The sequence below is a fragment of the Lepidochelys olivacea genome (assembly GCF_965140295.1).
Source record: "Lepidochelys olivacea isolate rLepOli2 genome assembly, chromosome: 24".
NCBI classification, from domain to species: Eukaryota; Metazoa; Chordata; order Testudines; family Cheloniidae; genus Lepidochelys; species Lepidochelys olivacea.
The window spans coordinates 18,569,238-18,706,308 of record NC_140434.1 but is presented as its reverse complement, the minus strand read 5'-3'; the positions used below and the strand labels follow the sequence as shown (position 1 = coordinate 18,706,308).

At 65.9% G+C, this 137,071-nt stretch overlaps 4 protein-coding genes and 1 long non-coding RNA gene across 11 annotated transcripts in view; 1 reads left to right on the top strand and 4 right to left on the bottom strand.

Annotated features, from left to right (window-relative positions):
* ATP1A3 (ATPase Na+/K+ transporting subunit alpha 3) overlaps positions 1-20,572 on the bottom strand; it is a 22,443-nt gene extending 1,871 nt beyond the window's left edge. Inside the window, exons 1-21 of one of the 2 annotated variants that reach the window (XM_084613880.1) lie at positions 20,425-20,572; positions 16,172-16,297; positions 15,612-15,671; positions 14,688-14,891; positions 14,120-14,233; positions 13,688-13,822; positions 13,113-13,230; positions 12,237-12,505; positions 11,603-11,801; positions 11,140-11,249; positions 10,731-10,865; positions 9,476-9,668; positions 8,278-8,453; positions 7,913-8,049; positions 7,389-7,539; positions 6,651-6,819; positions 6,405-6,559; positions 3,757-3,880; positions 2,919-3,064; positions 1,484-1,614; positions 19-120 (exon numbers count right to left, since the gene is read on the bottom strand). In XM_084613880.1, the coding sequence (XP_084470006.1) occupies positions 19-120; positions 1,484-1,614; positions 2,919-3,064; positions 3,757-3,880; positions 6,405-6,559; positions 6,651-6,819; positions 7,389-7,539; positions 7,913-8,049; positions 8,278-8,453; positions 9,476-9,668; positions 10,731-10,865; positions 11,140-11,249; positions 11,603-11,801; positions 12,237-12,505; positions 13,113-13,230; positions 13,688-13,822; positions 14,120-14,233; positions 14,688-14,891; positions 15,612-15,671; positions 16,172-16,297; positions 20,425-20,430 (2,960 nt within the window). In that variant the 5' untranslated portion in view covers positions 20,431-20,572. The remainder of the gene's footprint in view (positions 1-18; positions 121-1,483; positions 1,615-2,918; positions 3,065-3,756; positions 3,881-6,404; positions 6,560-6,650; positions 6,820-7,388; positions 7,540-7,912; positions 8,050-8,277; positions 8,454-9,475; positions 9,669-10,730; positions 10,866-11,139; positions 11,250-11,602; positions 11,802-12,236; positions 12,506-13,112; positions 13,231-13,687; positions 13,823-14,119; positions 14,234-14,687; positions 14,892-15,611; positions 15,672-16,171; positions 16,298-20,424) is intronic. The other variant, XM_084613881.1, reaches the window with a different exon arrangement.
* Positions 20,573-36,476: 15,904 nt separating this feature from the next.
* On the bottom strand, positions 36,477-63,958 carry GRIK5 (glutamate ionotropic receptor kainate type subunit 5). Of its 6 annotated transcripts, none has more exons than XM_084613297.1 (20): positions 63,491-63,958; positions 57,167-57,297; positions 55,543-55,707; positions 52,722-52,819; positions 52,397-52,562; positions 51,657-51,835; positions 51,238-51,291; positions 50,209-50,370; positions 49,564-49,716; positions 49,345-49,449; positions 48,404-48,529; positions 47,966-48,172; positions 47,343-47,456; positions 47,077-47,186; positions 46,494-46,667; positions 46,064-46,229; positions 45,311-45,485; positions 38,024-38,152; positions 37,792-37,913; positions 36,477-37,551 (listed from the first exon to the last, which is right to left on the bottom strand). In XM_084613297.1, exons 2-20 carry the CDS (start codon positions 57,249-57,251, stop codon positions 37,198-37,200), a joined length of 2,844 nt encoding a protein of 947 aa, XP_084469423.1. In that variant the 5' UTR covers positions 57,252-57,297; positions 63,491-63,958; the 3' UTR covers positions 36,477-37,197. The 6 variants fall into 6 exon arrangements, with proteins under 6 accessions (XP_084469423.1, XP_084469421.1, XP_084469424.1 ...); XM_084613295.1 differs by having other exon boundaries at positions 45,311-45,536; positions 63,491-63,957; XM_084613298.1 differs by having other exon boundaries at positions 45,311-45,536; positions 47,966-48,049; positions 63,491-63,957.
* A 12,048-nt stretch (positions 63,959-76,006) lies between these two features.
* ZNF574 (zinc finger protein 574) lies at positions 76,007-81,151 on the bottom strand (the record flags this gene model as incomplete). Its single annotated transcript, XM_084614017.1, has 2 exons — positions 80,940-81,151; positions 76,007-78,507 (listed from the first exon to the last, which is right to left on the bottom strand). Exon 2 carries the CDS (start codon positions 78,488-78,490, stop codon positions 76,007-76,009), a length of 2,484 nt encoding a protein of 827 aa, XP_084470143.1. The 5' UTR covers positions 78,491-78,507; positions 80,940-81,151.
* Positions 81,152-91,805: 10,654 nt separating this feature from the next.
* On the bottom strand, positions 91,806-122,477 carry POU2F2 (POU class 2 homeobox 2; the record flags this gene model as incomplete). Its single annotated transcript, XM_084613678.1, has 15 exons — positions 91,806-92,989; positions 94,642-94,715; positions 94,994-95,165; positions 96,635-96,713; positions 99,650-99,826; positions 113,660-113,808; positions 114,133-114,274; positions 114,431-114,592; positions 114,986-115,077; positions 115,299-115,404; positions 118,949-119,062; positions 119,793-119,849; positions 120,069-120,103; positions 120,369-120,434; positions 122,450-122,477. The coding sequence occupies 15 exons, from the start codon at positions 122,475-122,477 to the stop codon at positions 92,646-92,648; spliced, it is 1,797 nt and encodes a 598-aa protein (XP_084469804.1). The 3' UTR covers positions 91,806-92,645.
* LOC311512466 lies at positions 95,400-99,862 on the top strand. Its single transcript, XR_014709466.1, has 3 exons — positions 95,400-95,496; positions 96,087-96,534; positions 99,747-99,862. It is a non-coding gene; the product is annotated as an uncharacterized lncRNA (long non-coding RNA).
* Positions 122,478-137,071: the final 14,594 nt, after the last annotated feature.

The window sequence follows — 137,071 nt, the reverse complement described above, 5'->3', positions numbered from 1 at the left end:
CCTCCACCCCGCGCTCACTTCAGGGGGTACATCCGCAGCGCCACGTCCATGCCGGGGCAGTAGGACAGGAAGGCGGCCAGCGCGGTCTCCTCAAAGAGCCCGAAAATAAGGATCTTGTTCCTGAGAGAGAGACAATGAAACAGCGCCTGGGATGCCCCTCACTCCCGACCCGCAGCCCCCCCGCCAGCTCTGCCGGTGCCCCTCACTCCCGACCCGCAGCCCCCCCGCCAGCTCTGCCGGTGCCCCTCACTCCCGACCCGCAGCCCCCCCCGCCAGCTCTGCCGGTGCCCCTCACTCCCGACCCGCAGCCCCCCCGCCAGCTCTGCCGGTGCCCCTCACTCCCGACCCGCAGCCCCCCCGCCAGCTCTGCCGGTGCCCCTCACTCCCGACCCGCAGCCCCCCCGCCAGCTCTGCCGGTGCCCCTCACTCCCGACCCGCAGCCCCCCCGCCAGCTCTGCCGGTGCCCCTCACTCCCGACCCGCAGCCGCCCCGCCAGCTCTGCCGGTGCCCCTCACTCCCGACCCGCAGCCGCCCCGCCAGCTCTGCCGGTGCCCCTCACTCCCGACCCGCAGCCGCCCCGCCAGCTCTGCCGGTGCCCCTCACTCCCGACCCGCAGCCCCCCCGCCAGCTCTGCCGGTGCCCCTCACTCCCGACCCGCAGCCCCCCCGCCAGCTCTGCCGGTGCCCCTCACTCCCGACCCGCAGCCCCCCCGCCAGCTCTGCCGGTGCCCCTCACTCCCGACCCGCAGCCCCCCCCGCCAGCTCTGCCGGTGCCCCTCACTCCCGACCCGCAGCCCCCCCGCCAGCTCTGCCGGTGCCCCTCACTCCCGACCCGCAGCCCCCCCGCCAGCTCTGCCGGTGCCCCTCACTCCCGACCCGCAGCCGCCCCGCCAGCTCTGCCGGTGCCCCTCACTCCCGACCCGCAGCCCCCCCGCCAGCTCTGCCGGTGCCCCTCACTCCCGACCCGCAGCCCCCCCGGCAGCTCTGCCGGTGCCCCTCACTCCCGACCCGCAGCCGCCCCGGCAGCTCTGCCGGTGCCCCTCACTCCCGACCCGCAGCCCCCCCGCCAGCTCTGCCGGTGCCCCTCACTCCCGACCCGCAGCCCCCCCCGCCAGCTCTGCCGGTGCCCCTCACTCCCGACCCGCAGCCCCCCCGCCAGCTCTGCCGGTGCCCCTCACTCCCGACCCGCAGCCCCCCCCGCCAGCTCTGCCGGTGCCCCTCACTCCCGACCCGCAGCCCCCCCGCCAGCTCTGCCGGTGCCCCTCACTCCCGACCCGCAGCCGCCCCGGCAGCTCTGCCGGTGCCCCTCACTCCCGACCCGCAGCCCCCCCGCCAGCTCTGCCGGTGCCCCTCACTCCCGACCCGCAGCCCCCCCGCCAGCTCTGCCGGTGCCCCTCACTCCCGACCCGCAGCCCCCCCGCCAGCTCTGCCGGTGCCCCTCACTCCCGACCCGCAGCCCCCTGCTGGCCCAGCCCCCATCTCACTTCATGCCCTGCTGGAACACTGAGTTTCTCCTGGTTTTGCAGATGATCAGATCGGCCCATTGCACCACCACGATGCTGACGAAGAAGGACGTGTGGCAGGTGAACTCCACCACCTTGCGCTGCTCGTACGTCTAAGAGGGGGAGGAGGGGGAGAGTGTCAGCATCAGCCCCCCCCCAAAACTGCCCCCAGCCAAGGCTGCATCCAGCCATTTCAGTCAGGGGCCGCGTCCTCAGAGCTGTGTGTCCCTGACGCCCTCGGCCGGGGGCTGGGGGTGTGACGCACGAGTGCACACGACCAGCCCTGGCAGGGGCAGAGGACAGCCGGACACTCGCACAGGTTGGACAATCTGGGTGAAGCAGGGTGGGGGCTGGGACAGAGGACACGGCTTGTTCCTGCTGCTGGACGTGGATGGATGGGCCCGGACAGGCCCTGGCTCCCCCCACAGCTTCCCCCCAACGTGGCCCCCTGCCAGAGCCAGGACCATGGCCGGCCCTCGGGCCAGGAGGAGAAATGGGTTCCAGCTCTGTGGGATCAGCAGGATCCTAAAATCCCTGCGGGGCAGTTAACGGGGGAGTCAGGCACCCTGGGGGAGGGGCACGAACTGGTGTGAACTGGTGGAAAAGGCCAGGCCAGGCAGGGAGACCAGGATGCAGTGACCCCCGAAGAGGGGAGACGGAGAGCCAGCATGGGGCTGGGCCAAGGGGGCCGGGGGGACCTGCCCAGGGCCCCGGGTGGCAGCGGGGGCCCCGTGGAAGCCAGGCCAGCAGAGAATCTGTTCCTGACCCAGGTGACGCTTGGCTCCATGTCTGAGCCAGACGAAGTGAGAAAAGAGGGGCCAGGGCACCAAGCGCCCGCCGCCCACCCCCACCTGCCCCCAGGGCAACGGGAACGTCTGGGAGAAAGGGCTCTGAGCCGGGGGTCCTGGCTGGGCCGGGAATAGCTGTGACCTGCCTGCCACACCGGGCGCGGTGAGAGAAACGGCTTGGTTCAAATCTGGCCTGAGAACGTTCAGGATTTAGACCTCTGACGGCTCCCGCAGAGCCAGCTGGCCTTCGCACATTTGTCCCCAGGGCCGGGGAACGTGCTCAGGTTACGGGGCTGGTGCGCGGCCGAAGGGGCGAACGAATGACTGAGCTTGCCCTGCTCTGGAGCCAGTCCCGAGCCGAGCGAGGCGGGACATTTTGGGGGTGCAAGGCCGGGGCTGGGGGGATTTGCTGGGGTCTCCCTGGGTTCCGCTCGTGCGAGGCTGCGTGTAACCTGGTTGGTGCCTTCGCGTGCTGGTGGCTGTGAGCGCGAAGCCAGAGGCTGAGAGGGACCCTGAGCCGGAGGGTAAAAGGGGACAGTGTCCCACAGTCCCAGGGGTCTGTCCCAGCCCCTCCTGGGGAGCTCCAAGGGGGGGTGACCCCGGAGCCCCCCGCCCCACCCCGCACTCACCCACTGCTGCCCGTAGCTGTCCTCCAGGTCGTTCACGGTGCGGTCATCCCAGTTGAGCCGGATCCCGACCAGCCCCGAGGGCAGGAACCCGTTCTCGGCCAGGATCACAAAGTAGGCGAAAAACCCGCCCAAGGCCTGGATCATCCCTGGGGGGCAGAGCGGGGGGTTACTGGGGAGAGCAGGGGGGCAGGGAGGGTGAGCCGGGGGCGGGGAGCTGGTAGAGGGCAGAAGGGATGGGGTGGGGGGGGAGGGCAGCAGAAGGGGAGGTAGGAACATGCCCCCCAAACCCCACCCAGGCCTTTCACCTAGAGTGACCCTCTGTCCCCAACTCACCCACCCGGCCCAGGCTCAGCCTCCCTCACTGATCTGCCCCCAGGCCGCGCCCCTCACCGATCCACCCGTAGGCCCCCCCCACCGATCTGCCCTCCCCTCACCGATCTGCCCATAGCCCCCCCAGCGATCTGCCCCCCCACCGATCTGCCCATAGCCCCCCCACCGATCTGCACGTAGGCCCCCCCACCGATCTGCCCCCCCCACCGATCTGCCCATAGCCCCCCCCACTGATCTGCCCCCCCACCGATCTGCACGTAGGCCCCCCCTCACCGATCTGCCCATAGCCCCCCCACCGATCTGCCCATAGCCCCCCCCACCGATCTGCGCATAGGCCCCCCCTCACTGATCTGCCCCCCCCACCGATCTGCCCCCCCCGATCTGCACGTAGGCCCCCCCACACCAATCTGCCCCCCCAACGATCTGCGCATAGGCCCCCCCTCACTGATCTGCCCCCCCTCACCAATCTGCCTGTAGGCCCCCCCTCACCGATCTGCCCCCCCCTCACCGATCTGCCCGTAGGCCATGCTAATCAGCCTCTCGTTCACCAGCTTGTCCGTCCGGGGGTTTCGAGGCTGGCGTTTCATGATGTCGCTCTCGGCGGCTTCGTAGGCCAGGGAAATGGCGGGGACCTGGGGAGAGGGGGTGGGGGGGTTACAGGCTGGGCCTGCCCAGGGCAGAGCGGGTGGGGGCCGAGCGGCGAAGGGGGCAACACGTGGAGGTGAGTCCACCCCCTCGAATGACACCCGAGTGTGCGGCAAGGCTGGGCCTGCCGGGGGGCTCACCATGTCCGTGCCCAGGTCGATGCAGAGGATGGTGATGGTGCCAAGGGGCAGCGGGATGTTAGGGGGCGGGGGGGTTACAGGCTGGGCCTGCCGGGGGGCTCCCCATGTCCGTGCCCAGGTCGATGCAGAGGATGGTGATGGTGTCGAGGGGCAGCGGGATGTTAGGGGGCGGGGGGGTTACAGGCTGGGCCTGCCGGGGGGCTCCCCATGTCCGTGCCCAGGTCGATGCAGAGGATGGTGATGGTGCCGAGGGGCAGCGGGATGTTAGGGGGTGGGGGGGTTACAGGCTGGGCCTGCCGGGGGGCTCACCATGTCCGTGCCCAGGTCGATGCAGAGGATGGTGATGGTGTCGAGGGGCAGCGGGATGTTAGGGGGCGGGGGGGTTACAGGCTGGGCCTGCCGGGGGGCTCCCCATGTCCGTGCCCAGGTCGATGCAGAGGATGGTGATGGTGCCGAGGGGCAGCGGGATGTTAGGGGGTGGGGGGGTTACAGGCTGGGCCTGCCAGGGGGCTCCCCATGTCCGTGCCCAGGTCGATGCAGAGGATGGTGATGGTGTCGAGGGGCAGTGGGATGTTAGGGGGCGGGGGGGTTACAGGCTGGTGCCTGGCGGGGGGCTCCCCATGTCCGTGCCCAGGTCGATGCAGAGGATGGTGATGGTGCCGAGGGGCAGCGGGATGTTAGGGGGCGGGGGGGTTACAGGCTGGGCCTGCCGGGGGGCTCCCCATGTCCGTGCCCAGGTCGATGCAGAGGATGGTGATGGTGCCGAGGGGCAGCGGGATGTTAGGGGGCGGGGGGGTTACAGGCTGGGCCTGCCGGGGGGCTCACCATGTCCGTGCCCAGGTCGATGCAGAGGATGGTGATGGTGTCGAGGGGCAGCGGGATGTTAGGGGGCGGGGGGGTTACAGGCTGGGCCTGCCGGGGGGCTCACCATGTCCGTGCCCAGGTCGATGCAGAGGATGGTGATGGTGTCGAGGGGCAGCGGGATGTTAGGGGGCGGGGGGGTTACAGGCTGGGCCTGCCGGGGGGCTCACCATGTCCGTGCCCAGGTCGATGCAGAGGATGGTGATGGTGCCGAGGGGCAGCGGGATGTTAGGGGGCGGGGGGGTTACAGGCTGGGCCTGCCGGGGGGCTCCCCATGTCCGTGCCCAGGTCGATGCAGAGGATGGTGATGGTGTCGAGGGGCAGCGGGATGTTAGGGGGCGGGGGGGTTACAGGCTGGGCCTGCCGGGGGGCTCCCCATGTCCGTGCCCAGGTCGATGCAGAGGATGGTGATGGTGCCGAGGGGCAGCGGGATGTTAGGGGGCGGGGGGGTTACAGGCTGGGCCTGCCGGGGGGCTCCCCATGTCCGTGCCCAGGTCGATGCAGAGGATGGTGATGGTGCCGAGGGGCAGCGGGATGTTAGGGGGCGGGGGGGTTACAGGCTGGGCCTGCCGGGGGGCTCCCCATGTCCGTGCCCAGGTCGATGCAGAGGATGGTGATGGTGCCGAGGGGCAGCGGGATGTTAGGGGGCGGGGGGGTTACAGGCTGGGCCTGCCGGGGGGCTCACCATGTCCGTGCCCAGGTCGATGCAGAGGATGGTGATGGTGTCGAGGGGCAGCGGGATGTTAGGGGGCGGGGGGGTTACAGGCTGGGCCTGCCGGGGGGCTCCCCATGTCCGTGCCCAGGTCAATGCAGAGGATGGTGATGGTGCTGAGGGGCAGCGGGATGTTAGGGGGTGGGGGGGTTACAGGCTGGGCCTGCCGGGGGGCTCCCCATGTCCGTGCCCAGGTCGATGCAGAGGATGGTGATGGTGCTGAGGGGCAGCGGGATGTTAGGGGGCGGGGGGTTACAGGCTGGGCCTGCCGGGGGGCTCCCCATGTCCGTGCCCAGGTCGATGCAGAGGATGGTGATGGTGCCGAGGGGCAGCGGGATGTTAGGGGGCGGGGGGGTTACAGGCTGGGCCTGCCGGGGGGCTCACCATGTCCGTGCCCAGGTCGATGCAGAGGATGGTGATGGTGCCGAGGGGCAGCGGGATGTTAGGGGGCGGGGGGGTTACAGGCTGGGCCTGCCGGGGGGCTCACCATGTCCGTGCCCAGGTCGATGCAGAGGATGGTGATGGTGCCGAGGGGCAGCGGGATGTTAGGGGGCGGGGGGGTTACAGGCTGGGCCTGCCGGGGGGCTCACCATGTCCGTGCCCAGGTCGATGCAGAGGATGGTGATGGTGCCGAGGGGCAGCGGGATGTTAGGGGGCGGGGGGGTTACAGGCTGGTGCCTGGCGGGGGGCTCACCATGTCCGTGCCCAGGTCGATGCAGAGGATGGTGATGGTGCCGAGGGGCAGCGGGATGTTAGGGGGCGGGGGGGTTACAGGCTGGTGCCTGGCGGGGGGCTCACCATGTCCGTGCCCAGGTCGATGCAGAGGATGGTGATGGTGCCGAGGGGCAGCGGGATGTTGGCCATGATGAAGAGCAGGAAGGGGGTGATCTCGGGGATGTTGCTGGTCAGCGTGTAGGCGATGGATTTCTTCAGGTTGTCGAAGATCAGCCGCCCTGCAGGGAAGGTTCGGATGTGAGGGAGGGAATGAGGGGGGCCAGCACCCGACACCCCTACTCTCTCCCCCCACCCCCAGTCCCCCCTCACCCTCCTCCACGCCGGTGACGATGGAGGCGAAGTTGTCGTCCAGCAGGATCATGTCGGCCGCCTGCTTGGAGACGTCGGAGCCGGCGATGCCCATGGCCACCCCGATGTCGGCCTTCTTCAGTGCCGGGGAGTCGTTCACACCGTCGCCTGTCACGGCCACGATGGCACCCTGCGGGGGGCACACATGGGTCAGGGCCGGGGCCGGGGGGGGAGAGTCACGGGGGGGGAGTCACAGGGGCGTGGGAGAGTCACAGGGTGCAGGGGGGCAGGGGAGAGTCAAGGGGGGGGAGTCGCGGGGGCGTGGGAGACTCATGGGGTGCAGGGGGGCGGGGGAGAGTCAATGGGGAGTCATGGGGGGCATGGGAGAGTTATGGGGTGCAGGGGGGCAGGGGAGAGTCAAGGGGGGAGTCACAGGGTGCAGGGGGGGCAGGGGAGAGTCAAGGGGGGGGAGTCAAGGGGGCGTGGGAGACTCACGGGGTGCAGGGGGGCAGGGGAGAGTCAAGGGGGGAGTCACGGGGGCGGGGGAGAGTCACGGGGGGAGTCACAGGGTGCAGGGGGGCAGGGGAGAGTCAAGGGGGGGAGTCGCGGGGGCGTGGGAGACTCACGGGGTGCAGGGGGGCGGGGGAGAGTCAATGGGGAGTCATGGGGGGCGTGGGAGAGTTATGGGGTGCAGGGGGGCAGGGGAGAGTCAAGGGGGGAGTCATGGGGGCGTGGGAGAGTCACGGGGGGGACTCGGACCTGTCTCTGGCAGCCCTCCACGATGATGAGTTTCTGCTGGGGCGAGGTGCGGGCGAAGACGATCTCCGTGTGGTTCTGCAGGATCTCGTCGATCTGCTCCGTGCTCATGTCCTTCAGGTCCGTGCCGTGGATCACGCAGGCCTTGGCGTCCCTGGGCGGGAGGTGGGCAGGGTCAGCGCCTTCCCCCAGGCTGGCACCACCGGTGGCCCTCTCTGCAGATGCCCAAAGACCCTTGTGCCCCCTCATCGGGGGGGTTCTCCCCACCTCCCCTGCCCCCCAGCCCCCTGTGACGAACTGGGAAATGTTTGTAATATTTTTATGAGTCCTGTGCACGCCTCAGTTTCCCCTAGAGGGCGCATGGCCGCTTGGTGGGGGAAGGGATTCAGTCCACTGAGCCTGAGGGAAGAGGGGGACCCCTGGGGGTCTGGGACATCAAAGGGGTCCTCCAAGGGGTAGCTCCAGAGAAAGTTCAGGGCCTGTGGGCTCCGTGACACCCCCTCCCCTGGGGCCCCTGCCCCCCATACCTGGGGTTGACCTGGCTGACGGGGATGTTGAGGCGGGCGGCGATGTCTTCCACGGTCTCGTTGCCCTCGGAAATGATGCCCACGCCCTTGGCGATGGCCTTGGCGGTGATGGGGTGGTCGCCGGTCACCATGATAACCTGGGGGGCGATGGGGGGGTTATTACACCCCAGCGTGGGGGGTGAGAGGAGCCCACCCCAGAGGTGGCTGCGTCTCAGTGCCGGGCGAGGGGTCACAGAATCAGAGATTAGGGCTGGAGGAGACCTCAGCAGGGTCTAGTCCGACCCCAAACCGCCCCAGCCGGGGCTTTGTCAAGCCGGGCCCCTGTCTAACCAGCCCCCAAGGGGCCCAGGTCCTGCGGGGTTCACCTTGATGCCAGCGCTGCGGCACTTGCCCACGGCGTCGGGCACGGCGGCCCGGGGCGGGTCGATCATGGACATGAGCCCCACGAAGCAGAGGTTCTCGGTGGCGAAGTTCACGTCGTCGCAGTCGAAGGCGAAGCCCTTGGGGTACTGCTCCTCCGGCATGTAGAAGTGACAGAACCCTGGGGGGGCTGGGGGGGTCAGAGCCACCGGGCCCAGCCAGAGTCCCCAGCCTCCTGGCCCTAGCCCAGCTCCCAGCCCTGCCAGCACCCCTCCTCCCAGCCCCGACCACCTGTGTCCACCCCTTCCCCTATTCCCCAGCATCTCAGTGCACCCATTGCCCAACCCCTCCCCAGCCCCCCAATCTCCCGGACGCCCCCCGAGCACCTGCTGGCCCAGCCCCGGACGCCCCCCGAGCACCCGCTGGCCCAGCCCCGGACACCCCCCGAGCACCCGCTGGCCCAGCCCCTGACGCCCACAGAGCACCCACTGGCCCAGCCCTGATGCCCACCAAGCACCCGCTGGGCCAGCCCCAGACACCCCCCGAGCACCCGCTGGCCCAGCCCCTGACGCCCACCAAGCACCAGCTGGGCCAGCCCCAGACACCCCCCGAGCACCCGCTGGGCCAGCCCCTGACGCCCACCAAGCACCAGCTGGGCCAGCCCCAGACACCCCCTGAGCACCCGCTGGGCCAGCCCCGGACACCCCCCGAGCACCCGCTGGGCCAGCCCCGGACACCCACCGAGCACCCGCTCGCCCAGCCCCTGACGCCCCCCGAGCACCCGCTGGCCCAGCCCCAGACACCCCCCGAGCACCCGCTGGCCCAGCCCCGGACGCCCCCCGAGCACCCGCTCGCCCAGCCCCTGACGCCCCCCGAGCACCCGCTGGCCCAGCCCCGGACGCCCCCCGAGCACCCGCTGGCCCAGCCCCGGACGCCCCCCGAGCACCCGCTCGCCCAGCCCCAGACACCCCCCGAGCACCCGCTCGCCCAGCCCCTGACGCCCCCCGAGCACCCGCTGGCCCAGCCCCGGACACCCCCCGAGCACCCGCTGGCCCAGCCCCGGACGCCCCCCGAGCACCCGCTGGCCCAGCCCCGGACGCCCCCCGAGCACCCGCTGGCCCAGCCCCTGACGCCCCCCGAGCACTCGCTGGCCCAGCCCCGGACACCCACCGAGCACCCGCTCGCCCAGCCCCGGACACCCACCGAGCACCCGCTCGCCCAGGCCGCCCAGCTCCAGGTAGGCGTTCTGAAAAGCCTCCTTCAGCTCCTCGTCCAGCGGCTGCTCCTTGCCCTGCAGCAGGATGGTGGAGCAACGATCCAGGATCCGCTCCGGCGCCCCCTTCATCACCAGCAGGTAACGGTTGTCATTGGGGTCCTCGGTCTCGTGGATGGACAGCTGGGGGGCGAGGGGGATCAGGGATGGGGCTGCAGACCCCCCCAGCCACCTGCCAGCCCCCCATATTCCCCCATGTCTCCCCAGCAGGGAGCACTAACCTGCCCACCAATATCTGCCCCCCATCCCCCTCTGATGAAAGTGGAACTTTCTGTCATATTTTTGAGTCCTGGGCGTGCCTCGGTTTCCCCTGCATGGCACAGGGCTGCCCAGCGGGGGAGAGGGGTTCCGTCCGCTCTCAGGGCAGACTCACAGACATAGGGGTCGGGGGGCTGCCCTGGATTCCCTGAGCCCGGCCTGAGAGGGGACCGCGGAGCTCAGTGGGGGAAGGGACTCAGTCCACAGGGGGTCGGGGCAGCTTGGCCGGGCTCTGCAGTGACCTGAGCTCAGGGCCCCCAGGCCACGGCCAGGGACCGACGGCCCGAGTCTGCCGACGCTGCCCAGTGTCCCCGTCAGTCCCTGCCGCGGGCACGACACCCCCAGAGCCCGTCTCCGCCGGCGCTGGGCAGAGCTCCCGGGCTGAGGCAGGAGGGCTGGAGCTCCGTCTCAGAGGCGGGGGTCGCAGGGGGCCAAGCCCAAGAGAAGGGGGGATCCCTGGGGGTCCAGCCCGTGGCAGGGCTGCCCCAAGGGGCTGTTCCCAAGCTGGGGGTGTAGCACAGGGCCTGTGGCGCCATGACGCTCCCTGGGGCCCCACCCACCTGCCCCCCACGCCTGGGGCTGAGCTGACTGATGGGGCCCAGACTCCCAGGTAGGGGGCGGGGGGGTGAGCCTGGGGATCGTTCCAGGCCGGTGCCCACGGGGAATCCGAGCTAATCTGATCAGCTGCCAGCGCTGGAGACAGGATTAGCCTGACAGGCTGGGAACTGCAGCCCCCCCCGGCCCCACACACACAGCCCCACAGGGAGCTGCTGGAGCTCAGGAGGAATAGGGGGTCCCAGATCATTGCGAGTTGGGGTCTGCACCCGGGACTCGGTGGTGGCGTTGAAGGGGATCTCGGATGGCTGGGGGGGCTACAGCGGGTTTGGGGGCTGGGTGGATTTGGGGGGGCTGAGGGGCCCCCAGTACCTGGTACTTGTTGGTGGAGTTGAAGGGGATCTCGGCCACCTTCTTGTTTCTCTCCCGCATCAGCTTGACGGAGCCGGACGAGAGCTCGATGCATTTCAGCAGCGCCGACTCCGAAGCGTCACCAGCCACGTCCCGCTGCGGGCGGGGGGGTTAGTAATGGGGCACCCTGAACCCCCACCCCACAGCCCCAGCTCTGCCCCTGGGTAGCACCGGCCACGTCCCAGTGCAGGGGGGGCTAGACATGAACCCCTCCTGTGCCCCCACCCACCCCCGCCATTTCTGCCCTCACCCCACTGTGGGCCACAATGGGGAACCTCCCAGCTCCGTAGCCCGCCCTCCTGTGCTGCCCCCCTGTGCCCTCCCCCATACCTGGTCCCCTGTCTGCCCCCGTGTGGGGGTCGTCGCTCACCTTGAGGATGGGCACGTTGTCCTGCCCCCCCTTGAAGACGGCGCGGTTGCAGAGTCCAGCGACATGGGACAGGGCCAGCCAGGTGGCCGAGCTCTTGTCGAAGGCCGTTCCTGGGGGGGTACAGGGGGGCATTAGGAGCACCCAGTGGGGCAGCTGGGGCACCCCCAGGACTCCCCACAGGGATTGGGGCACCCCAATGTGTGCAACTCCCCCATCCTGGCTGCACCGTGACTTAACCCCCCTGGAGCCCCCAACGCCTCCCCACGCAGCCCCCCATCTCTTCCCTCTCATGAACCGCCCCCAGCCCCATTCAGAGACCTCCCCCCAGCGTCCCTCTGCCCTAGAGATCCCCAGCACCACCCTGCTCAGCCCCCACCCCCAGGAGACCCCGTCCTCACCCGGGCCTGCTCTCAGCCCGTCCCCGCCCTGCTCTGCCCCCCCTCCCCCGCCCGGCGCCCCTCACCCGACTGGTCCTCGGTGGTGTCGGCCTCGTGGATCTGGTTGTCGAACCACATGTGGGCGACCGTCATGCGGTTCTGGGTCAGGGTCCCCGTCTTGTCGGAGCAGATCGTGGAAGTGGAGCCCAGCGTCTCCACCGCCTCCAGGTTCTTCACCAGGCAGTTCTTCCGCGCCATGCGCTTGGCCGTCAGCGTCAGACAGACCTGGGGGGGGGTCAGCGAGGCCACGGGGACCCCCACCCGGGCCCTCCCCGCTGGACCCACCCCTCAGCACAGCGGTACGCCCAGCCAGAGACCACAGACCCCCCAGCCAGAGACCACAGACCCCCCCATCCAGAGACCACAGAGCCCCCCATCCAGAGACCACAGACCCCCCCCAGCCCAGAGACCACAGAGCCCCCATCCAGAGACCACAGACCCCCCCATCCAGAGACCACAGAGCCCCCATCCAGAGACCACAGACCCCCCCATCCAGAGACTCCCCCAGGGCCCAAACGCAGCCTGAGAGCCGACCTCCCAACCGCCGGCCCGGGGACCCCTGCCCCACAACCGGAGAAATGCCTCGCCCGCCCGCCCACCCGGGGGAGCCTGGGGGTCGGCCCCGGGGCTGCTGCGAAGCCGCGGGCCTGGCGGACGTACCGTGACGGTGGCCAGCAGCCCCTCGGGCACGTTGGCCACGATGATGCCAATGAGGAAGATGACGGCCTCCAGCCAGGAGTAGCCCAGGATGAGCGAGAGCACGAAGAAGGAGACGCCCAGGAAGACGGCCACGCCGGTGATCAGCTGGATGAAATGCTCGATCTCCACAGCGATGGGCGTCTTGCCGACCTCCAGGCCCGAGGCCAGCGTGGCGATTCGGCCCATCACCGTCCGGTCGCCCGTGGCGATGACCACCCCGCGCGCCGTGCCTGGGGGGGCCAGGGGTCAGACAGCGCCCCTCACTCCCGACCCGCAGCCCCTGCTACCCCGGCCCTGGGCTCCTGCCCCCCAGCTCTGCCGGTGCCCCTCACTCCCGACCCGCAGCCCCTGCTACCCCGGCCCTGGGCTCCTGCCCCCCAGCTCTGCCGGTGCCCCTCACTCCCGACCCGCAGCCCCTGCTACCCTGGCCCTGGGCTCCTGCCCCCCAGCTCTGCCGGCGCCCCTCACTCCCGACCCGCAGCCCCTGCTACCCCGGCCCTGGGTTCCTGCCCCCCCCAGTTCTGCCGGCACCCCTCACTCCCGACCCGCAGCCCCTGCTACCCCGGCCCTGGGCTCCTGCCCCCCCCAGTTCTGCCGGTGCCCCTCACTCCCGACCCGCAGCCCCTGCTACCCCAGCCCTGGGTTCCCCCCCAGATCTGCCGGCTCCCCTCACTCCCGACCTGCAGCCCCTGCTACCCCGGCCCTGGGCTCCCCCCCAGCTCTGCTGGTGCCCCTCACTCCCGACCCGCAGCCCCTGCTACCCCGGCCCTGGGCTCCTGCCCCCCAGCTCTGCCGGCGCCCCTCACTCCCGACCCGCAGCCCCCACACAGGGCTCACCCTCGACGCAGTTGGTGGAGAAGAAGGTGATGTTGCGGGTCTCCAGTGGGTTGTCGTGGGTGCAGTCGGGGGAGCGGGTCTGTGGCTCCGATTCGCCGGTCAGGGAGGAATTATCCACCTGGGGGGCGGGAGGGGCAGACCCAGGGTCAGGGCTGGGTACGGCCCATTGGCTGCACCCCCCCACCCCACCGTGGAGATGGGACCCCAGGGCAGGGCGGGGGGATCTGGAGCAGGGAAACCCTGAGCAGGAGCTCGGGGGGGGGGGCTCTGGGCTGGAAGCCCTGGAGGCGGGGCTGGGGGGGTTGGGTTGGGGCTGGGGCGGCATTTGGAGATGGGGAGCTGGAGCACTGGCGGTTTTGTGAGTTAGGGGAGGAATGGGGCTTGGGGGAGGGGGGTTAGGGCAGGACACAGGGAGCAGAGCACTGGGGGGGCCGGAGTGGGGGATGGTGAGCAGAGCACGGGGGTCAGAGGGGAGGATGGGGGCCGGAGCGCAAGATAGGGGTTGGAGCGGGGGGTGGAGGTCCGAGCACTGGGGGGGCTGGGGCGGGGGATGGGGGCCAGAGCGGGGGTCTCACCTTGCAGCCGTGGGCCGAGATGATGCGCAGGTCGGCGGGGACGCGGTCGCCCCCCTTCACCTCCACCAGGTCCCCCACGACCACCTCCTCCGCATTCAGCTGCATCTTCTCCCCCTCCCGGATCACCAGGGCTTGCTGGGGGGGGGAGCAGGGGGTTATGGGGAGATCTGGGTCCCAACCCCAAACCACCGTGTCCCCAGGCCCCCAGCCCTGCTGCCCCCCAACCACGGAGTCCCCTGACCCCCAAACCCCGCTGCCCCCAGCCACGCTCCCCCAGACCCCCACCGCCACCAACGAATGCAGCCCTATAGGGGAGGGGCAGTTTGTGTCGGGCCTACAGTCGCCAGGCCAGTGGGGGCTGGGGTAGAGAAAAGGGCATCTACGGCTGGTCCCCGGTGAGCCCCCCCCATCCCTGCCCCCCACCTCCCTCACCTGGGGGACCATGTTCTTGAAGGACTCCATGATCTTGGAGCTTTTGGCCTCTTGGTAGTAGGAGAAGCAGCCGGTGATGATCACGACAGCAGCCAGCACGATGCCCAGGTACAGCTGGGGGGGAGTCAGTATCCGTGGGGGGGGTCAGCCTCCACCTTTCCAGCCCCTCCCTGCCTGTCTCCCCCTCCCCTGATCATGCCCCCCAGCCTCCCACATGCCCCTGCTTCATTCACCTCCCCCTCTTGGCCCCGACCCCCCCACAGTCACAGCCCCAGCTGGGTCCCTCCATCCCGCCCCACCTGTCCAACCCCGCCCCCCATTGGGCCCCCCCAGCCTTGTCCCCAGCCAGCCTGCCCCCCGTCCTGTGCCCCTGCCCCCCCGTGCGCTCAGCCCCCCCCGTGCACTCAGACCCTCCCCCCAGCGCTCAGACCACCCCCGTGCACTCAGCCCCCCCGTGCACTCAGACCCCCCCCGTGCGCTCAGCCCCCCCGTGCACTCAGACCCCCCCCCAGCGCTCAGACCCCCCCCGTGCACTCAGCCCCCCCGTGCACTCAGCCCCCCCGCTCACGTTGTCGTTGGCTGGGTCGTCCTCGGTACCGGCCTGGATGCCGTAGGCCAGGAAGCAGAGAATGGCCCCGATCCACAGCAGGATGGAGAAGCCCCCGAAGAGCTGCCGGCAGAACTTGACCCACTCGGGGGTGGTGGGGGGGGGCGTCAGGGCATTGGGCCCGTCCCGCACCAGGATCTCCTGCGCTTTGCTGTGGGTCAAACCCTGGGGGGCAGGGGGAGATTAGACCCCCGGAGAGACCCCCCACCACACCGGCCCAGCTCCCCCTGCCTGGGTCCCACCTACCCCTTCAGCCCCCCACCACCCAGCCCCCCACATCCCTCCACCCCTCGCCCCTCTGTCTCCACCCCACATCCCTCCACACCCCTCCCTCCACCCCGTGCACCACCCTGCACCCCACCACCCAGCCCCCCACATCCCTCCACCCCACATCCCTTCATACCCCTCCCTCCACCCCCTGAACCCCCCGCACCCCACCACTCATCCCCCCACGTCCCTCCACCCCCCGCACCCTCCCGCACCCCACCACCCATCCCCCCACATCCCTCCCTCCCCCTGCACTCCTCCCTCCCCCACATCACGCCCTCCCTCACCACCCGCACCCCACCACCCATCCCCCAGTCCTCCTCACCCTCCAACCATCCCCCCACATCCTTCCACCCCCTGCACCCCACACTCACCCCCCACCCCCGTCGCCCTCCACCCCCTCTTCATCCTCCCTCCCTCCCCCACACCCCACCCTCGCTCTGGTGCCCTCAGGCTCACAGGGCCCCTGCCCTGCCCCAAGGGGTTACGGGAGTGAGGGGTGGGGGACATGTGGGGCAAGGGGCATATGGGGATGTTGAGGGACTGCCCGGTGCTGGGAGGTTCACAGGGGGCCGGGGGTAATGGGGGGTTTATCGGGGGGGGGGCGGGGACTCCCACCTGCACACAGTCTGTGTTGTATTTTCTGCAAACCTCCTCGATGGACATTTTGTGCTCAGTCTGCGAAATAGGAAGGAGAAAAAGCATAAGAAATGCCCCCCCCAGCCCGCCCCCCCGCACTTCCCACAGCCCCCTCCCCGCCACAGCCAGCGCTCCCACAGCTCCCCACAGCCCCCTCCCCACCGCAGCCAGCGCCCCCCTGCTCCCCACAGCCCCCTTCCCCCCAGCCAGCGCCCCCCCACTTCCCACAGCCCCCTCCCCGCCACAGCCAGCGCCCCCCTGCTCCCCACAGCCCCCCTCCCCACCGCAGCCAGCCCCCCCGCACTTCCCACAGCCCCCCTCCCCGCCACAGCCAGCGCCCCCACAGCTCCCCACAGCCCCCTCCCCGCTGCAGCCAGCGCCCCCCTGCTCCCCACAGCCCCCTTCCCCCCAGCCAGCGCCCCCCCACTTCCCACAGCCCCCTTGCCCCCAGCCAGCGCCCTCCTGCTCCCCACAGCCCCCCTCCCCGCCAGCGCCCCCTGCTGGGAGCTGCCGGGGGGACCCGGGAGCCCCCCGCTCACCATGGCCACTTCCTTCTTGAGGTCGTCCAGGTCTCTGGCCTTGGCATCTTTGCTCCCCTTCTTGGGCGAATCCTTCTCGCTCTTGTCCTGCGTGGTGGCCACGCGGTAGCTGTCTGAGCGGCCATACTGGGGGGGGCGGGGGGGTCAGCCGGGACCGGGGACCCCCCCATGTGTGTGTAGGGCATGCGCTCAGCCAGCGCCGTCCCGGTGCCCCCCCCCCCCCAGGGCTCCCCGTCCCCCCTCGACTTTGCCTGCCCCACATCAGCGCCCCCAGGGCTCCCCATCCCCTGTTGGTGCCGCCTGCCCAAATCACCCCCTCAGCGCCCCCATTTCCCCCAACACCTTCCACCCACACCCCAAAAATGGTCTCATCCGGAGAAACCCCTTCCCCCGACACCGGGCATCCTCTCCCCTCCCCCACCTGCTCCCCCGCTCCGCTGCTGCCCCCCCCCGGGATTTCAGACCATCTGCTCCCAGCAACTAATCCGCCCATGTGTTCCGGGGGGGCTCGGGGGGGCTCGGGGGGGCGGGTAGCGCCGCCCACCAGACCCTGATGTGCCCCCGTGGGCGTGAGATGTGCCGTGACGGGGAGGGGGAGTAGCGGGGGGCTGTGCAGCGTCCCAGACTGATTCAGCCCCCCCGCCAGCCCGCCTGCCCCCGGGGGGGTCGCTGGTGGAGTAGCCCCGTGAACAGCTGCCACTCCCCTGGGGTGCTGCGTGGGGGGAGGGGGAGGGTGCAAAACAGGCCCCCAACATGGCCCGTCGCAACCAGCAGAGGGCAGCGGTGGGCACTGAACTCACACACACACTCAGAGCGTGTCTCTCTCTCACACACACACACACAGAGCGTGTCTCTCTCACACACACTCAGAGCGTGTCTCTCACACACACACACAGAGCGTCACACACACACTCAGAGCGTGTCTCTCTCACACACACACTCACACACACACTCAGAGCATCACACACACAGAGCGTGTCTCTCACACACACACTCAGAGCGTCACACACACACACAGAGCGTGTCTCTCTCACACACACTCAGAGCGTGTCTCTCTCACACACACTCAGAGCATCACACACACAGAGAGCGTGTCTCTCTCACACACACTCAGAGCGTGTCTCTCTCACACACACTCAGAGCGTCACACACACACACAGAGCGTGTCTCTCTCACACACACACTCAGAGCGTCTCTCACACACACACACAGAGCGTCACACACACACACTCAGAGCGTGTCTCTCTCACACACACACACACACTCAGAGCGTCACACACACAGAGCGTGTCTCTCTCACACACACACTCAGAGCGTCACACACACACAGAGCGTCACACACACAGAGCGTGTCTCTCACACACACACTCAGAGTGTCTCACACACACACACTCAGAGTGTCACACACACAGAGCATCACACACACACTGTGATGAAGCGGGCATTTTCTGTACGATTTGCAGGGGCCCATGTGTGCCTCAGTTTCCCCCGGCACTTTGTGTTGCTGCCCAGTGGGGGGCTCCTGAGGTGCGGGTGGGGCCCAGCTGGGCTGCAGGGAACCCGGGACTGGTTGAGGCCCAGGCCGATGGAAGCTGGGAACCCAGCACCCCCAGCCCCGAGACACAGGGCTGAGGGGCAGGCAGGGGACCCCGAGGGGGCGCCGGGAAGGGGCCAGATGCTCTGAGCCCAGGACGGACCCACCCCAGCCTGGCTGGGGGGTTGCTCTGCCCTGGCCCCATGAGCTGCTTTGACCTTCATCTCTGCGCGCTGAGCTGGGGCGGCCAAGTGACCAGTAAACCCCGCTCGGCCGTGACTCTGCCCGGCGTCCCTGCCAGCCCTGGCCGCGGGGCCTCAGTCCCTGCAGGGGCACCAGGGTGAAGCGGGGGCCTCCGTCTTGGAGGCGGAAGGCCATGGGGCCCACCCCGAGGGAAGCGGGGGGCCCCGGGGGCCCGGCACGTTGTAGGGGTCCCCCTGGAGCTGGGGCGTAGCACAGGGCTGGTGGCTCGGTGACCCACACACACGCTCGGGGCGCTGGGGGGCTGGGGGGGATGTGGCTGGGGGGGCAGGCGGAGGACTAAGTGGGGGGTGGCTTCTGCTCTTAGGGAATGTGCTGGGGAGGCGAACGTGCTGGGGGGCAGTTTCCTGGGGGCGGGCTGCTTGAGGGGTCCGTGGGGGGGGGCTGGTCACTCGCCTCAGCCCTCCCAGCCCTGAGCTTCCTGAGGCCCCCCCTGCCGCGCTGCGGCGGGGGGGGGTGACGCTGGCTCTGAGCCAACACTGCAGCAGCAAAACTCTGGGCAATGCAGAGCGGGGGGGGGCACAGGGACCCCCCCAGCCCCCAGCCGGGAACCAGCCCCCCAGCCCAGAGCTGAGCCCCCAGCTGCAACCAGCCCCCCCCGTGTCCTTCCTCCCCCGCCCCTGTTCTGGCACCAGGAGGGGGGTCAGGGTGACCGATCTCCCAGCTGGGAGCAGCGATGGGGGGGCAAGGCCCAGCCACCCCCCGACTTCAGTTTCAAGGGGTTCATGAGGGAGAGAAAGGAAAGGGCAAGAAACTCCCCCTCCGGGCCAAAGCGCCCCCCAAGCGCCCCGGGCCTGAGCGCCCCTCTCTGGGCCCTTTGATTTACGGACGGGGGGTCTCATGAAATCCCCCCCCCTTTTAAAAAAAAGTCTCTGGAACATGCAGCCTGGGGCCCTGGCCTCGACCCCGCCCCCAAGGCGGGGGGGCGGGGGGGCGGCGCTCGCGGGGGGGCGATGCGGGAGGACCTGGGAAGAATCAACCCCACCAGTGACTCAGACACGCCCCGAGACCGGGGGGGGGGGGCGTCCACGTTTCAACTGGGGGGAGGCGGCGCCGTGGGGGGGGAGCAGCCCCCCCTCTCCCCGCCTCCCCCAGCTCCCCTCCCCCCCGCCCCAGCTCCCCCCTCCTCTCCCCTTCGGGCGCTCGCCAAGGTTACAGCTCCGGCATCTGCGCCGTCGCTTTGATGCGCCCCCCCCGCCCCCCCTTCCGGACAGCAGGCGGATTAAGCCGAGAGCCCAGAGCCATCTGCTCCCCCCGCCTGCTCCTCCCCTCCCCCACCAGCCCCCTCCCCGCTGCGCCCCCATCTCAGCTCTCGTTCCCAGCTTCCCCCACAGAGCCCCCGCTTTGGGTCCCCCCGATTCTCCAGCGGCGCCCTCCCGGGCTCCCCCCCCCAGGCTTGGGATTAATTGGGGGATTGATTAAAGGATTAATGAGCGGGATTCAAGAGTGCATGGCTGCCCCCCGAGAGCCCCCCCATCTGTCCAGGTTTGTCGCCAAGGATGGGGGGGTCAGGCGCTCTGACACCCCCCGCGGGGTCTCCCCAGGCTGCGCTGTTGGGGGGGGATGACAAGGAGCTGTCCCCCCCCGTCTCTGTCCCCTCCATTTTCTCCTTCTCTTTCCCTCCATTTCCCTCCGCTCCCGCCCCCCCCGCGCTGTTCCCCCCCTCACACCCCGAGGTCCTGGCTTTGGGGGGTGCCCATTCCCTGCCCATCCCCCCGGCCCAGACAGCCCCCGACATTTCCCATCATCAGCCCACCCCGCAGTAACCCTGCCCCAGGGCCCCCAGGGCCCCCCAAATCTGCCCCCGACCCCCCCACATGTCCCGGAGCCAAAGATCAGAGACAAGGCTAGAAATTCGGGGGGGGGCGGAGGGGGGCTGGCAGAGGAGACGGGAAGGTTATTGCGTGGGGAGGGGCCCACGGGGGTAGGACCCCCCCCCGCACACTCACAGGCCCCCGGGCACACGCACCCTGCGCAGATCCGGACACACCCCAGGGACGTACGCAGCTCACACACGTACCCTCCCAGACACCCGGTCGCACACCCAGCCACACTCATTGCGCACACGCGCCGATGCAGGGCTGCACGCCCAAACACCCCCATTGCACACTCCCTGAGCCAGTCATTCGCACACTTGCAGACACACTCAGGGATTGCCGCTTGCACTCACACGTGCAGGACTGGCCCCATTGCACACTCACACCGAGCAAGCCATTTGCACACGCACACGCATGCAGGGAGAACCCCTGGCACACACGCAGGCAGGACTGGCCCTGTTGCACACTCACACATTTGCACAGTCATAGACACACACGGGGATAAGCCCCTTGCACATTTACACACTTGTAGACATACATAAGGATAAGCCCCACTCGCGCTCACACGCATGACTGACCCCGTTGCACACGCACGGATTTACACACTCGCAGACACACGCGCCCGCCCCCGCGGTGCCTACCCCCATGCCGGCGGTTGGGGGGTCTCAGCCCGGCCGATCGGGGCGCTCCGTGGACGGACAGACGGACACAGGGCGCGGGACGGACGCGCTCGGCTGCCAGGCTCGCCGGACTGAGCCGAGCCCCGCGAGCTGCCGGGGCTGCTGTCTGGGCCGGGGCTGCTGCGGCAGCCAATCAGCGGCCCCCCCGCTCCCCCCCCGCCGGACCGACAGACAGGCCCCGCCCCCTTTACTGCGGATTCACCTTCTCAAAGGTGGGGGGGCGACCACGGAGCTGGGGATGGAGAGTTCCCCCCCGCAGAGCGCCCCAACCCCATAGCCCCCCAAAACAACCCTAGCCCCACAGCCCCGACCCCAGGGATCACCCCAACCCCATAGCCCCCCAAAACAACCCTAGCCCCACAGCCCCGACCCCAGGGATCACCCCAACCCCATAGCCCCCCAAAACAACCCTAGCCCCACAGCCCCGACCCCAGGGATCACCCCAACCCCATAGCCCCCCAAAAACAGCCCTAGCCCCACAGCCCCGACCCCACGGATCACCCCAACTCCATAGCCCCCCAAAAACAGCCCTAGCCCCACAGCCTCGATCCCACGGTCACCCCAGCCCCATAGCCCCCCAAAACAGCCCTAACCTCACAGCCCCGACCCCACAGATCACCCCAACCCTCAACCTATAGCCCCCAAAAGAGCCCTTGCCCCCACACACACCCAAGAACCCCCAAACTCCCAACCCCATAGCGAAAATCCCTCAACCTAGAGCTTCACCAAACACTGCAGCCCCCCAACCCACAGCCCCCCACAGAGCATCTCCAAGTAGCTCCACAGACCCCCCCAAAAACTCTCAGGGCTCCCAAGACCAAGGCCTCCAAATTTCCCCCGGAATGACCCCCTGCGAACCCCAGAATCCCTCCCCCCTCCCAGATCCCGGCTCGGGGGAGTCTGCAGTGAGGGGGGGCCCAATCTCGGTGAAGGGAGGTGACCCCCACACACGTTCCCTCCCCCACCACCGTCAGTTCAAGATAAAACTGGGTGAGGCGCGGGGGGCTCCAAGAAGGGGGCACACACACCCCGACACACACACACCCCGACACACACATGCCCGACACACACCCCGACACACACACACCCCGACACACACATGCCCGACACACACACCCCGACACACACCCCGACACACACCCAGACACACACACACCCCGACACACACATGCCCGACACACACACACCCCGACACACACACCCCGACACACATGCCCGACACACACACCCCGACACACACCCCGACACACACACCCTGACTCCCCCCCAAAGTTCGTCCCCCCAAACACACAAACACAACCCCTCCATACATCCCATTTCACACACATGCAAACCCTCATTCAGCCCAGCACACGGCTCCTCACACACACCCAACCCCAGGTACACGCAGCCTGAAAACTCCTGACACACTCCCATCCACATACAGACCAGCCCGCCACACACATACACACCCATGCAAACACACACACCACACCAACACTCCCCAAGATGTGCGCGCACACACACACAGAGTGAGACACACACAACCCTCCCTCCAACACCGGCACAACCCCCTACGCTCCCTGTATTTCACACCGCCCCACACATTTCAGTAGGGGGACGGGGCACAGAGGGGTGGGGGGAGATGAGAGGCTGAGCGCCTGGGGAGGACTGAGCAGTGGTGACGCCCGGGATGGGAGGATAAGAACCAACGGGAATCACGGACAGAGCAGACATGGGCGGCCGTCGGTAGGGACCAGAGTGAACACCCTTAGTTGGGGTAAAGGGCGGTGGGAAGCGTCTGTAATAATTATCAGGGCTTCTTCATCTCCGCTGCTGCCATCTCCCGCCGAGGGGGGATATATCCCGGGGATGGCGCCAGCCCCCCCCCCCGCCCCCAGCGCCGCACCAGAGACAGTGGGGGGAGGGGGATTCCCGGTCCGTGTCACGCTCCCCGCTGCAGCATCCCTCGTCCGCATCTCCATGGCAACGGCGCAGCCGGGCAACGGCGAGGTGGCCACCCAGTGTTGCCATGGCAACGGAGGAAGGGTTACCACGGTAGCAAGGGTGACCGCATTGATGGGGGAGGGACCAGGGAGCTCCCCCCCGGCTCCCCCCCACACGCCCCTCTGAGTCCCTGTGCCCAGTCGAGTGGGGTCGGGGTCCCCACAGGATGGGGGGCGCAGGGAGGAGTTATCAGCAGCAGCTGTCCACACCCCCCCCCGGCCCCGATCCCTTGACGGGAAACCTGCACCACAGCCCGGTCTCCCCGGCCCCACAACCGGCCTGGTCCCAGGCCTGGCACCCTCCCCCGTCCCCCCCAGCTCCGCCGGTGCCCCTCACTCCCGACCCGCAGCCCCCTGCCAGCCCAGCCCTGTCCCCCCCAGCTCTGCCGGTGCCCCTCACTCCCGACCCGCAGCCCCCTGCCAGCCCAGCCCTGGGCTCCCCCCTCCCCCCCAGCTCTGCCGGTGCCCCTCACTCCCGACCCGCAGCCCCCTGCCAGCCCAGCCCTGTCCCCCCCAGCTCTGCCGGTGCCCCTCACTCCCGACCCGCAGCCCCCTGCCAGCCCAGCCCTGGGCTCCCCCCTCCCCCCCAGCTCTGCCGGTGCCCCTCACTCCCGACCCGCAGCCCCCTGCCAGCCCAGCCCTGTCCCCCCCAGCTCTGCCGGTGCCCCTCACTCCCGACCCGCAGCCTTTTGCAGTTTAACTGTGTCCATTTCACACCTCGCATCTTCCGCATGTCTGTCTGTCTGTCTGTCTGTCTGGGCCTGGCCCGTGGTGCTGAAGGGACAGCTCCTCCCGGGACAGGACAGGGAAAGCCACGGCCCCTCTCCCCTGACCCCCAAACCCTCCGAGCATTTCCCGACCCCTCCCCACCTTCCCCGCCGGGCGGCCCACGGCCCCCATGCCCTGCGCTGCCCTTGGTCTCTCCGCTGGGCACCTGTGAGCGGGGGGGTCGGGGGGTCTCTGCCCCGTCGGGAGCTGGCCAGGCCCCCTGCCCCATTCCCTGGGGCTGCTGTGGGGTGGGGGTGGGGGGTCTGTCTGGAAGCCACGGTCTTTGGGACACATTTAACCCTTCACGGCTTGAGGTGGGGGAGACACAGGGGCCTGGGTGCCCCGGTGATTTAACCTCTTGTGGGGAGAGCCCCTGGCACCAGCCCCCTCCCCCCCCCCGGCCTGGCTGCTCCCTCCTCGCTGCAGCCACAGCTAAATGCGCCATCAGGATCTCGCCCCCCCGGCAGAGATGGCATGAAGCAGTTCCCACCCCCCAAGGGGACAGCCTCCCATAGCCCCTCCAGCCCCCCTCCCCCCACGGGGCCAGCCCCCCAAGCCCCTTAGGGGCCAGCCCCTCCACCACGCCCAGGTCCCCAACAAGTCAGCCCCCCAAACACATGAAGACTCCTCCTGCTCCCAGGAAAACCTCAGCCCCATGCAGGAGGCTCCCTGCCATCCCCTTCAGTGCCCCCCATCCCCTTCACCGCCCCCCGAGCCTCACCATCTGAGGAGGGGACCCCACACTTCTGCCCCTCCCCCAAGAGGGGCCCTAGGGTGTGGGGACTCCACCCGGAAGCCCCATGGATGAGTTGAGTTTGCCAGGTCTCAGACCAGGGCCCAGCCAGGCTGCCTCCCCCGCCCTCCCCACCCAGGGAGGCTGAGAGCTGAATGACTCCAGGGGAGTGGCACCCCTGAGGGGAGGGGGCTGCCAGCTGTGGGGGGAGGGGTCCATGGGGCCAGAGGAGGCACATTGGGGATGACAGAGGGGGTGGGAGATGGAATGGGGGAGGCTTCTCGAAGGGAGGAGGGGCTGTGGGAGGGTGTGACGCAGCAGGGAGGGGGGCAGACTGACCTGGGGATGTCTGCATTGGGGTGGGGAGACTTTCCTTGAGGGACGATACCTGAGCCTGTAACCGGAGCCCAGGAGGGGGTTGGGGCCAGGTGACACCTTTGCCCGGGACACTGGACAAAGGCTGAAGGAGGAACTGGGGGAGGCGGTGTGAGACGGCAGGGGGTGGGGGGGTTGAGTTTGGAGCTGGCTGGGGAAACGGAGGGATCCCCAGGGCTGGGGTCTAAGCTCCCTGCCCCCCAGTAGGACTTCACTGAGGGGTCCTGGTTGTACCCACAAGCTCTGTTTGGGACTGTTCCTGTTGTCCAATAAACCTTCTGTTTTACTGGCTGCGGAGAGTCCTGCTGAATCCCAGGAACTGGGGGGCAGGGCCCGGACTCCCCCACACTCCGTGACAACTGGTGGGAGCGGTGGGATGTACTGCACCCCGTGAACGGCGCTTCCTGCAGTAAGTGAGTGGGGAGCAGTAACACGAAGGGGGATTGACGGGGACCAGGCCTGCTGAAGGCTCAGAGAGGAGCAGTTTCTGGGGGCCGTTAACCCCTGGGAGTGTGTGACCAGCGAGAAGGACTGTTACAGTAACGGGGTCCCCCTGAGGACTGCGGTGAGCGGGCCCAGGGGCGGAGGAGCCTGTGGCTCGACCCTGGGAGAGAGGTGGTGACCTGGAGAGGGGCTGGCACTAGGGGTTCCTCCTGGACACGGGGGGAAGCTGCGAGCACAGGCCTGCGAGTGGCCAGTGGGAAGATGAACCATAAGCACCTTAAGAGCGACCCGGTGGAGCTGTGCAGGCAGAGGGGAGCTGCATCCGTACCGACAGCTGTTTTCCCACCAGCCTGGACGCCCTAATCTGACTGTCCACCGGGTGCAGACGGGGTCGCACCCGCCGATAAGATGCTCCCCCTTCCGAGTCACAGGGAAAACTGCTCAGGACCTGGAAAGAGAGGTCCGGGACATGCTGGCTTTGGGGGTGATCCAGCCATCGGCCAGCCCTTGGGCCTCGCCGGTGGTGCTGGTCCCCAAAAAGGACGGGTCGGTCCGGTTCTGTGTGGACTATCGGAAGCTCAATGCCATCACTGTATCGGATGCCTACCCCATGCCCAGGCCAGACGAGCTCCTAGACAAGCTGGGAGGAGCTCGGTCCCTCACCACCATGGACCTTACAAAGGGCTACTGGCAAGTGCCGCTGGATGCAGATGCCTGGCTGAAATCGGCCTTTATCACCCCGCTGGGGCTCTGAGTTCCTGACCCTGCCTTTTGGCCTCAAGGGAGCGCCGGCCACCTTCCAGCGCCTAGTGGACCAGCTCCTGAGGGGGATGGAGAGTTTTGCCGTGGCGTATATTGATGACATCTGTGTCTTTAGCCAGACCTGGGAGGACCACGTGTCCCAGGTTAGACAAGTGCTGGACCGACTCCAGGGGGCTGGGCTGACTGTAAAAGCGGAGAAGTGCAAGGTGGGGATGGCGGAAGTATCTTACCTGGGCCATCGGGTGGGGAGCGGCCGCCTAAAGCTGGAACCAGCCAAGGTGGAGGTGATCAGAGACTGGCCCGCTCCCCACACCAAAAAGCAGGTCCAAGCCTTTATTGGGATGGCAGGATACTACCGAAGATTTGTGCCCCACTTTAGCGCCATCGCCACCCCCATCACGGAGCTATGCAAGAAGGGGAAGCCAGACAAGGTGGTCTGGACTGAACAGTGCCAGGTGGCTTTCCGGGCGCTGAAGGAGGCTCTGGTCAGTGGCCCAGTTCTGGCAAACCCAGACTTTGACAAGCCCTTTGTGGTGTTCACCGACGCCTCAGACACGGGACTGGGGGCGGTGTTAATGCAGGAGGATGAAAAGGGGGAGAGACACCCCATCGTGTACCTGAGCAAGAAGTTGCTACCCCGGGAGCAACACTACGCGGCCATCGAGAAGGAGTGCCTGGCCATGGTGTGGGCCCTCAAGAAACTAGAACCCTATCTCTTCGGGCGACACTTCACCGTCTACACCGACCACTCTCCCCTGACCTGGCTGCACCAGATGAAAGGAGCCAACGCCAAACTCCTGAGATGGAGCCTGCTCCTGCAGGATTACGACATGGACGTGGTCCACGTGAAGGGAAGTGCCAACCTGATAGCGGACGCGCTGTCCCGGAGAGGGGGCCCCGAACTTCCCCAGGTCACTGGTCAGAGTGACCCCGCTCCGTTTAGTCTCGAAGGGGGGAGAGATGGGACGCAGCAGGGAGGGGGGGGTGTTGACCTGGGAATGTGCCCTGGGGAGGGGAGACCTGAGAGCCTGTCACCTGAGCCAGGAGGGGGAGGGGGAGGTGACACCTCTGCCCAGGAATGTGAACAGAGGCTGCAGGAAGGAGCCTGCTGGGGGGGGTTGGTTTCAGGTTGGGGTTGGGGGGAGGAACACAGGGAACCCCAGGGCTGGGGTCTAAGCTTCCTGCCCCCCAGAAGGACGTGATTGAGGGGTCCTGGTTGTACCCACAAGCTCTGTTTGGGACTGTTCCTGTCGCCCAATAAACCTTCTGTTCTCGTGGCCGGCGGAGAGTCCTGGGGAATCGCAGGAAGTGGGGGGGGGCAGGGTCCTGACTCCCCCACACTCCGTGACAGAGGGATGCGACCTGCTCTGGGGAGGGCAGAGTCAGCATCCCACTCCCGCCAGTTCACCCCTTCGTTGGGCTGTGGGTTGGGAGGGAGGGGCACCAGCAGAGCGGGGGTGGGTGGGGGCTGCGGGTCGGGAGTGAGGGGCACCGGCGGGGGAGGGGGGGATTAGGGGGCTTCCCTGGAATAGCTTCAATTTCTGTCTGGCATCCCCAGGCTGACGTCATGTCTGGTTTCCCTGGCAGCCATTGACTGACAGCTGGACGTAGACCAATGCCCGGTTCTCTTCCCCGGGAGGCTGGAACTTCCCAGCCCTTCTGTGTGGGGGGGGGTCTCCCGTGTCTGTCTGGGCTTAACGGGGCCCCAGTACCCCCAGCTGGACCTGCCCCGGGAGCAGGGTGGAGACTGGGGGCAGGACTCCTGGGTTCTCTCCCCAGGTCTGGGAGGGGGGTGGGGTCTAGTGGTTAGAGCGGGGGGGGGGGGGGCTGGGAGCCAGGACTCCTGGGTTCTTTCTCCAACCTGCCCTAGATGGAGGGTGGGGGGGGATCCCAGGGAGTCGCTGCAGAGGGAGGCGGGGCTGAGATGAGCACGTGAGTGGGATTCATCTCCTGGCAACGGGACCCTGCGTGGGAGGGGAAACTCCCGGAGCGGGGGGGTCCCCTGGGGGGGCGGGTTATTTCTGGTGAGAAGAATCTTCTTCATTGAACGGGCGGGGATGGGTTTTGGCATCAGTTTCTGCCAGCTATGCCGGTGCCCCTCACTCCCCACCCGCAGCCCCCTGCTAGGCTGGCCCAGCCCCCCCCCCCGCCGGTGCCCCTCACTCCCGACCCGCAGCCCCCTGCTAGGCTGGCCCAGCCCCCCCCCCTCCGGTGCCCCTCACTCCCGACCCGCAACCCCCTGCTAGGCTGGCCCAGCCCCCCCTCCCGCCGGTGCCCCTCACTCCCGACCCGCAGCCCCCTGCTAGGCTGGCCCAGCCCCCCCCCCCGCCGGTGCCCCTCACTCCCGACCCGCAGCCCCCTGCTAGGCTGGCCCAGCCCCCCCCACCGCCGGTGCCCCTCACTCCCGACCCGCAACCCCCTGCTAGGCTGGCCCAGCCCCCCCCCCGCCGGTGCCCCTCACTCCCGACCCGCAGCCCCCTGCTAGGCTGGCCCAGCCCCCCCGCCGGTGCCCCTCACTCCCGACCCGCAACCCCCTGCTAGGCTGGCCCAGCCCCCCCGCCGGTGCCCCTCACTCCCGACCCGCAACCCCCTGCTAGGCTGGCCCAGCCCCCCCCCGCCGGTGCCCCTCACTCCCGACCCGCAGCCCCCTGCTAGGCTGGCCCAGCCCCCCCGCCGGTGCCCCTCACTCCCGACCCGCAGCCCCCTGCTAGGCTGGCCCAGCCCCCCCGGCCCCCCCGCCGGTGCCCCTCACTCCCGACCCGCAACCCCCTGCTAGGCTGGCCCAGCCCCCCCCCGCCGGTGCCCCTCACTCCCGACCCGCAGCCCCCTGCTAGGCTGGCCCAGCCCCCCCGCCGGTGCCCCTCACTCCCGACCCGCAGCCCCCTGCTAGGCTGGCCCAGCCCCCCCCCCTCCGGTGCCCCTCACTCCCGACCCGCAACCCCCTGCTAGGCTGGCCCAGCCCCCCCTCCCGCCGGTGCCCCTCACTCCCGACCCGCAGCCCCCTGCTAGGCTGGCCCAGCCCCCCCCCCCGCCGGTGCCCCTCACTCCCGACCCGCAGCCCCCTGCTAGGCTGGCCCAGCCCCCCCCACCGCCGGTGCCCCTCACTCCCGACCCGCAACCCCCTGCTAGGCTGGCCCAGCCCCCCCCCCGCCGGTGCCCCTCACTCCCGACCCGCAGCCCCCTGCTAGGCTGGCCCAGCCCCCCCGCCGGTGCCCCTCACTCCCGACCCGCAACCCCCTGCTAGGCTGGCCCAGCCCCCCCGCCGGTGCCCCTCACTCCCGACCCGCAACCCCCTGCTAGGCTGGCCCAGCCCCCCCCCCGCCGGTGCCCCTCACTCCCGACCCGCAGCCCCCTGCTAGGCTGGCCCAGCCCCCCCGCCGGTGCCCCTCACTCCCGACCCGCAGCCCCCTGCTAGGCTGGCCCAGCCCCCCCGGCCCCCCCGCCGGTGCCCCTCACTCCCGACCCGCAACCCCCTGCTAGGCTGGCCCAGCCCCCCCCCGCCGGTGCCCCTCACTCCCGACCCGCAGCCCCCTGCTAGGCTGGCCCAGCCCCCCCGCCGGTGCCCCTCACTCCCGACCCGCAACCCCCTGCTAGGCTGGCCCAGCCCCCCCGCCGGTGCCCCTCACTCCCGACCCGCAGCCCCCTGCTAGGCTGGCCCAGCCCCCCCCCCGCCGGTGCCCCTCACTCCCGACCCGCAGCCCCTGCTAGGCTGGCCCAGCCCCCCCCCCCCCCGCCGGTGCCCCTCACTCCCGACCCACAGCCCCTGCTGGCCCAGCCCCCCCCCCGCCGGTGCCCCTCACTCCCGACCCGCAGCCCCCTGCTAGGCTGGCCCAGCCCCCCCGGCCCCCCCGCCGGTGCCCCTCACTCCCGACCCGCAGCCCCTGCTAGGCTGGCCCAGCCCCCCCGGCGCCCCCGCCGGTGCCCCTCACTCCCGACCCGCAGCCCCTGCTAGGCTGGCCCAGCCCCCCCCCCGCCGGTGCCCCTCACTCCCGCCCCGCAGCCCCCCAGCCCGTGTTGGTTTATCCGTGGGAGAGAACAGGGATTCAGGGACACTGGGACTCTCAGGGTCACCCCCCCCCCGCCGCGAGCTCCACACCCGCCCCCTGCAGCTGCTGCAGCCGGCACAACCCCCCCCCCTCCCCCCCAGGAGTCTCCGGTTACACCGAGGCCTGTCCTGGCGCCTGGGATTTTCCATTCGCGGCCGCAGGCCCCACGCCTGGGGGGGGGGGGCGGCAGGGACGGGGGGGGGACACAGGGGCGGGATCTATCTCTGCCGCTGAGCCCTGCAGGGAGAGGGGGCAGCTCTGGCAGATCCCCCCAGTGCCCCCCGGGGGTAACTGATGAGGGACACGGTGTGGGGGTGATGTGGGGGGCACTCGGCTCCCCCCCCCGACAATGGCGGCCCCGCGCCTGCTGGAAACGGGCTGAGAACCTACAACCTCCGCGAGCATATGGGGCCCAAAGCGCAGGTCAGCCAGCCCCCCACCCCGGCCGGGTGGGAGCCGGCGCCCCCCAGAGGGGACAGGCCCCATGCCCCATTCCCTGCCCCCCCGAGCCAGCCAGTCCCCGCCCTGGGGATCGGGCCAGAGCCCCCTAGAGGGGACAGGCCCCGGCCCCATTCCCTGCCCCCCCGAGCCAGCCAGTCCCCCGCCCCCCACGCCCCGTCGCCGTCTCTGTCCCGGTTCTTCTCACTGTGAATTAGGTTCTCATGGAAATGAAACAGCCTCGCCTGAGAGCAGGAAATACTGGGTGTCCCCACCCAGTCTGCCCCTGCCCCTCACTCCCGACCCGCAGCCCCCCGCTCCCCCAGCCCTGCCCCCCCAGCTCCTCCGCTGCCCCTCACTCCCGACCCGCAGCCCCCCGCTCCCCCAGCCCTGCCCCCCCAGCTCCTCCGCTGCCCCTCACTCCCGACCCGCAGCCCCCCGCTCCCCCAGCCCTGCCCCCCCAGCTCCTCCGCTGCCCCTCACTCCCGACCCGCAGCCCCTGCTCTCCCGCCCGGGGCTCTGCAGGGCTGGGGCTGGAAAGGCTCCGTGGTAGGGGGCAGGTTCTGTGGCTCTTTTGGGGGAACCGGGAGCCTGAGGCAGGTCAAGGGGGTGTCCCGTGTCCACACTGGGGCTCAGCTCCTCGGGGAAAGTGAGGCATTGAACTCTGCCAGGACACCTGGGTTCTCTCCCCGGACCTGGGAGGGGAGGGGGGTCTGGTGGCTGCAGGGGGGCCTGGGAGCCAGGGGGTTGGTTTCCTCTCCGCTCTGGGGGGGCTCAGCTGGTGGGAGCAGGGAGCCACCTGGTGGCCATGATAGAGCATCACAGCTTCCGGCGCTGGGTCCTCTGTGCCCCCCCCCGCACTCTGATGGGTCAGTCCACTCCCACCTCTCACCCCCCCATCCCCCTCAGATGGGTCAGTCCACTCCCACCTCTCACCCCCCATCCCCCTCAGATGGGTCAGTCCACTCCCACCTCTCACCCCCCCATCCCCCTCAGATGGGTCAGTCCACTCCCACCTCTCACCCCCCATCCCCCTCAGATGGGTCAGTCCACTCCCACCTCTCACCCCCCCATCCCCCTCAGATGGGTCAGTCCACTCCCACCTCTCACCCCCCATCCCCCTCAGATGGGTCAGTCCACTCCCACCTCTCACCCCCCCATCCCCCTCAGATGGGTCAGTCCACTCCCACCTCTCACCCCCCATCCCCCCTCAGATGGGTCAGTTCACTCACCTTTCAATCCCCCCACAGGTGGGTCAATCCAGCCCCAGATCACCCCGCCCCCCCGTTTTGGGTTGGCCCAAGCACGTCATTTTATGCCATTAATTGCCTGGGCTAATTTGCATATTTGCATTTAATTTGCATATACGCAGCAGAGAGCTGCCACCTCTGGCTTTACAAATCCCCCATCGGCCAAGCTTGGCTGTTCCCATGGCAACAGCCCCAGCTCCGCCCCCCTGGGGGGGGGCAGGTGCTGAGACTGGCAAACTCACCCAGGCCCCACCCCCTGGGAGCCAAGCTGGGGGGGACCAATGCCCCCAGCCAGCGAGTTCTGGAGCCAGGGAAGGGGGGGTCGATACCCTCCCGCGAGGGGCCAGTTGGCTGGGCGGGACGAGGCTTGATGCTCCCTGATCTCTGTCCCCTGCCCCCCCCAAACATCCTGACCCCCCATACCCCCCCACCCCCTGCCTGCAGCACGAGGCAAACCACAGCCGGCAGCCCAGGGCTGGGGGGCTGCGGGTCGGGAGTGAGGGGTGCGACGGAGCTGGGAGGATTGACCTGGGGATGGTGCGGGGGAGTTTTACCGGGACTGGCTGCGTTGGTACTGGACGTTGGTGGGATCTCAGGGGGGGCTTCGCTGGAGGGACGATACCTGAGCCTGTCACCTGAGCCAGGAGGGGGATGGGGCCAGGTGACACCTTCTGCCTGGGAAGCTGGACAAAGGCTGGAGGGGGGGAGGCGGGCAGCTGGGTGAGACGGCTGGAGGCGGTTTCAGTTTGAAGCTGGCTGGGAAGACAGGAGGGAGGCCCAGAACCAGATCTGGCTCCCCACCCCCCAAGATGGACCTGACTGATGGGTCCTGATCTCTGTACCTACAAGCTCTGTTCCTGCATCTAATCAACCTTCTGTGTTACTGGCTGGCTGAGAGTCACAGTGAATCGCAGGAAGTGGGGGGTGCAGGGCCCTGACTTCCCCAAACTTTGTGACAAGGGGCACTGGTGAGAAGTGGCCTGTGGGTCGGGAGTGAGGGGCACCGGCAGAGCTGGGGTGTGACCAAGTGAGAACGTTCTTAATGTTTTCTCCAAATACTGTGTGGGTGCCTCAGTTTCCCCTATGCCTTTCTTAACTATCTAGGTGGTGGGATAATGGGGTGTGATTGTTGCAGAGCCCCAGGATGACAACTGGTGGCAGCGGTGGGATGTACTGCACCCTGTGGACAGAGCATCCTGCAGTAAGTGACTGGGGAGCAGTAAAACGAAGGGGGATTGACGAGGACCAGGCCTGCTGAAGGCTCAGAGAGGAGCGGTTTCGGGGGGCGGTTAACCCCGGGAGTGTGTGACCAGCAAGAAGGACTGTGCAGTAATGGGGTCCCCCTGGGGACTGCAGTGAGCAGTCCAAGGGCCGGAGGAGTATGCAGCTCGACCCTGGCAAAGAGGTGGTGACCTCGAGAAGGGCTGGCACACTAGGGGTTCTCCCTGGAAACCGTGGGGAGCTGAGAACACACGGGCCTGTGAGTCCGCAGCAACTTGGGAGGAGCGGAGTGATGGCCTGTCCCCGTCTCCTGAAGAAGGACATTGTAACCCTGTGCAGAAAGAGAGGGTTGAGCCTTGGAAAGTTCACCAAAGCAGAGTTAATCGAGCAGCTGGAGGAGGATGACCGCTCTAAGGAACAGATTCCTGACCCAAATGGGGCTATAGCAGGATCTGGGAGCAGCTGGAGTGGGAGCCAGGCACCCCAAGACTCCTGTCCCCGACCAGACGGGGGTCTTCACGATCGGGTTCCCCATCGGGGGATCGGAGACGGACAGGATTGGAGCTGAGTCCGAGGGAGCAAGAGGACCGTGGGAGACAGCGAGAGCCCGAGAAAGAGCTGCAGAAGCAGCAGCAGCATGAACTGGCGATGGGGGAGCGGAGAGGCCTAGGGGACCTCCCCGGGGTGAGTGGGGATAGATCCCGGGGGGCCAGTTCCACAGGGAACCTCGAGACTAAATTGCTGCCCCGGTTAAGGAGGGGGGGGGGTGTGGATGCCACCTCACTGCCTTTGAGCAAGCTGGTGATTTGAACCAGGGGGACCCTGCAGAAAAGCCCCGGTGTCTAGCTCCCTTGCTGGGTCCCAAGGCCACAGACTCCGTCAGCCAGATGGGTGGGGAGGTGGACGGGCTCCCACTCCTGACCCCAACCTATGTGTCTGTGTGGAGTTTCCTGGGGGCCCTTAACCAAGAGAGCCCGAATTGCAGCCCTCCAGACTGGAGCTCTGGGAGAAGACCCAATCCCAGTTTGACCCCCTGGGGTTTTGGGGTGGCCAAAGGGCATGGGCTGCAGAAACCTTCCCACATGCAGCCTGCGAGTGCTATCGACCACCCCCGACCTAAGGGAGGGCGTGAAACTGGAAGGGCCTGGTGTAACTCCTACCAAGGAACAGGAGAGATGCTGGGGCATCCATGGGAACATTGGTGGCTTCGAACTTCCCCAGGTCACCGGCTAAAGTGACCCCGCTCAGTTCGATCTCGAAGGGGGGAGAGATGTGACGCAGTGGGACTGTTCTTAATGTTTCCTCCGATTATTGTGGGGGTGCCTCAGTTTCCCCTACGCAGTTCTTAAGTATCTAGGGGGTGGGGTAAGGGTGTATGATCATTGCAGAGCCCTAGAGGGCAGGTGTGTGCAGGGGTCTGGACACAGAGGATGGCCGACACCCTGTTTCCTGGCAACTGATGACCTGGGCCCTTCCCCCCTGCAAGGTGAGAGCTGAAGGGTTGGAGAACAAAGGAATCCGGTGCCCTCCTGGCCCGGGAAAGGAACAAAGCCCAGAGGAGCGGGGGGGGGGGGGGGGCTGGAGGGAGTTTCAGTTTGGGGCTGGCTGGGACATGGAGTGAAGTGCAGACGGGGTTGTCTGGCTCACTGCCCCCCAAAATGGACCCAGCTGAGGGGTCCCGTTCTCTGCACCTGCAAGCTCTGTGTTAGACCATGTTCCTGTCGTCTAATAAACCTGTTTTACTGTCTGGCTGAGAGTCCCGTCTGACTGCGGAGTTGGGGGGCAGGACCCTCTGTCTTCCACAGGACCCCGCCTGAGCGGACTTGCTGTGGGAAGCGCACGGAGGGGCAGAAGAGGCTGAATGCTCCGAGGTCAGACCCAGGAAGGTGGAAGCCGTGTGAGCTGTGTGTCCTGAAGACAGGCAGCTCCCAGAAAGGAGACTCCCCCAGAGTCCTGCCTGGCTTCATGGGGAGCAGTTCCAGAGCATCGCCCAGGGACTCCGTGACACCATCCTCTCTGGAACCACCTCTAAGGTAGTTGAAAGCAGCTATCAAATCCCCCCTCATTCTTCTCTTCTGCAGACTAAACAATCCCAGTTCCCTCAGCCTCTCCTCATAACTCATGTGTTCCAGTTCCCTAATCATTTTTGTTGCCCTTCGCTGGACTCTCTCCAATTTATCCACATCCTTCTTGAAGTGTGGGGCCCAAAACTGGACACAGTACTCCAGATGAGGCCTCACCAATGTCGAATAGAGGGGAACGATCACATCCCTCGATCTGCTGGCAATGCCCCTACTTATACATCCCAAAATGCCATTGGCCTTCTTGGCAACAAGGGCACACTGCTGACTCATATCCAGCTTCTCGTCCACTGTCACCCCTAGGTCCTTTTCCGCAGAACTGCTGCCGAGCCACTCGGTCCCTAGTCTGTAGCTGTGCATTGGGTTCTTCCGTCCCAAGTGCAGGACCCTGCACTTATCCTTATTGAACCTCATCAGATTTCTTTTGGCCCAATCCTCCAATTTGTCGAGGAAGTGTCGCCGCCGGCTGTCGTACCTGGCCCACGATGTCCCTCTCTCGGGACGCCAGGGGATCCAGGCCCCAGGCAGCACCGTGACTGGCCCGGAGTCTGGGATGCAGCCTGGGAGCACGGCAGGTCCTGTGACCCCGGCCAGACGGGGGGAGGCCGGGACAAGGGAAACGCGGCTTTGAGACCTTTCCAGAGGGGGGCCAAGGTCAAGATGGGGGCTCTTAACCATGAGAGCCTGAATTGCAGGCCTCCAGACTGGAGCACTGGGAGAAGACCCAATCCTAGTTTGACCCCCGGGGGTTTTGGGGTGGCCAAAGGGCATGGGCCGCATAAACCTTCCCACATGTGGCCTGTGAGTGCTATCGACCACCCCCGACCTAAGGGAGGGCGTGAAACTGGAAGGGCCTGGAGTAACTCCTACCAAGGAACGGGAGAGATGCTGGGGCATCCATGGGAACATTGGTGGGTTCGAACTTCCCCAGGTCACCGGCTAAAGTGACCCCACTCAGTTCGATCTCGAAGGGGGGAGAGATGTGACGAAGTGGGACTGTTCTTAATGTTTCCTCTGAATAGTGTGGGGGTGTCTCAGTTTCCCCTAGGCAGTTCTTAAGTCTCTAGGGGGTGGGGTAAGGGTGTATGATCATTGCAGAGCCCTGGAGGGCAGGTGTGTGCAGGGGTCTGGACACAGAGAATGGCCGACACCCTGTCTCCTGGCCACTGATGGCCTGGGCCCTTCCCCCCTGCAAGGTGAGAGCTGAAGGGTTGGAGAACAAAGGAATCCGGTGCCCTCCTGGCCCGGGAAAGGGACAAAGCCCAGAGGAGGGGGGGCTGGAGGGAGTTTCAGTTTGGGGCTGGCTGGAGACGTGGAGTGAAGGGCAGACGTGGTTGTCTGGCTCACTGCCCCCAAAATGGACCCAGCTGAGGGGTCCTGTTCTCTGCAGCTACAAGCTCTGTGTTAGACCATGTTCCTGTCGTCTAATAAACCTTCTGTTTTCCTGGCTGACTGAGAGTCCCGTCTGACTGCGGAGTTGGGGGGCAGGACCCTCTGGCCCCCCCACGACCCTGCCTGGGCGGACTCGCTGTGGGACGCGCAGGGAGGGGCAGAGGAGGCTGAAGGCTCCGAGGTCAGACCCAGGAAGGTGGAGCCGGGTGAGCTGTGTGTCCTGCAGACAGGCTGCTCCCCGAGAGGAGACTCCCCCAGAGTCCTGCCTGGCTTCGTGGGGAGCAGGTCCAGAGCATCGCCCGGGGACGCAGTGACAAGGGGCACCAGTGATGGGGGGGCTGTGGGTCGGCAGTGCAGGGCACCGGCGGAGCTGGGGGGGCTGCGGGTCGGGAGTGATGGGCACCGGCGGAGCCGGGGGGGCTGCGGGTCGGGAGTGCGGGGCACCGGTGGAACTGGGGGGGGGGCTGCGGGTCGGGAATGAGGGGCATCGGCTAACTAAGCAGTGCGGGCATCGCGGGTAAAAGTCTCACGTCGGTTTTATTCCCTCGGCCTCGCTCGGATTCTCCCGTTTTGGTTCAATAGAAATTTCTCCAAAAAGAAGGAAACAAAAGGAAAAGAAATGGAGCCGGGGGGGCCCGGGCCCCCTGCGTCCGTCCTGCTTGCTCCTCTGGCCAGGCCACGTCTCGTCCCTTCGCTGCGGGTGGCTCCGGCTCCCCCCACCCCCTCGCGGATCCTGGGGCCGGTTCCCCTCGTCCAGTCGCCCCAGTGCCGATGTCCCGACCCGGCCGCATTGAAACCCTGAGTTCATGGCCCCCCCTCTGCCCTGTGTGCCCCCCGCCCTGGTCCCCGCCTTCGAGCTCCGTCCTGGTCCATCGCTGGCGTGTTTCCAAGAGCACCTGACCCCACAGCCCCGGGGCCTCCCCTGCTTCCAGGCACATGGGGGATGCGTCCCCCCCGGGCGCGGCAGGGGCCACAGGGGGTAGCACGGGGGGGCTGCGCCAGTTGTAGGGGGTGGAGGCACAAAGGGGGGTCAATCTCAGGTGGCACTGAGGGCTCTGCCCCCTGACCCCAGGGCACCCCTGTGTGGGGGACGCCCATTCCCAGTGGGGGTCCCATCTCCAGGGGAGCACTGTGGGAGGGTCTCGTCCCTGGGGGGTCCTGTCCCCAGGCCCCCCCGACCCCGGAGTCCTGGCATACGCACGGCGTACATGTCAAGAGGGGCGAAGGCCGCGGCAGGGGTCATTCCTGCTCAGTCGGGTCCCGGGGCCCCCCCCGTCGCAGGGTGCCCTCCTCGGGGGGCGGGGGCCGGCGGGGGGTGGGGGGGGCCCCCCGCAGAGTCTGGATGCGGCGGCACTCGTGGCAGATGCGGATGTGGGTGCAGGGCCGGGCGGGCTCCTCCAGGAGGCGCTGGGGGGCGGGTTCGGAGGCCAGGGGCCCCGCGTAGAGCTTCCCGTTGCTGAGCCGCATCTCGCGGACGGCGCGAAGGGCCCGGGCTGCCCGGGCTGGGGGCCGCCGGCGCCGCCGGGACCGCGTGGGCTTCCGGCACGACACGGCCTGGCGCAGCTCCCGCAGCATCTCCTGGCACACCGAGCGCTGGGGGGAGAGCGGGGGGTCAGGGCGCCGGACGCCTGGGTTCCCGCCTCACCCCCTCCCGCTGCCAGACGCCCGGCTTCCTTCTTTGCTGACCCAGACCGGTCCCGGACACCTGGGTTCCTTCCCCACTTCCCTCCCATCTCAGCACTGGATGCCTGGGTTCTTTCGTCACCCCCCACCCCGCTACCAGCACCGGAGCCTGGGTTCCCTCCCCACCCCCAGAGCCCCAGCACCCCCCACCTCCTCGCTCTCCGCTGAGCGTCGCGTCGCCCAGACGAACTCCATGACAGCCACGAAGACGGCGACCACGAGTCCGCAGATGAGAACCACAAAAATGCCCCCGATGTTCTCCATGCCCAGGCCTGGGAGGAGAGACGGGGGGGGGTGAGGGGAAGTCAGCCCCATGGGTCACTCCCCTGCCCCCCCCTCTGCCCCCCAGCCTGGTCCTGCAAGCGCCCCCCGGCCCCCTCACCTTTGGCCCGATGGTCCTGCTCCTTGGGGCACTTGCCCCCGTCCCACCACTTGCGCTTGAGGATCTCCAGCCGGTTGTTCTCCTGCAGCTGCAGAATGGCCAGCGTGATCTCGTCCCGGAACGGGGAGCCTGGGGGGGAGAGGGGGGTCAGGACGCTGCTGACCCCAGGGAATAGCCCAGGACTACCCAGCCCCCCATCTGCCATCCTGCCCCCCAGGACCCCCCAAGGGAACAGTCTCAGCCCACCCTGCCCCCTGCAACCTCCTGCCCCCCAGGACCCCCCTAGAGAACAGCCTGTGGCCCACTCTTCCCCCTGCAACCCGCTGCCCCCACCCCCCTGCACCCTGGGACCCCCCCAAGGGAACAGCCGGTTACTGACCCGTAGCAGGTCTCTGAGCTCTGCGGTCATGTCCCTTCCCAGGCGGGTCCGTGCGGGCACCTCCCTGGCGCAGTAAAAAGGCCCCACCGCCCCTCAGGCCCTTCTCACCGGCAGCTCCGGCGGGACACAGACTCGAGCGGCCCTTCGGAGGTCGGAAAGTGGCTGTTCTGCTGCGAGTCCCCCGGCGGCGACCCCCGGCCACCGTGGGGCGGTGGGATGGGCGCGGTGGGGCGGGGGGAGCGGAGCACTCTGCCGCCGGCTGCATCGCCCGGGCCTGGACTGACGAGCCCTTCACCGGGGCAGCCCGTGCCGAGGCCGGCCGGGACCCAGGAGGAGATTCCCTGGGCTGGCTCGGTTCCCTTCCGGCCGGTGCGTGGCAGCGAGGGAGACGCGGGCGGGCTCCTTTCCCTGCCCGCGGCAGGGCCTGTTCTCCCGGCGAGCGCGCGGCTTCGGCCAGAGACCGGAAGGAAAAGCTCCCGGCCCCCGTCACCGCCGGAGGGATGTGAGCGGAGTCGCACCTTGGCCCTGAAGAAACGCGTGTCCGGACCCGGACCTCCGAGAGGCTGGGGCCGCAGGAACGGCCGCCAGGGAGACTCGCCCGCTTTCCCGGTTCCTGCTGCCCAGCCGGCTCGGAGCAGGGCCAAGCAGCTCCTCTCCGCCGGGCCCGCCACGGAGCTTCCCCGCTCTCGCGGTGCCGGGTGGCTGATCGGCGCATCTCTGGACGGGTCGAGCCGGGGCTGTGAGGATCGCCCACGCCCTGTCCCTCCTGGCCCGGAGCAGAGCTTTGGGAATACGGGGCAATGTGGGGGGAAGGCCTCGCGACGTCTCCCTCCCCATGGCAGACGGCAGGTGTCTGAGATGGAGCCTGGGCTGTGCCCTGTATGTGAGCAAAACTGGAGGCATTTCCTGCCTGGCCGCAGCTGGGTCCACCTGGGGGACACCCCCGTCCAGACAACGGCATTCCAGGTGTCCGGGTGAATGGGCCACACGTGATCACTGGGGACCTGCAAGCCCAGCAGGGAAACGGCTTCGGGGGGATGTTGCTATCCAGGAATCCCAGAGTTGCAGCGAGAGCTCCTGGGTACGTCGCGGTCGGATTGTCCATACGGACTGACGCACCCCGGCCCGTAGGCTGAACCGCCCGGCAGGCTAGACGCGCCACTCTGAGCGCTGTGACGCTAATTCCTCTGGTGCCCGCAGGCCTGGGGCTGGCGGGGTCCCAGGGGAGCTCCCGTCCTGTCAGTGAGCAGCGACATCGAAGGGGCCTTGCAAAGGGAACGTCAGCGCACACCGGTCCCGGGCCAGCCACCACTGCAGAGTGAGCATCTGTGACGAAGCGGGACTGTTCTTCATGTTTCCTCTGAATACTGTAGGGTGCCTCAGTTTCCCCTAGGCATTTCTTAAGTCTCTAGGGGGTGGGATAAGGGGGTGTAATTGTTGGAAAGCAAAGGGCCAGGGTACATAAATGGCCGACACTGTCTCCTAGCCAGTGATGGCCTGGCCCTTCCCCCCTGCAAGCTAAAGAGAGCTAAAGGGTTGGAGAACAAAGGAATCAGGTGACCTCCTGTCCCTGGAAAGGGACAAAGCCCAGAGGAGGAGGGGCTGGAGGGAGTTTCAGTTTGGGGCTGGCTGGGACATGGAGTGAAGTGCAGACGGGGTTGTCTGGCTCACTGCCCGCCCCCAAATGGACCTAGCTGAGGGGTCCTGTTCTCTGCACCTGCAAGCTCTGTGTTAGACCATGTTCCTGTCGTCTCCTAAACCTTCTGTTTTACTGAGAGTCCCGTCTGACTGTGGAACTGGGGGGGCAGGACCCTCTGGCTTCCCCAGGACCCCGCCTGGGCAGACACGCTGTGGGACGCGCAGGGAGGGGCAGAGGAGGCTGAATGCTCCGAGGTCAGACCCAGGAAGGTGGGAGCCGGGTGAGCTGTGTGTCCTGCAGACAGGCTGCTCCCCGAGAGGAGACTCCCCCAGAGTCCTGCCTGGCTTCGTAGGGAGCAGTTCCAGAGCATCGCCCGGGGACTCCGTGAGAACTGGTGGGAGCGGTGGGATGTACTGCACCCCGTGGACGGCGCTTCCTGCAGTAAGTGACTGGGGAGCAGTAAAATGAAGGGGGATTGACAAGGACCAGGCGTGCTGAAGGCTCGGAGAGGAGCGGTTTCGGGGGGCGGTTAACCCCTGGGAATGTGTGACCAGCGAGAAGGACTTTTGCAGTAACAGGGTTCCCCTGGGGACTGCAGCGAGTGGTCCCAGGGGCGGAGGAGTCTGCAGCTCGACCCTGGCAAAGAGGGGGTGACCTCGAGAAGGGCTGGCACACTAGGGGTTCTCCCTGGAAACCGTGGGGAGCTGAGAGCACACAGGCCTGTGAGTCCACAACAGCTTGGGAGGAGCGGAGTGATGGTCTGTCACCGTCTCCTGAAGAAGGACATTGTAACCCTGTGCAGAAAGAGAGGGTTGAGCGTTGGAAAGTTCACCGAAGCACAGGTCATCGTGCAGCTGGAGGGGGATGACCGCTCTAAGGGACAGATTCCTGACCCCCAATGGGGCTATAGCAGGATCTGGGAGCAGCTGGAGTGGGAGCCAGGCACCCCAAGACTCCTGTCCCCGACCAGACAGGGGTCTTCACGATCGGGTTCCCCATCCGGGGATCGAGACGGACAGGATTGGAGCTGAGTCCGAGGGAGCAAGAGGACTGTGAGAGACAGCGAGAGCCCAAGAAAGAGCTGCAGAAGCAGCAGCAGCATGAACTGGCGGTGGGGGAGCGGAGAGGCCCAAGGCCACAGACTCCGTCAGCCCGATGGGTGGGGGTGTGGACAGGCTCCCACTCCTGACCCCGACCTATACGTCTGTGTGGAGTTTCCTGGGGCCAGGCCCCTCGGACCCCCAGTGGGAGCGGAAGGTGACGGTCAATGGGGAGACATTCCTGGGGTTGCGAGATCCTGGGACCGAGGGAACTGTTGTCAGGCCGCGGATGGTGCAGCCTCAGAGGCTGAGGGGCTGTGTGAGCTGGGTGAGGGTCCCAGGGACGAAGCCCCTCGCCCTGCCTGTGGCCCAGATCCCTGTGCAGACCCAGGACGGGTGGGGCTGGCTGGTCGTTGGGGTTCTCCAGGATACCAGCTGCGAGACCCTGTTGTGGGGCGACTGTGTCTCTTTGGGACAGGATCCAGGCCCTGCTCCTGTAACGGCCAAGGGTTTGAATTTGAATCCAGGGAAGCAATCGGTGGAGAGGGAAATGGTCAGTGAAAATGCAGATGACCTGGCTGGCAGCGGGGAGGAGCCGCTAGGCTCAGGCTACCTGCCTGCCTGTAACCAGCCCCCTGGGGCTCCCCGCCCCCCTTGCACACCGGAGAGGGGGCTCCCGCTGGCTCTGATGCAGTGAGGAAAGCAGGGAGCTCGCTGCCTACCCCACTGGGACAGCAAGGGCAGCGCTGAGCAAGGGGGGAGCTGAGACCCCAGCTGAGTGGGGGGAGACGCTGGCAGGGCAGGTCGGCTGCCAGCCAGGTTTGCCTGGTCCAGAGGCGCTGCTGGGAACTGATCCCACGGCAGGGAAGGGGGCTCTGGACATAGTGGGGCTCCTCAGCAAGGCGACCGGGTCAGGGAAGAAATACGTCCTGGTGGTGATGGATTTCGCCACCTGCTACCCCGGGGTGGGGGATCTGCCCTCTGCCTCGGCAGACTTGCTGCTGACCATCTTCAGCAGAGGGGGGGTCCCCAGCAAGGTCCTTACAGCCAAGGGGTCCAATGTCATGTCACCCTGCTACGGGGCTGGTGGGAGAAACGTGGGGTCTGGCCCTGGACCTCTGCAGATCACCCTCCGTCCCACGGGCTGTGGGAGAGGATCAGAGACTGGCCCATTCTCCAGACCAAGAAACAGGTCCAGGCCTTTAGCGGGATGGTGGGGAACTACCATGGGTTTGTACCCCACTTGAGCTCCCTAGCTGCCCCCCTCACTCAGCTATGCAAGAAGGGGAAGCCAGATGAGGTGGTCTGGACCGAGCAGTGTGAGAGGCTCTCTGTGCACTGAAGCAGGCTCTAATCCAGGGCCTGGTAAATCTGGTGAACCCGGACAGTGCCCAGCCCTTTTCAGTGTCACCGACGCCTCAGACGCAGGGCTGGGCAGGTCGATGCTAAGGGGAGGAGATATCCCATTGGGTGCCCAAGCAAGAAGCTGCTGCCCCGGGAACAGAATTACTTGGCCATAGAGAAGAAATCCCTGGCCGTGGGGCAGGCCCTTAAGAAGCTGCAGCCGGATCTCTTTGGGCGGCGCTTTGGGGTGTATCCTGACCCCTCTGCCCAGACGTGGCTGCATCCAATGAAAGGGGCTGATGCCAAGCGGCGGGTGACAGAGACACATGGACAGAGGGGGGCCAAGGTCAAGGTGGGGGCTCTTAACCAAGAGAGCCCAAATTGAAGGCCTCCAGACTGGAGGGCTGGGAGAAGACCTGATCTCGGTTTGACCCCTGGGATTTTGGGGTGGCCAAAGGGCACAGGCTGCATAAACCTGCCCACATGCCACCTGCGAGTGCCATCGAACACACCCGACCTAAGGGAGGGCGTGAAACTGGAAGGGCCTGGTGTAACTCCTACCAAGGAACGGGAGAGATGCTGGGGCATCCACGGCAACGTTGGTGGCTTCGAACTTCCCCGGGTCACTGGCTAAAGTGACCCCGCTCAGTTTGATCTCGAAGGGGGGAGTGATGTGACGAAGTGGGACTGTTCTTAATGTTTCCTCTGAATAGTGTGGGGGTGCCTCAGTTTCCCCTATGCAGTTCTTAAGTCTCTAGGGGGTGGGGTAAGGGTGTATGATCATTGCAGAGCCCTAGAGGGCAGGTGTGTGCAGGGATCCGGACACAGAATGGCCGACACCCTGTTTCCTGGCAACTGATGGCCTGGGCCCTTCCCCCCTGCAAGGTGAGAGCTAAAGGGTTGGAGAACAAAGGAATCCGGTGACCTCCTGGCCCAGGAAAGGGACAAAGCCCAGAGGAGGTGGGGCTGGAGGGAGTTTCAGTTTGGGGCTGGCTGGGACATGGAGTGAAGGGCAGACGGGGTTGTCTGGCTCACTGCCCCCCAAAATGGACCCAGCTGAGGGGTCCCGTTCTCTGCACCTACAAGCTCTGTTTTAGACCATGTTCCTGTCGTCTAATAAACCTTCTGTTTTACTGGCTGGCTGAGAGTCCCGTCTGACTGCGGAGTTTGGGGGCAGGACCCTCTGGCTCCCCCAGGACCCCGCCTGGGCGGACTGGCTGTGGGAAGTGCACGGAGGGGCAGAGGAGGCTGAATGCTCCGAGGTCAGACCCAGGAAGGTGGAGCCGGGTGAGCTGTGTGTCCTGCAGACAGGCTGCTCCCCGAGAGGAGACTCCCCCAGAGTCCTGCCTGGCTTCGTGGGGAGCAGGTCCAGAGCATCGCCCGGGGACCCCGGGACAGTGTGAGCACCTGCCCTGGGTCACAGCCTGATGCAGCCACAATTGGAGGGGCTGCGTCTGAGCCGTACAAGTCCCATGTGCCCCCGGAGCGGCCCTGGAGCATGAGCTCCTGGCTGTGGTGATGGGACGTCCCGTAGCCCAGGTGCTGCGAGGCCCTGAAGTGGTTCTCCGGAAGGAGGCCCCAGCCTGGTTCGAGCCGGAAACTGCCCCTCCGGTTCTATCCTGAGCCGGCGAGACGGGCGACGGTTCATTATCAGGAGCCCAGATTCCGGCAGGTGGATCCCACGAGACCCACACATGCCTCCACCGTGTCCCTGGGCCAGCCCTGAGCAGCCAGTCGCCCGGCCCAACCTGCGCTCGTCCCCTCCTGGGCCAGCGCCCCTGTGCCCGGGCGGCGAGCGACGCTCTGGGGTCGGCCCCCGTGAGGATGAGGGAGACGGCGGGTGGTGCTGCACCCCCACTGATGGCTTGCCCAGGACCGGGACCCGTCCCCAAGGGTCCTGAGGTGCCGGCGCTGGCCCTGTGGCCCACAATTCCGGGGAGATGGTGCTGGGAGGGCGGGAGGCATGGCCAGGCCTGTCTCTCCTCCATGGCTCACCCTCGGTGGGGAGCCCGTGGGCACCTTCCCGGGGCCAACCCGTCAATGTCTGTTTTGGGAGTGGCCCGGCCCGGGTCTCCCTCGCTCCGTGGGCTTCCTCAGCGGGGAGTGACGCCCGTGCAACTTCTTCGGCCTGGGGCTGGGGGCAGTGCCACGCGGCTGGCGCTGGTCCTTGGCACCCGGAGGCGTGCGTCGGGACTGGGCGGGCGGTGCCGGAGATCCTGCTCCACATGGAGTCTCGCTAACGCAGGCCGGGCCGCTCCTGGCCAGGGAGGCGCTCGGTGCCGGATCCCACGACGGGCGACTCCAGGAGAAGGAGTTTGAGGCTGCCCCTCTCCTCGGTTCTGGGTTTAAAGCTCTGACAGAGCCGGCCCCGGCAGGTGGCCCCGTCCCAGGCGCGCGGGTCGCTGGGCGGCGTGGGCCTGTGGGGCCCTGCGCCGTCGGAAAGTCGGCAGCCCCGGCAGGCCGGGCACTCCCGGCTCCTTCTTCCAGACCCTGCCGCGCTTGCTCAGCACGAGGCGCCCAGTGTCCCAGCAGCTGGATGGCGAGAAGGGCCCGAGGGGGCAGCGGGGCCCTTTGTGCCGCACCGGGGGAGGTGTCGCTCCGACGGGCGCTGGGGGAGACCCCCGGCCCACACGGCCCTGCCTGGGGCACCAGCCTCTGCCCCCCCCGTCCTCCGGAGGGACCAGTCTGACCCCAACAACTCCACGCGGCCCAGCCCTGTTTGGGGAACACCCTTGGCCCCCAGCGCCCCCCAGCCCTGACCTGTCCCTCCCCCTAGACAAGAGACCCCCCCAGCCTCCCACCAGCTGCCCCAGGAGTGGCAGATGCAGGCCCCCGCGGGGCGGCAGGCCCCCGCAGGTCCAGCGCCCCCGGCCCTGCCCCCCTACCCAGCGGCATGCCGATGCCGTAGCCCTTGGTGTCCAGCAGCCCCCCGATCTGGGTGAGGTTGCAGTCCCGGCCGCGGTGATACTCGTTCATGGTGGACTCCAGCAGGAAGGCATATCTGGAGCTCAGCACCCGGGCGATGCCCTCCTCCGTGCTCTTCACGAAGACGCTGGGCCGCTTGGAGAGCATGTAATTCCACATCCGCTGATAGGTCTGGTACCGGGAGGTCTGCCGGAGGGAGGGGCACCGGCAGGCTTGGGGGGGCCCAGGGCTGGGCCGCCGGGGGGCTGCGGGCGGGAGCGGGGGGCACGGGCAGAGCTGGGGGGCTGCGGGGCGGGAGGGAGGTGCCTGGCAGGGCCCAGGGGCTGCGGGGCAGGAGGGAGGGGCCCGAGGGCTGCGGGGCGGGAGTGGGGGCCCGGGGGCTGTGGGGTGCGAGGGAGGGGCCCGGCGGGGCCAGGGGCTGTGGAGCGGGAGTGGGGGCCCGGGGGCTGCGGGGCGGGAGTGGGGGCCCGGGGGCTGCGGGGCGCGAGGGAGGGGCCCGGTGGGGCCAGGGGCTGTGGGGCGGGAGTGGGGGCCCGGGGGCTGCGGGGCGGGAGTGGGGGCCCGGGGGCTGCGGGGCGCGAGGGAGGGGCCCGGTGGGGCCAGGGGCTGTGGGGCAGGAGTGGGGGCCCGGGGGCTGCGGGGCGGGAGTGGGGGCCCGGGGGCTGCGGGGCAGGGCCGGGGCTCGCGGGGCGGGAGCGGGGCCGCGGGCTCACCTGGAAGAAGGTCATGGTGGAGCCGGCGTGGATGGTGCCGTACTCGATGTTGGTCTGGTCGGCCAGGTCGTCGGCCGACTCCACCGGGACCTCCATGCGCTGCACCGTCAGGAAGGCGGCCAGGTTGGCCGTGTAGGACGAGATGATGATCAGGGTGAAAGCCCACCTGGCGGGGAGCCCGGGGGTCAGGGAGCAGCCCTGCGGGGCCAGGCCGGGAGAGGGGGCCCCCCGAGACCCCCTGCTGCCCTCCACTGCTCCCCAGAGAGCAGCCCCCTGAGACCCCCGCTGCCCCCCAGAGCCCAGGGCTCCAGCCCCCCGAGCTCCCCTGCTGCCCCCCCAGATCCCCCACTGCCCCCCCGAGATCCCCCCAGAGCACAGGGCTCCAGCCCCCGCTGCCCCCGAGGCCCCCCAGCCCCGGCCCGGCACTCACCAGACCCCGCTGACGCAGCGCGTGGACAGGGCCCGGGGAAGGACCTCGGAGCCCTGCTGCATGAAGCCGCCGATGGGGAACCAGAGGCTGTTGCCCAGGGTGTAGTGGTTCTCCAGCACGTGGGGGCGCCCCCGCAGGCAGGGGTGGGGGTTGTGCCACTCGTAGGGGCTCAGCCTGGGGGGCAGGGGCAGTGAGGGGGGGTCGCTGGGCACCCTGTCCCCCCCATCCCTGCCCCCTGACGCCCCCCGGTCCCTGTCCCCCCCATCCCTGCCCCCTGACGCCCCCTGTCCCTGCCCCTCTCCCTGTCCCCCCCCATCCCTGTCCCCGACACCCCGTCCCTGCTGCCCCCATGCCTGCCGCCCCATCCCTGGCACCCCCGCCCCTGTCCCCCCATCCCAGACGCCCCCCGGTCCCTGTCCCCCCCGGTCCCTGTCCCCCCTTCCCTGCCGGCCCCCCCACTTCCCTCCACCCCCTCCCCGCCACATCGCCAAAGCCCACCCCTCACCTAGCCCCCCGTCCTGCCCCCTCCCCCCCGGAGCCCAGCCCCCCACTCGTCCCATCGTCTCCCCGCGGGGGGCGTTACCGGGCGGCCAGGAAGAGGACGCAGCTGACGGCCAGGTAGGCCAGGAGCATGAAGAGCCAGACGGCCGGGGAGAAGGGGTCCAGGAAGGAGAAGTAGCCGGGCTTGCGGCCCTAGAGAGGGGGAGACGGGGGGCTGAGCGTCCCCCTGGGACTGCACCCCCCACAGACCCACCCTCTGCCCTGGGCCGAGGCCCCTCCCTCAGGGAGCTCCCCCCACCTGAGCCTCCCCCAGGGACTGAACCCCCCAGGCGCCCCAGGCCCCCCTACCATGTGCACCCGGTACAGGATGCTGATCCCCAGGGTCATGAAGGGCTTGGAGAAGTCGATCACCTTCTCCCGCTCCGCCGTGATGGTGAAGGCGGCGACAGCCAGGTCGGCCTTCTGCGGAGAGAGCGGGGGGTGAGAGGGGCCCCCCGAGCCCCGCTGCCCCCCCGAACCTCCGCTGCCCCCTGCCCCCCACTGCCCCCTGCTGCCCCCGATACCCCCCTGCCCCACGCTGCCCCTTGCTGCCCCCGTCCCCCCACTGCCCAACCTCCCGCTGCCCCCCACTGCCCCCTGCTGCCCCCGTCGCCCCGCTGCCCAACCTCCCGCTGCCCCCCACTGCCCCCCTGAAACCCCACTGCCCCCTGCTGGCCCCCGCTGCACCCGACACCCCTCTGCCCCACGCTGCCCCCTGCTGCCCCCGTCACTCCACTGCCCCCTGCTGGCCCCTGCTGCACCCGACACCCCCCTGCCCCACCTCCCCCCCTGCTGCCCCTGTTGCCCCACTGCCCAACCCTCCGCTGCCCCCCCGAAACCCCCACTGCCGCTGCCCCCCCAGACCTCCCTCTGTCCCCCAACTGCCCCCCGATGCCCTGCTGCCCCCGGAACCCCCCACCCCAGGGCCGTACCCGGTTGATGAGCTCGCCCACCATGCCGGTCCAGGAGCCGTTGGCCTCGGGCGCCCCGTAGAGCCCGTCCTCCACCAGCCGCAGCTGGAAACGGAACTTGAGGATCCCGGCGAGTTCGTGCAGCATGTCGACGCAGAACCCCTCGTACAGCCCCCCGGCGCCCCCCGGGGCCTGGGCCCCGGCCCTGCGCATCACATAGGGGTTCTCCTGCGGGGCGGGGGGTGAGTGCCGGCTGCAAGCTTCCCCAGCAGTGCCCTGCAGTGCTGCGAGCTTCCCCCCAGCCGTGCCCTGCGAGCTGCCCCCCAGCAGAGCCTTGCGGCGCTGCGAGCTTCCCCCCAGCGGTGCCCTGCGGCACTGAAAGGTCCCCCAGGTAATCCGGAGGCAGCCCCCGCCCCACCCTTGGGCTTCCCGCACAGGCCCCACCCCCGCCAGGCTCACCAGGATGGTGGTGACAATGAGGGTCTTGTTCGCCAGGCTCTCGGAGACGTCCATGGCCAGCGTGGTGGCGTTCATGGCCAGCGTCCTGTTCGAGTGCCACACGCCGATCTGCAGGGAGGGCACAGGCTGGGCGGGAGTGGGAGGGCGCCATGGGGCTGGGCAGCTGGGGGGATGATGGGGCTCAGCGTGGTGGGGGGTGACAAAGATGGAAATTTTTCATATTTTGGATGACTACTATGTGTGCCTCAGTTTCCCCATGTGGTGCCGGCCGGGGGAGCAGCTGGGGGACGAAGGGCGGGGGGGGCAGGGGGGTTGATAAGAGGGGCGGCTGGAAGTGGGGGAGACGCTGCTGGATGGGGACTCTTGGGGGTCGGGGCCGCCCCAGCTGGACTGTGCTGTAATTTCCGTTCTCCCTGTCACTCAGGGCGTGTCCAGACCCCCAATAACCCGCCCATGTCCCCCCGCTGGCTGAGTCACTGCAGCATCGGGGGGGGGGTCACAGCTCCTGTTGGGGGTGCGAGTCTCCCACAATGTCCCACCCAGGGGGCCTCGCTGCAGGCTCTGAGGGTCGGCCCCAGGGGGTGGGGAAGCCGAGGGGCTAACCCCAGTGACGGTGACCCCCAGGGGGCTGGCGCAGTGAAGGGGTCCCCAGGAACGGCCCCAGAGCTGGGCGAGAGTGTGGAGACGCATGGGGCTGATGGGGGGGTGAAGAGGCTGGGAGGGCCATGGGGCTGGTCCTAGGGGGTTGAGGAGGGGCCTGTCTGGGGGGGCCTGTGGGAAGATGGATGGTGCCAGGGATATAGGGAGGCTGGGGTGTCCGGTGGTGCAGGGGGCCATGGAGATGTGGAGAGGGTCAGGGGGTGCTGGGGACATTGGAGGGCATGGGGGCTCCAGGGAGGGCTGGGAGTTTGGGGGGCCGGGGGGAGCTGGGGGGGTCTCACCTCACGGTGCCCGTTCCGCGACTTCTCCAGGATGCGCAGGGTGTAGTTGGTTCGTTGCCCCTTGCTGTTGAACTCCACGCGCCCCGTCAGCCCGTCGTACTCTACCTGGCCGGGGCGCGGCCGGGGCAGACATAGAGAAGGACCAAGTGAGTGGGACGAAGGGGCTGGGGTCAGTAGGCTCCAGAGTGAACGCCCGTCGGGGCGGGGCGGGGCACTCACCATGCGCAGGTAGTTCATGAGGCTGGTGCCGTGCTGCCAGATGCTGGCGGAGGTGCAGGCCAGCGGCCGGACCCCGATCTCCTGGCTGCGGTTCAGCTCTCGCACGGCCCCCACCACCACGTGCACCGCGTCGAACAGCAGGGCCGCCGAGAGCTGGGGGGCCGGGGACAATGAACCCACAGACCCGTCAGACCCTCCCCCTTACACGTCCGGGGGCCCCCAGCGCCCCAACCCCTCCCACAGCACCTCCAATTCCTTCCCCCAGCACCCCAACCCCTCCCCCCAAGTCCCCCGAGGGCCCCAAACATCCCAATCCCTCCCCCAGCGCCCCAACCTCTCCCTCCGAGCCCCCGAAACACCCCAACCCTCCCACCCCTCCCCCAGAACCCCCCAATCCCAACCCTCAACTCCTCGACCAGCTCCCCAATCCCCCCAACCCCTCACCAATTAAGGGGCTCCCCCGTGCTCCCCATTCATACTTTATCCTCCTCAAAATAGGGGCTCCCCAGCTGCACCCCCATCGGTCTCACCCCAATGCCAATCACAGGGCCCCTGGCTCAGGGACGCCCCCACGTCCTGCCACGGCCCTAACCAAAGAGCCCCCGTCCCCTTGGGGGGACGCCGGGGGCCGTCAAAGGGGCTCACCGTGGGGCCGGGGAAGGGGCTCCGCTCGCAGGTCTCCCGCCAGGACATGTTGAGGCTGCGGGTGAACTCCAGGAAGAAGGGGTGGGTCACGTTCAGGATGGAGAAGCCCACGACGTTGGAGTGATCGTCCACCACGTCGTCCAGGTGCAGGGTGGGGAAATCCTGCAGGGGGCGCCGCAGGGCGAGGGGGTCAGGCCCACGCGGGGCCCAGGGGCTGCGGGGCGAGAGGGAGGGTCCCCGGTGGGGTCCGGGGGCTGCGGGGCGAGAGGGAGGGTCCCCGGCGGGGTCCGGGGGCTGCGGGGCGAGAGGGAGGATCCCCGGCGGGGCCCAGGGGCTGCGGCGTGGGAGGGAGGGTCCCGGGGGCTGTGGGGCAGGAGGGAGGGTCCCCAGCGGAGTCCGGGGGCTGCGGGGCGAGAGGGAGGGTCCCCGGTGGGGTCCGGGGGCTGTGGCATGGGAGGGAGAAGCCCGGGGGCTGCGGGGCGAGAGGGAGGGTCCCGGGGGCTGTGGGGCAGGAGGGAGGGTCCCCGGCAGGGTCCGGGGGCTGCGGGGCGAGAGGGAGGGTTCCCGGTGGGGTCCGGGGGCTGTGGCATGGGAGGGAGGGTCCCGGGGGCTGCGGGGCAGGAGGGAGGGTCCCCGGCGGGGCCCGGGCGCTGCGGCGTGAGAGGGAGGGTCCCGGGGGCTGTGGGGCAGGAGGGAGGGTCCCCGGCGGGGCCCGGGGGCTGTGGGGCGGGAGGGAGGGTCCCGGGGGCTGTGGGGCAGGAGGGAGGGTCCCGGGGACTGTGGGGTGGGAGGGAGGCGCCCCAGCAGGGCCCGGGGGCTGCGGGGCGGGCGGGAGGGAGGGGCCCTGGCGGGACAGGCCAGCTGCAAACAGTTCCCTGGGGGCCGAGGCCGGGCTGGGGGCGTCTGGGAACAGACCCGGCTAATGGCCAGGGCTCATGGCCATGTGAGCCAGCCCAGCCCCCCTGCAGCCCGGGGAGGGTCCCCGGGTCCAGTGAGCAGAGGGGTCCCCCGGGCCGCGCCCCGGCTCACCAGGGTGGTCAGGATGTATTTATAGAAGGCCGAGGTCATGCCCAGCTCCGAGGCCTGCAAAAGAACTGGAGAGTTAGAGCCTGGGGCTGTGAGCTTCCCCAAGCAGTGCCCCCAGCCAGGACCATGGGGCTGCGAGCTTCCCCCAGCAGTGTCCCCAGCCGGACCCTGGGGCTGCGAGCTTCCCCCAGCAGTGCCCCCAGCCAGGACCATGGGGCTGCGAGCTTCCCCCAGCAGTGTCCCCAGCCGGACCCTGGGGCTGCGAGCTTCCCCCAGCAGTGTCCCCAGCCGGACCCTGGGGCTGCGAGCTTCCCCCAGCAGTGCCCCCACTGGGACCATGGGGCTGCAAGCGTCCCCCCAGCAGTGTCCCCAGCCAGGACGCTGGAGCTGCGAGCTTCCCCCAGCAGTGCCTGGGCCGTCACCTTCTTGAGGACGAGGTAGGAGAGGGAGGCGTTGGCGTCGATGATGATGGTCGAGATCTTGTCGTCCCGAATCTCCTTGAGCAGCGGCGTCGGGTCGTGGGCGTCGTCCAGCATCCGGATCGACAGCGTCTCCTTGGAGATGAGGAACTGGCGCACGAGCTCCTCCAATCGCAGCAGACCTGCAGGGGGCGGGGGGAGCAGGGTGACCCCCTGCAGCTCGGCACCCCCTTCTGCCCCCCGCCGACCCCCCTGCTCCCTGACCCACGGTGCCCCTTACTGTCCCCCTGAAGCATGGTGCCTCCCTCTGGCTGCCCTGCTCCCTGCCCCACAGCGCCCCCTGCTGAGCCCCCACCCTGCCCCACGGCGCCCCCAGCTGAGCCCCCCCGACCCACGGCGCCCCCCCACCAACCCCCCCTGCTCCCTGCCCCACGGCACCCCCAGCTGAGCCCCCACCCTGCCCCACGGCGCCCCCCCACCAAGCCCTCCTGCTCCCTGCCCCCGGCGCCCCCTGCCGAGCCCCCACCCTGCCCCCGGTGCCCCCCCACCAACCCCCCCTGCTCCCTGCCCCCGGCGCCCCCTGCCGAGCCCTCACCCTGCCCCACAGCGCCCCCCCACCAACCCCCCCTGCTCCCTGCCCCCGGCGCCCCCTGCCGAGCCCCCACCCTGCCCCACGGCGCCCCCCCACCAAGCCCTCCTGCTCCCTGCCCCCGGCGCCCCCTGCCGAGCCCCCCGCCCCTCACACTCGGCCTTGGCGCAGATGAGACTGGCCGAGGGGTAGTCGAGCGACTGCAGGATCCGCGCCAGGGCCAGGCTCAGGTCCTCGTTGCTGGGGTAGAGGCTGACGGAGGCAAAACGCAAATATTGCAGCCGGGGGGTCTCCTCGGGGCCCACCTTCACGTGGGGGATCTGGGGAGAGCGAGGGGTCAGGACCCGCCGGGGGCACCGGGCCGGGGATGGGGCTGCGGGGGAAGGGAGCGCACTGGAGATGTGGGGGGGAAGGGAGCAGTGGGGGGGATGGTTCACAAGGGAAGGGGCAAGGCTCAGGGGGTCCTGCCCCCCATTTACCTCCTTCTCCCCACAGATGTGGCTGACGGTGGCGGCCGAGGCCGGACTCGACGCGGGGCCCAGAACTGACACCACCCCTTTGGGCAGGATCTGGCACACTGTGGGGAGAGAGTGTGTCAGGGCACGCCGGGCAGCCAGGCCCTTGCACGCCCACCCATGCACATGCACGCACGCACACTCACCCCCCCACACTCAGTCACACACGTGCCCCTCCCCCACAAACATACGCTCGGCATCTCCCCCTGCACACTCACATGCCCACCCCCACACGTGCATGCTCACCATTGCACACCCACGTGATCCTCCCCCCACCAACACACACCCTGCATACTTATCTTCACACTTGCTTGCACACACAGCCCTTGCACACTCACCATTCCCTGCCCACCCTCACACATGTGCACTCCTCCCTCCACAAACAAACACATCCTGCACAATTCCCCTTGCACACCCACCTGTGCACACTCATGCTCTCACACATCTTCCTCTTGCCAAACATGCACACCCTGCCCATTCACCCTCACCTGCACATCTGTCCACGAATGCACACTCATCCTTCCACACACTCCCATCCTTGCACACCTAACCCTGCACCCTTGCACACTTGTCCTTCCACTAATGCACACCCTCATCTTTGCACATGCCCACTCACCCTCACGTTCCTGCTGTGACGCAGTGGGAACGTTCATAATGTTTTTCTGAATACTGTCGGTGCCTCAGTTTCCCCTGTGTGTTACTTGGGGGAGGATCGTGGGTGTGATTGCTGCAGCGACCCCCGAACGGCAAGTGTGATGCCAACTGGCTGCCTGGGCACAGAGACCGGCCGACCAGAGTAGCCTGGTCACTGATGGCCGGAGCCTGTTCCCTGCAGAGCCAGCCGGGGGTGCTGGTGCAGCCCAGGGGCCCTGCTGTCCCGGGAACGGGACAATGGCTGGAGAGGGGCGGTGGGTCATGGCTGAGGCTGGGCTGTGGGAAGCGAGTCAGCCTCCTGGTTTGGGGGGCACCTGGGGCTCCGGATCCCCCTGTGTTGAAGTGGGACTGTTCTTAATGTTTCCTCTGAATAGTGTGGGGGTGCCTCAGTTTCCCCTGGGCAGTTCTTAAGTCTCTAGGGGGTGGGTGTCACGGAGTCCCTGGGCGATGCTCTGGAACTGCTCCCCATGAAGCCAGTCAGGACTCTGGGGGAGTCTCCTCTCTGGGAGCAGCCTGTCTGCAGGACACACAGCTCACCCAGCTTCCACCTTCCTGGGTCTGACCTCGGAGCATTCAGCCTCCTCTGCCCCTCCGTGCGCTTCCCAAAGTGAGTCTGCCCAGGCGGGGTCCTGGGGAAGCCAGAGGGTCCTGCCCCCCAACTCCACAGTCAGACGTGGCTCTCAGCCAGCCAGTAAAACAGACGGTTTATTAGACGACAGGGACATGGTCTAACACAGAGCTTGTGGGTGCAGAGAACAGGACCCCTCAGCTGGGTCCATTTTGGGGGGCAGTGAGCCAGACAACCACGTCTGCACTTCACTCCACTCCCCAGCCAGCCCCAAACTGAAACTCCCTCCAGCTCCTCCTCCTCTGGGCTTTGTCCCTTTCCAGGGCCAGGAGGTTACTTGATTCCTTTGTTCTCCAACCCTTTAGCTCTCACCTTGCAGGGAGAAGGGCCCAGGCCATCAGTGGCCAGGAAACAGGGTGTCGGCCATTCTCTGTGTCCAGACCCCTGCACACACCTGCCCTCTCGGGCTCTGCAACGATCATACACCCTTACTCCACCCCCTAGATACTTAAGAACTGCCTAGGGGAAACTGAGGCACCGCCACACTATTCAGAGGAAACATTAAGAACAGTCCCACTTCGTCACAGTGGTCCCCCAGAGTCCTGCCTGGCTTTCTCTGGAGCCCCCAGCCTGTGGCCCCGGGACACCCCCAACCCCATGCAGTGTCCGGACACCCGAACTCTCACCTTCCACACCCCTCCCTTTTGGGCACACGCTCACCTGCACACCCGGCCCCTACGCACCCAAAAGTACACACTCGCCCATCTCCTCAGCCTGCTGGCCCCACTCCCAGCACACACGGCTCACATTCGGTCTCCTCCTCGCACACTTGTGCCCGGCACATGCCCATGACCCTGATTTCACACCCAGTGAGGGCTGGGCCCATGTGTGCATACGCACCTTGCACACCCAGCCTTGACCGGCCTGGGAGATTTCATACTCCCAGCCCTGTTGGGTCACGGACTCCCCCTCACATACTCACACTCCCCACATCACGATGGCCTTGGAGAGGTGCTCTTGGACGAACCAACCTTGTGCACACTCCCCCTTGCACGCTCCCCTCACGTGTTTACACACATTCACTCACATGGGTCACCCCCTCACACACTGAACACTGGCACATGCGATGGTGTTGGCAGACTAGTCCTGGCTACCCCTTGCGCACTCACCCCTTGCACACGTAGTGGTGTCATTGGTCTCACACGCATACTCCCTTTGCACAGTCAACTCCCTGTGCATGTCTCCTTGCACACACACCCACACACCCTTGCACACACACTGGTGTCACTGGTCTCACAGGCCTCCTTGCACACTGCTCCCCTTACATCCTCCTCGCACACCCCCTCACACACGTACTGGTGTCAGTGGTCTCACAGGCCCCCTTGCACACTGCTCCCCATGCACCCTCCTCGCACACCGCCTCGCACACGTACTGGTGTCTGTGGTCTCACAGGCCCCCTTGCACACTGCTCCCCATGCATCCTCCTCGCACACATACTGGTGTCAGTGGTCTCACAGGCCCCCTTGCACACTGCTCCCCATACATCCTCCTCGCACACGTACTGGTGTCCGTGGTCTCGTACTGGCTGTCGCGATGCAGTTCGAAGATCTCGACCTCCACGCGGGCCTTGGCCGGCACCTCGCTGATGCTGTTGATGTGCTCCCGGGCCAGGGCCAGGGCCAGCCGCTCCCCGCGCCCACACACCGTCTGATCGTCCAGGATCGCAGCTGTGGGGGGCACAGAGCCAGGGGGCATATGGGTCCAGAGACACCAGACACCGCTGACCTCCCCCTGTCCTCAGCCACCTCTTCCCCACCCACCAGCCCATGGCTCCCCTCCCATCCAAGGGCCCCACACTGCCCCCTGCTGACCCCGTCACCCATTGCCCCTTCCCCATCACCTCCCCAAGGAGCAGTCGCCCCCCAGAGCCAGGCGGCGGCCCCCTGGCACCTCCTGTTCCAGACCCCTAGGCACTCGCTATTGTATCCCCCTACGGCTGCCCCCCTCCCGGCCCCACCCCCACCGTCCCGGCTCTGCACCGGGTGAGCATCAATCCCCTGCAGCCGTGCGGGTGACCTCAGGATAACAGATGGGGCTGCGGACACAGGCCCCGTGGGGCGTCTGTCAACCCCAGCCCCACCCCAAAGACAGCTCTACCGGTGCCCCTCACTCCCGACCCGCAGCCCCTGCCCCTGGCCCAGGCTCCCCCCACCCCCCCAGCTCCGTGGGTGCCCCTCACTCCCGACCCGCAGCCCCTGCCCCTGGCCCAGGCTCCCCGCACCTCCCCAGCTCTGCCGGTGCCCCTCACTCCCGACCCGCAGCCCCTGCCCCTGGCCCGGGCTCCCCCCACCCCCCCAGCTCCGCCGGTGCCCCTCACTCCCGACCCGCAGCCCCTGCCCCTGGCCCAGGCTCCCCCCACCCCCCCAGCTCCGTGGGTGCCCCTCACTCCCGACCCGCAGCCCCTGCCCCTGGCCCAGGCTCCCCCCACCCCCCCAGCTCCGCCGGTGCCCCTCACTCCCGACCCGCAGCCCCTGCCCCTGGCCCAGGCTCCCCCCACCCCCCCAGCTCCGTGGGTGCCCCTCACTCCCGACCCGCAGCCCCTGCCCCTGGCCCAGGCTCCCCCCACCCCCCCAGCTCCGCCGGTGCCCCTCACTCCCGACCCGCAGCCCCTGCCCCTGGCCCGGGCTCCCCCCACCCCCCCAGCTCCGCCGGTGCCCCTCACTCCCGACCCGCAGCCCCTGCCCCTGGCCCAGGCTCCCCCCACCCCCCCAGCTCTGTGGGTGCCCCTCACTCCCGACCCGCAGCCCCTGCCCCTGGCCCAGGCTCCCCGCACCTCCCCAGCTCCGCCGGTGCCCCTCACTCCCGACCCGCAGCCCCTGCCCCTGGCCCAGGCTCCCCCCACCTCCCCAGCTCCGCCGGTGCCCCTCACTCCCGACCCGCAGCCCCTGCCCCTGGCCCAGGCTCCCCCCACCCCCCCAGCTCCGCCGGTGCCCCTCACTCCCGACCCGCAGCCCCTGCCCCTGGCCCAGGCTCCCCCCACCCCCCCAGCTCCGCCGGTGCCCCTCACTCCCGACCCGCAGCCCCTGCCCCTGGCCCAGGCTCCCCCCACCCCCCCAGCTCCGCCGGTGCCCCTCACTCCCGACCCGCAGCCCCTGCCCCTGGCCCGGGCTCCCCGGGGCGCCTCACCCATGCGCAGGGACGACAGCACCTGCAGGCTCTGGCGGGCGACGCTGACGATCAGCAGCAGCAGCAGCCCGGGCGACGTCGGCATCTTCCACCCTCCGCATGGGGAACGTCGCCGCAGCCCCGGCTGCCACCTGCAGGGGGAGCGAGAGCCTGGGGGAGTCCCAAGGCAGAGCCCCCGCCCCACAGCGCCCCCTGGAGACCCCCCGCCCCACAGAGACCCCCTGCCCCACAGCGCCCCCTGGGGACCCCCTGCCCCACAGCGCCCCCTGGTGACCCCCCGCCCCTCGGGGCCCCTTGGAGACCCCCTTGCCCCACGGCACCCCCTGGAGACCCCCCGCCCCACAGAGACCCCCTGGTGACCCCCCGCCCCACAGCGCCCCCTGGGGACCCCCTGCCCCACAGAGACCCCCCGCCCCACGGCGCCCCCTGGAGACCCCCTGCCCCACAGCACCCCCTGGTGACCCCCCGCCCCTCGGGGCCCCCTGCAGACCCCCTTGCCCCACGGCACCCCCTGGTGAGCCCCCCACCCCACGGGGCCCCCTAGTGACCTCCCGCCCCACGGCGCCCCCTGGAGACCCCCTGCCCCACAGAGACCCCCCACCCCACGGGGCCCCCTGGAGACCCCCTGCCCCACAGCGCCCCCTGGTGACCCCCCACCCCTCGGGGCCCCCTGCAGACCCCCTTGCCCCACGGCACCCCCTGGTGAGCCCCCCACCCCACGGGGCCCCCTAGTGACCTCCCGCCCCATGGCGCCCCCTGGAGACCCCCTGCCCCACAGAGACCCCCCACCCCACGGGGCCCCCTGGAGACCCCCTGCCCCACAGCGCCCCCTGGTGACCCCCCGCCCCTCGGGGCCCCCTGGAGACCCCCTTGCCCCATGGTGCCCCCTGGAGACCCCCCCGCCCCACGGCACCCCCTGGTGAGCCCCCCACCCCACGGGGCCCCCTAGTGACCTCCCGCCCCACGGCGCCCCCTGGAGACCCCCCTGCCCCACAGCACCCCCTAGACACCCCCCGCCCCACAGCGCCCCCTAGACACCCCCTGTGACCAAGTGGGACTGTTCTTAATGTTTGCTCTGAATACTGTGTATGTGCCTCAGTTTCCCCTAGGCATTTCTTAAGTCTCTAGGGGGTGGGATTGTTGCAGAGCCCTAGAGGGCCAGTGTGATGCTGTCTGCACAGAGAATGACCCACACCCTGTCTCCTGGCCACTGATGGCCTGGGCCCCTCCCCTGCAAAGGTGCCGACTGAAGGGGCTGGAGAACAGAGAGACCAGGTGGCCAGAGGAGGGGAGGGAGAGTTTCAGTTTGGAGCTGTCTGGGGAAATGGAGGGGGGCCCAGATGGGGCTCTGGCCTCCCTGCCCCCCCAGAATGGACCCAGCTGAGGGGTCCTGTTCTCTGCACCTGCAAGCTCTGTGTTAGACCATGTCCCTGTCGTCTAATCAACCTTCTGTGTTACTGGCTGGCCGAGAGTCCCAGTGAATCACAGGAAGTGGGGGGTCTGGGGCCCTGACTCCCTCATACTCCATTACACCCCCTACCCCAGAGTGACCCCTACTGACCCCCCTGCCCCACAGCACCTCCAACTGCCCCACCTTCCCCACCATGCCCTGTGACCAAGTGCGGGGTTCTCTTGGTTTTTTCCTTGTTTTCCCAGCAGTTTCCATGCAGAGGGGGTGCAGAGCCCCCCTGGATGCAGGGGAGACTGGGCTGGGGGAGGCCAGGCTGAGGCCAGAGAGTTTCCTGTGCTGGGTTCAGATGCTCAAGAAACCCCCCTGTGTTACCCCGGCTGAGAGTTGCCCCCGGGCTAGAGAACGGGCCGGGGGGGCAGCAATCCCCCTGGGAGTGGAGGCCCCGGGGGTCCGGAGCGAGGGGTCTCCCTGAGGGGCCCCCGGCAGAGACAGGCAGGCTGAGGCTCCGAGAGGTGCGGCTCCAGGAGGTGGAGGGGCTGGACCCCCCGGAGAGAGTCGCCCCCCCGAGAAGGGCTGTCGCGCTGAAGGGGGCTCCCCCCACGGACCGCACGGGGCCAAGAGTGGGCACGACCTGGGAGTCTGTGACGCCCCCTACTGACCCCCTGCCCCACAGCTCCCCCTACTGGGCCTCCCACCTCACAGCGCCCCCTACTGACCCCCTGCCCCACAGCTCCCCCTACTGGGCCTCCCGCCCCACAGCTCCCCCTACTGACCCCCTGCCCCACAGCTCCCCCTACTGGGCCTCCCACCCCACAGCGCCCCCTACTGACCCCCTGCCCCACAGCTCCCCCTACTGAGCCTCCCGCCCCACTTCCTGCCACACGGCGCCCCCTGGCCAAGGTGACTCCTGGTGGCAGTGGGGGAGGGGGTCTCGCAGCATCTGGCACTACTGCCCCCCCAGCACCACGCCCCCCGGCCCTGCCCCCCCACGCCTTGCTCCCCGTTTGTGCCGAGTCAGCAGCTCGCGGTGTCCTCACGCCACCTTCACCTTGAGCAGCGACGTGGCTCCCGGAGCCGCGCTGGGCATGAGCGGGGGGGGGGAGCGGACGCCCCCCGGGGGGCAAAGGCGCCAGGCGGGGGAGGGTGTGACCAGGCCTGAACCCTGAGGGCTTCCTCCAGGGAAAACTACCCGGCCTTGGCTGGGCACTGCTGGGGGAAGCTCGCAGTGCCAGGGTCCCCCGGGGCGGGGGTGTCTCGGTGCTAAGGTTCAAGGGGGGAATTTGGGGGGACGGGGCCCTGTCTCAGGGCATGGGACCGCGTCTTGGTGCTGGGATTTGAGGGAGGGATCTGGGGGGGACGGGGCCGTGTCTCAGTGCTGGGGTTCTTGGGGGGATCTGGGGGGGACGGGGCCGTGTCTCAGTGCTGGGGTTCTTGGGGGGATCTGGGGGGGACGGGGCCGTGTCTCAGTGCTGGGGTTCTTGGGGGGATTTGGGGGGACGGGGCCCTGTCTCAGTGCAGGGTTTCTTGGGGGGATTTGGGGGGGACGGGGCCCTGTCTCAGTGCTGGGGTTCTTGGGGGGATTTGGGGGGACGGGGCCCTGTCTCAGTGCAGGGTTTCTTGGGGGGATTTGGGGGGGACGGGGCCCTGTCTCAGTGCTGGGGTTCTTGGTGGGATTTGGGGGGGACGGGGCCCTGTCTCAATGCTGGGGTTCTTGGGGGGATTTGGGGGGGACGGGGCCGTGTCTCAGTGCTGGGGTTCTTGGGGGGATTTGGGGGGGACGGGGCCCTGTCTCAGTGCTGGGGTTCTTGGGGGTATCTGGGGGGGACGGGGCCCTGTCTCAGTGCTGGGGTTCTTGGGGGGATCTGGGGGGGACGGGGCCCTGTCTCAGTGCTGGGGTTCTTGGGGGGATCTGGGGGGGACGGGGCCCTGTCTCAGTGCTGGGGTTCTTGGGGGGATCTGGGGGGGACGGGGCCGTGTCTCAGTGCTGGGGTTCTTGGTGGGATTTGGGGGGGACGGGGCCGTGTCTCAGTGCTGGGGTTCTTGGTGGGATTTGGGGGGGACGGGGCCGTGTCTCAGTGCTGGGGTTCTTGGTGGGATTTGGGGGGGACGGGGCCCTGTCTCAGTGCTGGGGTTCTTGGGGGGATCTGGGGGGGACGGGGCCCTGTCTCAGTGCTGGGGTTCTTGGGGGGATCTGGGGGGGACGGGGCCCTGTCTCAGTGCTGGGGTTCTTGGGGGGATCTGGGGGGGACGGGGCCCTGTCTCAGTGCTGGGGTTCTTGGGGGGATCTGGGGGGGACGGGGCCCTGTCTCAGTGCTGGGGTTCTTGGGGGGATCTGGGGGGGACGGGGCCCTGTCTCAGTGCTGGGGTTCTTGGGGGGATCTGGGGGGGACGGGGCCGTGTCTCAGTGCTGGGGTTCTTGGGGGGATCTGGGGGGGACGGGGCCGTGTCTCAGTGCTGGGGTTCTTGGGGGGATTTGGGGGGGACGGGGCCGTGTCTCAGTGCTGGGGTTCTTGGTGGGATTTGGGGGGGACGGGGCCGTGTCTCAGTGCTGGGGTTCTTGGTGGGATTTGGGGGGGACGGGGCCCTGTCTCAGTGCTGGGGTTCTTGGTGGGATTTGGGGGGGACGGGGCCCTGTCTCAGTGCTGGGGTTCTTGGTGGGATTTGGGGGGGACGGGGCCGTGTCTCAGTGCTGGGGTTCTTGGTGGGATTTGGGGGGGACGGGGCCCTGTCTCAGTGCTGGGGTTCTTGGGGGGATTTGGGGGGGACGGGGCCGTGTCTCAGTGCTGAGGTTCCTGGGGGGGATCTGGGGGGCGGGACAGGGCCCTGTCTCGGTGCTGGGGTTCTTGGGGGGATTTGGGGGGCTGGGGCGATGGGATGGGGCCCATCACCCATCTCTCCACGGTCCAGGAGTGGGGGGATGGGAATCCAGCCCAGTCACATGACCCCTTGATGCCCCACCAGCTGCATGGGGGAGGGGAGGGAAAAGGGGGCGGGGTCTCAGATACCGTTGCCTGGAGACACCAGCTTCCTTTCTAGCCCTGTCCTGTTGCCCAGCAACCGCTACCGGCTGGTACAAAAGGTATCAACATCTGAGCAGGCAGAAAGGGCTGCGAGCTTCCCCACAGCAGTGCCCCTATCCGGGACCCCTGGTGCTGCGAGCTTCCCCACAGCAGTGCCCCGAGCCGGGACCCCTGGTGCTGCGAGCTTCCCCACAGCAGTGCCCCGAGCCGGGACCCCTGGTGCTGCGAGCTTCCCCACAGCAGTGCCCCAAGCCGGGACCCCTGGTGCTGCAAGCTTCCCCACAGCAGTGCCCCAAGCCGGGAACCCTGGTGCTGCGAGCTTCCCCACAGCAGTGCCCCAAGCCGGGAACCCCATCACCATCAGCTTCCCCGCAGCCGGGACCCTGGCGCTCTGAGTTTCCCCACAGTAATGCCCCAGATGAGGACCTTGGTGCTGCGAGCTTTCCCACAACAGTGCCCCCAGCTGGGGACTCTGGTGCTGCAAACTTGCCCCCAGCAGTGCCCCAAACCAGGAACCCCTGTGGTGCAAGTTTCCCCCCAGCAGTGCCCCGAGCCGGGACCCCTGGTGCTGCGAGCTTCCCCACAGCAGTGCCCTCAGCACTGGCCCCGTGAACCCCCAGCACTGAGACATGGCCCCTGCTAAACCCAGCCCCAAGGAACTGCCAGTTTGAAGATTCAGCCCCAGCCCGTATCCGAGCCTCCCCACCCCGCCAAATCCAGCGCCGAGCCGCGGCCCCATAGCCCAGCTCCTGGGACCCCGGCAGGAGCCCCAGGCCCGGCCCAGCCTGGCTGGGCTATCGACTCAGGGCCGCCCCCTCCTGCTAGGCTGCGCCAGGGAGCCGGGTGATGCTACCATGGGGTGGCACCTCTGTGGGCCTGCAGCTGCGGGCTGAGCAAGGCCTTGAACTCAGGGCTCGGAGGCAGGAGAGAGACACGGAATCGGGGGGCTGCCAAGGGCCTGGGGGGGTGAATGTGTAGAGGGGCCCTCTGGGAGGGGGGCTGAGGTGGGATGGGACCAAGGGGGCTTGAGCACTGGGTGCTGCCGAGAGGGGGGAGCCCCTGAGAGAGAGGGGGTGAGTGCAGGGGGGCACTGGGGGCACATGGGGGACCCTGCGTGTGGGGGGGGGGTTGGTCAAAGGCTCCTCTCCCCCTCCCAAAGAAGAAGCAGGGCAAGCATACAGAAAGCCCCCTCCCCCCCGTGCACCCCCAGTCCCAGGGTGGAGGGGGGCTCGGGCCTGTGGCCGGCTGGTGCCTGGGGTGGGGGGGATCCTGCTGAGACCCAGTGAACTCAGTTCACACATGGACCCACCGAGCAGCTGCGCTAGAGGGTCCCAGAGCTCACCCCCAGCCCCAGCGGGGAAAGGCCCCGAGCCCCATTCCCTGCCCCCCGGAGCCAGCCCCTCCCCCCAGCGGGGAAAGGCCCCGTGTGTGCTCAGCCCTGGATTTGGGGCAGCGGGGGCCCCCTCGTGGAAGGGGGAAGGGCGGGGGGGGGTCACGCCGAGCTGGGGGCGCCGAGGACGGAGCAGAGAGAAATAGGGGGGCCGGGGCCCGACGGGGGGCAGGCGGGGACAGCGTGCCCGGAGCAGAGCCGGGGGGGGGGCTGGCTGCAGGGGGGGGACGCAGGATACAGCCAGGGCCAGACAGGCCCAGCCCCGCGGTCTCTGCCCCTTGTCTCCCCCCCCAAACCACGGCAGAGGCCAAACGGGGTTCCCCTTCCCCTCCCCCAGCCAATCGGGGGGGCAGCTCCCCAAGCACCCCAATCCCCTCCATACCGCCCCCCGGCCTCACATACGCGTGCGCAGAGCTTCGGCCCAGGCCCCGCCAAAGTGCGGGGGGGGACACGGAGCTGCCCCCCGGCCCCCCTCAAACAGGCAGGAAAGTAGCGAGACTTACGGAATCCGTGATCGGCGGGGGCCCCCCCGGCTCGGGGGTGCGGCCCCCCCTGCCCGTCCGGAGGGGGGCGCTCGGCAGGGACAGTCCAGCGCTCGCCCCGCTCCGGGGCCCCCCAAACCCCAATCCGGGGAGCCCTGGCAGCTGGCAGCGGTGAGCCGCGCGGGGGGCGGGGGTCGCAGTGGGGGGGCTCAGGCGTCGGCACCCCTCATTTTGCAGGGGGGAGGGGAGAACTGCCGGTAGAAGAGAAAACGCCCCATGTCCGTCTGTCTGTCCGGGGGGGGGGCGCCCCGAATCTCCCTCGACCGCAGCCCCCGCTCGCCCTCCTGGGGGGGCCGGACCCCCCCCCCGATCTCAGCCCCCGGCCTTGAGCTCCAGAGGACGGGGGAGGGGTTCAAATCCCGATTTTCCGCCTGGGGGGGGGGCGATGCAGAGGATGCGGGGGGGGCGCTTCAGGAGCCCTCAATCAACGAGGCCGGCGCATCGCGGCGACGGTGGGGGGCGGAGAGAGGGGACGGGGGGGGCGGAGATGGAGGGGGAGGGGGAGGGGGCGGGGATGGAGAAAACGGGGGATGGGGGCGGCTGGACCCTCCGTCGGGGGCGGGGCGATATTTGGGGGATGAGGGGGTGGAGACACCCCCCCTTCTCACGGGCGAGCTGCCGGGTCCCCCGCACTGGCTGCGAGGGGCCGGGGGGCGGCGTGGCGGGCTCGGGGGGGCTGCTGGGGCGGTCCAAGGGGCCGGGGGCCTGCTGGGGGCGGCGTGGTGGGCTCGGGGGGGCTGCTGGGGGGTCCAAGGGGCCGGGGGCCTGCTGGGGGCTGCGTGGTGGGCTCGGGGGGAGCTGCTGGGGGGGTGCAGGGGGGGATTGCTAGGGGGCGGCTGGGGGTCTGTTAGGGGCGGGGGGCTGCTGGGTGGCTCCAAGGGGCGGGGACGGGCTCGCGGGGTGGCTGGGGGTCTCTGGGGGGGCCGAGCTCGGGGGGGGGGGCTGGGGGGTCTCCTCATTGAGATTCGCTGCGGCGCTCGCGGGAGCGAGCTGAATCCTGATGAGGCCCCGCAGCGACCCGGCCCGGAGGGGGGGGAGCGGGGGCGGGGTTGTGGCGGGAGGAGGAGGGAGGGAGATCGGGGGGGCAGGGGGGGTTCTCTGGGAGTCGCTGGAGACTTGCGGGGGGGACGGAAGTGGCTTCAATCGCCGCTAGCTCCCTTCGGAGCCCAGCCGGCAGGACACAGCGAGCTGGGGGCACTGCTGTTGGGAAGCTCGCAGCACCAGGGGTCCCGGCTGGGCATTGTTGTGGGGAAGTTCAATACACTGAGATCCAAAGACCAGCAGCAGGAATGGGGGACTAGGGCCTTGGGGCACAACTCCCGTGGGGGGGCAGGGGGGGCTGTCCATGCTCTGAGCCAGACAGACAGGGACGGACAGACGTGCCCCGAGGCCAGCTGGAGAAGGACAGGGAGTGGGGGCTGGGAGCCAGGACTCCTGGGTTCCTCTCTGGGAGGGGTGGGGGGTCCGGTCCGTTCTCCCCAGGGCACAGCTGCCCCCCTCCCTCTTTCTAGCCCAGGCTCAGCTAGGCCGGCACCCACCAGCTCTGTGCCAAGGGTGAGGATGCAGCCACCTCTGAGGCGGGATGCAGGGGCCGTTTAGTAGTCAGCCCGCAGAGCAGTTTGGGACAGGAAGTGAGGGGAAGCCAATCCCCTGCTGGAGTCCAGTGGGGAGTGAGGGGAGCAGATGGAAATACCCAGGGGGGGACCAGGCTGGGGTGCTGGGTTCAGCTCCTGACTCTGGGGCTCTGGAGCCTGGTTTTGGGGCTCCTACAACACATGTGGGGGACGGTGAGTGTGTGAGAACCGGTGTTGGGTCGGCCTCCTCAGGGAGTCGCCTCGCTCTGGACCCCTGGGGCCTCCACTCCCAGAGGGAATAATGCCCCCCCAATCCCTCCACTCCCAGAGGGAATTATGTCCCCCCCCCCATTCTCTAGCCCGGGGGCAATTCTCAGCCGGGGTAACACAGGGGGGTTTATTGAGCGTCTGAACCCAGCACAGGAAACTCTCCGGCCTCAGGCCTGGCCTCCCCCAGCCCAGTCTCCCCTGCATCCAGGGGGGCTCTGCCTGCCCCCTCCCTCCAGCCCCGAGTCCCCCTGCTTCCCCGCTGGGCATCTGCTATCACCGGCCCCAAGCCCCCCCTCTGTCCATTGTCTCCTCTCCCGGTAAACAGGGTCGCGGGGGGGGGGGCCCTGTCCCCTCTTCTGTCCTCTGGCCCCTCTGGCTAGAACCAGCTGCTCCGGTCACGGGGGTCCTCTCTCCACAGCCCATGTCCTCCCACTGGCCAGTCCCGGCTGCGACTCCCGAGCTGGGCCTCCCGGTCCCCAGGTCCCCATGCGCTGGGATCTCCATTCTCCAGGCCATTGGCCGGGGCCCCAAGTTCCCTCGCTGGCCCTGTGTCCCCACAAACCCCCTCTCCCCTCCCCCCATTAAAATAGTAACACCCAGGGAAACTGAGTCCCACCCCCTCTGCATGGAAACCGTTGGGAAAACAAGGAAAAACCAAGAACCCCCCCACACACACACACTTCATCACATCCAGGAGCGAGTGTGTCAGGCTCTCGGGGGGGGGGCACTCGCACACGAGCCCCCACCGACACCAGAGGGGCTGGTGCTGTCCCGGGCCTCAAGCAGGGGCAGGGAGGGGATCTCCCCTCTGGGCTTGGCCTGGGGTGGGCCCGTGCCCTCCGTGCCCCCCGTGCCTGGTGCTGGGCCCCGCGCTCCCCCCGGGCGTGTCCAGGAGTGTGCACACCTCAGCCCTGCCAGGGTGCGTCCGGACGTGTGCACATGTCTCCCCCATGGGCATTTTATTCCTGGGGGTCGCCCCCTCCAAGCAGAAGCCACTGGGGCAAATGTCTCTGCACCAGCCCAGACACAGCTGCCCCTGCCCTGCCCCTCCCCCTATCTGGTGCCCCTTTAGCTAGAAAAAAGGGGGGGGCTGTCACTGTATCGAGGTCCCTCCGATGAGGCCCCATGGGCTTTGGAGCCTTGTGCAAATCCCTGTGTGAGCCCCAGGGTATGCAGAGGGCTAGGTTGTGTTGTGTGTGCATCTTACAGTAGCACATTTGCTAGGGGAGTGTGCATTGCACTAGTGTGTGTGCAAATGGTGAGGCTGTGTTGTGCACAGGAGTCACAGTAGCATGTTGGCAGTGGACTGAGGTTGGGTGTGTTGCACTAATGTGTGTCCAGCAGGCTGTAGATGCGTGCAATGCACTAGCGTGTGTGCAGCAGGCTGGGTGTGCGTAGTGCACTAGCATGTGCAGCAGGCCAGGTCCGTGTGCATCGCACCAGCATGAGAGCAGTGGAGTGAAGGTGTGCACATTGCACTAGCGTGTGTGCAGCGGGCTGGGTGTGCACATGTGGGCGTGCACTGCACTAACAGACGTGCAGCTGGCGGGGGAAGAGGGCAGCGATCAGTGCACGGGTGAGGCGGGGATATTGGTAAGTGTGTAAGAGCGGGCACAAGGCTGGTACCCAGGTGTGCCCCGCCGCTAGCCTTGGGCAGTGGCTGGGTGGCAAGGGGGCACGTGGAGGCAGGCGGGGGACACTGCGGCACCAGGAGAGAGCCTCGCCTCAGGCCCCTGAATTAACCCGGGCGGGGCTGGAGCAGGCCCCGCGCCCCGTGCCCGCCGTGGCCCCCTCCACCCCGGCGAGAGGCTGCACTGACGAATCCCCCACCGCCCATGGCCGACACCTCCGCCCCCCTCCAAAAGCGGCTGGCAGCCCTGGGAGCGCGTCAGACCTTTGGGGGCTCCTTTGCCGAGCCCTCGGCCCCCCCGGCTCGGGGCCCCCCCGGGCAGAGCTAGACCGGAAGCCAATTCCCGCGCCCCACAGGGCAGGCTGAGCAGAGAGAGCCTGGGGAACGCCCGAGGGGGCAGGGGGTGCAGTGGGGAAGATGGCTGGTGAGAGCTGAGCACCAGGGGTTGGTCTCCGCGGGTTGTCAGTGTGTGAGACGGGGACAGGTGGGCGGTGGGTGTTGGGTCCTCATGGGGGCGTATTACAGGAGGCGTGTGTGTGGGAGACCAGCCTGGGCAGTGCTATGGGGCAGGGGGGCCCCCAATGTACAAGACCCCTCCCCTCGGCCCCTCCAAGGCCTGGGTCCCTCACCCTGCCAGGGGACACTCACACACACACACACCCCGTCCAGGTGCACAGAACGGGGCAGCCTGGTGGGGAAAGTGGGAGGGACACCGCACAGGTGGGGGGAGGAGGAAGCAGGTAGGGAATGAACCACTGCCCCTCCCCCCACTCCCTTCTCCTGCCCCCCTCCCAGCCACCGTGGAACAGCCCCACCTGGTGGCCGCAGGGGGGAATGGTGCGAGGGGACAGGAAGACCCAGGGGAGATACTGCCCGGGACCCCCCCACATCCACCCATCCTACAGTGAGGGTACATTGCACCAGGTGAGGTGTCGTGGGAAAGGGCCCCGTTGTTCTGGCCAAATCCATGTCTCGGCTGCGGGATGAGATGGCGCCGTGGGGTCCACTGGAGATTGGAGCGTCTCTGCCACGGGGAGGTGACCCACACCCGGGAGGGTGTCAAGCGAGGGCTTTACCATGGTGTAAGGGGGCTGGGAGAGCATCGCCCAGTGGGAGATTGCTCAACTCTGTGACTCGGGAAAGCCCCCCAGGACATGTCTGGGCTAGCGTTTGCCAGGCACCTCGACTGAGGGTATATAACGGGCCTGGGGCATCATGCCTTGGCCTTTCTCCTCCCCCACCCACGCTGGAAACAACAGGAAAGCTGGGGAGATCACACTTAGTCCCGCTGGGAGTGCAGGGACTGGGCTAGAGACCTTGGACTCGAAGACAAAGACCTGAACAGAGGAGCCTGGTCCCAGGCTGACCGGGAAGCCTGTGTATGAAGAACGGTAACAAAGGCTGGAGGAGGAGCCGGGGGGGAGGCAGAGTGAGACTGCGGGAGGGGGAGAGTTTCAGTTTGGGGCTGGCTGGGACACGGAGTGAAGGGCAGACGGGGTTGTCTGGCTCACTGCCCCCCAAAATGGACCCGGCTGAGGGGTCCCGTTCTCTGCACCTACAAGCTCTGTGTTAGACCATGTTCCTGTCGTCTAATAAACCTCTGTTTTACTGGCTGGCTGAGAGTCCCGTCTGACTGCGCAGTTGGGGGGCAGGACCCTCTGGCTTCCCCAGGACCCCGCCTGGGTGGACTCGCTGTGGGAAGAGCACGGAGGGGCAGAGGAGGCTGAATGCTCCGAGGTCAGACCCAGGAAGGTGTGAGCTGTGTGTCCTGAAGACTGTCTGCTCACAGAAAGGAGACTTCCCCAGAGTCCTGCCTGGCTTTGTAAGGAGCAGTTCCAGAGCATCGCCCAAGGACTCCGTGATAACTGGTGGCAGCGGTGGGATGTGCTGCACCCTGTGGATGGCACCCTGCAGTAAGTGACAGCGGAGCAGTAAGACAAAGGGGGAGTAATGAGGACCAGGCGTGCTGAAGGCTCAGAGAGGAGCAGTTTCCAGGGGACGGTTACCCCTGGGAATGTGTGACCACCAACAAGGACTTTTGCAGTAACAGGGTCCCCCTGGGGATTGCAGCGAGCGGTCCCAGGGGCGGAGGAGTCTGCAGCTCGACCCTGGCAAAGGTGGTGACCTCGAGAAGGGCTGGCACACTAGGGGTTCTCCCTGGAAACTGTGGGGAGCGGCGAGCACACAGGCCTGCGAGTGGCCAGCAAGGGGATGTATAGCAAGCGCCTTAAGAGCGACGTGGTGGAGCTGTGCAGGCAGAGGGGGCTGCGCATCGGGAGGTCCACCAAGGAACAGCTGATTGCCCAGCTGGAGGAGGGAGATCGCTGGGACAAACCGATCCCTGTCCCTGAGGGAAGCAGCCTGGCAGATGCAGGGCTGGCACCGGTGTCTGTCCCAGCGGGGAGCGAACAGGTGGCTGCTGAGGGCTTCGCGAGACCCCTCCGACCTATGCCTAGGGGAAGGGCCGGGAGGAGCCCAGTGGATACTGAGGGCACTGTGACCCCTGAGGCCCGCAGGGGACCCTCCCGGCAGAGCTCCCCATCGCTGGAGCTGAGGCGGCTGCAATGGGAGAAGAAGCTAAAACTGGGAGAGTTGGAGCTCAGGCAGCGGGAACTGCAGGAGAAGTGGGAAAAGCAGCGTCAGCATGAGCTGGAGGAGAAGGAGAAGCAGAGGCAGCATGAAGAGAAGCAGAGACAGCATGAACTGGAGCTGGCCAGGCTGAGGAGCAGCGAGCCCCTGGCTGCGGTGAGGGAGGGGGGACCCCGGACGGCACGGAGCTTTGATAAGTGCCTCCTGGCCCAGCGTAAGGAGCGGGAGGACATGGATGACTTCCTGGATGCCTTTGAGACAGCCTGCGAGCTGCACCAGGTTGATCCTGTGGACAGGCTCTGGTTTCTCACCCCCTTACTGGACCCCAAGGCCATGGCATTGTACCACTGACTGGAAGGGACGGAGAAAGGGGACTACGAACTATTCAAAAAGGCCCTGCTCCGCGAGTTTGGGCCGACTCCTGAGATGTATCGGGAAAGGTTCCGGAGTCAACATAAAGCCCCTGAGGCCTCATATCTGCAACTAGCCGTTTGCATGGAGGGATACGCCACCAAGTGGGCCGAGGGACCCGACGAAGTAGGACCTGGTTAAACTGATCGTACTGGAGCAACTGTATGAACAGTGTCCACCCGACCTGAGGCTGTGGCTGGTGGACAAAAAGCCAGAGAACCCGCGACACGCAGGGCAGCTGGCCGACGAGCTTGTGAAGAGCCGGATGGGGATGGCAGGGAGGAGACCCTAAGGAAGAGGCCCCCGATGATGCAGAGAGAGAGCCACCATGGGACCTCCCAGCGGGGAAATATGGCGAACCCCCTCCCAAGGGGAATGCCTGGCATCAGGACCATCTGACCTGCTCGAGGGGACCAACGGGACATGGGCTGCTGTCACTGTGGCCAGAGAGGCCACGTACGGACCCAGTGCCCCGGGCTCAGGGACAGACTGAGCAGACCGAACCCACCAGGGTTAACTGGGTAGGGACCCAGCCGGACGAGGGGCAGACGACCCAGGCAAGGGGGGCTGGCAGCTTAACAACTGCTCAGGGGGGAGGAGGGCCCCAGACCAGCTCCTCTGGGGAGCTGGATGCTCTGGACTCAGGGTGCTCGGTTTACAGGGTGGGCGCGGGGCTGTCCCTCCGGAGAGAGTGCCTTGTTGCCCTGGAGGTGGATGGGAGGAAGGTCAATGGATACTGGGATACGGGCGCGGAGGTGACGCTGGCCCGGCCCGAGGTGGTGGCCCCAGATCGGGTGGTGCCCAACACCTACCTGACCCTGACAGGGGTGGACGGGACCCCATTCAAGGTGCCTGTAGTGAGCGTACACCTGAAATGGGGGGCCAAGGAGGGCCCCAAGGACGTGGGGGTACACCACCATTTGCCCACTGAGGTGTTAATGGGAGGGGACCTGGAAGACTGGCCAAGCAAGCCCCAGACCGCCCTGGTTGTGACGCGTAGCCAGAGCCGGCGAGGGGCACTGCGCCCTGACCTCGGGGAGGGTATCACACCGGAGGCGCAGGACCCTACCCTGGTGGGGAGGGAGGGCCGAGGGGCACGGCTCAGAGAGGCGGAGGCCTCAGACCTGGCCAGCGATAGGGAACCGGGCCCCGTCCCTGCCCCAGCCGCTGAGTTCCAGGCCGAGTTGAGGAAAGATCCCTCCTTGCGGAAGCTCAGGGACCTGGCCGACCTCAGTGTGGGACGGACCATGAGGAGAGGCTGCCAGGAGAGGTTCCTGTGGGAGAAGGGGTTCCTGTACCGAGAATGGGCTCCCACAAGGGAAGTAGAGTCCTGTGGGATCAGGAGGCAGCTGGTGGTCCCCCAGAAGTATCGCCGCAGGCTCCTGTCCCTGGCCCATGACATCCCCCTCGCAGGGCACCAGGGAATCCGGCGCACCCGGCAGAGGTTGCTACAGAACTTTTACTGGCCCGGGGTCTTTACCACGGTCCGGCAGTATTGCCGATCCTGTGACCCCTGTCAGAGGGTGGGGAAGGCCCGGGACAAGGGGAAAGCGGCTTTGAGACCTTTGCCCATCATAGAGGAGCCTTTCCAGAAGGTGGCCATGGACATCGTGGGGCCTCTCAGCAGGACGACCCGGTCGGGGAAGAAATACATTTTGGGGGTGGTAGATTTTGCCACCCGCTACCCCGAGGCAGTGCCCTTAGCTTCCATTGAAGCCGACACCGTGGCCGATGCGCTCCTGACCATTTTCAGCCGAGTGGGGTTCCCCAAGGAAGTCTTGACAGACCAAGGCTCCAACTTCATGTCGGCCCTGCTCCGGTGTTTGTGGGAGAAATGTGGGGTCCGGCACGACTGGGCCTCAGCTTATCACCCCCAGTCCAACGGGCTGGTGGAGAGGTTTAACGGGACGCTAAAGATGATGCTGAAAACCTTTATGAACCAGCACCCGCAGGACTGGGACAAGTACTTACCTCACCTGCTGTTCGCGTACAGGGAGGTGCCCCAGGAGTCTACCGGATTTTCGCCTTTCGAACTGTTATATGGCAGGAGGGTGAGGGGCCCCCTGGACCTGATGAGAGACGAGTGGGAGGGGAAGGCCACTCCCGATGGAGAGTCAGTGGTGGAGTATGTCCTGATCTTCCGAGAGAGACTGGCTGAACTCATGGGCCTGGCCAGGGAGAATCTGGCCAGAGCCCAGAGGAAGCAGAAGGTCTGGTATGACCGCACGGCGCGGGCCCGTGCCTACGCCACCGGGGATCCGGTGATGGTTCTCATCCCCGTGAGAAAGAACAAACTACAGGCCGCCTGGGAGGGCCCTTTCAAGGTTGTCAAGCAGCTCAATGAGGTAAACTATGTGGTGGAGCTGTCGAACCGGGCGCACCACCGCCGGCTGTACCATGTGAATATGATGAAGCCATATTATGCCAGGGGGAATGTGGTGTTGGCCGTGTGTGGACAGTGGGAGGAGCAGGGAGATGACCCTTTAGTAGATCTATTCCCTGGGACCAGAGCTGGTTCCCCGCTGGAAACAATTCCCCTCTCGGATCAGCTAACCCCTGCCCAGCAAGCTGAGGTCAGGGAGGTGCTGCATCCGTACCGACAGCTGTTTTCCAACCAGCCTGGACGCACTAATCTGACTGTCCACCGGGTGCAGACAGGGTCACACCCGCCGATAAGATGCTTCCCCTTCCGAGTCACAGGGAAAACTGCTCAGGACCTGGAAAGAGAGGTCCGGGACATGCTGGCTTTGGGGGGGATCCAGCCATCTGCCAGCCCTTGGGCCTCACCGGTGGTGCTGGTCCCCAAAAAGGACGGGTCGGTCCGGTTCTGTGTGGACTATCGGAAGCTCAATGCCATCACTGTATCGGATGCCTACCCCATGCCCAGGCCGGACGAGCTCCTAGACAAGCTGGGAGGAGCTCGGTCCCTCACCACCATGGACCTTACAAAGGGCTACTGGCAAGTGCTGCTGGATGCAGAGGCCCTGCTGAAATCGGCCTTTATCACCCCTCTGGGGCTCTGCGAGTTCCTGACCCTGCCTTTCGGCCTCAAGGGAGCGCTGGCCACCTTCCAGCGCCTAGTGGACCAGCTCCTGAGGGGGATGGAGAGTTTTGCCGTGGCGTATATTGATGACATCTGTGTCTTTAGCCAGACCTGGGAGGACCATGTGTCCCAGGTTAGACAAGTGCTGGACCGACTCCAGGGGGCTGGGCTGACTGTAAAAGCGGAGAAGTGCAAGGTGGGGATGGCGGAAGTATCTTACCTGGGCCATCGGGTGGGGAGTGGCCGCCTAAAGCCAGAACCAGCCAAGGTGGAGGTGATCAGAGACTGGCCCGCTCCCCACACCAAAAAGCAGGTCCAAGCCTTTATTGGGATGGCAGGATACTACCGAAGATTTGTGCCCCACTTTAGCACCATAGCCGCCCCCATCACTGAGCTATGCAAGAAGGGGAAGCCAGACAAGGTGGTCTGGACTGAACAGTGCCAGGTGGCTTTCCGGGCGCTGAAGGAGGCTCTGGTCAGTGGCCCAGTTCTGGCAAACCCAGACTTTGACAAGCCCTTTGTGGTGTTCACCGACGCCTCCGACACGGGACTGGGGGCGGTGTTAATGCAGGAGGATGAAAAGGGGGAGAGACACCCCATCGTGTACCTGAGCAAGAAGTTGCTACCCTGGGAGCAACACTACGCGGCCATCGAGAAGGAGTGCCTGGCCATGGTGTGGGCCCTCAAGAAACCAGAGCCCTATCTCTTCGGGCGACACTTCACCATCTACACCGACCACTCTCCCCTGACCTGGCTGCACCAGATGAAAGGAGCCAACGCCAAGCTCCTGAGATGGAGCCTGCTCCTGCAGGATTACGACATGGATGTGGTCCACGTGAAGGGAAGGGCCAACCTGATAGCGGATGCGCTGTCCCGGAGAGGGGGCCCCGAACTTCCCCAGGTCACTGGTCAGAGTGACCCCGCTCCGTTCGGTCTCGAAGGGGGGAGAGATGGGACGCAGCAGGGAGCAGAGTGGACTGACCGGGGAATGGCGTCTACTTCTGCTGGGACTGTCTGCGCGGTGGATGGAGGAGCCGGGGGTGACTCCATTGAGTGAGGAGACCTGAGCCTGTCACCAGAGCTGGGCGGGGTTGGACCCAGGTGACGCCTTTCCCCGGGAAAGTGGACAAAGGCTGGAGGAAGAGCGGGGGTGTGGAGGGAGTGAGATTGCGGGAGGAAGGTTTCAGTTTGGGCTGGCTGGGGACATGGAGTGAAGTGCAGACGGGGTTGTCTGGCTCACTGCCCCCCAAAATGGACCCAGCTGAGGGGTCCTGTTCTCTGCACCTGCAATCTCTGTGTTAGACCATGTTCCTGTCTCCTAATAAACCTTCTGTTTTACTGGCTGGCTGAGAGTCACGTCTGACTGCGGAGTTGGGGGGCAGGACCCTCTGGCTCCCCCAGGACCCCCCCTGGGAGGACTGGCTGTGGGAAGCACACGGAGGGGCAGAGGAGGCTGAAGGCTCCGAGGTCAGACCCAGGAAGGTGGAGCCGGGTGAGCTGTGTGTCCTGCAGACAAGCTGCTCTGAGACAGGAGGCTCCCCCAGGGTCCTGCCTGGCTTCGTGGGGAGCAGGCCCCGAGCGTCACCCCGGGACGCCGTGAGAGCTTCGGGAACCATCTCAGCCCCTTGTGCCGACCACTTACATCACGTACGATCCACCCTTCCGCAGTTAATAAACCTGGTCCACGTTCTACCTAAAACCGTGCGTTTGGCTGACGTGCTTGGGAAACCGGAGCCCAGTCCACAAAGGCTGGTGCGTGTCCTCGCCCCAGCGCGGGGGGGGCCAGGATCTGACCAGGACAGGACAGCAGCTCGGGGGCGCAAGGCTGGGGGGACTGGCTGGTGCTTCTGTCTGTGGGATTGGTGAGTGGCTCTGGGAGCCTTCAGCCAGTGTAGCCGGGTGGGGGGCTCCACGTGCTGACAGCTGAGTGGGCCCAGCGCCCAGGGGGGCCGCTGCTTGTCCCTGGCAGAGCAGGGGGAGACAGCCCCAGCTGGAGAGGGAGGGAGGCCCAGCAGTACCCCAATGACAGGTTGGACCTCAGGAATCCCGTTATACACGATACATCTGAGCCCGGGAAGGGCCCTGTCCCCCTCGAGAGCCCGTGGAGCCCTCTCCCCTCCCCTGGAGGCATCCCCCCCACCTTCCTCCTGCCCCTCCCCCCACCCAGGGGGGGTCTGTGACCCCCCCAGCTGTAGGGGAGGTGTTGTGGAGCAGTACAACAGGACAGGTCCTTGTTCATGGATCCCCCATTGGAACCCAGTCACCCCGGGCCCAGCACCCCCTAACAGGACACCCCACCCCGACCTCTAGCCCAACACCCCTCCCCAGGCCCTTGGGTCCCTCCACCTCCTCGCCCCTGCATCCCGGCTCCAGCCCCACCTCCCCTGGTTTAGCAACGTGGCTTGTTTTCTAGCCCAACCCCATGCCAAACAAGTCACTCCAAGATGATTATTTATTTTTTAATTGTAACACGAAATACCAAAACGCCCCCCCCAGGGAGGGGTCCAGTTAGCAAAAGTAGGGGGGGCTGTTATTTACGTTGGGGGGGGCTGGCTGGGGGGGTCAATAGAAAAAGCGAGCTACTTCCAGTCCAAGCTCAGCTACTCGGGGGGAGGTGGGTGCGGCTGTCGGGGATGGGGTGGCGTCACGGGGGGTGCTCCTGGAGCTGCCGCCCCATGGCAGCGGGGACATGGCTGCACAAGTGCGACGCGGCCCCCGGGGGCAGCCACAGGAGCAAATGGAAGTGCCCTTTGGGACGAGACTGTGGGCGAGAGCCGTGGCTGGGCGAGAGCCACGTGGCCCCAGGTGCAGGGACGTGGCCACGAGGGGAGCTGGAGAAGCAGCTGTCACCCCAGGTGACCCAGCCACGGCTTGAACAGAAGCCGTGGGGCCACCAGCCAAGAGCTTTGGCAGGAGCCGCAGGGGGGGGGCTCTGCCACGCCGCGGCCCCTCCTCCCGGCTCAGACCCCTCCCAGCTGAACGTTCTCCAGGCGGCCGCCCTCGGGCTCGGAGGCCGCAGCGGGGTAGATCTCGATCGTCTCCATGATGGTCAGGGTGTTGCCGTAGTCTGGGGCGGCGGCAGCCGCCAGGGCGGCGGCTTCGGCCAGGGCCTCCTGCTCGTTCTGCAGGCGCTGCTGCTCGTGCAGCTTGCGGTGTTTCCACAGGTTGGAGAAGGAGCGATAGGCCTTGCCGCAGTCGGCGCAGTGGTAGGGGCGCTCGCCGGTGTGGATGCGGCGGTGCTCGGCCAGCCGCACGGCGATGGTGAAGGCCTTGCCGCACTCCTCGCACTTGAAGGGCTTCTCGCCGGTGTGCAGGCGCCGGTGGTCCTTGAGGTGGGTGGACTGCCGGAAGGCCTTGCCGCAGTCCGGGCAGGGGTAGGGCCGCTCCCCGGTGTGGATGCGCCGGTGAACCTGCAGCGAGGTCTCCGTGCTGAAGAGCTTCTTGCAGTCGGAGCACTCGAAGCTCTTGGGGCAGGCGGGCCGGCGGGGCGCGGGGGGCGGCGGGGGCGGGGCGGGGGCCTCCCCCGGCGGGGCGGCCCCGGCGTGGAGCAGCTCGTGGGCGCGGAGCCGGGCGGCCGAGCCGACCTTCTTCCCGCAGGTGGGGCACTCGAAGCGCCGGCTCGCCTTGCCGCACTTGTGCTCGCGGAGCTGCAGGGCCGTGACGAAGGCGGCGCCGCAGGCGGTGCAGACCTGGGGCTCCCGCCCGGCGTGGCTAAGCCGGTGCACGTCCAACAAGCGCCGCAGCAGGAAGGAGCGCCCGCACTCCGGGCACTTGTAGGGGTACTCGCCCGTGTGCTGGTAGCGGTGCATCAGCAGGCGGTAGGGCCGGTGGAAGTCCACGCCGCACTCCGGGCACTTGTAGGGGAAGCGGCGGCTGTGGACCAGCCGGTGCTGCTGCAGCGTGGAGGACTGGGTGAAGGCCTTCTGGCAGACCTCGCAGCGGTAGGGCCGCTCGCCCGTGTGGGTCAGCCGGTGGCGCAGCTGGTTGGCCTGGGAGTTGAAGCTCTTGCCGCACTCCGGGCAGCGGAAGGGGCGCTCGCCCGTGTGGGTCAGCAGGTGGCTGCGGACGTGCGACTTCTTCTTGAACATCTTGCCGCAGGCCTGGCACTTGTGCCGCCGCTCCAGCTTGTGCACGAACCGCTGGTGCCGCACCAGCTGCAGGTGCTTGGCGAAGACCTTGCTGCACATCAGGCAGCAGAAGCTGGGCCCGTGGGCCTCCGCGCTCTCCACCGAGTAGATGATGGCCAGCGGCACCACGTCCTCCGGCTTCCGGGGCGGGGCCTCGGGCGGGGGCGGGGCGGGCGGCAGGGGGCCGTGGGAGCGGCGGTGGTAGAGGAACTTGGTCATGTTGAGGAAGGCCTTGCCGCAGGGGCAGCGGTGCAGGGGGTTGGGCGAGTGGCCCCGCCGGTGGGCCAGCAGCACGGCCTCGGTGTCGAAGGCCAGGCCGCAGTCCAGGCACAGGTAGCGGGACTCGCCGCTGTGCTGGCTGCGGTGCTGCCGGAGGGCCAGCGGGCTGGGCAGCACCTTGCTGCAGAGCGGGCACTGGAAGGCGCCCTGCCGGTGGCACCGCAGGTGCAGCTGGAGCTGGTGGGCGGAGGGGAAGGGCTGCTGGCACTCGGCGCACCAGGGCTCCTGGCCGCCCCGCTTGGGCCGGCGCGCCGCGGCCGGCTCCGGCCCGTTCTTCAGCTCATAGCTGTGGTCGCTGGCGGCGACGCTGGGCTCCGAGGGGGCGGGTGCGGCTCCGGGCAGCTCGGCCGCCGGCTGCGGGGGCTCCGCCGGGCCGGCGGGCGGCTCAGCCTGCTCCCCAGCGGGCACCCCGCCCAGGTGCGTGGCCTGGTGCTCCAGGAAGTCCTTGGGCGTCTGGAAGAGCTGCAAGCACTCGCCGCACTCGTACAGCAGCAGCTGCACGGCGCAGGCCTCGCCCCCCGGCTCCGCCACCGCCTCTTCCGGCTTGCGGTAGGAGTGCTCCAGGTCCACCAGCGCCTGGCTCTGGCCGGCGGGGGCCGCCTCGGGGGCGGGGGCCTCCGGGGGCGCCCGGTGGGCCTGCCGGTGAGCCAGCCACACCTCCTGGCTGAGGAACAGCGCCTTGCACTCCACGCACTCGTAGTGGATCTGGCTGGAGGCCGGCAGCTTGGCCGGCGCCTCCGGCTCCTGGCTCAGCCGCTGAAGGTGCAGCTCCTGGTGCTCCAGCAGCTCGCCCGGGGAGAGCAGCAGCTGCCCGCACTCCAGGCACTGGTACTGGCTGCTCTCCTGCACGGCCAGCGCCTGGAACAGCCCGGCCTCGGCCTCGCCCGCCAGCCCCACCACCTCGTAGCGCTGCTCCTGGCCCAGGTGGCTCTGCTGGTGCAGCAGCGCCTCCTCCAGGGAGCCGTAGAGCTGGCTGCACTCGGAGCAGACGTAGCGATGCTCCACGGCCAGCAGCGGCTCCTCCGCCGGCGCCGCCATGCCGGGGGCCTCACCTGCTGGGGAGGGGAGAGACGGGGTCACGCCAGAGAAGGGGGGCGCCTGCCGGGGAAGGGGACAGATGGGGGGGCTCACGGGCGGGGGGGCTGACAGACAGAGGGCTCGGGGGGCTCCATAGGGGGAGGTGACAGATGGGGGCTCTAGGGGGACCCAGAGGGGGTGACAGATGGGGGGCTCTCAGGGGGTGACAGACGGGGGGGTCGTAGGGGGACAGGGAGGGGCAACAGAGGGGGGGCTCCGGGGGGCTCCGTGCAGCGTGACAGAAGCGGGAGTCCGGGGGGGACGACAGGTGCTGTCTGGGGGGTGACACACGAGGGGGCCCTCTGGGGGGCCCCAGGGGGGCTGAGGTGCTATCCAGGGGGCAGCAGACAGGGGGGTGAGGTGCTGTCTGAGGGAGGGGCCCGGGGGGGGGGACACGCGGGGAGGAGGTGCTGTCCAGGGAGAGGGGCCTGGGAGGGAAGGGGTGCTGTCCGGGGAGGGGGACCTGGGGGGGACACACGCGGGGGGGAGGTGCTGTCCAGGGGGGGCCCGGGGGGTACTCGCGGGGGGGGAGAACGTGCTGGCTGGGGGGGGCCCAGGGGGGACGACTCGCGGGGGGGGGAAGGTGCTGGCCGGGGGGGGGGACACGGGGGGGGGAAGGTGCTGGCCAAGGGGGGACACGCGGGGGGGGGGGGAACGGTGCTGGCCGGGGGGCCCGGGGGGGACTCGCGGGGGGAAGGTGCTGGCCAGGGGGGCCCAGGGGGGACAGGTGCTGGCCGGGGGGGGACTCGCGGGGGGGGAAGGCGCTGGCCGGGGGGGGGGACTCGCGGGGGGGGGAAGGCGCTGGCCGGCGGGGGGGGGACTCGCGGGGGGGGGAAGGCGCTGGCCGGGGGGGGGGGACTCGCGGGGGGGGGGAAGGCGCTGGCCGGGGGGGGGGACTCGCGGGGGGGGGGAAGGCGCTGCGGGGGGCGGGGGGGACCTCCGCGGGGGGGGGAAGGCGCTGGCCGGGGGGGGGGACTCGCGGGGGGGGGGGAAGGCGCTGGCCGGGGGGGGACTCGCGGGGGGGGGAAGGCGCTGGCCGGGGGGGGGACTCGCGGGGGGGGGGGAAGGCGCTGGCCGGGGGGGGGACTCGCGGGGGGGGGAAGGCGCTGGCCGGGGGGGGGGACTCGCGGGGGGGGGGAAGGCGCTGGCCGGGGGGGGGGGGACTCGCGGGGGGGGGAAGGCGCTGGCCGCGGGGGGGGGGGACTCGCGGGGGGGGGAAGGCGCTGGCCGGGGGGGGGGGACTCGCGGGGGGGGGAAGGCCGCTGGCCGGGAGGGGGGCCCGGGGGGACGACACGCGGGGGGGGGAGGTGCTGGCCGGGGGGGCCGGGGGGGACGGACACGCGGGGGGGGAGGTGCTGGCCGGGGGGGGGCCCGGGGGGGACGGACACGCGGGGGGGGGAGGTGCTGGCCGGGGGGGGCCCGGGGGGGACGGACACGCGGGGGGGGGAGGTGCTGGCCGGGGGGGGCCCGGGGGGGACGGACACGCGGGGGGGGGGAGGTGCTGGCCGGGGGGGGCCCGGGGGGACGGACACGCGGGGGGGGAGGTGCTGGCCGGGGGGGGCCCGGGGGGGACGGACACGCGGGGGGGGGAGGTGCTGGCCGGGGGGGGCCCGGGGGGGACGGACACGCGGGGGGGGGAGGTGCTGGCCGGGGGGGCCCGGGGGGACACGCGGGGGGGGGAGGTGCTGGCCGGGGGGGGGACTCGCGGGGGGGAGGTGCTGGCCGGGGGGGGCCCGGGGGGGGGGACACGCGGGGGGGGGGGAGGTGCTGGCCGGGGGGGGCCCGGGGGGGACTCGCGGGGGGGGGAGGTGCTGCTGGCCGGGGGGGGCCCGGGGGGGGGACACGCGGGGGGGGGAGGTGCTGGCCGGGGGGGGACTCGCGGGGGGGGGAGGACTGGCCGGGGGGGGACTCGCGGGGGGGGGAGGTGCTGGCCGGGGGGGGCCCGGGGGGGACTCGCGGGGGGGGGGAGGTGCTGGCCGGGGGGGGCCCGGGGGGGGACACGCGGGGGGGGGGAGGTGCTGGCCGGGGGGGGCCCGGGGGGACTCGCGGGGGGGGGAGGTGCTGGCCGGGGGGGGGACTCGCGGGGGGGGGAGGTGCTGGCCGGGGGGGGCCCGGGGGGGGGGACACGCGGGGGGGGGAGGTGCTGGCCGGGGGGGGCCCGGGGGGGGGACACGCGGGGGGGGGAGGTGCTGGCCGGGGGGGGGACTCGCGGGGGGGGGAGGTGCTGGCCGGGGGGGGCCCGGGGGGGACTCGCGGGGGGGGGAGGTGCTGGCTGGGGGGGGCCCGGGGCTGCTGCCGCGTCTCACGCTCACGGGGGGGTTCTGCCCCCCAGCCCCGCCCCCCACGCGGGTCTCGGCGCCTCTCGGGGGGGCGGGGTCACAGGGCGCTGAGCCCCCCCGGCCCGTCTCACCTCCGAGCAGGCCCCGCTCGCTCTCGCTCGCACTCTCGCCGCCTGCCCCGGAACAAGCCGCCTGTCCATTGGCCCAGCGCTGCCGGCCAATCGCGAGGCGCGTTACTTAGCGCCCGACCAATCAGCGCGCCCGGCCCGCAGGCTCCGCCCCCGTCTGTGGGGACCCGCATAGGGAGGTTTCGCAATGACGTTAGGCCCGAATCAAAGCGAGGCTGCTCCGCCATGTTGTCAGCAAGAGAGAGAGGGAGCCTGTTGGGTCAAACCAATGTGAGGGGGGCCAGAGGGGGATTGGATCGCACCAAGGATTCGGGGATGAGAGGGGGATTCGGTCAAACCAATGAGCGGGGCCGAGGGGGATTGGACGATACAGCAATAAATTGCCCTGTTTCCAGGGCGAGGATCTGTATGGTGGTGGGGGGCGGGTTATTGCTGGCGGCCAGGGACCTGGGGCTGCTGGGAGCCCGGACTCCTGGGTTCTCTCACGGCTCTGAGAGTGGAGCTGTATCCCCCCCCGCGGTCTGGTGCAAGTGTGCCGCTCCTGCTGGCCCCCCGCCGAGGAGGAGGGCGGAGCTCCCTCCCCAGGCAGTGGGCGTGGCTCCTAGAGACCCGCCCCCAAGAACCATCTGAGCGCTCGGGCCCCAGCCGGGGGAGGAGGCAGAAAGCTGGGGGAGGGGACGGCACCTGCGGGGCGGGGCCGGGGGGCGGGGCCTGGGGTGCGGACGGACACCTGGGCCCAGGGGCGTGGCCGGGGGGTGCAGACGGACAGACGGACACCTGGGCCCAGGGGCGTGGCCTGGGGTGCAGACGGACACCTGGGCTCAGGGACGTGGCCTGGGGTGCAGACGGACACCTGGGCCCAGGGGCGTGGCCTGGGGGTGCAGACGGACAGACGGACACCTGGACTCAGGGATGTGACCTGGGGTGCAGACGGACACCTGGGCCCAGGGGCGTGGCCGGGGGGTGCAGACGGACAGACGGACACCTGGGCCCAGGGGCGTGGCCTGGGGTGCAGACGGACACCTGGGCTCAGGGACGTGGCCTGGGGTGCAGACGGACACCTGGGCTCAGGGACGTGGCCTGGGGTGCAGACGGACACCTGGGCCCAGAGGCGTGGCCTGGGGGTGCAGACGGACAGACGGACACCTGGACTCAGGGATGTGACCTGGGGTGCAGACGGACACCTGGGCCCAGGGGCGTGGCCGGGGGGTGCAGACGGACAGACAGACACCTGGGCTCAGGGGAGTGGCCTGGGGGTGCAGACGGACAACTGGGCTCAGGGACGTGGCCTGGGGTGCAGACGGACACCTGGGCTCAGGGACGTGGCCTGGGGTGCAGACGGACACCTGGGCTCAGGGACGTGGCCTGGGGTGCAGACGGACACCTGGGCTCAGGGGCGTGGCCTGGGGGTGCAGACAGACAGACGGACACCTGGGCTCAGGGACGTGGCCTGGGGGTGCAGACGGACACCTGGGCTCAGGGGCGTGGCCTGGGGGTGCAGACGGACACCTGGGCTCAGGGGCGTGGCCTGGGGGTGCAGACGGACACCTGGGCTCAGGGACGTGGCCTGGGGTGCAGACGGACAGACAGACAGAACCCCCTTGCAGATAAATGGACAGTGCTCTGGGCTGTGTAAAGAGCTGTGTTTCCGGGGGCCGGGGGGCAGGCGCAGACAGACGGGCGGACAGCAGCTGGGCTCTGTACAATTTTTTATTTCCCCGTGGGCAACACACTCAGTTACAGAAATGTCATTAAAAGAAGCGAAAAAACCACGAACAACAAAGGAGCTGGGAGATCGAATCACACAGACAGCGCCCCACTACCCCTGGAGGGGAGGGATGCCAGGGACCCGGGGAAACGGGGGTGCAGGGGAACCGGGGAGCAGGGGGAGCAGAAATAGGGGAGATGGGGGAGTGGGGACACCAGGGAGCAGAAGTGGGGGACCAGGGGAGCAGGGTTGTGGGGATCCGGCAGGGAAGGGACTAGGAACAGCACAAGAGGGAATCTGGGTCCTGGTGGGCCAGGGGCAGAAGGAGTTGGGGGGAGGGGGAGCTGCAGGGACAGTGGGAGACCAAGGAGGTGGGAGTGGGGGGCAAAGGGAAAGCAGGGAACCACGGAGATGGGGGAGGGGTGAGCAGGACAGAGACACGGGGGGAAGGGAGAGAACCCCGTTCTGGACTGGGGGATTCAGCAGGGGATGCCACGACATGGCCTCTGTCCGAAGGGCCCCAGCCCCCCACAGCAGAACTGGAGGGGGCGAGAAGCCAGACTCACCCCACTGCGATCCATGCAACTGCTCCAGATTCAGCCAGAGCAAACCCCACAACAGAGCCAGAGCCTCCTACCCCACAGAATGGGGCAGAACCCAGGAGTCCTGGCTCCCAGCCCCCTGCTCTAACCACTACACCCCAGTCCCCACCCGGAGCCAAAGAGAGAACCCAGGAGTTCTGCCTCCCAGCCCCTCTCCACACACCAACCAGGGACCATGGGTTCCTAACCTCAGGCCCTGGGCTGGGGGAGCCCTATTCTCTGGGGAAGGGGCAGAGCACAGGGGCAAGGGGGGATGTGATGGGGGCAAAGGCCCATTGGACAGGAGAAGAGGGTGAGACTGAGACAGGCAGAGCTGGCAGAGCAGAGGGGATGGGGCAAGGGAGAGTGTGGGGAGGAAGAGAAGGGGGCAGGGCAGACAGTTGTGAGGGGGGCCACAAGGGAAGGGGGGACAGGGGAAGCCAGGAGAGGGGGCCCTGGGCCCCAGAGAAGATGAGGAGGTAGCGGAGGAAGGAGGGACCGAGGGAGCCCCGTCACCCGCCCACCCTTCCCACCCCAACGTAAGCCAGAATAGTTGGGGGGGGCACGAGAGACAGACGGACAGAACCACAGAGGTACACGGCACTCACTCCCATCGCCCGCACCCCGGTGAGGAGAAGAGAAGCTCGAATCCCCCCAGTAGGTAAAAACAGACATTTCTGTTCTCGTCCCCCTCATCCTCAGGCTCTGGATTTCAATGGGATCGAGAGTTTCCACCCGGCGAGAGGGGCCGGCGCTGCCGGGCAGCGAATTGTTGGGGGCGCCTGGGATTTTTTTAAGTATTTTTGTCATTATTTGTATGCATTCGTACTCCGGTTATTTCCCTGTCTCTCAGGAAAAGGGGGCAGGGCTGCGTGTGGTGAATGGAACATCTTTGGTTTTTACTTCTCCTAACTTCTACCCTGACAAAGCGATTCCTATTTACTCAGGTTCCCGCGCTCAGCCTCGTCTGGCCGCAAAGAACCTTTGGGTTCAAGCTGCGTTTATGACTTCGAGGTTTTTTCCTTTAGTCAAAGCTGAGCTGAGGTCTGCCCGGGAGGTAAGGGGTTAAATCCACACCGCGATTTGAATGTGAAGTAATTTGGGTCCTGGCCTCACTCACACCCCACCAGCTCTGCACCACAAGTTGCGCTGCTCTCACCACGGGGGCATTTTCAAAAGCACCTAAATCTCCTAGGAACCTAAACTTGTTGCAACTCCCATGCTAGGTCAATTGAAGAGTGACGAAGATCCACTCCAGAACAAACCCAGTTCCCAACAAGGGAGTTCCTCCAATTCCGCTAAACTGAATTAAGTTCACTTTAATTCTGAATAGCAGCATCCACACAAGAATGTTAACTAATCCGCTTCAAATTCACACCTTTAGTTAACTCGGATTAACTTCCCTGGATGTCCCCATGTAGACAAGCTAAATCCATATAAACGTGAAGGGTTTGCATTGTTCTACTAAAGCCAGTTAAATGCACTCTTTCGGCTGTCTACAAAACCTGCTGCATGGGAAATGCACTGATTTGCCAAAGTAGGTTTCTAAAGCAATCTAGTTAAATGAGTACACCTCTCTTCTTTGGAGTTAAACCTGCCTGAAACCGATTCATCTTAAATCAGTACGAAACCAGCAGAATTCAGTACCAAAACGGGTGAATTCAGTACCAAAACGGGTGAATTTAGTACCAAACCAAATGAATTCAGTACCGAAGTGGGTGAATTCAGTACCAAAGTGGGTGAATTCAGTACCAAAGCGGGTGAATTCAGTACCAAACCAAATGAATTCAGTACCAAAGCAGGTGAATTCAGTACCAAAGCGGGTGAATTCAGTACCAAACCAAATGAATTCAGTACCAAAGCAGGTGAATTCAGTACCAAACTGGGTGAATTCAGTACCAAAGTGGGTGAATTCAGGTCCAAAGTGGGTGAATTCAGTTCCATATCAACCCCAAGGCCTTATCCCCAGGGGGAAAATTTTTCACTGCGACTTCAGTGTTTTCAGCATTACCATCTCTCTAGCCCCACACAACGGAGCTCTTTCTGTTCCTCCAATGACAAGCCAGCTACTTCAGAAGCCAGCCAAGGTTGAACTTGTCTACCTGGGGAATGTGACTCACACAGATACGGCACGGCAGCTCCCCATGTGAATGTTCTGTTCCTGTCTTTTTCCAGGTTTAACTGAATCCACTTCCAAAGGGATGCAGCTAACCCGGGAAAGAGGGAAATCTACACACATGGAGTTAATCCGGAATAGTGTGAGTGCCTCCCATTCACACCCTACTTTAGTCCAGAGTAGCTCCCATGCTACATGGGGACCCTCACTGTTAATCCGAATTAATTTTTAAAGGGGATCAGTTGAAGTCCGTTGAACCCCTTGTGCGTTGCTCTCATTCCAAATATAAGTGGGCTTAATTTGATTTAGTTGAATTCACTTCCAAAATTAATGCAGTTTACATGCTTAATTCACTTTCAAAACTAATACATTTTAAAGGCTTAATTTGCTTCCAAAATTAATGCACTTCAGCTAATTCATTTTACATTCACACCTTTTGGATTAACGTCCCCATGTAGACAGACCCTAATTTGCTGTGAACCTCCCTAGTTTTGGCTAACCCGGAGCAATCTGTGTGAGGACTAATCCTTGGTGTAAATGGAAATAAGGCTTGTGTCTCTTTCTTTCTCTGGCCCGAGTCCTGGCCCTGATCAGACAAAGACTCGACTTGCATGGGACTCACGTTTGTGTGCAGGAAGCGAAATCTGGGCTTGGCGCTGGCAGGGGGCGGGACCCGAGCCCCTGGTGAGACGGTGGCCCCACCAGGCAGCCCCTAGGACATCACGGAGGCCAGTGGCGCCTCAGCACTTGGTATTTTTGTCTAAAAACAAGCAGTCTAGCCGGGAGGTTATTTCTCAGGGGCCTTTTAAATTGCCATCGATTGTGGGGGCTGGGGTGGGCAGAAGTGCCCCCCCATTAAAACCGGCTTTAAATGGAATCGACAGCTTGTGGGGTCGGAACCCCCCAGCCGAGCAGAAAAGCCCCCCACACCATGCAGCTACAGGAGAAGGAATTGGGTGGGGGGGGTACCACAGCCCCGCCAGCATCCAGGAGGCTGCTCTGGTATAAGACTTTGGTATCTCTTCTTGTCTCCCAGATGTGAAGTCCCACCCTGCAGATAACAGGAAGTCCAACCCCGCAGAGAACAGCAACTCCCGCCCTGATGCAAAGAGGAAGTGCTGTCTTGGAGGGGACGAGAAGTCCCGCCCCGACACAAAGAGGAAGTCCCACCCTGCAGAGTACAGGAAGTTCCTCCTTGATACAAAGAGGAAGCCCTGCCCTGTAGAGAACAGGAAGTCCTGCGCTGATGCAAAGAAGTGCTACCCTGTATGGAAAAGGAAATTCTGCCCTGCCACCTCTGCTTTGCTTTTATCCTCTCCCACCTGGTTCTCAATCATGTTGCCCAGTGGCACCTTCACCCCGCCCCAGGAACCCCTTTCCCCACACACAACCAACGCTAGTGGCTGCCACACCCACACAAGCCATTTTCTCCAGCACCCCCTTTGGACGCAAGCCCCTCGGACATCCACCTCCACGGTCCAGCCCCACATCCAGGGTGAACTGGAGAGTGCAGGTTTACAACCATGAAAACTAAAGCTAGAACAATCCGCACAGCAAGCTGGGAGAGCTAGGCCAGCTAGGAGAACTCTTGGTTACCTACATCCAGGAGGACTTGGAGCAGCTTGGGAAAACTCAGAGGTCTCGGTGTTACCTGGAGGGCAACCTGGAATAGCAAGAAGGAACATTTGATGTGACTCAGAGGTTCTGTTAGTACTTGGAGACTCAAGCGTAACCTAGGATGATGAGTCACCTAGAATGCCCAAACTGAGACACAACACTAAGCTTGACCTGAAGAACCCAGAACTGCTTAAAGAATCTAGAGTAATCTAGAACACCAAGCATCACCTCGAACATTCAGCACATAGCTAAGAACAGCTTGATATCTTAGAGAGCTACTTAAAGAATCAAGTGTCACCTAGAACACGCCCAGTGATTTTGAACATCTGGAGCAACATATACCCTGCAGTTCTACTTGGAGAACTCAGGTCCTATCTGGAATATCAAGAGTCACCTAGAAAGCCCAACACAACCCAGAACAGTTGGAGTGACCTAGAGTCTCCACTAAAACACAGAAAATTTAGGAGTAATTTGGAACACCAAGAGTCACCTAGAACATCCAATGCATGGCCCAGAACAGCTAGCATGACCTGAGATTCCAGAGTTGCTTAGAGAATCAAGAAAGACCAAGAAAATCAAGTGTCACCTGGAACATCCAGCACATGTGCTAGGTCATGCCAGAAGCCCAAGACATGGCACATCACAGAGCAACCTAGAATTCCTCAGTGTAGGAGACATCCTGGATCAGCAAACACTGAGTGATTCAAAGTCCTTTATGGCTCCATTGACCCAGTTCTAGCATGAGAATTGTAAAGGGGCCAACATTTTCCCCTCCCGTCCTTCCTCATCACCCAGAAACCATGAGAGAGTTTGAGGGGGAAGAGTTGTATTTCTAGAGGCGGGCTTTGGCACTGCGAATGCAGTGCGCCTTCCTCCCCCCACACCTGCTGACAGGGTCCCGATCCCCTTTAACTCATCTTTGGTTGCAAGATTTTTTTTTTAATTAAAAACTTTTTTTAAAAAATGACGACAGGAAAAACAACACCCCCCCCCACAGAACAGAATATAAAAAAGTCACTCAGAATATCTGTTACATTGTTATTATTAATTTTTCAAGTCACTTCTAAGTCCCACAGTTACAAATAAATTAACAAGACAGGATCAGACCCTGGAAGATTAAAACATAAAACGTTTAAACACTAGGAACTGACTACCTTTGGCAAAGTCATCGCGATTTTCCACCCCTCCTGGGTCAGTCACTGTGACAGGGCGGCATGAGGCAAGGGTTTGGATGCTGGCACTGCCCTCTCCTAGTGTCCGGAATGGGCATCTCCCTGGCTCACAGACCAGTGGCAGATGCTTCCCCCAATCCACATGGGGGTGGGGTACAGCGAAGCACCATCATCCTGGGGTGATAATTGGGATTCCCAACCTGACAAGTGGCTGAGTCTGGACAGGGGCTGTCTAGGTTGGGGGATGGACTGGTGGCCTTGTGGGCATCCTCCCTCCCCCATCAAGATTCCTCCAGCCTTGCGCCCGCACCCCTGCCCCAAACAAAAAGGAAAACCCACGAAGGAAAGGAAATGGAGGGTTGCTCCTGGGGGCTCTGCGGGACAATGGGAGAGGTCGCCGCTCCCCTCACCCGTCCGGCACGCACCCTAATAAAGCATTTCTATTTGGTTTATCTTTAAAGTAGATGAGGTATATGGCAGGCTATCTCCAGAGAACCTCGCGGTGGGTTTCACGGCACCGTGGGGAGGAGGGGATCCCCAGCCCAGCCGCTCCCTGCTGCCCCCCAGTCCTGACTGGGTTGCTAGCACGGAGGTGTGTACGTAAATATTTGGTTTCACAGCTGTAGTTTAAAGCTTGTTTGGATACTTATTCTCAACCCCGCCTCTGGGGAGGGGCATTGGGGGGCTGGCCCAGGGGAAATGGGGGGGCCACGGATGCATTTCATAGGGATTCATGAGCCTCCCATCACATACCCAGACAATCTCTGGCAACCATCATCATCTCGCAGGGAGACAGTGGGAGAGCCGGGGAGAGAACCCAGGCGTCCTGGCTTCCAGCCACCTGTTCTAATGCATCAGACTCCACTCCCCTCCCAGAGCTGGGAAAAGAATCCAGGAGTCCTGGCTCCCAGTTCCCCTGCTCTAAAACACTAGACCCCCTATGAAATGCAGTCCCAGTGGAGGGTATACCCCATGGCTCGGGTTAGCCATGGACAGACTCACAGACACTGTAGAAATCCCATGGCCCCCTGCCCCGTCCCTCATGACAGCCATCCCACTTGCCCTCTTTCACTCCTCTTCCCCATTAGGTTTTGAGGTTGCCCCCCGCCAATGCCGAGTGCCCAGCACTCCCTGTTCCGCTCCTGGAGATAGGGTCATTTTTGGTCTAAAATCCTTTTTTTTTAAAACAATTTTTGGTTTTTTGGGTTTTTTTTGTCATCTCAAACTTTTTGCGTTTGGGTTTTTTTGTTTTGTTTTTTTGTTTGTTTTTTTGTTTTTGTTGTTTTTTTTATATATACAGTAAGAAGCGATAAAGCAGAACATAGAATTTCTCTCTATAAAAAAAAGGGAAGCATTCCCTCTCCCCCCACCCCTGAAACCAAAAATTTTCCCAAAAGAAAGAAAGAAAGAAGAGAGTTCACTAAAACAGTTACATTCCACCTAGAAAACGCGTTCGGGCAGCACATCCGGGAGAAACCAGCCACCCCAAACGCCGTTCCTCTCCCATCGAGGTGAGAACTGCAGCTCCGGGGGCTGGCTCTCTTCCCTCACGCACCTTACAGGGTGAAAAAACAGCGGTTTCAAGTCTGGTCTTTTTGTTTGGTTGTTGTTGGGGTTTTTTGGTATTTTCTGTGTTTAAACCTAGGTGTTTCAGTCAGTTTCTTTGTAAAGCAAAGTTTCACAGTATGTTCATTTTGTGTTGTCTCAAACCCACCTGAACTCTATGAACACCGCGAAAAGCAGGAGCTAAAATGAGGTCAAGATTCTTTTTTTCCCTTTAAAGAAAGGTTTGTTTGTTTTCAATGTTTTTTTTTAACTTTTCCATTCTGTTCTTTAGTTGCCGGATGGCGTTTTCTCATGGCTAACTTCCTTCTCTGAAAGGAGCAAGACTTTGGTTCGCAGACGTTGAAAAAACAAAACAAAACAATCACGCACGAAAATTAATCCAACTAAAAAAAACACTCCAAAGAAAAAGTTGACTTTGTGTTTTAAAAAAACCAAACAATATGTCAGCGTTTCAAGAAGCCGGTTTTTAAAGCTTTTCCGACCATGGGGAAGGGCGCTCAGGACTCTCCGTTAGCCCCTTTCCCATTCTGGTGATTTGGTTTATTTGGTCCTTTTGTCACATAAACCAGCACTTCTTGACGCAACGTCCATGAGGTATTTTTTTCAAGACAGAGAAAGAGCGTCAGGCCATCAGTCTAGTCAGAAACAGTCGACATGCCCCTTTGGGTCCATTGTTTAGAATCCTTTCTTCTTCAATTCAAGGTTTTGTATTTGCGTTTTCTTGGTTCACTTCATTATGAATTTTTTTGGTTCCAAGTTTTTTCTCGCATCCCGAGTCACTGCGGTGAGAGCAAAAGTCTTCATGCCGTTGCTTTTCTGTACATAGATCCAGCGATTTTTTGGTTTCTTTTGGAAAATGTAAAGAAAGCTGAAATTCCCGTTTTTCTTTGCTTGTCTTTTTTTAGTCAGGCACTGGAATATGATTCTTTTTCAGAACGTAGATATAAAAATAAGAATAAACCGTTATATGTCCTTCCTCGGCTTCAGAAAAATAACCCCAGAGATACCCGCGCTGAACTGAAAACCGAAAACACGGAATGGAAAACGACTGGTAGAAAAAATTAAATGAGCAAATAATAGTTTCATCCGTTAAAAAAAATCTCCGCTTCATTGCTGCCTGCCTGGGAGGGGTCAAGGCTCACGGCTATTCTGAGAGACGAGGCCCCAGTCCTGCAAAGTGCTGAGGCCGTGAGTGGCTTGCAGCACTTTGAGTAGCCCCGTTGACAGCGCCGGATCTACGCAAAGCGTGGAAGCGTCACCACCCGCCAGAGTCTTTGCCAGGTTGGGAGCCGGGCATCTGCATGAAGACCGTGCAGCGGTTTAAGCAGGGGGGTGAGTTTAAAGCGATTTAGCCAGATGGCTGCAAAGCCCCATTGGATGCTCAATCAGGCTAATCTTGGTTTCGCTAGATGCAGAGCAGCTTGAAGCTGCACCGCGGACACACGGCAGAGTCACGCGAGGACTCCCGCCAAGCGACACAGGGTCGTTGATTCCCTCGGCTCCAACAGCTGCCTCTCGGAAAGGCATGCAGGCTGGATCTGCGATGGAGTAGCCCCCACCACCCAGGGGTGTCCGCCCCAATGGTTAATCCCTCGCACTGCTAATCACTGGGCCTTATTGGAATTTGTCTGCCTTTAATTTGGTTCTTGCTCTGCCTTTCTCCGCTAGGTTAAGATTTTCTCCCCATGAAAGCACTTAGGTGCTGTGATCACGTCACCTCCCCAGCTCCTTTCTGAGAAGCTCCTGAAGTCTCTCACTACCAGGTGTTTTCACCAGCCTGCAGCTCCCTGTCTGATCTGGAAAAGCAGAACCCCGCGGGGAAGTCTGTGCAGACCGGGGCAGTTCGGTTAAACTGAAGCACCGCGTCCCCATGCAGATCCGGCTCTCACAAATGCGGCAGGCAGATCCAAAAAGCCCTTCGGAAACGTCTTCCCGAGCGCTACAGAAAAGTCACCTTCCCGCCTGGTTAGTTCTTTACAAAAATAAAAGCAAATTGAAAAAATAGAGATTTATCAAAGCAAAAGCAAAAGAGAGTTTGTTAAGAGCGTGATTCTGACATGAAAAGAGTCTCCCACCCGTCCCCCGCTAGCCCCCTTCCCAGATGGCAAATAAAAATCAATTAATAATAAATAAAAGGTTTCAAAAGACATTCGACTGGACACAGAGGTTAGAAAAGTTTGTAAAAAGCCTTTGGGCGAAGCTAGGACTGGTCATGGGTTGGGATTTTTTGGTGTGAGATTTTTTTTTATATTATTTCCCCTATTTCTTCTTCCTGTGCAATCAAAAAAAGCCCACCTGTTTTTTCCTTATGTTTCCCCCCAAAAAATGTCCAATAAACACTCAGAGAAAAATCAAATAAAAGGAATTCCAAAAACCAAATCTGCTGGCCGAAGAGTGACTCAGGTCACCCATCTGGACAGCCCCCCACTTTCAATGAACGGTAAATAAAAGGCGAGATTGCCATTGAAAATCACCAGATTTCAAATGAAACAAAAACAAAAACCGCAATCCACTCTGGGTTCTTTGCCTTCTGCTTTCGGCGCCTTCAGGGTCACGAGCGGCAAGATTTTCACCCGGGCGCATCGGAGCTGCAGATTCGTTTTTTTCCCCCCTTGCTTCCTCGAGGAAAGCTCCAACTCTGCTCCAGCGTCGTGACCCCAGGAGCCAGGGCTCTGGGGAAAGCAGCAGGTCCCATGACAGACTGCGGCTGGGACTGTTTCTTGGGAGTGTGTCGGAGGGAATAAGAAATTCAAAGCACGTCCACGAGTCGCCAATGCCGGGGGAATTCGTTTTTGGTTTCTCCGTCTCTTGTCCCTTGGTTCGGCTGCTTTGGGTTATTTTTGGTTGATTTTTTCATTTGGCTGCTGCTGACAGTTTTGTTTTGCTATCACTCATCTCTTGCCGCCTTCCCTCCTTCTGCGGCACCGGCGGGCAGCGCCCGGCCGCCCCTCACTCCGTCTTGCTGTCCGGCTCAGGGGCTGCCGGCCCGGCGTGGCCTGGGGGCGGCCCAGCCGCCTCGCTGGAGGAGCTGCAAGAGGAGCAGGTGGAGGAGGAGGAGGAGGAGGAGGACGAGGTGAGGCTGGGGGATTTGCTGGACAGGGAGGCGGCCACGGCGGCCGAGACCAGCCCCACCCCCCCCGGGGTGGCGCTCAGCAGGGGCAGCCCCGCGTGGTTCAGGAAGAGCGGCGAGGTGACAATGCTCTGGCTCCCCGGGGTGCTGGCCGTAGTGCCCAGGACCAAGCTACCGCTGGCGTCAAGACTGGTAATGGGCAGGGCTCCACCACTGGCCAGTGCTACGGAGAGAGTGGCAGGTTAGCTGGAGAGGGCCCCCCCGGGAGGAGAACGGCCCCATCCCCCGCCCCCTGAGCCAGCCGGCCCCCCGCCCCGGGGCCAGCTGCCAGCCGGCGCCCCCGAGACGGGAAAGGCCCCGTGCCCCATCCCCTGCCCCCTGAGGCAGCCGGTCCCCCGCCCCGGGGCCAGCTGCCAGCCGGCGCCCCCGAGACGGGAAAGGCCCCGTGCCCCATCCCCTGCCCCCTGAGGCAGCCGGTCCCCCGCCCTGGGGCCAGCTGGGAGCCGGCGCCCCCGAGACGGGAAAGGCCCCGTGCCCCATTCCTCACTCTGCCCCCCAACCAGCCATCCCCCCTGCCCTGGGGTTGGCACTCCCGAGAGGGGAAAGGCGCCGTGTCCCATTCCCTGCCCCCCTGAGCCAGCCAGCCCCTGGGGCCGGATCGGAGCGGGGAAAGGCTCGGCGTCACATTCCTCACCCTGCACCCCAACCAGTGAGCCCCCGCTCCGGGCCGGACGGGGCCGGCGCCCCTAGCGGGCCAGCGTGTGCGACACAGAACAGACACAGTGTGCGAGGGGCGGTTAGTGAGTGGATGGGATGGGTGGTTACTGGGCACTATGGCACCGGCTATAGGCCATGGATGGGATGAGGGGGGCCCAGACTGAATGAGCAGGTGGGGGTGTCTGGGGTGCCACCGGCCGGCCTCACACACTCCTTGCACGCTCAACTGCCAGGACGACACACACATCTGGCCCCCAGCCACAGTCCCCACACGCACACTCCCGGTCCTCACACACACACGGATCTCTGCACACGTCCGCCCTCCCCGCACGCACACTCCCGGTCCTCACACACACACGGATCTCTGCACACGTCCGCCCTCCCCGCACGCACACTCCCGAGCCTCACACACACACGGATCTCTGCACACGTCCGCCCTCCCCGCACGCACACTCCCGGTCCTCACACACACACGGATCTCTGCACACGTCCGCCCTCCCCGCACGCACACTCCCGGTCCTCACACACACACGGATCTCTGCACACATCCGCCCGCCCCGCACGCACACTCCCAAGCCTCACACACACACGGATCTCTGCACACGTCCGCCCTCCCCATACGCACACTCCCGAGCCTCACACACACACGGATCTCTGCACACGTCCGCCCGCCCCGCACGCACACTCCCGGTCCTCACACACACACGGATCTCTGCACACGTCCGCCCTCCCCGCACGCACACTCCCGAGCCTCACACACACACGGATCTCTGCACACGTCCGCCCTCCCCGCACGCACACTCCCGGTCCTCACACACACACGGATCTCTGCACACGTCCGCCCTCCCCGCACGCACACTCCAAATGCTCAAATGCACACATGGATCTCTGCACACATCTTCCCTCCCCGCACACATACTCCTGATACACACACCTCCCAGATCTCTGCTCTCCTGGGATTCCTTGCACACTCACAAAGGCAGGGTTTCAGCTCACACTCACACCTGCCCTGTCACACTTGTTCCCCCCCAGACAGACCTGGCTCCAGATATGCTCCTGAGCCCCCACACTCACACTCACACCCTCGCACACGCCCAGGCACGTCCACCCTGGCCGGCCGGCAGAGCAGATGGCGGCATGCCTGCTCGTGCCACGAACCTTGGATGGTGGCCAGCGGGTTGGTGGCCATTAGCCCTGGGTTTAACCCCGCGTTCACCCCTAGTACTGTGCTTCTGAAAATCAAACCAGACGCAGCAGGTTAAGCCGGGGAAACCCCCCAACACCGTCCCATGGCACTGGCCCTCCATGGCCAGGGGGGCACAAGCACCCCACATCATCGGTTAGAGGCGCGCACACCACCCGCCCTAGCTGCAGGCCCCTTGGCGAGGGTGCCACCCCCCCATGGCACCGGAAGCACCTTCCCCCTTAGAGGGGGAGTTACCATGCCACCCTGGGGCAGTGTCGTTCCTCCCACCCCCTTCAGTCCCTGTCACGGCCCCCCACCGCTTACCCCGTGCTGGGATTCAGGCCGGACAGGCCGATGGCCGAGTGGCTGCTGCTCTGGGGGCTGGGGTTGGTGCTGTTGGTGGGGGGGGGCGTGGCGGAATTGATGGCGGGGGGCCCCCCGCCCGCCCCCGTCCGGCTGGGGGTCAGGGAGCTGACCGCCGAGGACAAGGTAGTCACTGCAAGAGAGAAGTGGGGGCGGACGGGGGCGGAGATCAGGAGGGGGAGCGGCTCATCCCCACCGGCCTTGTTTGCATAGGCCCTATGCAAACACAGCGCCTTGGGCTGCCTCACCCCCGTACCCGCCCACCCACGCCTTAGCTGAGTTTAGGTATGTCAGAGGTGGGCAAAGTATGGCCCGCAGGCCATATCCGGCCCGCGGGACCGTCCTGCCCAGCCCTTGAGCTCCCGGCCCCCCCTGCTGTGCCCCCTCCCCACAGCCCTGGGCCGCCTGCCTGCCCCGGTGCTCTAGACTGCGCGGCGGCCAGTCCTGGTGCACTGAGCGGCATGGTAAGGGGGCGGGGAGCGGGGGGCTTGCGGCAGGAGGTCCCGGGGGGCAGTCAGGGGACCAGGAGTGGGGGGGGTTGGATGCAGCGGAGGCTCTGGGGCGGGGGAGTGGTCAGGAGACAGGAAACGGGGTTGTTGATAGGCATGGAAGTCCCGGGTGGCCTGTCAGGGGGCAGGGGTGTGGATAGGGGTCGGGGCAGTCAGGGGACAGGGAGCAGGCGGGGTTGGATGCGGGTTGGGTCCTGGGGGGGCGGTTAGGGGCAGGGGATCCCGGGAGGGGGCGGTCAGGGGACAAGGAGCGGGGGGGATTGGATGGGTTGGGAGTTTGGAGGGGGGCAGGAAGTAGGAGGGGGTGGGGGCCAGGCTGTTTGGGGGTCACAGCCTTCCCTACCTGGCCCTCCATACAATTTCGAACCCCGATGTGGCCCTCGGGCCAACAAGTTCCCGCCCCCCGCCCAGCCTATGGTGACACAGGCCTCCAAGTACTCGTTCAACCTAGGCCCTCTTGGCAGGCCCAGTTTGTGCAGGTCCTAGGTAAACAGGGAGCCTCGCTGGCTCAGCCTCCCCGCACTGACCAGGTCCCGTTTCTGTAGGTCCTACGTAAATAAAGTGCCTCAGTCTCACTCTGCTGACTGGACAAATGGGCGTAAATCAGACGTCAAGAACGATAACAGCCAAAAACCAGCCGGAGAGCACTCCCCCCCGGGCGCTCCATGACCGATCGGCAATTCTTCGACAACGAAACCTCAGAGCCGGACTCCAAGGAGAGGCTGCAGAACCGGGCCCCGTGTGCGACCTGGGCACCATCCCATGCGGCCTGAGTAAAGCCTGGGAGCGGCTGGGCCCCGACACGAAGTGCAAACCGCTTCCCTCCCGCCACTCCCGCTTCGCTGGGCCCCCCGGGGACCGCTACGGGACGAGCCCACGACGTCGCTGAGTCTCGCTCGCGGCTCAGGGTCCCGGGGAGCCTGCTCTCCCTACTGAAGCTCCGCTCCGGGCACCTGAGGAAGGGGGCTCTAGCCCACGGAAGCTGAGGCCCAGGTCCGTGGCTTGGGCCCTGAGGGCCAGCGGCCTCCTCGCGGGCTAACCCGGCTCCCCGGCCGGTCCCGGGGCCGCGCGGGAACGCGGGGGCAGGACGCACCTGTTGTGCTCAGGCTGCCGGAAGCCTGGGAGAGCGGGAGGCTCCCGCCGGGGCCGGGGCCGGGGCCGGGGCTCGTCACCTGGGCAGAGAGAGGGAGAGCCGGGGTCAGGGGCTGCGAGGCGCCCAGCTCTGGGGGGGCTCTCCCCCACGTGCAGGGTCGGTACGTACCACGGGAGGGCTGGGCGGGGGGGTTCGCACCATGGGGGGATGGGCGGGGGTACGTACCAGGGTGGGGGGGTCACACCATCCGGGGGCTTTACAGAGAGGGTAGCTCATACCATGCGGGGATAGGACCATGGGGGGTACGTACTATATGGGGTCTGTGGGGGGTACGTACAGTGTGAGGGCCATACCCGGGGGGGGTCGGTACATACCCTATGGGGGGGTGTCAGTAGGTACCATGTGGGGGCCGTACCCGGGGGGGTCGGTATGTACCAGGCGGGGGCCGTACCCGGGGGGGTCGGTATGTACCAGGCGGGGGCCATACCCGGGGGGGGTCGGTACATACCCTATGGGGGGGTGTCAGTAGGTACCAGGCGGGGGCCGTACCCGGGGGGGTCGGTATGTACCAGGCGGGGGCCATACCCGGGGGGGGTCGGTACATACCCTATGGGGGGGTGTCAGTAGGTACCATGTGGGGGCCGTACCCGGGGGGGTCGGTATGTACCAGGCGGGGGCCGTACCCGGGGGGGTCGGTATGTACCAGGCGGGGGCCATACCCGGGGGGGGTCGGTACATACCCTATGGGGGGGTGTCAGTAGGTACCATATGGGGGCCGTACCCGGGGGGGTCGGTATGTACCAGGCGGGGGCCATACCCGGGGGGGGTCGGTATGTACCAGGCGGGGGCCATACCCGGGGGGGGTCGGTACATACCCTATGGGGGGGTGTCAGTAGGTACCATGTGGGGGCCGTACCCGGGGGGGTCGGTATGTACCAGGCGGGGGCCATACCCGGGGGGGGTCGGTACATACCCTATGGGGGGGTGTCAGTAGGTACCATATGGGGGCCGTACCCGGGGGGGTCGGTATGTACCATGTGGGGCCGTACCCGGGGGGGTCAGTATGTACCAGGCGGGGGCCGTACCCGGGGGGGTCGGTATGTACCATGTGGGGGCCGTACCCGGGGGGGTCGGTATGTACCAGGCGGGGGCCATACCCGGGGGGGGTCGGTACATACCCTATGGGGGGGTGTCAGTAGGTACCATATGGGGGCCGTACCCAGGGGGGTCGGTATGTACCATGTGGGGCCGTACCCGGGGGGGTCAGTATGTACCAGGCGGGGGCCGTACCCGGGGGGGTCGGTATGTACCATGTGGGGGCCGTACCCGGGGGGGTCGGTATGTACCAGGCGGGGGCCGTACCCGGGGGGGTCGGTATGTACCATGTGGGGGCCGTACCCGGGGGGGTCGGTATGTACCAGGCGGGGGCCGTACCCGGGGGGGTCGGTATGTACCATGTGGGGGCCGTACCCGGGGGGGTCGGTATGTACCAGGCGGGGGCCGTACCCGGGGGGGTCGGTATGTACCATGTGGGGCTGTACCCGGGGGGGGGGTCGATATGTACCATGTGGGGGCCATACCGGGGGGCTCGGTACAAACTATGTGGGGGCCGTACCCGGGGTGTCGGTACGTACCATGTGGAGGCTGTACCAAGGGTGTCCTTAGGTACCATGTGGGGGGGGGGCCGTACCTGGGGGAGGGGTCGGTACGTACCATGCAGGGGCCCTACCCGGGGGGGTTGGTATGTACCATGTGGGGGGGGCCATACCCGGGGGAGGGGTCAGTACGTACCATGTTGGGGGGGGCCATACCTGGGGGAGAGGTCGGTATGTACCATGCGGGGGGGCTGTACCTGGGGGAGGGGTCAGTACGTACCATGTGGAGGGGCCGTACCCGGGGGGAGGGGTTGGTATGTACCATGTTGGGGGGGGCCGTACCTGGGGGAGGGGTCGGTATGTACCATGCGGGGGGGCTGTACCTGGGGGAGGGGTCGGTACGTACCATGTGGAGGGGCCGTACCCGGGGGGAGGGGTCAGTACGTACCATGTGGAGGGGCCGTACCCGGGGGGAGGGGTTGGTATGTACCATGTTGGGGGGGGCCGTACCTGGGGGAGGGGTCGGTATGTACCATGCGGGGGGGCCGTACCTGGGGGAGGGGTTGGTACGTACCATGTGGAGGGGCCGTACCCGGGGGGAGGGGTCGGTAAGTACCATGCGGGGGGGCCGTACCCAGGTGAGGGGTCGGTATGTACCATGTGGGAGCCGTACCCAGGGGGGGGTTGGTACGTACCATGTGGGGGGGCCGTACCTGGGGGAGGGGTCGGTATGTACCATGCGGGGGGGGCTGTACCTGGGGGAGGGGGCAGTACGTACCATGTGGGGGGACCGTACCCAGGGGGAGGGGTGGGTATGTATCATGCGGGGGGGCCGTACCTGGGGGAGGGGTTGGTACGTACCATGCGGGGGCCCTACCCGGGGGGAGGAGTCGGTATGTACCATGTGGGGGGGCCGTACCCAGGTGAGGGGTCGGTACGTACCATGTGGGGGGGCCCTATCCGGGGGAGGGGTCAGTACGTACCATGCGGGGGGGCCGTACCCGGGGGAGGGGTCGGTACGTACCATGCGGGGGGGCCGTACCCGGGGGAGGGGTCGGTACGTACCATGTGGGGGCCGTACCCGGGGGGGTCAGTACATACCATGCGGGGGGGCTGTACCCAGGGGAGGGGTCGGTACGTACCATGCGGGGGGGGCCGTACCCGGGGGAGGGGTTGGTACGTACCATGTAGGGACCATATCCGGGGGGAGTCGTCAGTACGTACCATGTGGGGGCCGTACCCGGGGGGGTCAGTACATACCATGCGGGGGGGCCGTACCCGGGGGAGGGGTCGGTACGTACCATGCGGGGGGGGCCGTACCCGGGGGAGGGGTCGGTACATACCATGTGGGGGCCGTACCCGGGGGGGTCAGTACCTACCATGCGGGGGGGCTGTACCCGGGGGAGGGGTCGGTACGTACCATGTGGGGGCCGTACCCGGGGGGCTTGCCCTGGGCGGGCAGCATGGGGGTGCTGCTGCAGGGGTTGATGCGTTTCTCCTTCTGGCGGCGGTTGCAGAACCAGACCCGGATCACCTCCTTCTCCATGTTCAGCTGCTCCGCGATCAGCAGGATCTCCTCTGAGGTAGGCTTCTGGTTCTGGGGGCCGCGACATAGGAGGAACAGAAGAGTGGCCGGGTGGGTCAGAGCAAAGGTCCATCCAGCCCCGTGTCCTGTCTGCCCACAGCGGCCCGTGCCGGGTGTGCCCGAGGGAATGACCAGACCCGGGAATCGCCCACCGATCCATGCCCTGTCGCCCATTGCCAGCTCCTGGCACACAGAGGCTGGGGACACCATCCCTGCCCAACCTGGCTAACAGCCGCTGCTGGCCCTGGCCCCCATGAACTTATCTACTTCCTTCTTGAACCCTGTTAGTGTCTTGGCCTTCACACCATCCCCCAGCAAGGAGTTCCACAGGTTGACGGTGCGTTGGGTGACGAAATACTGCCTTTTGTCTGTTTTAAACCTGCTGCCTATTCATTTCATTGGGTGACCCCTCGTTCTTGTGTTCTGAGAAGGAGTAAATAACACTTCCTCATTGACTGTCTCCACACCGGTCATGATTGTATAGACCTCTGTCATATCCCCCCTTCGTCGTCTTTTCTCCGAGCTGAAAGGGCCCAGTCTTACTCATCTCTCCTCACATGGCAGCCCTTCCATCCCCCTCATCATTTTTGTTGCCCTTTTCTGAACCTTTTCCAATCCAATGCATCTTTTTTGAGATGGGGCGACCGCATCCGCACGCAGTGTTCAAGGTGTGGGCGTCCCATGGAGGCAACATGATATTTTCTGTCTCATTATCTCTCCCTTTCTTAATGAGTCCCAGCGTTCTGTTCGCTTTTTTGACGGCCGCTGCACATGGATGTTTTCAGGGAACTCTCCACAGCAACGCCCAGATCTCTTCCGTGAGTGGTAACAGCGAAGTTAGACCCCATCATTGTATATGTGTAGCTGGGACTACGTTTGCCAAGGTGCACCACTTTTGAGAGATCCTTTCGTAGCTCTTCGCCGGCTGCCTGGGTCTTAACTACCTTGAGTCATTTTGTATCATCTGCAAAATTTCTCACCTCACCGTGGGACGGAAGTGGGGGATTTTCTTAATGGTTTGCATTAACACTGCGTATGCCCCCGTTTCCCTGTGTGCTGCACAGACCCAAGTGTGACCTCAACTGGCAGCCGGGACCCCAGGCACTGGCCTGGAGATGGGGGACCCAGCGACTGGTGAGCAGGAGACCCAGCCCAGCTTGGGAGCCAGCCGGTTCTGGCTCAGGGGGAACAATGGGCTGAGGAGGGAGGGGCCCAGTGACCTCTTCACCTGGGACCGAAGACAAAGGACAGAGGAGGGGCTGGTGGGGGAGGGGATTTAGGGGCCTTCGCTGGGCTGGGGACAAGGAGCAGCCGCAGCCCATGGGGACGGGGACAGACCCAGCTGGCCGGGGCTGAGACTGGCCAGGCCCCAGGGCCCCGAGAACTGCCCGGGCTGGGTCCAGACCTTCAATAACCCTCCTGTGTGACGCTGACGGGGAGTCCCTGCAGCTAGAGATCGGGGGGCGCTGCGCCCTCTGGGGGTGGGGGCCCCGGGGGCCCAGAGCGAGGGGACTCCCTGAGGGGCCCCCGGCAGAGCAACGGCTGCTGGGGGCTCAGAGGTGCGGTCCCAGGAGGTGGTGAGGCCCAGGGCCTAACCCCGCAGGGAGTGCACCCCCGAGATGGGTTGTCATACTGGGGGGTTGTGACGAAGTGGGACTGTTCTTAATGTTTCCTCTGAATAGTGTGGGGGTGCCTCAGTTTCCCCTAGGCAGTTCTTAAGTATCTAGGGGGTGGGGATAAGGGTGTATGATCGTTGCAGAGCCCTAGAGGGCAGATGTGTGCAGGGGTCTGGACACAGAGAATGGCCAACACCCTGTTTCCTGGCCGCTGATGGCCTGGGCCCTTCCCCCCTGCAAGGTGAGAGCTAAAGGGCTGGAGAACAAAGGAACAGAGAAGGAGGGGCTGGAGATAGTTTCAGTTTGGGGCTGGCTGAGACATGGAGTGAAATGGTGGGCCTAAGGAGGCCCCAAAGAAGTTGGGGTTCAGGATCAGCTACCTGCAGAGATGGTTTGGAGACCTGGCCAGACGGCGTCCTGGACATTGCCTGTGGCTGGAGTCAGGGCAGGCCGCTCGGCCTGGCACCAGGGATCCACCCAGCAGGAGCTGGAATCTCAAATGGGGTGTGGGGACGACAACAGGGGATGGGGGTGGCCAGGGGACTGGGGGTGGGGGACGGGGACAGTGAGTACTGGGGACAGGGCTTAAGAGAGCTGAGACTGAGGCTTTGTCCTGAGGTGGGGAAACTGAGGCACAGACAACAAGGACTGGGTCCTCAAATCCATCAGCTGAATTCCAGACCGAGCAGCAGGAGGGTCCCTCCTCGGAGAAGCTGAGGGCCCTGTGGGCCCCCATGTTGCAAGGCCCCGGGCAGGACTGCAGGGAAAAATCCCTGGGCGAGAAGGGATCTGGTACTGGGAAAGGGCCCCTGAGGAAAATCTGAACCGTGGGGAATCAGGAGGCAGCTGGTGGTCCCCCAGAACTGCCGCTGCCGGCTCCTGTACCTGGCCCACGGTGCCCCCCGCGGCAGAACCTGTAGTGGCCCGGAGTCCTTGATGCTGGCCGGCAGTACTGCCGGTCCTGTGACCCCTGCTAGAGGGCGGGGAAGGCCCGGGACAAGGGGAAAGCAGCTTTGGGAGCCTTTCCAGACGCTGACCATAGACCTCGGGGGGCCCCACAGCAGGGCGACCCGGGCAGGGAAGAAATACATTCTGCTGGAGGTAGATTTCGCCACCCGCTACCCCGAGGCAGCGGCCTTGACCTGCACCGAGGCAGACACTGCCGCAGAGGGGCGTCAGCCGAGGGGGGTTCCCCCGGGAGGTCCTTACAGACCAGGGGTCCAATGTTGTGTCAGCCCCACTCCAGTGCCTGTGGGAGAAGTGTAGGGTCCGGCCCACTTGGGCTGGGCGTATCCCCCTCAGTCCAACGGGCTGGTGGGGTTAGAGATTTAATGGACCCTGCCGACGGTGCTGAAGACTTCCGTGGAGTGGCACCCGCAGGACGGAGACAAGTATTTACCCCATCTGCTGTCCACGTACCTGGAGGTGCCCCAGGAACCCAGAGGGGTCTCTGCCTTGCAGCTACTATATGGGAGGGCAGTGAAGGGTCCCCTGGGCTTGGTGGGGGACGGATGGGAGGGGAAGGCTCCCCCGATGGAGAATCAGTGGTGGAGCATGGCCTGACTTTCTGGGAACGGCTCGCTGAGCTCCTGGGTCCGGCCAGGGAGAACCTAGCCAGGGCCTGTGACGATGTGACTCAGCAGGGAGGGGGGAGTGTTGACCTGGGAATGTGCCCTGGGGATGGGAGACCTGAGAGCCTGTCACCTGAGCCAGGAGGGGGAGATGACACCTCTGCCCAGGAATGTGAACAGAGGCTGCAGCAGGGAACCTGCTGGGTGGGTTTAGTTTTTCAGTTTGGGGCTGGGTGGAGGAACACAGGGAACCCCAGGGCTGGGGTCTAAGCTCCCTGCTCCCCCAGAAGGACGTGATTGAGGGGTCCTGGTTGTACCCACAAGCTCTGTTTGGGACTGTTCCTGTTGTCCAATAAACCTTCTGTTTTACTGGCTGGCTGAGAGTCTCAGTGGATCCCAGGAAGAGGGGTGCAGGGCCTGGACTCCCCCACACTCCGTGACAACTGGTGGCAGCGGTGGGATCTACTGCACCCCGTGAACGGCGCTTCCTGCAGTAAGTGCCTGGGGAGCAGTAAAACGAAGGGGAATTGACGGGGACCAGGCGTGCTGAAGATTCAGAGAGAGACGGTTTCGGGGGGCGGTTAACCCCTGGGAATGTGTGACCAGAGAGAAAGACTTTTGCAGTAACAGGGTCCCCCAGGGGATTGCAGCGAGCGGTCCCAGGGGCGGAGGAGTCTGCAGCTCGACCCTGGCAAAGAGTCGGTGACCTCAAGAAGGACTGGCACACGAGGGGCTTTTCCTGGAAACCGTGGGAAGCTGCCCGGCCTGCGAGTGGCCAGCAGGGAGATGTACGCTAAACGCCTTAAGAGCGACCTGGTGGAGCTGTGCAGGCAGAGGGGGCTGCGCATCGGGAGGTCCACCAAGGAACAGCTGATTGCCCAGCTGGAGGAGAGGGATCGCTTGGATGACCCGATCCCTGTCCCTGAGGGAAGCTGCCCGGGGGACGCAGCGTGGGCCCTGGGGCCTGACCGGGCTGGGAGGGGTCAGACTGCTGCTGAGGACATCCCGAGACCCTTCCTACCTATGTCCGGGGGAGGGGTTGGGGGAAGCCCAGCGAATACCGAGGGCACCCTGACCCCGGCACCCAGCAGGGGATCCTCCCGGCGGAGCTCCCCATCCCTGGAGCGGAGGCGGCTGGAATGGGAGGGGGAGATGAAAATGAGGGAGCTGGAGGATCATGAAAAACAACGTCAACATGAGCAGGAGGAGAAGGAGAGGGAGCGTCAGGAGAAGGAGAAACAAAGGCAGCATGAACTGGAGCTGGCCAGGCTGAGGAGCAGTGGGGCCCCGGCTGCGGTGAGTGCGGGGGGACCCAAGACTGCAAGGAGCTTTGATAAGTGCTTCCTGGCCCAGCGGAAGGAGGGGGAGGACATGGATAGCTTCCTGACGGCCTTTGAGAATGCCTGTGAGCTGCACAGGGTTGACCCTGCAGACAGGCTCCAGTTCCTCACCCCCTTACTGGACCCCAAAGCCGTGGAGGTGTACAGCCGGATGACAGGGGCGGAGGCAGGGGACTATGAACTGTTCAAACAGGCCCTGCTCCGTGAGTTTGGGCTGACCCCCGAGATGTACCGGAGAAGGTTCCGGAGTCAGCGTAAAACGCCTGAGGTCACCTACCTACAACTGGCCAACCGGATGCAGGGGTATGCCCGCAAGTGGACAGCTGGGGCCCGAGCTAAAGAGGACCTGCTGGACCTAATCGTACTGGAGCAGCTGTGTGATCAGTGCCCGTCCGACCTGAGGCTGTGGCTGGTGGACAAAAAGCTCGAGAACCCCCAGCACGCAGGGCAGCTGGCCGACGAGTTTGTGAACAGTCGGTCAGGGGGTAGCCGGGGGGAGTCCCAAAAGAACAGGCCCCCCCCGATGCAGAGAGAGAGTCACCAGGGGGCCTCCCAGCGGGGAAATAGGGAGAACCCCCTCCCACGGGGAACGCCTGGCGTCGGGCCCCTCCGACCCGCTCGAGGGGACCAACGTGACCTGAGCTGCTATCACTGTGGCCAGAGAGGCCACGTACGGACCCAGTGCCCCAGGCTCAGGGACAAACTGAGCAGACCCAACCTACCCAGGGTTAACTGGGTAGGGACCCAGCTGGACGAGGGGCAGACGACCCAGGAAAGGGGGCCTACCAGTTTACCACCTGCCCCGGAGGGAAGAGTACCCCAGGCCAGCTCCGCCAGAGGGCTGGAGGCTCTGGACTCAGGGTGCTCAGTTTACAGGGTGGGCGCGGGGCTGTCCCTCCGGAGAGAGTGCCTTGTTCCCCTGGAGGTGGATGGGAGGAAGGTCAATGGATACTGGGATACGGGCGCAGAGGTGACGCTGGCCCGGCCCGAGGTGGTGGCCCCAGATCGGGTGGTGCCCAACACCTACCTGACCCTGACAGGGGTGGGCGGGACCCCATTTAAGGTGCCCGTGGCAAGGGTACACCTGAAATGGGGGACCAAGGAGGGCCCCAAGGATGTGGGGGTACACCACCATTTGCCCACTGAAGTTTTGATGGGGGGAGACCTAGAGGACTGGCCAAGCAAGCCCCAGGCCGCCCTGGTTGTGACGCGTAGCCAGAGCCGGCGAGGGGCACTGCACCCTGACCTCGGGGAGGGTATCACACCGGAGGCGCAGGACCCTACCCTGGTGGGGAGGGAGGGCCGAGGGGCACGGCTCAGAGAGGCTGAGGCCTCAGACCTGGTCACTGAGGGGGAACCGGGCCCCGTCCCTGCCCCAGCCGCTGAGTTCCAGGCCGAGTTGAGGAAAGATCCCTCCTTGCGGAAGCTCAGGGACCTGGCCGACCTCGGTGTGGGACGGACCATGAGGAGAGGCTGCCAGGAGAGGTTCCTGTGGGAGAAGGGGTTCCTGTACCGAGAATGGGCTCCCACAAGGGAAGTAGAGTCCTGTGGGGTCAGGAGGCAGCTGGTGGTCCCCCAGAAGTATCGCCGCAGGCTCCTGTCCCTGGCCCATGACATCCCCCTCGCAGGGCACCAGGGAATCCGGCGCACCCGGCAGAGGCTGCTACAGAACTTTTACTGGCCCGGGGTCTTTACCACGGTCCGGCAGTACTGCCGATCCTGTGACCCCTGTCAGAGGGTGGGGAAGGCCTGGGACAAGGGGAAAGCGGCTTTGAGACCTTTGCCCATCATAGAGGAGCCTTTCCAGAAGGTGGCCATGGACATCGTGGGGCCTCTCAGCAGGACGACCCGGTCGGGGAAGAAATACATTCTGGGGGTGGTAGATTTTGCCACCCGCTACCCCGAGGCAGTGCCCTTAGCTTCCATTGAAGCCGACACCGTGGCCGATGCGCTCCTGACCATTTTCAGCCGAGTGGGGTTCCCCAAGGAAGTCTTGACAGACCAAGGCTCCAACTTCATGTCGGCCCTGCTCCGGTGCTTGTGGGAGAAATGTGGGGTCCGGCACGACTGGGCCTCAGCTTATCACCCCCAGTCCAACGGGCTGGTGGAGAGGTTTAACGGGACGCTAAAGATGATGCTGAAAACCTTTATGAACCAGCACCCGCAGGATTGGGACAAGTACTTACCTCACCTGCTGTTCGCATACAGGGAGGTGCCCCAGGAGTCAACCGGATTTTCGCCTTTCGAACTGTTATATGGAAGGAGGGTGAGGGGCCCCCTGGACCTGATGAGAGACGAGTGGGAGGGGAAGGCCACTCCCGATGGAGAGTCAGTGGTGGAGTATGTCCTGATCTTCCGAGAGAGACTAGCGGAACTCATGGGCCTGGCCAGGGAGAATCTGGACAGAGCCCAGAGGAAGCAGAAGGTCTGGTATGACCGCACGGTGCGGGCCCGCGCCTACGCCACCGGGGATCCGGTGATGGTTCTCATCCCCGTGAGAAAGAACAAACTACAGGCCGCCTGGGAGGGCCCTTTCAAGGTCGTCAAGCAGCTCAATGAGGTAAACGATGTGGTGGAGCTGTCAAACCGGGCGCACCACCGCCGGGTGTACCATGTGAATATGATGAAGCCATATTATGCCAGGGGGAATGTGGTGTTGGCCGTGTGTGGACAGTGGGAAGAGCAGGGAGATGACCCTTTAGTAGATCTATTCCCTGGGACCAGAGCTGGTTCCCCGCTGGAAACAATTCCCCTCTCGGATCAGCTAACCCCTGCCCAGCAAGCTGAGGTCAGGGAGGTTCTGCATCTGTACCGACAGCTGTTTTCCAACCAGCCTGGACGCCCTAATCTGACTGTCCACCGGGTGCAGACAGGGTCGCACCCGCAGATAAGATGCTCCCCCTTCCGAGTCACAGGGAAAACTGCTCAGGACCTGGAAAGAGAGGTCCGGGACATGCTGGCTTTGGGGGGGATCCAGCCATCTGCCAGCCCTTGGGCCTCACCGGTGGTGCTGGTCCCCAAAAAGGACGGGTCGGTCCGGTTCTGTGTGGACTATCGGAAGCTCAATGCCATCACTGTATCGGATGCCTACCCCATGCCCAGGCCGGACGAGCTCCTAGACAAGCTGGGAGGAGCTCGGTACCTTACCACCATGGACCTTACAAAGGGCTACTGGCAAGTGCCGCTGGATGCAGATGCCTGACTGAAATCGGCCTTTATCACCCCTCTGGGGCTCTATGAGTTCCTGACCCTGCCTTTCGGCCTCAAGGGAGCGCCGGCCACCTTCCAGCGCCTAGTGGACCAGCTCCTGAGGGGGATGGAGAGTTTTGCCGTGGCGTATATTGATGACATCTGTGTCTTTAGCCAGACCTGGGAGGACCACGTGTCCCAGGTTAGACAAGTGCTGGACCGACTCCAGGGGGCTGGGTTGACTGTAAAAGCGGAGAAGTGCAAGGTGGGGATGGCGGAAGTATCTTACCTGGGCCATCGGGTGGGGAGTGGCCGCCTAAAGCCGGAACCAGCCAAGGTGGAGGTGATCAGAGACTGGCCCGCTCCCCACACCAAAAAGCAGGTCCAAGCCTTTATTGGGATGGCAGGATACTACCGAAGATTTGTGCCCCACTTTAGCGCCATAGCCACCCCCATCACTGAGCTATGCAAGAAGGGGAAGCCAGACAAGGTGGTCTGGACTGAACAGTGCCAGGTGGCTTTCCGGGCGCTGAAGAAGGCTCTGGTCAGTGGCCCAGTTCTGGCAAACCCAGACTTTGACAAGCCCTTTGTGGTGTTCACCGACGCCTCCGACACGGGACTGGGGGCAGTGTTAATGCAGGAGGATGAAAAGGGGGAGAGACACCCCATCGTGTACCTGAGCAAGAAGTTGCTACCCCGGGAGCAACACTACGCGGCCATCGAGAAGGAGTGCCTGGCCATGGTGTGGGCCCTCAAGAAACTAGAGCCCTATCTCTTCGGGCGACACTTCACCGTCTACACCGACCACTCTCCCCTGACCTGGCTGCACCAGATGAAAGGAGCCAACGCCAAGCTCCTGAGATGGAGCCTGCTCCTGCAGGATTACGACATGGACGTGGTCCACGTGAAGGGAAGTGCCAACCTGATAGCAGATGCGCTGTCCCGGAGAGGGGGCCCCGAACTTCCCCAGGTCACTGGTCAGCGTGACCCCGCTCAGTTCAGTCTCGAAGGGGGGAGAGATGTGACGATGTGACTCAGCAGGGAGGGGGGAGTGTTGACCTGGGAATGTGCCCTGGGGATGGGAGACCTGAGAGCCTGTCACCTGAGCCAGGAGGGGGAGGGGGAGGTAACACCTCTGCCCAGGAATGTGAACAGAGGCTGCAGCAGGGAACCTGCTGGGTGGGTTTAGTTCAGTTTGGGGCTGGGGAGAGGAACACAGGGAACCCCAGGGCTGGGGTCTAAGCTCCCTGCTCCCCCAGAAGGACGTGACTGAGGGGTCCTGGTTGTACCCACAAGCTCTGTTGTGGACTGTGTTCCTGTTGTGCAATAAACCTTCTGTTTTACTGGCTGGCTGAGAGTCTCAGTGGATCCCAGGAAGAGGGGTGCAGGGCCTGGACTCCCCCACACTCCGTGACAGGGCCCAAGGGAGGCAGAAGGTCCAGTACGACCGCTCGGCCTACGGCACCGGCAACAAAGATGATCGGGGGCTGGGGCACGTGACTTATGAGGAGAGGCTGAGGGAACTGGGGATGTTTAGTCTGCGGAAGAGAAGAATGAGGGGGGATTTGATAGCTGCTTTCAACTACCTGAGAGGTGGTTCCAAAGAGGATGGCTCTAGACTATTCTCAGTGGTAGCAGATGACAGAACGAGGAGTAATGGTCTCAAGTTGCAGTGGGGGAGGTCTAGGCTGGAGATCAGGAAACACTGTTTCACATGGAGGGAGGTGAAGCCCTGGAATGGGTTCCCTAGGGAGGTGGTGGGATCTCCATCCTTAGAGGTTTTTAAGGTCAGGCTTGACACAGCCCTGGCTGGGATGATTTAGTTGGGGTTGGTCCTGCTTGGAGCAGGGGGTGGGACTAGATGACCTCCTGAGGTCCCCTCCAACCCTGATATTCTATGATTCTATGACCAGCTGAGGGGTCTCATCCGGTGAGGTAGAATAAGCCACGAGCTGCCTGAGACGAGCCCTTCAAGGTCACCCAGCAGCTGAATGAGGAGAACGATGTGGTGGACCTGCCCAGCCGGGCTCACAGCCACCGAGGGGACCAGGTCAACATGATGGAGACGTACTGTGACAGGGAGAGGCTGGTCCTGGCCATGTGTGGCCAGTGGGAGAAGGGGAAAGATCCCCTGCATGGGTCTCTTCCCTGTGACCAGAGCCGGTCTCTTGCTGGACTCAATTCCCCTCTCTGACCAGCTAACCCCTGTCTGGCAGGCAGAGATCAGACAGGCCTGCATTCGTACCCACAGCTGTTCTCCAACTGGCCTGGGCTCACAAACCGAGCTGTCCACTGGGTGGAGCCGGGAGCCCGTCCTCCCGTCAGGTGTTCCACATTCAGAGTATTGGGGAACACAGCCCAGGCCCTGGAGGGAGAGGTTGGGGACATGCTGGTTTTAGGGGTGATCCAGCCACCCACCAGCCCTGGGGGCCTCTCCCATGGGGCTGGTCCCCAGGAAAGATGGGTAATCCCAGTCTGTGTGGCCTATCGGAAGCTCAGTGCCATCACCGTGTCTGATGCTGGCCCATGTCTAGGCCTGACAAGATCCTAGACAAGTTGCGGGGGACTCGGTACCCCACGACCAGGGATTTCACCAAAGGCTATTGGCAGGTGCCTTTGGATCCCAATGCCAGACAGAAGTCGGCTTTCACCACCCCATACACGTTCCTGGTCCTGCCTTTCGGCCCCAGGGGGGCTGTCAGTGCTGGGTGGATCAGATGCTGGGGCGGGAGGGTCGAGGACGCTGCCCTTCCATATCCTGACAACCTCTGTGTGTTTAGTCAGACCTGGGAGGACCAGGCGTCCCAGGTGAAGAGGGGGCTGAGTCGCCTCCAGGAGGCAGGGCTGACGGTAAAGGCTGGGACATGCAAGGTGGGGATGGCAGAGGGGTCGTACCTGGGACACAAGGTGGGGAGCGGCTGCCTAAAGCCAGAGCCGGCCAAGGTGGGGCAATCAGAGACTGGCCTGCTCCCCGGACTATGAAACAGGCCCAGGCCTTAATCGGGATGGGGGGGCATCTCTGGAGCTCTGTGTCGGCCCCCATCACTGAGCTATGCAAGAAGGGGAAGCCAGACAAGCTGATCTGGACCGGGCAGTGCTCAAGGGCTCTCTGTGCGCTGAAGGAGGATCTGGTCAAGGGCCCAGACTTTGACAAGCCCTTTATGGTGCTCACCAATGCCCCAGACACAGGGCTGGGCGCGGTGCTGGTTCGAGGGGGAGAGACACCCCACCGGGCACCGGAGCAGGAAGCTGCTGCCCCAGGAGCAGGGCTATGCAGCCGTAGAGAGGGAATGCCTGGCCCTGTGGTGGACCTTAAGAGGCTGCAGCCGGATCTCTTTGGGCCTCACTTCACGGTGTACCCGGACCATTCGCCCTGCCGCGGTTGCAGCAGATGAGAGGGCCCAGCGTCAAGCTCCTGAGGTGGAGTCTGTCCCTCCAGGAGTATGAGATGGGGGTGGTCCACGTTCAGGGGAGTGCCAATGTTCTAGCTGATGCTTTGTCCCGGAGAGGGGGCCCTGAACTTCCCCTGGTCACCGGCTGGAGTGACCCCGCTCAGTTCAGACTCGAAGGGGGGAAAGATGTGACAAAGTGCGGGATTTTCTTAGTGTTTCGCATGAACACTGTGTGTGCCTCAGTTTCCCTGTGTGCTGCATGTGTAACAAGGTTGGGGGAGGGGGTTTGTTGTTGCAGGGGACCAGGTGTAACCTCGCTTAGCAGCCAGGACCCCAGACACCGGCCTGGAGATGGGGGACCCAGTGACTGGTGACGGGGAGGCCCAGCCCAGCTTGGGAGCCAGCCGGTTCTGGCCAGTGGGGGGACAATGGGCTGAGGAGAGAGGGGCCTGGGGCCCTGACCAGCCAAGTCCTTGCAGGGGGGAACAAAGGAGGGAAGAGAGGGGCCCCAGCGGCCTGTTTATCTGGGACCGAAGACAAAGGACAGAGGAGGGGCTGGTGGGGGAGATGATAACAGCTGATCGGCTAGAAGGAGGGGGCTGGGCTGGGGACAAGGAGCAGTCGCAGCCCATGGGGACAGGGACAGACCCAGCTGGCCGGGGCTGAGATTGGCCAGGCCCCAGGGCCCCGAGAACTGCCCGGGCTGGGTCCAGACCTTCAATAACCCTCCTGTGTGATGCTGACGGGGAGTCCCTGCAGCTAGAGATCGGGGGGCGCTGCTCCCTCTGGGGGTGGGGGCCCCGGGGGTCCAGAGCGAGGGGACTCCCTGAGGGGTTCCCTGCAGAGCCAGGCTGCTGGGGGCTCGGAGGTGCGGTCCCAGAAGGCGGCCAGAGGGCCCAACCCCAGAGAGAGCTGACCCCCAAGTTGACCTCGGAGTATTGGTTGATCACAGGATAACTATGAGCCGCCAATGTGATGGGGCCGGGAGAAAAGCAAATGCGGCCTTGGGATGCACCAGGTGAGGCGTTTCCAGTGGAGATAAGGAGGCGTTAGCACCAGGCCCTGGTGAGACCTCGTCTGGAATACGGGGTGCAGTTCTGGTCTCCCGTGTTTAAGAAGGATGAATTCAGACTGGAACAAGTACCGAGAAGGGCTACGAGGATGATCCGGGGAATGGAAAACCTGTCTTATGAAAGGAGACTCAAAGAGCTTGGCTTCTTTAGCCTAACCAAAACTAAAAGAAGGCTGAGGGGAGATAGGATTGCTCTCCATACATATATCAGAGGGATAAATACCAGGGAGGGAGAGGAATTATTTAAACTCAGTCCCAATGTGGACACAAGAACAAATGGATATAAACTGGCCATTGGGCAGTTTAGACTTGAAATTAGACGAAGGTTTCTAACCATCAGAGGCATGAAGTTCTGGAACTGCCTCCCAAGGGGAGCAGTGGGGGCAAAAGACACATCTGGTTTCAAGACTAAGCTTGATAAGTTTATGGAAGGGATGATATGATGGGATTAGCCTAATTTTGGCAATTAATTGATTTTCGACTATTAGCGGTAAATAGGCCCAATGGCTTGTGATGGGATATTAGATGGGGTGGGATCTGAGTTACTACAGAGAATCCTTTCCTGGGGGGCTGGCTGGTGAGTCTTGCCCACATGCCCAGGGTTTAGCTGACTGCCATATTTGGGGTCAGGAAGGAATTTTCCCCCAGGGCAGATTGGCAGAGGCCCTGAGGGGTTTTCTCCTTCCTCCGCAGCATGGGGCCCGGGTCACTTGCTGGAGGATTCTCTGCTCCTCGAAGTCTTTAAACCACAAGTTGAGGATTTCAATAGCTCAGACGTAGGTCAGGGGTTTATCGCAGGAGTGGGTGGGTGAGATTCTGTGGCCTGCGTTGTGCAGGAGGTCGGACTAGATGATCATGATGGTCCTTTCTGAGCTTAGAGTCTATGAATCTGATTCTAAGAAGGGCTGTCACACTGGGGGTTCCTCGCAGGGAGCCGAGCGAGCACAGGGGCCTGGGAGCCCGTGACACACTGTCTTCCCCTTTTTCCAGATCATTTATGAGTATGTTGAATAGGACTGGGCCCAGGGCAGACCCCTGGGGGACACCACTATTTACCTCTCTCCATTCTGAAAACTGACCATTTCTTCCTCCCCTTTGTTTCCTGTCTTTTAACCAGTTACCCATCCATGAGAGGACCTGCCCTCTTATCCCACGACTGCTCACTTTGCTTAAGAGCCTTTGGTGAGGGGCCTTGTCAGAGGCTTCCTGACAGACCATAGCCACTGGACCCCCCTTGTCCACACGCTCGTTGACCCCTCAGAGAGCTCTGGTGGGCTGGGGAGGCCTGACTTCCCTTCACAAAAGCCCTGTTGACTCTTCCCCAACGGCTATGTCCTTCACGATGGTTTCAGCCAGCGTGCCCGGGACTGAAGTCAGCCTCGCCGGCCTGGAATTGCCGGGGTCCCCTCGGGAGCCTTTTTAAGGATTGGCCTCCCATGAGGTCCCCTCCGGTCCTGTGGTGCAGAGGCTGATGGAACTGACAGGTGACAGACCACCACTACAATGGGGGTCCCTCGCAACGCAGCGGGATGGCAGGGAGCACCATGGGAGGGGGTTCCCCAGGGGGATGGGGGGGTCTCTCCAGGAAGGGTCTTCCTAGGGCGGAGGGTCTCTGGGGTCCAAGTGAGGCCGGGGGTGGCGGGGGGTCTCTCCGAGGGGGCTCACCGCGAGAAAGCTCTTCTCCAGGGCAAAGCGCACGTTGGTCTCGATGCTGGTCCGTTTCTTGCGCCGCCGGCCCGGCAGCCCGTCAAAGCCCAGGCTGGGGCTGCTCAGCTGGTTGGGGCTGGGGAGGGTCGAGTCCACCGACATGGTCTCTGGGGGGCGCACAGACCACGCACTCAGGCCCCCACTATCCTGCCCCCAGCCTGCGCCATCCCGGTCCCAACCCACCAGACTCACTACCCTCCCAGAGCCAGGAGAGAACCCAGGAGTCCTGACTCCCAGCCCCGCCCTGACCCACCTTCTGGGCCCCAAAGCCCATAGACACCCAGCACACAGACATCCACCCCAGGAGTCCCCCAGCCCAAAGCCTGATACCCCCCTCTGTGTTGCCCATCCACAAAGTCCCAGTCATGACCAGCTGGGCCCCCCAGGTCCCCAGGCCTCCCTCCCAGAGGTCCCAGGTGTCCCCCCCTCACCGGCATCATTGAGCCACTTCTCCAGCAGCGGCTTCAGCTTGCACATGTTCTTGAAGCTGAGGTTCAGGGCCTCGAAGCGGGAGATGGTCGTCTGGCTGAAGTCGTTGCCGTAGAGTTTCCCCATGGCCAGCCCTACGTCGCCCTGTGGGGGGCAGGGGTGTCACAGTCAGCAGCAGGGCCCCCCAGCAAGAGAGGACCCAGGAGTCCGGCTCCCAGCCCCCCTGCTCTAACCACTAGGCCCCCGTCCCAGAGCCAGGAGAGGACCCAGGCGTCCTGGCTGCCCCTCCCCCAGCTGTACCTGCGTGAAGCCAAGCTTGATGCGGCGCTGTTTGAAGGTGCGGGCGAACTGCTCCAGTTCCTCCAGGTCGCTGGGCTCCTCGGGGTGCGCCGGCGGCTCCAGGCATTTCGGGGGCTGGGGGTGCGCAAGGTGGGACTCGGGGAGGCCCGGCCGAGTCACTGGCTGGGGGGGACAGGGGGTCACTGGGGGGCACAGGAGACAGGGGGATCCATGCACCCCAGCAGCCAGCACAGACCTCGTGCCCCGTGCTGGATGGGGGGATGGATGGACGGACGGATGGTGTGGGGGTTGATGGATGGACGGACGGACGGACAGACGGATGGTGTGGGGGGTGATGGACGGATGGACAGATGGTGTAGGGCTGATGGACGGAGGGACGGATGGATGGTGTGGGGGGAGATGGACAGACAGATGGTGTGGGGCTTATGGACAGGGACAGACGGATGGGGGTGGGGGGAAATTGACGGATGGACCGACGGATGGGGGTCAGGGGGATGGACGGACAGACAGGTGGGAGGAGGATATCGACCCCTCTGCCCCCCCCACCCGGCTCACCTGTGCGGGCAGCCCGGCGCGGGGGGGGGTTGGCAGGAGCCCCCCCGGGCTTTGCTGAGGTAGCTGAAAGAGATTTGGTGTCGGGAGCAGCCCTGCAGGAGAGGAGAGAGAGTGAGCCCGGGCGCCCTGCCTCTGCAATGCGCCTGCCTCTGGGGGGGCGCGGGGCTGGGCATACAGGGACCCTTCACCCGGGCAGAGATGCCGCCCCTCTGGGGTGGTGCGTGGGAGCTGATGCTAGAGGGCTCCCTGGCCGAATGCTGCAGGAGCGGCTGGGGGGCAGAGGCTGGGGGGCCGTGCCGGGGGGGGGCTGTACCTTGCTGTCCTTGCTGGGCCTGTGGCAGCAGGAACTGGGCGGGCGGCTGGAGGTGGTGCCCAGGGACAAGCACCAGCTGCTGGAGCTGAAGGAGCTGCTGGATGTCCTGGGGGACAGAGAGAGGGTCAGGGGGGAAATGGGGGCAGGCCCTGGCGCCGTGTGGGGCTCAGAGCCACAGTGCGGCCACGGTGCATGGCAACTGACTGCTCTCCCCACCTATGGTGCACAGCGAGACGCAGTGACACACACACACACACCCCACAGTGCCCGGCGCAGTGCAGTAACATCTCCTGCAGTGCCCAGCTGGATGCAGTGACCCCCCCGCAGTGCCCGGCGCAGTGCAGCAACTTCTCCTGCAGTGCCCAGCTGGGTACAGTGACCCCCCCGCAGTGCCCGGCACAGTGCAGTAACATCTCCTGCAGTGCCCAGCTGGGTGCAGTGACCCCCCCGCAGTGCCCGGCGCAGTGCAGTAACTTCTCCTGCAGTGCCCAGCTGGGTGCCGTGACCCCCCCGCAGTGCCCGGCGCAGTGCAGTAACATCTCCTGCAGTGCCCAGCTGGGTGCAGTGACCCCCCCGCAGTGCCCGGCGCAGTACAGTAACATCTCCTGCAGTGCCCAGCTGGGTGCAGTGACCCCCCAGTGCCCGGCGCAGTGCAGTAACATCTCCTGCAGTGCTCAGCTGGGTGCAGTGACCCCCCCGCAGTGCCCAGCGCAGTGCAGTAACATCTCCTGCAGTGCCCAGCTGGGTGCAGTGACACCCCCCCCGCAATGCACGGCGCAGTGCAGTAACATCTCCTGCAGTGCCCATCTGGGTGCAGTGACCCCCCCTGCAGTGCCCGGCGCAGTGCAGTAACATCTCCTGCAGTGCCCAACTGGGTGCAGTGACCCCCCCAGTGCCCGGTGCAGTGCAGTAACATCTCCTGCAGTGCCCAGCTGGGTGCAGTGACCCCCCCCAGTGCCCGGCGCAGTGCAGTAACATCTCCTGCAGTGCCCAGCTGGGTGCCGTGACCCCCCCGCAGTGCCCGGCGCAGTGCAGTAACATCTCCTGCAGTGCCCAGCTGGGTGCAGTGACCCCCCCGCAGTGCCCGGCGCAGTGCAGTAACTTCTCCTGCAGTGCCCAGCTGGGTGCAGTGACCCCCCCGCAGTGCCCGGCGCAGTGCAGTAACATGTCCTGCAGTGCCCAGCTGGGTGCAGTGACCCCCCCCGCAATGCCCGGCGCAGTGCAGTAACATCTCCTGCAGTGCCCAGCTGGGTGCAGTGACCCCCCCCCAGTGCCCGGCGCAGTGCAGTAACATCTCCTGCAGTGCCCAGCTGGGTGCAGTGACCCTCCCACAGTGCCCGGCGCAGTGCAGTAACATCTCCTGCAGTGCAGTGACACTCCCCCTTGCTTTGTGTGATGCAGAGACACCCCCCAAGATGCCCAGCGCCCTGCAGTGACACCCCCCATGGTCCCAGCAGGATGCAGTGCCCCCCATGCAGTGTCCAGCATGATACAGTGCCCTCCTCATGGTGTCCAGTGCGATGCAGTGACCATCTACAATACCAAGCTCAGTGCAGTGACACCCCTTAGTGCCTGGTGCAATGCAGTGACACACCCAACAGTGCCCAGTGCGACACAGACACCCCCTGCAGTGCCCAGCATGATGCAGTGACCCCCCAGGGTGCCCAGTGTGATGCAGTGACAACCTGCAATGCCAAGCCCAGTGAAGTGATGCCCGACAGTGCCCGGTGCGATGCGGTGACACCCCCCTGCAGTGCCCAGCACACTTCTGTTATCCCCCCCAGTGCACAGCGCGATGCAGTGACCCCCTCTGCAGTGCAGCGACCCCCCGCAAAGCCCTGTGTGATGCAGTGACCCCTCCGCAGTGCCCAGCACATTTCTGTGATACCTCCCAGTGCCCCGCACGATGCAGTGACCCCACACAGTGGCCCGTGTGATGCAGTGCTCCCCGCAGTGCCCCGTGCGATGCAGTGGCCCCGCGCAGTGCCCCGCGAGATGCAGCGCCCCCCGCAGTGCCCAGCGCGATGCAGCGCCCCCGCGGGGCCCATCCCTTACCTGTGCAGTGAGCTGGATGGGCTGTGACAGAGCCAGCTGGGGCGTTTGCGGCTGGCTCTGGGGTGCCTCGCCCCCCGGCGGCTGGCTGGCGGCGTTGGCTGCAGCGGCCGCGGCCAGGAGCTGCGCCTGGGCCTGCTGCAGGAGGAGCTGCTGCTGGGCAGGCATCAGGGCCGTCAGCTGGGGGCCGGGCGAGCCGGGGCGCGGGGGGCGCGGGGGGAGGGGAAGCAGCAGGTTAGTCCCAGAGCGTCCCCGCCAGAAGCGCCAGCAAGCAGCAAAGCAGCCCCCACCCCCGTTAGCCCCGGGGCACCAGCCTGGGACCCCCACTTACATGCCGCTGCCCCCGAGCCAACCGGGAACCAGCCCCCCTGCAGGCGAAGGGCCCCGTGCCCCGTTTCCTGCCCCCTGAGCCAGCCCCTGGGCCGGTGCCCCCTAGAGGGGAAAGGCCCCATGTCCCATTCCCCGCCCCCCACCCCAGGCCGGCGCCCCCTAGAGGGGAAAGGCCCCATGTCCCATTCCCCGCCCCCCACCCCCGGGCCGGCACTCCCTGCAGGGGAAAGGCCCCGTATCCCATTCCCCGCCCCCCACCCCGGGCCGGCGCCCCCTAGAGGGGAAAGGCCCCGTGTCCCATTCCCCGCCCCCCCCAGCCCCAGGCCGGCGCCCCCTAGAGGGGAAAGGCCCCGTGTCCCATTCCCCGCCCCCCCCAGCCCCAGGCCGGTGCCCCCTAGAGGCGAAAGGCCCCGTGTCCCATTCCCCGCCCCCCACCCCCGGTCTGGCGCCCCCTAGAGGGGAAAGGCCCCGTGTCCCATTCCCCGCCCCCCACCCCGGGCCGGCGCCCCCTAGAGGGGAAAGGCCCCATGTCCCATTCCCCGGCCCCCACCCCCGGGCCGGCGCCCCCTAGAGGGGAAAGGCCCTGTGTCCCATTCCCCGCCCCCCCCAGCCCCAGGCCGGCGCCCCCTAGAGGCGAAAGGCCCCGTGTCCCATTCCCCGCCCCCCACCCCCGGTCTGGCGCCCCCTAGAGGCGAAAGGCCCCGTGTCCCATTCCCCGGCCCCCACCCCCGGTCTGGCGCCCCCTAGAGGGGAAAGGCCCCGTGTCCCATTCCCCGCCCCCCACCCCCGGTCTGGCGCCCCCTAGAGGCGAAAGGCCCCGTGTCCCATTCCCCGCCCCCCCCACCCCCGGTCTGGCGCCCCCTAGAGGGGAAAGGCCCCGTGTCCCATTCCCCGCCCCCCACCCCCGGGCCGGCGCCCCCTAGAGGGGAAAGGCCCCGTGTCCCATTCCCCGCCCCCCCCAGCCCCAGGCCGGCGCCCCCTAGAGGCGAAAGGCCCCGTGTCCCATTCCCCGCCCCCCACCCCCGGTCTGGCGCCCCCTAGAGGGGAAAGGCCCCGTGTCCCATTCCCCGGCCCCCACCCCCGGTCTGGCGCCCCCTAGAGGCGAAAGGCCCCGTGTCCCATTCCCCGCCCCCCACCCCCGGGCTGGCGCCCCCTAGAGGGGAAAGGCCCCGTATCCCATTCCCCGCCCCCCACCCCGGGCCGGCGCCCCCTAGAGGGGAAAGGCCCCTGACCCAACACCCCCCTCGCCACCAGGGGCCCCCACTCACCCCGGCCAGCTGGCTGCCGGCTAACATGAGCTGGGCCTGGGGCAGGTGGGGCTGCTGGGCCGGGGGGGCAGGTGCTGGAGCTGGAGGCAGGGCTGGGGGGTCCTCCGCCTTGATCTGGGGGAGAGGAGAGACTGGTCAGGGGGGCAGGGCACTGGGGGGGCAGGGCAGGGCATTGGTAGGGGGTAAAGGGTCACATCTGGGGGTCTGGTGTGGGGCGTCTGAGAGGGCCTGGAAGGGGGGTTGGAGCGGAGGAGTCGGGGTCACAGCAGGACCTGGGGGGGGTCAGGAATCAGAGGGGACATGGCGGGGGGCCAGGGGTCAGAGGGGGGCCAGGTGGGGGGAGACTTTTGGCCCCAGGCCAGCCGGGGCCGTTCTCACGCTGATTTCTCCCTCCCCCCCGGGAGCCAGACTCACCCCCCCCCGGAAACCCTGAGGTGCTGGGCGGGGAGATCCCCTCCCCCGGCCCCGCCGGCATGGGGGGGCATATGGGGGGGCCGGGCTGGGGAGCTGCGAGGGGGGGGAAGGACCAGGGTTACCTGACAAGGTTCCTGGGGGGTCAGCTCCCCAGCTTGCGGAGGGGGGTTGGCGGGGGGGTGGGGCGCTCGCTCGCTCGCGCTCTCTCCCGCCCCCCCGCCCGCTGAGCCGCTTCCTGTTTTGCTGCCGCCCCGGGGGCCCCGGGATTTCCCCCCACCCCCACCCCCCTGAGTCATCGCCCGCAGCCAGCCAACCGAGCAAAAACAGGAACGGGGGGGGTGGAAACCCCTGGGAACCAGGCATGGCCCCCCCGCTAGCCCCCCGCCAGGCACTGCCCCCCACCGGCCCCCCTGCCAGGCACGGCTCTTACCTTGGGGCTGGGGCCGGTGGGGGCCGGAGAGAATGGGGCTGGTTTGCTCTGCTGGGTCTGCGACAGACGGGGGGACCCCAAGTCAGTGGAGGGATGGGGACCCTCCTCTGCCCCCATGCTCCCCACAACCCCAGTGCACTCCCCCACCGTGACCCCCCAGCCCTGCACGCTGTCTCTTCCCCCCAACCCCACTGCTCCCCCACCGCCCTCCCCTGCCCCCCCACCTCTCAGGCCCCTGCCACACTGCCCCCCAAAGAGCCCCCCCGTCTCACTCACCTGGTGGTTTGTGTCGGGGCCGTTTCGTTCTGTGTCTGGAACAAGAGAGAAAATGAACCTTCGTCTCCTGCCCCCCGCAGCGGGATCAAACCCTCACAACCCCCCACCCAGGGCCCTGCCCCCCAACACTGGGCCCCCCAAACCAGGGCACCCACAGGGCCTGCTAAGGGCCTCGTTCCTGACCCCCTTCACCAGCTCTGCTGCGGGAGAGAGACTGGTGGGGGGAGGGGGGCAGCCTCCGGGGAGGGGCAGCCCCAGCAGGGAGATGGGGGGCAGCCCCCAGTGGGGTCTCGGGGGTACCTGTGTGCTCCCCATGCAGCTGCACTCGCGCCTTCTCCAGCTCCAGAGGCTTAGACATTCTTATTTCTAGAGAGAGAGACAGGGAGCGATGAATGACCGGGCCTGGGACCCAGGCGTCCTGGCTCCCCCCGCCCCCGCCCCACTCTAACCACTAGGCCCCACTCCCCTCCCGGAGCCAGGAGAGAACCCAGGAGTCCGGGCTCCCGTTGGCTGCTCAGTGACAAGCCCTGAGACTGAGCATCCAGCCAGGGGGGGCCGGGTCCCTTCGCTGCGGTGGGGCACAGAACTGGCCCCGATCCAGCCCCAGGCGGGGGGGAATGGGACATGGGGCCTGTCCCCTCTAGGGGGCGCCAGCCCGGGGTGGGGATGGGACATGGGCCCTTTCCCCTCCCCCGCTCAGTGCTCTCTGGCTGGGGCTCCCCCCTCCCACAGATGGAAACCTTCAGCCCAACCCCCGCCCCATCAGATTCCCTCCCCCAGCCCCTCCCCCACCAACTCAAATTGGGGGTGACCCATAACCCAGCCAACTCCCCACCCCCGCCCAACCCTGCTCCCCACCAAGCACCCCCCAGCAATCACCTCCTGGGTGAGAATTTAACCCCTTCCTCTCCAAGCCGCCAGCCAGCCCCAGGGGGGTCCCTGCCCCCCAGGCCGCAGACACGGTCCCCCAGCTCCCGGCTGCTCGGCTGGCTCCGCGGCCCCGGGAGCAAGTGGGCCCGGAGCCTGGGGCTGTCAAGAGCCACCTGCTGCCTCATTTGCATGAGGGACTGAGTCACTGGTACAAACCCCGAAACAGGCGGGCGGGGGGGCGGGGGCAGGCCCCATTCTGGGGATCCCAGGGACTGGCTATGGGGGGGACGGGGCCACATCTTGGTGCCAGGGGGCCTGGGTACAGCGGGGTGGATGGGGCCTGGGACTAGGGGGGGCTGGGGTATGGCGTGGGGCTGGGGCCTGGGGGGGCCTGGGGTACGGCAGGGGGCTGGGGCCTAGTGCTGGGGGGGGCTGGGGTATGGCAGGGGGCTGGGGGGGCAGGGTACAGCCAGGGGGCCCGTCCCGCAGGTCATGGCCTGACGTTCCCAAGCTGTGACAGCCTCAGCCCCCCGCCCCCCATCGTCTCGCTTTCCGGGCCCCATCAGCATTCTCCATCCCTGGGGCCACCTGGGGGCGAGGAACATGTCCCCCCGCCCCCGGCAGCCCAGCCCCTCCCCCATCCCCAGCTCTGCTCTGCAGGACTGGCCTGTGGAACTGCCCGCCGCAGGGCGGGGCAGGGCCGGGGGCCTGGGGGAGTCCTGCCTCCCAGCCCCAGACACAAGCCTGCCTGCCCCCTCACCCTCGCCGGGGGCCGGGCCCTGCGGCGGGAGCAGGCGCCCCACGCCGGGCTGGGGGACCGGGCCTGGCAAAGCCCCCCCGGCACTTTCACTTCTCCTATTTGTTTCCCTTTCGCATTTTTAGCCGGTTTAAAAACAGCCTCAGATTTACTGAAACCCCGGCTAAAAATACCCCGGGGAATCGGCCGGACCCCCACGGCCGGCCCCCCCACAGCCAGCGCCCGCCCCCCACGGCCAGCACTCCCAGCCCACAGCCAGCCCCCCATGGCCAGCCCCCCCAACGGCCAGCCCCCCAAGGCCAGCCCCCCATGACCAGCCAGCCCCTCACGGCCAGCACCCCCACCCCACAGCCAGCCCCCCATGGCCACCCCTCCCAATGGCCAGCCCCCCACGGCCAGTCCCCCATGACCAGCCAGCCCCTCATGGATAGCACCCCCACCCCACAGCCAGCCCCCCACAGCTGCCCCCCCCAACGGCCAGCCCCCCACAGCCAGGCTCCCCACCCCACAGCCAGTGCCCCATGGCCAGCCCCCCCACCCCATAGCCAGCCCCCCATGGCCAGCTCCCCACAGCCAGCCTCCCCCCACAGCCAGTGCCCCCCACCCTCCACACCCCACAATCAGCCCTGTCCCACTCCCCACAGCACCCCCTGCCGGGAGCCCCCCCACCCCATGAACACAGCCAGACAGAGAGGGAGCCCAGGGAGGGGAAACCGACCCAGCCCTGCCCCCTGCTCCTATCCCCACCCCCTACCTGGCATCCACCTGTTGGGGTTCACCATGGCGGGGGGAGCTCGGCTGCATGGGCCCCGGCAGCGTGGTGCCCGGCGGGTCGAGGAGGGGGTGTGACAGGGGAGGGGCAGAGCAGGGGGGGAGTTCCCAGCTCCCCCCCCCGGGGAGGAGAGAGGGAAGGAGCATGGGGGGGGCAGGGGGAACGAGGCAGCAGGAAGCAGCTGGGAGGAAATTGCAGGGGGGAGGAGAGTGGGGAGGAAAACACCCGGCGTGCGACAGAGCCCCTGGCACAGACACGCCCGGCGTGCGACAGAGCCCCTGGCACAGACACGCCCGGCGTGCGACAGAGCTCCTGGCACAGACACGCCCGGCGTGCGACAGAGCCCCTGGCACAGACATGCCCGGCATGCGACAGGGCCCCTGGCACAGACACGCCCGGCGTGCGACAGAGCCCCTGGCACAGACACAGGCACACCCGGCATGCGATAGGGCCCCTGGCACAGACACGCCTGGCGTGCGACAGGGCCCCTGGCACAGACACAGGCACGCCCGGTGTGCGACAGAGCCCCTGGCACAGACACAGACACGCCTGGCGTGCGACAGGGCCCCTGGCACAGACACGCCCGGCATGCGACAGGGCCCCTGGCACAGACACAGGCACGCCCAGCGTGCGACAGAGCCCCTGGCACAGACACGCCCGGCGTGCGACAGGGCCCCTGGCACAGACACACACGCACCCCCAGCGTGCAGCAGGGCCCTTGGTTTAGACAGACACACCTAGTATGCAACAGGACCTCTCACACAAACACAGGCACACACAGTGTGTGACATGCTTCTGGCAGATACATGCACACCCGGCGTGCAACAGGGCCCCAACAGAGACATGCACACACCCCCGTGCGACAGGGCCCCTGACAGTGTCACGCACCCCCCCGTGCGACAGAGCCCCTGACAGAGACACACACACCCCCGTGCGACAGGGCCTCTGACAGTGTCACGCACCCCCCCGTGCGACAGGGCCCCTGACAGGGACACACACACACACCCGTGCGACAGGGCCCCTGACAGAGACACGCACCCCCCCGTGCGACAGGGCCCCTGACAGTGTCACGCACCCCCCCGTGCGACAGGGCCCCTGACAGTGTCACGCACGCCCCGTGCGACAGGGCCCCTGACAATGTCACACACACACCCCCGTGCGACAGGGCCCCTGACAGAGACACACACACCCCCGTGCGACAGGGCCCCTGACAGTGTCACGCACCCCCCCATGCGACAGAGCCCCTGACAGAGACACACACCCCCCCGTGCAACAGGACCTCTGACAGTGTCACGCACCCCCCCGTGCGACAGGGCCCCTGACAGAGACACACACACACACCCGTGCGACAGGGCCCCTGACAGAGACACGCACCCCCCCGTGCGACAGGGCCCCTGACAGTGTCATGCATCCCCCCCGTGCGACAGGGCCCCTGACAGTGTCACGCACCCCCCCGTGCGACAGAGCCCCTGACAGTGTCACGCACACACCCCCGTGCGACAGGGCCCCTGACAATGTCACACACACACACCCGTGCGACAGGGCCCCTGACAGAGACACCCCCCCGTGCGACAGGGCCCCTGACAGAGACACGCACCCCCCCGTGCGACAGGGCCCCTGACAGTGTCACGCACACACAATCTGCCCCGGGTCTGGCACCGACAGCAAACGCTGATCCAGCACCTGCACCTCAGCCTCTGTCCGCCAGGGGGGAGCAGAACCCCGTGAACATTCACACCCAGCCCCACAACCCGCCCCCCGGCCCTGCACAGACAGGGTCACACCCGGCTCCAGGCCGGCAGGGGCTGCGGGTCAGGGGTGCAGGGCACCCCAGTCTCCCCTGTGCCCATCTCTCAGTGAGCCCCCACCCCCCCAGCCTTAACCCTCCCCCATCCAGGGGTCAGCCTGGGGGGCTGGCAGCGGCTGGGGGTCAGAAGGGCTGCCAGCTGTCGAGGTGGGGGGGGGGGCTGGGGGAGGCGTTGTGAGGACAGAGGAGACTGGGGGAGCACCAGAGGCTGTGGGGTCCATGGCTGCTCTGGGGAGGCTGGGGGGGGCGGCGCTGCAGGGTCTGGAAGGGGCGGGAAGAGTCTGCAGAGCATCGACAGGGACTTGGGGAGGCTGAGGGGGGTGTTGGTGGGGGGATGCTCCCTGGGGATGGAGAGGCCGTGGGCCAGGGTGAAGGGCCAGGGGATGCTCCCAGGGATGGGGAGGCCGGGGGGGAAGGGCAGGTGGGACAAGGGGGAAGGGCCGGGGGATACTTCCTCGGACTGGGGGGGCTGGGAGGCCGGGGAGAAGGGCCAGGAGAGGCTCCCTGGGGCTGGGGGGCTGGGGGCCAGGGGGTGGGGCCAGGGAAGGCTCCCCAAGGATGGTGGGACCAGGGGGGAAGGGCCGGGGGACACTCCCTGGGGATGGGGAGGCCGGGGGGGATAGGGGAGAAGGGCTGGGGGATGCTCCCTGGGGATGGGGAGGCCGGGGGGACAGAGGGCCAGGGGGAAGGGCCGGCATGGGGAGTGGGTGAACCCAGGCCCTCTCCCAGCAGGGGGCGTTGTGGGCGAGGGTGCGACCGGCCCCCCTCCCCCGGCCTTGCCCCAAGCTGGGCCAGACACAGTGAAGGGGCCTGGCAGGGCCTGGTGGGGGGGACATCTTCCATTTGCATGTCTGTGTGTATCCACCTGCACCCACACACTCATCTGCACCCCCCATGTCCTTTTCTGCCCCTTGGGTCTCCCCTCCCACAGCCCTGCCAAGGGGCACAGTGTGTGAGAGACCCAATATTGTAGGCCCCACAATAATTCCCTGTACACTGTGGGCGCCATGCTGACGCTTGCATTTCCAGTGCAAATAATTCTCACCAGTAACAGAGTGGGGGGGGCTGCAAATTCACTGCGGGGGGGGCGGACTGGAGGCAGGGATGGGAGCAGTGGGGAAAGGACAGGAAGATGGAGGGGGAGAGAAAACAGCAGGTGAATGACTGGCTGGGTGTGAACGGGGGACGGGGGCAGCTGGGGGGGCTGTTCTTGGGGGGCATCGTCCATCAGTCACAGCCCCCCCTCCCACCGGGGCTGCCGCTGGGAGTTTGTCTGACAATGGGAAATGGTTCAGTGTCTCGGCTGCCTATCGATCAGCCGTGGGGGGGTGGCAGGGGGGGCTGCCGGCTCTGACCAGCCAGCCCATTGCACGGCCCCCCCAGCTCCCTCCGCCTTCCCTCATTCCAGGTGCTTCTCCTGACCCCCCACCCCCCACGGCACCACAGGTCACGACTGCACAAGGCTCGTTGCTCAGCTGTCTGCTCCCCCGGCTCAGGGATCGAGGCCCAGAACTGGGGGGACTCACCCCCCCCCCACAAGACGGGAGAGAATTAAACCATCAGGAGAGGAGCAGATTCAGCCTTTGCAGGAACACGCCCACGCCAGCCACACGCAGGGAGATGGAGAAAAAGCCAAAGGGACGGGAATTGCCCAAGGTCACACAGAAAGAGCAGGGGAGAGAACCCAGGAGTCCTGGCTCTCAGCCCCCGCCCCGCTCTAACCACTAGACCTCACTGATCTGCCAATACCCCTCCTCCCTAGCCTGGCAGGGCACTGCTGCAGGGAAGCTCAGAACGTCGAGGCCCCTGGCTCAGCTGGGGTCGGGGGATGGATGGGGAGAAGGAGGCAGGGGCCGCGGGCCCCCACAACTGGAGTCTCCCCCCAGTCTCTGTGTGGCTCCCGGCCCCCCTCCCCCCGCCCCAATTTGGCCGATTGGCAGAGCTGTCCGTCAGCCCCGCGTCCCTGCTGCGAGACTGGACACTGTCCCCTCAGGGGGCCGGGAGTGGGGTCAGGGGGGTCACGGGAGCCCCCCCCTTACCGACACAAGGCTACAGACGTGGGGGGGCCACACAGCCAGGCCTGGTGCCTTTGGAGGCTGGGGGAATTTAGGGGAAACTCCTGCCCTGAGGGTGGGGGCTGAGTCCTGGTGAACCCCCATCACGGGTGGGCCACTGAATGAGTGTCAGATGGGGCCAGATGGGAGCCGGCACCCCGCCCCCCTCCCCCCCCCAGCCAGCCAGTCCCCCCCCCCCGGGGCAGATCGGGGCCGGCGCGCCTAGAGGGGAGAGGCCCTGTGCCCGGTCCCCCGGCCCTGGAGCTGGCTGGCCCATGGGGGAGGGTTGGAGGCTGGGGGGACAGTGCATGCAGGGCCTCAGTGATGCTGGCCCAGCAGAGCTGACGCTAATTAAAACTCCATTAAACTTCATTAAGTGGCTCCACTTCCGACCTCATTAAATGCTGATGAGGAGAGAGACCCCCGCCCGCTCTCTCTCGCCCGCCCACCCCCTCCCTCCCACCACCCCAAGCCACCTGCCCGCCAGGCTGCTCTGACCTCCGGGCCGGGGCGAGGACAGGGTGGGGGACGCGAGCTGAGGAGCCGGGCGATTGGCTGAGGAAGGGGACACCCCAAAGTGCAAACGGCTCAGTCCCCCCACTCCTCCGTCGTCCTGTGAACACAATGTACCGCCCCGGAACCTTCCCGCCCCCATTGTTCTAGTCATTCAACCTTCCAGCCCCAATGTTCCGCCTCGGAACCTTCCAGCCCCAACGTTCCGCCCCGGAACCTTCCCGCCCCCATTGATCTAGTCATGGAACCTTCCAGTCCCAACGTTCCGCCCCGGAACCTTCCCGCCCCCATTGTTCTAGTCATGGAACCCTCCAGCCCCAACGTTCCACCCACCCCGGAACGTTCCCACCCCAACGTTCCGCCCCGGAACCTTCCCACCCCCACTGTTCTAGTCATGGAACCTTCCAGCCCCAATGTTCCGCCTCGGAACCTTCCAGCCCCAACGTTCCGCCCCGGAACCTTCCCGCCCCCATTGATCTAGTCATGGAACCTTCCAGCCCCAACGTTCCGCCCCGGAACCTTCCCGCCCCCACTGTTCTAGTCATTCAACCTTCCAGCCCCAACGTTCCGCCCCGGAACCTTCCCGCCCCCACTGTTCTAGTCATGGAACCCTCCAGCCCCAACGTTCCACCCACCCCGGAACGTTCCCACCCCAACGTTCCGCCCCGGAACCTTCCCACCCCCACTGTTCTAGTCATGGAACCTTCCAGCCCCAATGTTCCGCCTCGGAACCTTCCAGCCCCAACGTTCCGCCCTGGAACCTTCCAGCCCCAATGTTCCGCCCTGGAACCTTCCCACCCCCACTGTTCTAGTCATGGGACCCTCCAGCCCCAACGTTCCACCCCGGAACGTTCCCGCCCCAACGTTCCGCCCCGGAACCTTCCCGCCCCCACTGTTCTAGTCATGGAACCTTCCCACCCTCTGGTGTCTGGGCTCCCAGCCTGCTCTGTCCTGACCCCCCACCACCCCGGGCCCAGGTCCCCCATGGGCCAGAACTGCCCTCACTTGCTCCCCCTCCAGTCCCTCCCCCCAGCATCTCAGCCCCCCGCCTTAGTGCCCCCCCGGCCCTGCGCGCCCCCGCCCTCCCAGGCTCCCTAGTTCCCCCCACACTGGACCCTCCTCTCCCTCCCTCCGCGTCCTTCCACGCTCCCTCATTCCCCGCCCCCGCCCCCGGATCGATCGCCGCCGGCGGGTCGATGGCTGCGCGGTGACGCTCGGGATCGATCCCGCCGAACGGAGCCGAGCCGAGCCGAGCCGGGCCGGGCTGGGCCGGGCCGAGCCGAGCCCGCTCCCCACCCCGCCCCCTGCACGTACCGGGGCAGCTGGGGGCCCGGGCGAGCGCGGGGCAGCGGCGCGGACGCGACCGTGGAGCCGGTGCGAGTGACAAGGCGCCTCCGCGCCCGGAGCGGGGGGGGACAAGTAGCGACACCCCCCGCGAACACGCGTGGGTCCGGCTGGGCAGCGGCGGGGGGGGTGCGAGGCTGCGGGGGGAGTGTCCGCCCAGGTCCGGACGGAGCAGGTGGGGGTCCCGAGCTGCGGGGGGGGGAGTTGTGGGAATATCCAGGGCGACCCCCCGCACACTCGGGCCCTGATCCAGCCCCCCCAGCCTCTGTGTCTCCCCCCAGCATATCTCCTGACAGGCTCCACAATGCGAAACCCCCCCGCCCCGTTTCCACGCCCCCCCCCGTCACCCCCTCACCCCACTGACACGTCCTAGCACAAGGCACCCCTCCCTGCCCCCCCTTCCCGCAGCCCTGCGGCGCCCCCGCCCCTGTTCGCCAACAGCCAGTCCCCCCCTCCCCGCACTGTGCTCACCCCCCCCACACACACACACGCCGGCAACGGCGACGCAACGACCTGCCGTCCCTCGGAAACCCCCCGCGCCGGGGTCCCTGCACCCCCCAGGCCAGTCCGCCCAGACAAAAGCAATTACCTGGGTGCTGCCACGGGGGGCTGACCCCCCCCCTCCCGACACCCCCCTCCCGCCTGCAAACTAACCCCCCGCCTCACCCCCCCTCCTGACGCCCCCCTCCCCTCCCGACACCCCCCCTCCCGCCTGCAAACTAACCCCCCGCCTCACCCCCCCGCCTGACGCCCCCTCCCCCTCCCGACACCCCCCCTCCCGCCTGCAAACTAAACCCCCGCCTCACCCCCCCGCCTGACGCCCCCTCCCCCCTCCTGAAACCCCATCCCCCCTGCAAACTAACCCCCACCCTGACACCCCCCGCCTAACGCTCCCCCGCCTAACGCCCCCATCCCGCCTGAAAACTAACCCCCACCCTGACACCCCCGCCTGATGCCCCCCTCCCCCCTCCTGAAACCCCATCCCCCCTGCAAACTAACCCCCACCCTGACACCCCCGCCTGATGCCCCATCCCCCCTCCTGAAACCCCCATCTCCTCTGCAAACTAAGCTCCACCCTGACACCCCCCGCCTAACACCCCCCCACCTAATGCCCCCATTCCCCCTGCAAACTACCCCCCTGCTTCACCCCCTGCCTAATGCCCCCATCCCCCCTAGTGAAACCCCCACACCCCTGCAAACTAACCCCCAGCTCACCCCCCCATTCTCCTGCCTGACACGCCCCTGCCTGACACCCCATCCCCCCTCCTAACACCCCTCATCCCCCCTGCAACCTAACCCCCCACCTGACACCCGCCATGCCCCCTCCTGACACTCCACATCCTCCCTGCAAACTAAACCCCAGTCTGACATGCCCCATCCCCCTGCAAACTAATCCCCCCACATCACACCCCTGAGGGACGGTTGGGTAGAGGGGTGTGGGGATTGACGGATGAAGAGATGCTTGGGTAGAGGGGTGTGGGGATGGATGGATGGACGGAGGGATGGTTAGGGAGAGGGGTGTGGAGATGGACAGATGGAGGGATGGATTGTTAGGTAGAGGGATCCAGGGATGGATGGACGGGCGGTAGCATGGTTAGGTAGAGGGGTGGTCGGATGGACTAACGGAGAGATGGTTGGGTGGAAGGGTGCGGAGATGGACAGACAGAGGGATGGTTGGGTAAAGGGGTGCAGGGATGGATGAATGGAGGGATGGTTCGGTAGAGGGGTGCGGGGTTGACAGATGGAGGGATGGTTGGATAGAGGGGTGGTCAGATGGACTAACAGAGAGATGGTTGGGTGGAGGGGTGCGGAGATGGACAGACGGGGGGATGGCTGGGTAGAGGGGTGCAGGGATGGACGGACGGAGGGATGGTTGTGTAGGGGGTGCAGGGACGGATGGACGGAGGGATGGCTGGGTAGAGGGGTGCAGGGATGGACGGACGGAGGGATGGTTGTGTAGGGGGTGCAGGGACGGATGGACGGAGGGATGGCTGGGTAGAGGGGTGCAGGGATGGACGGACGGAGGGATGGTTGTGTAGGGGGTGCAGGGATGGATGAATGGAGAGATGGCTGGGTAGAGGGGTGCAGGGATGGACGGACGGACGCAGGCATGGTTCGGTAGAGGGGTGCGGGGATTGACAGATGGAGGGATGGTTGGATAGAGGGGTGGTCAGATGGACGAATAGAGGGATGGTTGGATAGAGGGTTGCAGGGATGGATCAACAGATGGTAGCATGGTTAGGTAGAGGGGTTGTCAGATGAACTAACAGAGAGATAGTTGGGTGGAGGGGTGCGGGGATGGATGGGTAAAGGGGTGCAGGGATGGACAGACGGCGGGATGGTTGGGTAGAGGGGTGTGGGGATGGATGGAGGGATGGTTGGGTAAAGGGGTGCAGGGATGGATGAATGGAGGGATGGTTCGGTAGAGGGGTGCGGGGTTGACAGATGGAGGGATGGTTGGATAGAGGGGTGGTCAGATGGACTAACAGAGAGATGGTTGGGTGGAGGGGTGCGGAGATGGACAGACGGGGGGATGGCTGGGTAGAGGGGTGCAGGGATGGACGGACGGAGGGATGGTTGTGTAGGGGGTGCAGGGACGGATGGACGGAGGGATGGCTGGGTAGAGGGGTGCAGGGATGGACGGACGGAGGGATGGTTGTGTAGGGGGTGCAGGGACGGATGGACGGAGGGATGGCTGGGTAGAGGGGTGCAGGGACAGATGGACGGAGGGATGGTTGTGTAGGGGGTGCAGGGACGGACGGACGGAGGGATGGTTGTGTAGGGGGTGCAGGGATGGATGAATGGAGAGATGGCTGGGTAGAGGGGTGCAGGGATGGACGGACGGACGCAGGGATGGTTCGGTAGAGGGGTGCGGGGATTGACAGATGGAGGGATGGTTGGATAGAGGGGTGGTCAGATGGACGAATAGAGGGATGGTTGGATAGAGGGTTGCAGGGATGGATCAACAGATGGTAGCATGGTTAGGTAGAGGGGTTGTCGGATGAACTAACAGAGAGATAGTTGGGTGGAGGGGTGCGGGGATGGATGGGTAAAGGGGTGCAGGGATGGACAGACGGCGGGATGGTTGGGTAGAGGGGTGTGGGGATGGATGGAGGGATGGTTGGGTAAAGGGGTGCAGGGATGGATGAATGGAGGGATGGTTCGGTAGAGGGGTGCGGGGTTGACAGATGGAGGGATGGTTGGATAGAGGGGTGGTCAGATGGACTAACAGAGAGATGGTTGGGTGGAGGGGTGCGGAGATGGACAGACGGGGGGATGGTTGGGTAGAGGGGTGTGGGGATGGATGGAGAGATGGCTGGGTAGAGGGGTGCAGGGATGGACGGACGGAGGGATGGTTGTGTAGGGGGTGCAGGGATGGATGGACGGAGGGACGGTTGGGTAGAGGGGTGATCAGATGGATGAACGGAGGGATGGTTGGGTAGAGGGATCCGGGGATGGATGGACAGAGGGAGGTTAGGTAAACGAGTGCGGGGATGGACGGATGGACAGAGGGATGGTTGTGTAGAAGGGTGCAGGGATGGATGGATGGAGGGATGGTTGGGTAGAGTGGTGCAGGGATGGACGGACGGAGGGATGGTTGGGTAGAGGAGTGCGGAGATGGACGGACGGAGGGACGGTTGGGTAGAGGGGTGCGAGGATGGATGGACATATGGAAGAATGGTTAGGTAGAGAGGGTTGGGCATGGACAGACGAACAGAGGGATGGTTAGGTAGAGGGGTGGCCAGATGGACTAATGGAGAGATGACTGGGTGAAGTGGTGCGGAGATGGACGGACGGACGGAGGGATGGTTGGGAAGTGGGGTGCGGGGATGGATGGACGGAGGGAGGTTGGGTAGAAGGGTGCAGGGATGGACAGGCTGAGGGATGGTCGGTTAGTCGGGTGCAAGGGTGGATGGACGGAGGGATGGTTGAGTGGAGGGGTTCGGGGATGGACGGATGGACAGAGGGATGGTTGGATAGAGTGATGAAGCGATGGATGGACAGAGGGAGGTTAGGTAGAGGGGTGTGGAAATGGATGGACGGAAGGAGGGATGGCTGGGTAGAGGGGTGGTCGGATGGAGGGATGTTTGTCTAGAGGGGTGCAGGGATGGATGGATGGACGGAGGGATGGTTCGGTAGAGGGGTGCGGGGATGGACAGATGGAGGGATGGTTGGGTGGAGAGGTGCGGGGGTGGACGGACGGACGGAGGGATGGTCAGGTAGAGGAGGGCAACGCATGGATGGACAGACGGATGGACATAGGGATGGTCACGTAGAGCGATTCGGGGACCGACAGATGGGGGAGTAGCTAGTTGGGGGCAGGGAGCGATTGAGGGGGCTGGTTCCCCACCGCCCCCAGTGTGGGGAAGTGGGCAGCAGGCCAGTTCCCAGTTCTCACTAGCCCAGCCTGGTCTTCTCCGACCCCAGCAGGCTCCAGCATGCCCCCTGCTGCCAGTGCCAGGGGAAAATGCCCCCCACAACACAGGGCAGCCAAGTCCAAACCCCGCCCCCCAGCTCCATCCAGGCCTCCCCACTGCTGTAGCATACAGCAGGGGGAAACTGAGGCACTCAGTCGACAAGAGACCCTGGCTCCCAGCCCCTCCTGCTCTGACCACTCAATTCCACTGCCCTCCCCAGTGCCGAGACAGAACCCAGGAGTCCTGATCCAGGTGAGATGCTAAACCAACACGGCACAGGCACGGAGACTGGGTCCCCCTTCCCTGCTCCCCACCAGCCAGCGCTGCCCCCCAGATCCCTCGGTCTCCGCGGGCTACACCCCTCCCTTCCCCCGTGCACTGACCTTTCAGGCAGAAGTGGCAGCTGTAAAACATTCACTCCAGTCCAGAACCTGGGGAGAGAGCAGCCGGGTCAGAACCGGTCCGGGACTGGGGGGGACCAGCCCCAAGGGTGACCCCCACCCCGAGGCACCTGCAGCCAGTCCCAGGGCAGGGGCCCACTCCAGGGGGGAAGGGGTTTGCACTCCGAAGAGATGGCACACACCCCAGGGAACACGATGCTTTGCACACTCAATCAGGCATTTGCACACTCACCAGGGGACACTCAAGGGTTTTTACACACTTGGGGGTTCGCACACTCACCCAGGCACTGTGAGGGGGTTGCATCGAGGCCCACAGAGATTGGCAGGCAACCAGCCCAGTCTCCCGTCTCTGACAGCACCAGTCTCCACCCGCTGCCCTCACAGCCGGGGGCATCCGCCCCACACGAGCCCCCCCCCCCTCCCCCCGACTCCGGGTTGCTCTCATGGAGCCTGGAAGCAGCCGGTTTCCAACTCAGAATCGCTCTCCTGAATCCCCCTAACTTGGGATCTGCTGGAGAAACTGCCCAGCTCCATCCCTGGCCCCTCAACTCTTGTGGCAGGGAGTTCCACGGGCTGGTCCTGCCGCAGGTTTCCCGCCCCCTCGCTGGAACTTACCATGCCCAGTTCCCTTGTCCCTGGGTTAGGCCAGAAGGAGAGACACCCCCTGCCCTCCCCAGTCTCTGGGGGGGCAGCATCACCTTCTCCGAACCCCTGCCATGCTGCACACTCCCTGGGGCACACTCACACCTTTGCTCTCACACTGGATCAGACCCAGTGGGTCACCTGGCCATCGGGGCACCCTCACACACCCCCAGGGCACACTCAAGGGTTTGAACACACCACGCACACACAGCAGGTCGAATGCACACCCGCACCCACACACACCCTCTACAAAATCCTGCTCCCCACCCAATCTGGGGAGAGAACCCAGGCGTCCGGCTCCCAGCACCACCACCACACCCCACTAGATCATAGCCCCCATCCAAAGCCAGGACAGAACCCAGGAGTCCTGGCTCCCAGCCCCCCCACTCTCATCACTAGACCCCAGCCCCTCCCAGAGCCGGGGAGAGAACCCAGGCGTCCTGGCTGCCTGGGACCGGGCTGCGCTAGGCCCTGCATGCGCCCGGCGGCTGCTAATCAGCGGATGTCATCTGCGGAGCGAAGTCTTTGCTTAAAGAGATTTAGGGCAGGAATCAATAGGAAATTTAAAAATCGATGCGGTTAGTATGAGAAAATCGATGGGTTTAATCGGGCTGCCGATCCCCGTCACAACAATTAGAAGGACGGGATGTTCTACAACCCACTACACGCCATTAGCATCACCACTGCCCTGAGTGATGCGGGGCCCCAGGGAGGCAAGCCAGGCGGTGGGGGATGGGAGGGAGGCAGGGAGCGGGGCGGGGTCCCGAGTCTGCTTGGTGCACTCAGCCTGTGGGAGGGGGCATCCATCACCTGGGAGTTACCACCCACCGTCCCAGGGAGCACGGGGGCAGGAGAGGATGGGGTGAGCTTCCTCAGCAGTGCCTGGGAATGGGGAGGTCTGAGCGCCGGGAGCCAGGACTCCTGGGTTCTCTCCCTGGCTCTGGGAGCGGAGTGGGGTCTAGTGGGTTAGACCAAGGTGGGCTGGGAGCCAGGACTCCTGGGTTCTGTCCCTGGTTCTGGGAGGGGAGTGGGATCTAGTGGTTAGAGCAGGGGGGCTGGGAGCCAGGACTCCTGGGTTCTCTTCCCAGCTCTGGGGGGAGCAGGGTCTAGTGGGGCTGGGTGTGGGGGAAGGTGCCAGAAGAGGCAGCCCCGGAGCAAGGAGCTGAATCGATGTGTCAGCACCGGGGTCACTGGGAATCCCCGAAAATCAATGCGCAGCGTTTGCAGGCTGTGGGAGATCAGCCTGGGAGGGAGCTGACAGGCCGCTAATCGGCCTGTCAATAGCCCTGACCCTGGCACTTAACCTATCGACAGGCGGGGGAGTCCCGAGCAGCACGGGTGGGGGGGAGCTAAGACCCTGCCTGGGCGTGTGAGGGGACATTGGGGGGCACTGCCCACCCTGGGGTCTCTAGCACTCAGGTCTGACCCCAGGAGATTATGGGAGGGGGCCTGGCACATCAATCCAGGGCCCGGCTACAGCCCAACCCCCCACATACACCCCAATCCAGAGCTCAATGACAACCCAACCCCCCACATACATCCCAATCCAGGGCCTGGCTATACCCCAATCCCCCGCCCCCCCCATTGATCCAGGGCCCAGCTACACCCCAACTCCTCCCCAGATACACCCCAATCCAGGGCCCAACTACATCCCAATCCCTCCCATCGACCCACAGCCCAGGTACACCCCAATACTCCCACATACACCCCGATCCAGGGCCTGGCTACACACCAACCTCCCCTCACATATACCCCGATACAGGGCCTGGCTACATCCCAAACCCCCCACATATACCCCAATTCAGGGTCTGGCTACACCCCAAACCTCCCACATACAGCCTGAGCCAGGGCCCAGCTGCACCCCAACCCCCCACATACACCCCGATCCAGGCTCAGATCCACCCGGGGCTGGGGGCGGGGGGGTTTGCTCAGTGTTGTGTTTTCCATGGGCCACGGAATTCTTTCGCACCCAGCGGGTTAACCTCCCGGATGCCTGGGTCCACACTCAACCTTCCCGCCGCCCCTCCCCCAGGCAGAGCCAGGCCCTATAAATATGGATTCAAACTGGCTGTGGTAAAGGTCAGGGTGCAGGAGGGGAGGGGGCTGTGAGACGGGGGGGCTGCCAGGCAGAGGGGGTGCTGTGTCTGTCGCTCACTACTGGGTGACACGGATTCACCATCGCACACTCAGACAGGAAACCCAACGGGTCAGGGACTCACAGCTAAGGGGGTCACAGATACACCCCCCGCTACACAACACACAGCCACAAACACACCCAAAGAACTCACACAAGTGCAGGACAAAGGACAGACACACAAACCACACACACACAACAGAGACAAAAGGACAAACACAGCCCCCCTCCCCCCCACAGAGCTGTGTGCTCATTTTGTACAATCACCCCCCCATGTGTACACACACCCCAACCGCACACCCCAATAGCACACCCTCAGCTCCCCCCCCGGTCCCCCACACGGCCCGGCAGCCTGGGACTGTGCTGGGGTGGGGGTTGGTTTGGGGCCTGAGTGGGAAGACAGGGACATCGACACCCCGCGAATGACGGCAACCTCCTTGGGGACCCCAGAACTGAGGGCAGGAAAAGCAAGCCCGGCCGGGTGAGGGGCTGGGCCCTTTTCACACACGGCACGTGCAGCGGACCACAGGGGAGTGTGTGATATGTGTGTCCTTGTGCAAGTGTTCACAACTGTGAGTGGGAATGGGTGTGTCAGCCCCCCTGCACCCATCCACCGCCCCAGAAATGCTGAACCTGTGAAAAGCGAGGCTGAAATTTGGTTAGCAGAATCCAGTTACAGTCTGATGGCAAGGAGCGGGCGGGGAAGGCTGGTGGGAGCAGGGTGGGGAGCCAGGACTCCTGGGTTCTATCCCCAGCTGTGGGAGGGAGTAGGGTCCAGTGGTTAGAGCGGAGGGGGTGGGGGGTGGGCGAGGAGCCAGGGCTCCTGGGTTCTCTCCTTGACCCTGGGAGCAGAGTTGGCTTCACTCTGTTATGCTACCCCTAGGCAGCAAACCTCGGTGTGAACATCCACAAAATAATCCAAAGCTTCCACCACAAAATCATCCCCTAAACCCGGATTGTAACCCTCCCCCCCCGACCCCCGGCCAACCCACATAACACTGGGAGCTCTCTAGGGCAGGGGCTGTCTCTTGTTGAGTGTCTGGGCAGCGCCCGGCTCGAGGGGCCCCGGTCTGGGTCGGGGTCTGGGTGGTGCCCGGCACGAGGGGCCCCGGTTGGGGTCTGGGAGGCGCCTGGCGCGAGGGGCCCCGGTTGTGAGGGGCCCCAGTCTGGGTTGGGGTCTGGGCGACGCCCGGCATGAGGGGGCCCCGCTCCGGGTCTGGGCGGTGCCCGGCGTGAGGGGGCCCCGGTCCAGGTCGGGGTCTGGGCAGCGTCCGGCATGAGGGGTCCTCGC

Excerpts from the sequence above, each read along its gene's own strand:
- GRIK5 (XM_084613295.1), bottom strand. The coding sequence starts at position 57,251 with ATGCCGACGTCGCCCGGGCTGCTGCTGCTGCTGATCGTCAGCGTCGCC. Across the intron at positions 49,717-50,208 it reads GCCCCTTCCCCGGCCCCACG|CTCTCGGCGGCCCTGCTGTT; the intron begins GTGAGCCCCTTT and ends CCGGCCCCCCAG. Across the intron at positions 49,450-49,563 it reads TCATGAACTACCTGCGCATG|GTAGAGTACGACGGGCTGAC; the intron begins GTGAGTGCCCCG and ends CGCCCCGGCCAG.